Genomic DNA, 144,179 nt, shown 5'->3' with positions numbered 1-144,179 from the left:
TCAGGGCCTGATAATGGTCAACAAACTGATAGTAATGCAACTTTATACAAAATATCTTTGATCTATCACAATTTGATTCTACCAAACTAACTAAGGCAGAACTCTAACATTTAAAATTGCTAATTAATGTAGTCACTGGCCCATGTCCTGGGGGACAAGGTCTCAATATAGTCTTCAACTGATATGTACTGATAGCAACTTTATATCATATATCAACGATCTATCACAAGTAGTTCTTATCAAACTTAACTTAAGCGGATAACTTAACAATTGTTGATGCCATCATCTAAAACAGTATATTTAAAAATATTAGATTTGGTACGAGAGCCAATGAGACAACTCTCCATCAAAGGCATAATTTGTAAAAAAAAAAACATAAGTACGATCTTCAACACGGGGCCTTGGCCAACACCGAATAGCAAGCTATGAAGTACCCAAAAAATTACTAGTGTAAAACCATTCAAACAGGAAAATCAACAGTCAAATATATTAAACGTTAAACACTTATGAACCACATTAACAAACGACAACCACTGAAAAACAGGTTCCTGATTTAGGACAGATGCAAACGAAAATATGTTGACTTTTAGGATTTTTATTCAATGAAGTCACGAAAAATAATGTCTATAATAGAAACTACATACCATCTCAAATTAATAGTATAACACAATTTATCTGGTGTATAACATAATTCACAGACGTTCTCGTCAATTTCTATACTCTTTTTATTTTTACAATTGCACCTTGTTCTCATAAAGTTCCATACATAGAAATTTGTCAGCTCTTTAAAAATTCTAAATTGCAGCCTTTATCGTTTTTAATAAATCAATCATATTCATTATAATTATCAATAATTGTTAGTAATTATTTTATACTCTTAACCATTTAGAGAACTGAACAATAACTTAATTCAAAATCCTTCTTGAAATAAAAAAATGTGGATGATATCAGAATAATTTCAGGACTTATTCATGTAATTTCTCGGATCTGTAAATTGTGTAACATAGACATTACTACTTTGAAGATATATACAGCCAACATATTCTTGATGTTAAATGGTAGTACACAGCTATATCTTAAAACAAAATCCAACAAAAATTGGTTTTCTTCATTTTCATCTATGGTACTTAAGTCCCAAAAGTATACTGTTATACAGCCCCCCAAAAAATACCCATCACATGGCACCATCTGCACCTTTAAACAACATGAGTGTTATAAAGCACACATCTTAAATAACAGCACTTAGAATATATATTCTTACTTCAAGGTGTTTGTCTTAATGATATCTACGTAACAGATTAAAAAAATCTGTAAAATCATTGTAGCCTATTTTAATCAGTTGACTTAAAATTGGATATTAATTAGTGAAATTCAAGAAAACAATCTTTACAAATATTTCTGCGAAACATGTCTCTTTTGCAATTTGCACAATTAAACCATTCATATTCTAAAATTTACAGTATTTTTAAGTTGTTTTTTTTAACTTTCTTTATAAATGGACACACTATGTGCTTTATGTAAAAATTGACGAAAAAAATGAAAATAAATAAATTATAAGATAAGATAAAATTTTGGAATCTATAACAGATTTCTAATTGCTTTAGCTGATACACAGGACATTTCAAACAAGTAACCAACTCTACATGCTATACTAATTTGTTACTTAAATAAATATTGCTGCAACCTTGGTCTATACGTTTATCATCTTTTGATATCTACAATGGGGGGGGGGATTCAAAACTTACATCTATCTGTCGAGGAATGACTGTAATAGCCAGAAGTATACCGCTGTTCGAAATTCATAAATCGATTAAGATTGATGGGGGGGGGGGGTGGATTTCGATAGGTTTTTTTGGTAGGGTGTGCCATTTGTTCCTCAAAGAAAGTACCCATTTTAATATAACTTTCACTAAAATTCAATACCTTAAGTTAAATAAATATTCAAGATAGAATGCCCTATACTAATATACAATTTTTAAAATATGACCCATGCTTATATAAGCACTAAGTCATCATCACTCACAATTCATAAATATACCAGCTACCCTTCAGTTTTTATATATGACCCTTAATAATGTAAGCTTCTAAATAACATATTTATATATGATATGTAGATCATACTCTAAAACACTATACAGTTATCAAACGTAAATGCATTTTAATATAGGATGTCCTTAAAAAGGGGGGTCACTTTTATGTAAAATCTCGCAAAATTATCACTCATATTTTTGGCACATCCCCATATACCTAATACAAGGAAGTTACCACCCTCCTCCCCTCTAAAGGATTCAAATTTTACTAGTAAAAAGAATCCTGTAAATTTTGTTGGCTTCCAAACTGCCGATATATAATATGATTTATTGTTAGCAGGTTAGTGTTTCTTATCTATTATTTATTACTGTTGATGTGAATGTCCATTGGTTTTGTTAGTCTTTTTACTCCTTGGTTTTGATAGTTATTGTCTATTATTGGGCTATTTCATGGTAGCCAGTTTTAGTTGGTGGAAGAAGCCGGAATGCTAGGAAAATTCAGCGATATTCTATATGAAAACTAGTAATCCTAGTCTATTTAGGGTGGAGTTTTATTTTAAAATATAAAATATATCTTTAAACACTTGCACTATATGTTTGATCTTTGGTCTTTGGTCGCAATCAGAATATATAAAATTTGAACATTGTGACTTAAAATGCCATATAATATACTGCCTAATTCTGAATAATTAAATTAAATTAGTTCCAACAACGAAGTAATCGTAATAAATTATTTTTATTCAAATGATGATACTGAATTAACTAAACAGATAATTGGTTTATTAATACAATTATATAAAGTATGTTCCCTATTTGAATTTTGAAAACAAGTGTACACAGTTCAATTTCTCCCATTCGTCATCATGAATTCCTACTTATCTAATGATGGTCCTGGACTTTCTCAATACATAATAGTTTGTTATGTTTAACATAACACAACTCAGCAATCAAACAGTGTCAACTTGTATAATTTGTCAGTTTTACATTCAATTACAATACCCAAAAAACTGGTAATTGGTTTGTCCATTAACCCCATCCATTTCTTAAGTATCACGTTAAAGAACTAACTTACAGGACTAACTAACATAACATAACTGATGTCAAAATGATGTTTATCAACTTGGAATTGAGCCTTAGATGCACTTGACTTAGTTGTTAGTGACTTTCAACTAGCTGTTAGTTACTGTGAAAACTCATGGATATTTGATTAGTGTCTTTTTGTTGTTGGGATATACAAGTTCCTGGCCAAGTCCAATCTTTGTTTGTGTTAGATGTATCTTTATTTCTATCCAGCTAATAAGATATACCTTTTTCAAATAACTTTACTAGGTGGTTTTTATGTTGGTCTGTCAAATTACTGGCCCATGAGAGGGAGTAGGGTTGGGACCAAACTATCATGTTTAACCCTGACACGTTATGTTTATATGCACCTTTTTCCAAGTCAGGGCCTTAAATACAGGAGTTGCTGTTTGTTGCTTTGTTACCTATTTGTTTTTCATTCATTTTTTTGTACATGAATAAGGCTGTTTTCTAGAAAAAAATATGTTTATGTTTTTTTTAATTCAGGTTGTTTTATAGCTGACTATGCGAAGTAAACCTTTCTCATTGTTAAAGGCCATACAGTGACCAACAGTTGTTTATTTCTGTGTCATTTGTGAAAAGTTTTTCCATTAGCAATTAAACCAATTCTTTTTCGTTGGTGATTAATCAGAGGTTTGTCTACCTTCCTTATCGACACAAGGTAATTAAAAGTTTAGCTGATTTTATAGAGGTATCCCCCTGTAGTGTTAGTTTTCACCTTAATGAGAAAACAGTGATAGAGTGGTATGCCAAGCACTTTGGTTGTACATGTATAACACTTTAACATCTCATCATAATATATTCTTCATAAGCTTTTTTGTATATATTCTACATCATAAATGCAAAGCAAAACGACTCGAAAAATTTCTCAATAACAATCAGCCCACCAACAATCAATCAAGCATAAAGATTTTAACAGGTTTGATTTGTCACAAAATATTTTCAGCAAATTCTTATTGCCTTTTTTTTCATCAAACTGTTGTGACCAATAATTTTATACATTTTCTGTTTGATGTTCTGTATTGCAGACTTACTGTATGTTTACATCTTCTAACTCTTCGGCTGTTTCTTCTAGTATAAGTTGAAAAAAGTCACCGATTGGTTGTTGGAGAAATCAGACAGATTTGCCTATAATATTTTAGTTGCATCAAATAAAAACACTTGTGTCATGTATGTTTTGTTTTTTATAACAATGCTGAAATTTGAAACCCATTCTTTTAACAGCATCTATTTCTAATGCTTATAGATTCAAGTTTGACTGACTTGATTGATTTTGTACTAAAGGTTTCTTAAACAATGTAATAAAGTACTGTCCAACCTACCGAAAAAAAAGATTAACAACATAGTTTTTTAAGGGTGTGAATGGTGTTTCACAAAGACGACAATTTAAGACATTCTCCGAAAATCGAGATATTTAAAAATACTTCTTATATTTTGTAATTGATGGTCTTATTTTATATAAAGCTGTGAAGGTATACATTTTGATAGATGTTTTGTGTTTTAATGCCACTTTTAAGCACCGATTTTAGACTATTTCGTTGTGGTCAGTTTTTATTGGTAGAGGAAGCTGTAGTGCCCAGAGAACACCGCAGACATTCTATTTGAATAGAATTTACAGTTTTCAAAAGTTGAGAGTTATCATTATGTTAAGCATTAAAACTATGTGAAGAATTAAATCAAAACATATGTAATATGGTGTTTGTTCATATAAACTTATAAAATACATTATGTATATAACAAGCGTTCCAATTATTGTACAACCATCAATAGAAAATCCTCACTAAACGACAAAGCTTTTTAATACAAACGATGACTTTATATCTTAATCAAGATACAATTAAATAAAGAACAACGGAGCGATACTTACACTAGTATTTCATTATAATAAACTAATTAGATATTCTAGTTTTGACATCGCTGGCACTAATGGGTTATACCACTTGGTGGTTATATTAACTGTATCACTATGATCTGAAATGCCTTACTCGAAAAATGACGTTTAATTATATTATCAATAATATCTTTGCATCGAACTGATTATCTTTGACAGTTACAAACTTTAAGGTAAAATTAATTTGGCAACTACAAATAATTTGTATTGTCTGTTGCATGACATTATATGAAAAACAAATTAATACAATGTATACGTCTGAAAGATCGAACACGATAAACACCTGTAGAGTTCAAATATATGTCGTATATTTAGTAATTTTGATCATAAGCTAATGGGATTTTAAACTATGACAAACCAATAAGTATCAATTTTCGCTACATACACTTACTAAAATATTTATTGTACGATAAAAAAAGGCATAAATGTGATCAGCTGCAACACCATTGCTGTTACTGTACTCTGATTTTCAAAAGTTGTGCATTAGACGTTAGGCATTAATCAACCAATCAATCCAAAAGCTCTGTGGTTTTTTTCCTTTCTACTATTGCTTGTTTTTGTTCGTTTTTCGTTTTTGATCATGGTTTGCTTTCCATCTGTTTACTATTATGAGATACTATCATGACAACGTTCCTTTGCGTTTTGAATTTAATGACTCGATAGGCAGTGCTTCCAGCAAAAGTAAGCGAGAGGGATACGTTTTTCATTAATTTAAACTAGAAATAAATCAACTTCGCTTACATATAATATATTTGTTTACTGATAAACCTCTGGAAAGCCATCTGGACACAAGGAATAATACACAGAAGTCGTAATATGTCCCCAAATGATCTTTTTGTTTAAAAATCACCAGTGCGATTCAACAATATTTGATACGATCTAGATAGTAGGTAAACCTTTAAAAATTAAGCCGAAAACACTTAAACGATCCGGTTGTATTTAAACTTAAAGAACTTTTTCTAACAACAGGACTTGCAGATTATTTGATAGAGTTAAACATTGAATGATTCAGCATAAAGAATAAGCCGAAAGCTACTGTCACTTAAGGTGAGGTATTGTTTACCAAGCTGATAGTATTATATGCATCTGGTCACTACAAAGCTTAAATGTTTGTTAAAAAATAATTTTGCATTTTCACTTTTTATGCATTAAAGTAATAATACAATTGATATTTGTGTTCAAGTAATAGTTTATTTAATGATTCATTTAAAGTGTATGAAATTTTTTTCGCAGGTTTTAGTATAAATAAATGAATGATTTCGAATTATATCAGTAAATGCAGAATATTTGCATTTTGTCATCACTTAATCTGATTTCCTATTAATTGGTTAACATTCCGTTCAATACTAAAGGTATTGTATGTTTTATCATTCGAAAAAATCACGAGTATACAAAAATGTCAGTGTTTAACCATTTATTTTAGTACATATAATATAAGAAATCTATCATGTTGGTTTTAGTGTTATTCATCTGATTTGTAACATAGATACATGAGTTAGGTGCGCATATTTTCAAAATGTTCCTGAAAAATAAAGAACTTCTATGCATTCTTATCAAATTTTATGTATTCTTAATACTTTATCTTTACAATAAGCTTTATTTAGTTTGTCTTTGGTGTAGATTAAGAACACTTTATCTTAATTTACATCATTTAGTATCATAATCGTCGATATTCTATTTTGTTTGAAATAGTTATCAAAGGTACCAGAATTATAATGTAGTACGCCAGATGCGCGTTTCGTCTACATGAGACTCATCAGTGACGCTCATATCGGAATATTTGTAAAGCCGAACAAGTACAAATGTGAAGAGCCTTGTGGATCCAAAATTTCAGAAAGTTGTTCCAAATACGGCTAAGGTAATCTATGCCTGGATTAAGAAAATCCTTAGTTTTTTGAAAACATTAAAGTTTTGTAAACAGGAAATTTATAACAATGACCACATAAATAATATTCATGTCAACACCGAAATGTTGAGTACTGAGTTGCTTATACCCTCTCGGACGAAACGTCAATAAGCAGTGGCATCGACCCAGTGGTTTAAATAGTTATCAAAGGTACCAGGTTAATAATTCAGTACGCCAGACGTTTTAAAATAGATGCAGATCGAGCAAATGCATTCAAAAATATTTTCTTCTCCGATAAACTGATGTTGTTCTTTTCTTTACTTAGTGTATGTTGTACAATGTGTAAATACATGTTATGGATCTGAAACCACCTTTCCGTTGAAAACAGATATAGTTCTTAGTGTGGAAATGTTATCTATGCAATGTTATCAAGTCATATTAAAACATAATGAGTAGTTATATAGTCGTCAAATTATTGCAATGTATCGATCAAAAGCGAATCTGCCCATAGTTAAAATACAATACCGTATATCGAGTTATTTTCCAGATGAGTTAGCGTTCTCATATTTTAGCGGATGATCGTTCAGAAATTACTTGCGCCCAATTCTAATCATATGTTGGATAATTTTTTTTATTTTGAAACATATTTAGAAATTTTCTAACTTCTTTCATACTTTTTCTCATAAATTCCAAGTATTTATTGAAAACATATTGATACGTGACCGCATATGTAAACATCTGTTTGTCAAATAATATATTATAATGCTAATATTATGTAGTACAGCTTTAGTTTGAAGATGTTCCTTATCAATAACTGATATATAATAGTAAGTATCTGTATAACCGTGACAAAAATAAAAGCTTAACTAATAACAAAATGTTGAAACATTTATCAGATGTTTTATTCTGCAATCAGACAACTATTGTAACAATAACATTTACACAAATAAAATTATACTTTAATTGAATTTGTACAAGTAAAGCCGTCCGCGTCGATTTTTTTCTCCATTTTTTGGTTAAGGTTAGAGACGATGATTTCGATTTTAACACCTAAAGATTTAGGATTATGCATGTAATACCAATATGTGTTTGTTAACGAATAATATAAACAAAATCTACTCATTACGAAACAGGCGTTTTTATTTTTATTTTTATGTTAACAACACTTAGTGACATGAACGTATGTATTTTGCACTGCGATTCAGCGTTTTCTGACAATTTGTTTTCCGGTTAGATTTTGTCAACATAATGCATTAGAAATGAAAAATCTGGTAAAAATTTACAATAACTACAAAGTTTCCGTGTGCAATAATGGTCAGGATTTATTTTATAGTGTAACCATTTTGCAACTAATGATCTGAATTTTTTATAAACAAAATGTATAAATTTTATTCCAATTCTTGTACAACTGTTTTTTGTTTGTATATCTTTATGCAACTCTTTATAAATTTAGTTCAACGCGATAAATACATTCCTTTTTTCATTGGATATATGAAGCTTTAGTATTGCTCGTATCCATTAATTCAAACACAAATAAACTATTCTGATGTGATGTTAACTATATATCTATTGTCTCACATGTCTAACACTAACAAAAACGTAAATCATCAGGAAAGAAACATTTGCCCGTACCATATTACAAAATGTAATTTATCTGTCCACAAACGAACAAATCGTCATGTGTAATAATGCGTGTCATTAAATGAAAAATATTTTAATAATATTAAAGATTTCAATTGACCCCAAAAAGAATAATATCATGTTCAAAGTTATCCTTTATGTGTAGTAACCTTAAATGCTTACGCTTAATTTTTTTGTGTAAAACTGAAGTTTTTCAAATCACATGAATGAATTATTTTTGAAAAAAAAACGTTTTTGTGCTGCGTTTGGCGTAAGAAGCAGCGTCAACTATGTATTTGTTTGCGTTTGAATTAGTATATTGGGAACCACTTGTAATACGTCATTAATATTTTGTAATCAATCTATTAATGTGATATAATAAGATGTAGTATGAGTGTTCATGAGACAACTCTGCATCCAATTCACAATTTGTAAAAGTAAACATTTATAGATCAAAGCACGAACTTCAACACGGAGCTATGGCTCACACCGAACACGAAGCTTTTAAGCGCCGCAAAAATTACTAGTGTAAAACCATTCAAACGGGAAAACCAACGGTCGAATATATTTAAAAAACGAGAAACGAGGAAATAAATTATGAATCACATCAACAAACAACAACTACTGAACGTCAGATAGACTTACTCCTCAATCATGGTACATGAATGTTTGTACTGTTAAGATGTTTTAGTTTGTGATTATGTCATTTTATTGAGAACCACTGTCAATTTTAATGTATATGCAGCTGTATTTATATTTTTGCTGGCCATATTTCTATTGTTATCATTTGCATCCACCCCAGTCAGTCACGTTATTGACTAGATGTTTCCAATGTTTACATATTTAAAAGTAATTGTCAATTCCCTGTCAATATGTTCTTTCAACTTTAAGTTTACTTTAACTGAGAACTATCTCTATTTCAAAGACTTATTGAGCTCAAATGTACAGCGTTCTATATTAACTAATATCTGCGCAGACATTCTTTTTTATTTTTTATTTCAGAGTTATCATACTGTACCATGCAGGGTGTTAGGTATTAAACGTGGGGGGATAGGAAATAGTTATCAAATGTACCAGGATTATAATTTAGTACGCCAGACGCGCGTTTCGTCTACATAAGACTCACCAGTGACGCTCATATCAAAAACTACCCCAAAAATATTATATTTGAATCAGATTTCAATTTCAAAATTGCTGTTCGAACCAAAATAATGTTACTGTTGCGAAAGAAAAAATAAGAAGATAAATGCACATAATGAAATAAAACTAAATAAAATCAGTTACTCTCCTACAAAACATAGGTGAACAAGTTTTCAGATTTGATTCAACAAAAAACGTTCTTCATGTGTACCAGATTAGGAAGTTATAATACATGATAATATATGAGATTCTGTCCCTTATAGTTCGAAGACAAATATGATCAAATTTCAATGAAATTGGCAAATACTAAAAACACAATTAAAATACGGCCATTATTATCAATTAACCAACAAAATTACGCGTCTTTTACTTTCAGTGAATAAAAAGGTTTGGTATGTGACAACTATCTACCAAAAAAAGTCAAATGTATAACTATTATAAATAGAATGGGTAAGCGTTCTAACAATCAAACTATCATGGCCGTGCATTACTGTAGATTCATTTATTTTCGTGGGTACCTATTTTAGTGGATAAAGGAAAACTTGCTTGTTCGTGGATATTTAATTTTGTGGTTTTGTCGAGGTCTGCATATGGAAAATTTGACATTCGTTGAACACTTAATTTCGTGGTTTACCTGTAACCACAAAATCCACAAAAAAATGGTATCCACCGAATAAGAATGAATCCACAGTATATGATATGGACAGAGGACAACAATTACCTTCTACACATTCTACAACACCTACACAACACGAGGGAACACAGTGTGAAAACAGTATGAAAATAAGGAAATAAAACTTGCTGCACTTTGAATGCAATGTTGTAATTATCTTTTGTAAATAATATGTACCGAAAAACTTTGATATTTTTTTCAGAAAAGCATTGACCATACATCAATAATGTAATAGGCTTCAACAGTGCACGGATATATTTTTAAAATAATGGCACCCATCTTAGAGGAAGAAGAGAAATATGTCAGATTATCTTTGTTATTGAAAGGAGTGGCAACCAGAGCAGTCCGTATTTATTTTGACAGATCATTTCCACCTACCTATCTACCTTCAACACTGAATACAAACTACAATACTCTTGATGATTTGAAATTCAAAAGAGTTTTAACACAGACTCAGTGGAAGCTACTGTTTCCAACAAATGGTATGCTGTATATGATTGATAAGGGATATGTATTGTTTGCCTACATAACGTCCAATAAAATTTAAGTATGATTTATACAAGCTGAAGCCCCGCCTATCTAAATTGCCATGATTGAGCAAACATTGATACAAACAAAGCAAGCAAGCCAAACAAAGATTTGTCTTGCTAGCATTAATGTAAAAGCTGTAAAGAATGTGTTTATTTCGTGCTATTACGTTTTTACTTTCAAGGGGAACATGTACTTCATATTTATTTGATAAAACAGATGTACTCCATTCTTATGATATTGAAGTTAATATTCTTTATGTTATAGGTGTACTTATTTCAATACTTTTAATGTTGCAGGTGTACTTCATTGTCTTGATTTACACAGGTTGGCTTCAAGTACTTTAGCGTTACAGGTCTTCTTTATTCAATTTCTTTTGATATTATTGATGTTCTTCATACTCATACTTCTGATGTCGCATGTACTTTGAATTCACATTCCTTTGATGTTGTAAACATACTATATTCTTAATTTTGATATTACAAGTGTACTTGTATCTCCAACTGTTGGTGCTAAAGGCTTTTGATATCACATACGTGTATATTTCAATTAAATACTTGTGATGTTACAATTGTACTTCACTAACTCAATTTCAATGTTACGGTTGTGCTTAAATATGCTACTGTTTGTTTCATAGGTTTACTTCATTCTCACACTTTTGATGTAATAGTTGTACATTATACTCATACTTTTGATGTAACTCATGATGTTGTAGGTGTAATTCTTTAAAAAAAACTGTTATCTTACGTTGATGCTGTTGATATTGAAGGTATACTAGATGTTGATTCTGTTTTCTTTTATAGGAATGCCTGATTCTAAAACTTTTAATGTAACTTTGATGATTTGTTTAATCCGAAACCTGACATCTGTGTCTCGACCAATCAATGGATTCGACAAACTACCATTACCAGTGGAGACAACTCCAGGACCTGATCTAGCAAGGATTAAATGGTATAGAAACATATTGGCTCATCCTGACAAAATCGCCACTGTTGATTTTAATACAGCATGGAGTAATATATCTGATGTAAGGTTTTCATGGGTATCAGTGGAGTGGAAAGGCCAACATATGAAACTGACAGATAAAGATCAATCTATCAACACAAAAAGTACCTGTATGTAAATAGATTACGCCCACAAACAGTGTTACCTCTATTTGTTTCTACGGCATCCTTGAGAACGATGTTCCGTTCTGTAGTAAATTAAATTAACTTAAACATAGAAAAGTAAGTGTATAAAACAAATTAAAAGATATATTTGCACATGACTGGTTATGCATAATTAGCTGGCAATGTGCTTAATGTCCTTTAATCCAAGATTGAAAATTAGTTGGTTTCTTACGTCAAAATGGCGAATTTCAATGTTTCCATTTTCCCATTAATTTGAGAGCTGGCACAATTTAGTATTCAATAATTAACCTTCCTATTATGTATTGTGTAGGGTAGCTTATCCAACGGGATTAGCTGTTATAAAGAAACTATACGCTTCCTTTCATCGTTACAAAATAACCATGTGTTTTGTGGGGATACCTGAGGATTGTTGTGTATTCCCTATTTACGGTTAAAAATCAAATGATAGCTTCATTATATTTCCATGCATACACACGTCTTAACAGAAAATACCTTTTTATAGAACTAATAAGGTAATCAGACATGTTTAACTGTCTGCTATAGTTAAAAAATCGTGTAAATAAACCGGATGCATGATGGATCGTTTTGAATTCAAGCACAGCAGCTAAACACATGGTAGATTATTGATGTTTGTTTACCTAAATTGCACGTTGTTGTTACTAAATAGTTAGAAATAACCATTATTGTATTATTGTTGAACAGCAGATGCAATTAATTTTCCAATTGCATTTTTATACACTCAAGAGTTACATAGTACACCTTGCCTAAGATGTAAATTACAATTTGTTGCGGACCTAACCTTGACAAAAGTTAACTTAGAACAGACTTGTTGGCTGCTTTTTAAGTTAACTTGAGAATTTGTAAGCAGATCAGCAAGTTAACTTCGTCGTTGGTGGACCAGACCTACGGTCTCCTTTTTTAGGACTGCTGCAGATCTATCGACAGGTCTTCTCCTGACAAGACCTGTGGACAAGTCTGCTTTTGATCAGTCATAAGGACAGGTCTGCCCCAGACAAGACCTTTGGACAAGTCTGCTTTTGACCAGTCCTGAGGACATGTCTGCCCCTGAACAGACATGTGGACAGGTCTGCTTTTGACCAGACCTGTGGACAAGTCTGATATTGACCAGACCTACGGACTGTATGAAAAATAAGATGTGGTATGATACGTAGACAATGAGATAACTGTCCACAAGAGATCAAATACTTTCAAGTAGAAAATGTTCGCTTTGGTTTTTAGTACTTCCTTTGCCACAGTGATTGAATATTGAAAGATTAAATAAAAAGCTTCCTTGGAATACTAAAAAACATGGTATCAGTACCATATAATTATATATAAGGTTATGATGACTAGTTTTCAAATATATTTTGTAGGCTGTAAGTAGATTGAGTGGTCAGTCAATGAATCAAGAATGCCAAGAGTTAAAGGTGAAAATCTTAGATCAGTCCAATCAGGAAATTATGCTAGAAATCAAACAATCACAGAAATTAGAGTTATTTTGAAAGATCCGATTCCATGGAACATAAGAGGTATATAACACTCATTTATAACAGAGGTGTAGAACTTAACTGTTATAATAAAGATGTGAAACAAGCCCATTTATTGACTGTATTACGGTATACTGCAGTTGTTTGTCTCTCTGTCTTTCCATATATCTGTTCGTAGTTTACATGACAGACAATAACCCCAAACCGCTTCAACAAAGCATGAAATTTGGGTAATTATTTTTATCAATTGACGTAATCTACCTTTTAAGTTATATATTTTTATATAACAGATTTTCGTAGTAAACATCGGTTATTGGTTAGGGAATGTACGGCGGACGGTGGTCGGATTGATGGACAGTCGGGTAGATGCCAAACAGTGTCCGTTTTTAAAAAAAAGATAGATTTGTTGTTTCCTGTGACTTAAGGTCAAGTTCAATTTTCACAATTTTTAGATTTTCTCGTTGTTCAGTTATAACCCTTTCCCAGAAATTATTTTTTTATGAATTAATCATTTTTTTTTACAAAGGGAAATAATCCATTTTTTTTTAAATTAAAAGACATTATGTGAATGATGAATGAAATTTTGTTTTTTTTCTTTTCTTTGGTAAATTTAATGAAACAGTTTGTGATAGGTTTGTTTGTTATTCTATATAAACTAATTTTCTGTATGCTATATATATTTTTATACTTATGAAGTTAATTCGTTTAATTAGACAACGATCTATTTTCATTACAGGATATGTTACAATGCGTAGATAAAGTTGATAGATAAGTTGCAGATCTATATTAGTTTAAAAAAAGGGGAAAATTGAATCTATACATATAGCATTACATCATATCTAGTTCCAGAAAACCTATTTGTATTGATTAAATCCTCTTATGTTGGAGTTAGATGTTAACTTTTACTTTTGTTCACGGGGAAATTACTCAAACTTATTCAGTATTAATAGCATCAAAATTTCTTTAGGATCGTTTTGTTCATGTCAAGTGTGTTATGTGCGTATTGTTATGCGTTTACTTTTCTACATTGGCTAGAGGTATAGGGGGAGGGTTGAGATCTCATAAACATGTTTAACCCCGCCGCATTTTTGCGCTTGTCCCAAGTCAGGAGCCACTGGTCTTTGTTAGTCTTGTATTATTTTAGTTTGAGTTTCTTGTGTACAATTTGGAAATTAGTATGGCGTTCATTATCAATGAACTAGCATATATTAGTTTAGGGGCCAGCTGAAGGACGACTCCGGGTGCGGGAATTTCTCGTTGCATTGAAGACCTGTTGGTGACCTTCTGCTGTTGTTTTTCTATGATCGGGTTGTTGACTCTTGAATACATTCCCCTTTTCCATTCTCAATTGTATAAAGGCAGATATGTCACAGTTGTTATATATTATTTCATTTTTGTTGTGTGTGATAATGTCCAATTTTTACATTGATCCTATTTGGGGTTCAGATTTGCAAATATCATGTTCATTACTAATTTGATAATACTCTTTATAAATTTATTTTCCATACTTAATCAACTGTTCAGGGTTCGACAAGAAATCAGGTTTGCTGTCATTTGACAGCCTCTTGTGTGTTATTGAGTTATGAGACGATGTACCAAAAAGTTGAGATATTCAGTGTTCGTACAATTACCCAAAAGTGCTTACAGCCCTTGAACTTCCCAAAAAAACGTGTATGGTGTAATGGTGTATTGCATATGGTGCAATGGTGTAAATTGTATGTGCTATGGTGTAAGGGAAACGGTGTGATGGTGTATGAGGAATGGTGTGATTGTGTAACGTGCGACTGGGAATGGTGTGAATGAACGGCGTACAACATTTGATTAGTTGAAATTGAAGTTCTTTTTTCTTTTATTTTTTTCCAATTGTAAACATAAACAATAATAATCATCTTAATATTTGAAATTTAGTTGCGTTATGGGTAATTTCGGATCGTGTCGATGTAATTGGGAATTATGTATGGTGTATTGTGTAACGTGGATGGTGCAAAGGTGTAACGTGTATGATGTAATGGTACAAGGTGTATGGTGTAATGGTGTATGGTGTATGGTGTATGGTGTGATGATATATGGTGTTAGTTGGAACTATACACCATCCAAGGACTGTACAGTAGTTATCTTGGAATTTTGGTGACTAATTTATATCTATAAAGATAGCCTCTCTTCTTTTTGATTGATAAATATATGATATGGAACTTTATTGTCTCGACTTGATGGAGTACATAGGTATGATGTTTCCAATGTCGGTAGTTTGTGATTATGTCTAGTTTACGGTGAACCACTAGTGGTAGGTCAATGATAATTGGTATAGAGTTGTATTTATATTGGCTTATTTCATGCATAAATTGGCTCTCGCCCAACACTGTCACATTCTATTGACTATGAAACTTTTTTTCTTAGTTTACATGTATTAGTTTATGATAAAGTCAGTTTAAGGGGAATGGCAAGTTGTATCTACCTTTTTTAAAGAATAATCTGAAGACCATATGGGAATAATGCCCCTGCAAAATAGGTGAAAACCAATTCTCGAACCTAGGATTTTTTGCACAGAAAGCTTGAACTAGAAATAGTGATTCTTCTTAAAAGCTTAATATATTAGAAGAAGAGAAACAATAATGCTACATGATTTGTATATATATGCCTTATAATATTAGGTCTCCGTCTGTCAATTGTCTTTTGTCCTTAACCTTATTTTCATGTTTCATTGACTTCTTGAAAAAAAATTAATCGACAATATCTAAAAGATTTTCTATGATGTTAATTTCTTTCTTATTTTGAATAAATAGGGTAACTATGTCCGTCAGACAGTTTTCATTTGACCTCGACCTCAAGTCATTCGTCAGTGAACAAGGCTACTTTTTCATGATAAAGTCAATATATCAGATACTATAAACAACAGGTCTATTTTTTTTTGGTTTATGTAATGATTATAAGTACTTAAGGTGTATATGTCCAATTGGCAGGTGTATTATGACCTTGACCTCATTTTCATGGTTCAGTAGTCTAAATTAAGTTTTTGTGTTCTGGTCTTTTTGTCTAAAACTATATGCAATAGGTCAATTTTATTTTGTGTATGGTAATTTTCAAAACAATATCAGTCGAACAAGTTTTATTATACCTTGACCTTATTTCCTTGCTTTTTTACCCAGTGTTCATTTTTTTGGGGTCTGTTTTTCCTCAGCTACAAGCAGTAGCTCATGTAAGTTTGTGGTATGGAAGGATTTTTATGTGTGTATGTCTGTCTAGCAGATATCTTCTGACGTTATTGGATTACTGCCCCTGCATTTAAAATTAAAGTATGTTTTTCTGTTTTGGGTTATCATATTGAATATTATTATAGATAGACATAAACTGTTAACAGCAATAATTTTCAGCTAAGTAAGCTCTACAAATAAGTCAAAGTGACAAAAATGGACAGTTTCCTTTTGGAGTTATTGCCCTTTATCATGTTAATAGAGAATGTTTAACAATTTTGAGTAAATTTGTGTTATTTTTAAAAAAAATCTTCTACTCTGAAACTACTGAGACAAATTTAACCAAACTTGGCCATAACCATTATAAGGATATCTTGTTTAAAATACATGTCCAGTGACCCGACAAACCAACCAAGATATGGCCTTTATGGCAAAAAATGAAACATAGGAGTAAAATGCAGTTTTTGTTAATACCTCTAAAACTAAAAAGCATTTAAATTAAATTTGACGTTTGGCAGAAATGTATATCAGATTTAGATTTATCTGTCCTGATATTTTCAGAAAAATAGGAGAACTTGTCGTTGGGTTGTTACCCTTGAGTTAATATTTTTTTCAGAAATTTGGCAGTTTTTTTTTTATATTATCTTAGTATCATTATATAATCTAATTATATCTTATATCTAATACTATCAATTATGTATAAACCATATTTTACATGATTTCCAAAGCATCAGTAAATACAGGTGAACGACACAGGCACTTGAGAGCCTCTAGTTTATATTTAATTAAACGTTTGCAAAATTTAAGCGATTTCTGTAATTTAGTTCTTTTCTTGATTTCGATATTACTGGTTTTTCTACTATTACTTTAGTAGACGAAAGGACCTAAACAAAAATGCATGTTTCTATTGTAGGCAAATTGTGAGCTTAAATGAACGGCAACCCACTGTTTTTATTTTATTTTTCTATCAGATATAGCATAAAGTTTTTCTATAGAAAGAAATACCGAAATCCTATATTAGAAAACATTGAAGTCAAGTTTTATATCTAGAAATATCAACATTTTATTATTTTTTAGAAAAGAATTTGAAACATTTCAGCGTTTGCACTCTTGTTTACGTTATAAAATCTAGGTTAAACTTATATGTAATAAACATTTTCAGTTCAAGAGCGTGGAGAGATGTATTCTCCCAAACAATCTACAATTTTTCTTTTAATCTAATTCACGTTTTGAGAAATTGCCCCTGAAAAATAAACGTTTTGCACTTTGAGATGCGATTTTGAAAAAAAATATGAGCAAGGTTAACAACGTGTTGCACATAACAATGATTATCAACAGTGACCTTTTATTTGATTGATTGTGGGTTGCTGTCAATCTCTCTTTCAACACTTTAGCAAAATAAAGGTCATACATACATTATAGTAGTTATATATTATGGTGTTGTATGCCTCTGCTACTGAAAACATTTTGGTTCACAGATAATAACTTGAGTCCATGTATTGTAAGCACAAGCTATGCTAGTATGTGTAGTTGAACATATTCTAAAATAAGTTTGATCCGAAGAGTTAGACGGGAGTATGAAATTTTTACCACTATTTTTAGTATTCTAAACAGAATTCCTCTAAGACTTATCTAACAGAAATCTCTCATATTTTGTAAGATTTCTTGCTATCATTGTATCGTTGACTAAAACATGCCTTCAAATTGATATCATTTTTACTAACAAAAAGCCCTGAAGGCTTGTATTTGGAATATTTGATGGTGTCACTTTGTGAAATTAACTTCATTTGACAGAAAGTTCTTTTACGTAGTAGGATTGTTGGCCACCTTGTGTAGTTGACCATTTTGTACTGTCACTGGGATATGGACATTTATACAGGTGTCGTAATAAAATATTAGATATACATAGTATGATTGTCAATGAGCCAACAATGCACCAAAGACCAAATAGAATTATATGTAAGTACGTATAGTTTCTAGATGGCTTTCATTCCTGCAGCCCCTGCATACGTAGTATATAGCTTCTAGATAGAGTGTTGCTGTTCGAAAGGAAGCAATGAAACAAAGATATTCAAGAGGTGAAGGTGAAATTTATCTCTTCATGAGTTTTACGGACGCCATCACGTGTTTGTTGACCGTTATTGCATGTAAAGCAAGATGTGCGTGCTCTTCCGGAGCCAAAATTTGTGTTAGGGTTTGTGTTGCTCAGTCTTTACTTTACTGTGTTCAGTTTTGTGTACTATCGTTTTTAAGCAAATGTGTTGTCTGTTGATTTCAGACTTTGAGTTTGGATGTCCCTTTGGTATATCTCACTTCTCTTTTCTATGACAATGAGCAAACAAATACAAAATATAAATCACATACAATATGAAAACAAACATTATAGCCTGACTGATGAACAAACTAAAAACAAAAAAAAAACAAATATAATATACAGTTACAGAGGACAATTATTGAATTACAGGCTACTGACTTCGGACAGGAACCGACAGAATGTGGCAGGATTGAATATCAAACCCAACCCTCCCAAAACCTAAATAAAATTGGTGCAACGAAACAACACAGAACAAAACTGAACGCAACATATAGAAAGACCTTTGATTCTTTGTTGCTCCTATACATTGTACTTGAGGAATAACTTTGATAAGGGATAAGCAAAGACCTTTGTAGTGTTTTATGATACTAGTATATATCAGTATAGCAAGGTCACAGTAGTCGGTCTCAAAATAAAGCATATTTTAAGTAAATTTCAAATCCTAACTTTTTAGGTCAAATCAAAGAGGAATTAGAAAATTGGACAGAAGATGACAAAATGTTTATAGAAACAAACATAGCAAAGAGTGTATTAAAATGTATTAAAAACAATGGTTGCGTTGTTGTCACCGGAAGTTCGGGAACAGGAAAATCATCATTAGTGCGTCATGTTGCTTTACGAATGCAAGAAGGGGACTATGATGTTTTACCGATAACAAGCCCTAAAGAAATCATCAAGTGGTACAATTCAAGTAAGAAAATCCTATTTGTTGTTGATGACTTTTGTGGAACCTATACCATTAATCCTACAAAGTTGGAAAACTGGAAAACTCTGATAGAAACAATTAATACATTACTAGAAAAGAAACCAGTCAAATTAATCATGTCTTGTAGACTTCAGGTTTTCAAGGATGCAAAAATTAAATCTTTATCGTTTTATCAATCATGTGAATGCAATCTTTTATCTGAAGATATGCGTTTATCTAAAACCGAAAAACAATCTATTGCAGAGCTTTACTTGAAATCAAACGCCTCCAAGATCAAGGAATTTTATGACATGTTTGACTGTTTTCCTCTTTTATGTCAATTATACAGCAAAAACGCAAATTTGAGAATGGTAGATTTCTTTAGGAGTCCATATACAGTTTACAAAGACGAGATAGATAAATTACAGAAGGAAGGAGCACATGCGAAATACTGTGCACTTGCTCTATGTGTCATGTTTAACAATCGTTTACAAGAAGAGTTGCTCACAGAAGATGTCGATAAAGATATCGAATCAATTATACAGAACACATATGAAGCTTGTAAAGTAATGAAAGGAACATCTCGATTGGTACTTCGTGATGAGCTGGATTCACTAACTCATACTTTTATCCGAAAGGATGGAGAAGTGTATAGAACTATTCATGACAAGCTGTTTGACTTTCTTGCTTTTTATTTTGGCAGTACAATGATTTACTGCTTAATTAAGAATGCTTCAAGTCAGTTCATTCGTAAAAGGTTTGTTTTTCAAAAAAAAGGCAAGAGAGATGCATATTTAATAGCTGTATCAGAAAGATATCAGCAAAGTTATATCAATAGATTGGTAGACGACTGGTTAAGAGGAAAGGTAGTAGATGTCTTCTGTAACATCAATATGGACGATCAAATCTTCAGACAAAGAATACTTGTACACTTAAAAGATATAGAAATATCACAACAGAAGGAACTGGCTAGTCTACACGACACATATTACAAAACCACTGCATTAACATTGTGTTGTTATAAAGGAGATATTGATATGGTTACATGGTGTTTATATCATTGTAACAGTATTGTAAACCATTGTCCTAAAGATGGAGTATCACCTCTGTATTGTGCTTGTCAGGAAGGTCATACTGAAGTAGTACAGATGTTAATAAACAATAAGGCTGACATCAATAAGTGTAGAGATAATGGAGTATCACCTCTGTACATTGCTTGTGAGAATGGACATACTGAAGTAGTACAGGTCTTAATAAGCAATAAGGCTGACTCCAATAAGTGTAGAGATAATGGTGCATCACCTCTGAGCATTGGTTGCCAGCAAGGACATACTGAAGTAGTGGAAATGTTAATAAACAAAAAGGCTGACATCAATAAGTGTAATGATAAAGAAATATCACCTCTGTTTATTGCTTGTCAGAATGGACATACTGAAGTAGTACAGATGTTAATAAACAATAAAGCTGACATTAATAAGTGTAAAGGAACAGGCGTATCCCCTCTTTGTGTAGCTTGTTATAAAGGTCATATAGAGATTGTTAAATTGTTATTAAAACATAAAGCAGATTGTAACATTAAATTAAGAGGACTAAAACCACTAGATATTGCAAGAAGAGAAAATCATATAAAGATTGTACATTTATTAGAAAAAAAACAAAATATGCATTAGAAGTTCGTTGGGCATGATAAATCAATTAAAGTATTTTTCTAATTATTTGTTTAGATATAAGGAACTGTTGTCATAAGATATAATTGCTAGAGGAGAAATGCATACTGATATTGTAAATGTATTACAAAAAGAAAAAAAAATGTAAATTAGAAGTTAGGCTGAAATGATCAGCTCGTAAAAGAAGTGTATTTATTATAGTTATCATTAAAAAGTATAACGAACTGCCTTCATACCAATACTGTTTGTTTATCTGATAGAGTAATTAGATATTAAAATGTTTTTAGAAGCCTAAACATTGTTATGATTTTACAGCACATTCAACTTGAGGACAAGAAACATTATTAAACATAACTAGTTGTAAAATGACTTTCAAATTACTTTTGTTATGCAATGTTAAAAACTTATTTCATATTCCAAATTAGTTCTTTTATGAATTTTGTCATAACATTCTGTCTTACATGTCATGATACTTGGTGTAAGTAATTTTGGTAAGTTTTGGTACTTCTTAATGAATTTACCATAGGTCTATGTTTGTCTTGAAACAAATGTCAGTAACGTAAACTTTTTTGTATAATGAAGTTTCATATCTCAGAAAGTAGAAATGATCTATAACCTTTATTTGCAATTTATTATTTACCCCAATTCTTCGCTCTTTATGACAAGTGTAGTTGGAATGCATTTTTTTAACCAAGGATGCTCTAGATTATATCTAATATTTATTTGTTTCACATTATATTGAAGGTATTATTTTTTAAGGAGATGGCTAACGTAGACAATGTAAACATTTTTGACAGTGATACTGTGTATAAAAACAAAATAAAAATGTTCACTTACAATTGACTTGATTAAATTAATAAACATTTGATTGTTCACGTTTCGATGATTTTAGACCAATAATAACCCTCCAGATACTTTTGTTACACGATTTCTCGATTTTCAATCCATCTTAACCTTATTTAAGCCGTAAATCTAAATTGTACAATGATGTATAACACGAATACCGTTGTTGTCGGAAATCATTCGTACCACTCATACCCAAGTATGTCAACCGTTATAATTTCGTCTACCTACGCTAGTTCAAAACATACATATCGCAGTTAATAAATAATTGTTAACATAACTATAACAAAAACCTTTAATAGTCTTTATCATAAATAAACTGTTAACTGAAATTTGACATTTTTAAATACTAAGACTTTTTTACAGTGAGAGATTACCGTAGCTGTATTTTGCAAAACTTTTAGAAATTGTTGGTCCTCAATGCTCTTCTTTGTCGTTTTTTTATTTTGTCTTTAAAAATTGATTTGAGCGTCACTTGTCGGAGGAACGCATGTAAGGTGAAAAATACAAAATTTTTATCCAGTTAACTATGGTTAGTTTTTGTTAGCCTCAGCCAATATTGATGATATGATAGATTAAAGTGTTAAACATCCGAGATGTTGTGATCCAGACAACTGTATAGCTAGCAGGTATGGGTAATGCAAACTTGTTAGTGTAATGCATGGTAATGCATAACATTTTCCAACAAGTATTTGGTTGCAATGTGTATTGCAGCAATTTTTGCATTACAAGTAATTGTAATGTAATGCATTACTTGTGTAATTTAAAGTATTGCATTAAATTCCGTAGCATTACGTTTGTCACATACTATGTATCGTTCACTGATTGTTCGAGATTCAGCTAAAGAGGAACTTAAGATTTCTGGATTAATTAAGAACATAATCATTTGAATATTTTTTTTTTCATCTGAAAAACGTGCCTATGAAATTGTTGTATCATTGTTAAACAACAGAGAATACCTTGTCTTGATGAGTTATAGAAAATTTACCATTATCATAAAAACTAATTAGTTTGTTTGACAATCAATTGTTATGTAATGCATTACTTGAGTTAAAAATTGTTTAATTTCATGCTTAACATTGCATTACATGGCATTACTTTTTCAACATACTATATATCTGTCACTGATTCATCATGATTCAGCTAAAGTAGATTTTGTAATGTTTTTAAATAACAGTGAATACCTTTTCTTGATGAGTTATAAACAAATGGCTATTTTCATAAAAACTAATTAGTTTGTTTTACAATCAATCTTTTTACCATTTGGACACTTAGACATAAATTAAGCTTTATATTTATTTGATAATTTTATAATGAAGAAAGACATTCTCAAAAAATGTTTTTGATTGGAATTAATAAAACAATTGAATGTTTATAAAAGTAAATTTAACATAAGTTGAAACAAATATTAAACTTCATCTATGTAATTTCTGTTTACAGAAAACAATTGTGAATCAAGAATTGTTTACCTTGAAACCCTTATGATGTTAAAATGTAATTGTTGTATTGAACACACGTTTTACTAGATGCTTAATTTAGTAGATACTTGAAACAGTTTATGCATATGTGTCTTCAATTTGTTCATCAACATGTTTGTTTTTTTACTCAATAATAAAATCTCAAAATGTTATGTTTAATTCAATGCACTTCTTTGCAAAAGAAATTGTAATATGATGTAAAGCTTTTATAAATGAATGTATTTCTAATGTTAATTTCATGAATGCTTTTGTCAAAGTAATTGTAATATAATGCATTACATTGGCTCTTTCGATTTTCCTAATCTTACTATAAAATGTTAATGCTATCGCCACAAAAGTTGGGAATTTAGCAATAAAGATGCAAATATCTCATTTTATATTTCCATTCTAGATACATTCTGATCTTAAAACATCTTGTTCTTTAATAAATATTTGCAAATTATTGATTTTCACAAGAATTGAAAAGGAATTCATCAAGAAGTATATTTTTACCTGCCATTAATTATTATTGGCTCAATGATTTCAAGAAAGAGACACTGCACGTGCAATTACTCAACAACAACAAATCTTTTGAAATAAATATCTTAATTGGTGTTTAAAATTTCATTTAGAAAAACAAACATTTCCTGTATTATGATTTGAATGTAAATAAAAAAATTGATGAATTAGTGCCAACCTCTATTATATAGCAGTACAATGGCCTAGGAATAGAGAAAAAATCAAACAATTTCGTTGCAGAAAATTCTCAGGTCAGAGATATGCAACTTTGTTTATTGAAATACCCCGGATAATTTATAAAGCTTCACCGAAAATTAACAATACAACTTGTTGTTGTGTAAATTGAAATAAATAATACATTTGTAGGTAAACTATTGAGGATAATCATTTATTTATTCAGTCAGGTGTGTAACAGAATGTGTCTATCTAATAATGTAACAGGTCATGAGAAATTAAGTGTGGTGAATAAAGAGTGGATTTTATTTCAATTAAAACTTAGACTTTTTGAGTAGAATGATTTGAAAAACTTGACAGTTGATAAAAATACTTACTCGTATTTGTCTAAGTAAAACATTTGATAAATATGAGTTTTTTCTGAATAAAAAATGTATAAATTTTAAGGATACGTAAAACTACAGAAACTACAAATCATTTAACAAAAAACAGTTAGTGTTAATCTTTATAACCAAAACAAATATGTCTTCCTATCGAAAGTGAAAATCCGGCCACAAATCCGAGTTTTAAACAAATATAAAAAATGTTGACCTCAATGTACTCATAAAGTAGCACATGAAGGTATATTTTTTATTACATAACTGATTTAATAATAAAAAAAGTCTTTATGGATTATTTTTTTATAAAAATAGACATGCGGGATCAAAGCTGTATCGTATGCCCTTAAGGATGTACTTAGGTGATCATCACAAAAATAAAAATAAAACAAGAATTTAGAAATAATACTTTAAGCCGGAAGAGTATTAGTGTAGGATAAAATAAAGTTAAAAATATTTAGAGGTCATGGAGCTCTTTACTGAGATAATTGATTTTAAAAACATGGCGGGGAAAAGGCTGACTTTGACTTTTACCTTATACTTCCATAAGTATTATTTGGGTCTCAAATCCAATGAGAGAAAATCAACAATGTACTATAAATTTGGTAAGTGACCTTTTTTTAGCTATTAAATATTTTGTGAAACATCAAGGAATCTGAACATTTGACACAAATGCCAAAACTTTCCCTTAATACATTCTAGATTCATAAATAGCAAGTTATAATGAATTTTGGTTTCAGAACTAATTTTAAAGTACTATAAGCACGTGTGTATCTTAAATACAAGGGTTATTTGACTAATCTTTTCTTAATAAACAGACAAACAGCATGTCAAAAATTGGCAGTTGATGATTGAAATGATCTGCAAATCATTACAAATAATTATTTTCATGTTAGCCTAATGTTAGGTCTTCAAATTGAAATTCCTTGCCATTTCAAAATTAAGATTTCTCGTATCTACCCAGCATAGCTGAATCAACAACCAGTTCTTCAGAACCTCGCTATTATAACGCTAAAAAAGATATCACCGTTGTACAATTGATTTTGGTCATAAGAGGGTCTACAATATTGCACATAATGCAAATTATCATTCATTGTTTAATTAGAATGCTGTGCCATTTCAAATTAGGATTTCTTGTATATACCCAGCATAGCTGAATCAACAACCAGTTCAGGAAAAGAACCTCGCTAATATATGGCTACAACAGATATCGCCGTTGTTCAATTAATTTTGGTCATAAGAGGGTCTATAATATTGCACATAATGCGAATTATCATTCATTGTTTATTGCTAATTGTTTATTGCTATGTCTTAAAAGTCACGGTGTATAACTGAGATGTAAAATATGCCGTGCGAGTCAGGTTCTATATCTGTGACGAGGATGCTCCAAAAAAGCTAGAATTTAATAGGAAAAGAAGGAAACAATCTAATGTGTCAACACATTTACAACTGTTTGTATGTGCTGCAAGTTTGATTAAGTACTGCAAGTACTGTAATAATTAGTGAGAGCATTTAAGGTACCACGGTATTAATTGCTTTCCGGAATTTAGTTTGCTATTTTGTTTAACAATACTTAAGTAAATGTATTTGAGCACAATGTTATTGAACAACAAATACATTAACCACGGAATATTCTTTCCTAAACTAAGGGATGAATCAGGTGTAGAAATATAAAATTACTTTACATAATTAGTGAACCTTTTTGAGAACTTTAAACACTTTGTGTTCACTGTATGATAAAAAATCTACTTGACCTAGGTTTTTAAATACAGTAAAAAAGGTAAACGGACATGATACAAATTCAAATTTATTTTTGAATAGTATGATGAAAATAATTCAGTTAATTGTTTATGTAGACATTTTGTGCTTAAGTTTAAAAAAAACTTTAAATACAGGTGAGAGTGTTGATTTGAAATAGAACAACTATTTAACCCTTTTGTTCTATTCATATCATTTATTATCTACTAAGGTATAAGTTTAGTATTTAAATATCATTATGAGTAAGGTTACTTATTGTCAAATTTTTCAAATAACGTTCGGGTACAAGTACAATAATTTGACAGGTAGAGGACGCAAAATAATCCGTATTGTTTGTTGTTTACCTTACCGACTTGTTGTCAACACTTGTTCGAGGGATATTTTTTCAACAAACTGTGTCCAGTCAAAGTAAAGATGTATAGCAGCAGCGGTTAAATAAATTAAATTTAACAAGACTAAAAGTTGAAAAAGATGGCAAGCTATGTATGAAACACAACACAAAGTAAAAATTAAACCTATTTTCGATTTCACATGTCCTCGGATCGATGTCAACTCGTACCTTCGCCGTCTCGTCCTATCAGCAAGTAGGCATGGTTCAGTGGTCTTCACGTATTCATTTAGTTCCCATGTTTTGCATGAATAGAGTTAGCATTTTTGATTACTTTACATAGAAGAGACAATTGTTTGGGACAAAACATGTCGTCAATATCCATGCTAATGTACTTTCAGATTGATAAGATAGTTTATTTATTTTCTTAGCAAAGGATGTCAAGAATTGTTTTATCCATTTACTGACCCCGAAAAAGCACAATTAGTTCATTTGATTAAGAAAGAGGACATACTTTAACTTATTTCATACAAACAAAATCAATAAATTAAGGTACGTTAACCAAAGCAACTACTATATGAAGTTATTAAGAATTTTACATACACTAACTATCTAATATCATATAATACATCTCCATGTCTCTGAAGACATTTCTTTATATTCTCTAAATTTTTAGACACCACTTCGCCGACATGTTTTACGTATACAGTTACCTCAGTATGACCTTTCTCGTTTTTCACGGGAAAACCGCATTAAAATTTGTTAGGGAGATTCAACAAAAGTAAACATCGATCTGTCATAGAAATATACTGTATCTTATTGTTCATTTTATTTTCAAACATAAATGACCAAGTGAAATATTTTTTGACGATTATACGATATAGATGCGAAAAAAAAATAATTGTTATCAAAGGTACCAGGATTATAATTTAGTACGCCAGACGCGCGTTTCGTCTACATAAGACTCATCAGTAACGCTCATATCAAAATAGTAATAAACCAAACAAATACAAAGTTGAAGAGCATTGAGGATCCAAAGTTCCAAAACGTTGTGCCAAATACGGCTAAGGTAATCTATGCCTGGGATAAGAAAATCCTTAGTATTTCGAAAAATTCAAAGTTTTGTAAACAGGAAATTTATAAAAATGACCATATAATTGATATTCATGTCAAATCGTTTACAGAAGACTGAGTATAGGATATATAGGATATGTCTTTGGTTCAAGAATTGGATTAACATTTTATTCAAGACACTCTTGTCATGATGACTTAAAGTCGGCTTAAAAAAATACCGATAAAAAAATATTTGTTACCAATTTACTAGAATAAATAACACACACCTGCTATAATTGAGCTCACAGCAGTAAGTTATTATTTATGTTCTGGATGAGTGCTCTAAACAACGGATGATTCAATATACAAACATGTAAAATCCTGGGTTCGGTTAAACCGTTCCCTGTGTTAAATATTCAGTGAATTCTGTACTGTACAGGTATGTTATCCGTTATACGTCGGAGCACTTATGATGTATAGGTTTAACGCTTAAAAATACTTTTACAAAGATATTTAAATAGCGTAGCGGGGTGCTTAAGTTTAAAAAACTTTAGATACAGGTTTGGATTTGAAATAAAACAAGTATTAAACATTTTGTGCTATTTATATCATTTATATATCTACCAAGGTGAAAATTTAGTATTAAAATACTATTATGAGTAAGGTTACCTATTTGTCATATTTGTCAAATGATGTTCCGGTAACATTACAAGAATTTGAAAGCTAGAGGGCGTAACAGTATCCGTATTATCTGTTGTTTACCTTACCGACCTGTTGTCAACACTTGTGTCAGAGATATTTTTCAACAAATTACATGCAGTCAACGTAAAGATTTATAGCAGCAGCGGAAATATAAATTGAATTTAACAAGACTGAGAGTTGAAACAGATGATAAGGTAAATAGTCTATGCTTTAATTAAATCGCTCTCTGATCATTGTATTTTTTTAAAAAGTGTTAATTTTTCGAAATCATAAAAAAAAATCCAGAGTTCATAGATGTCCCACTCCACGAAAGTTTTTGTGGAAGGATGTTTTAACAAGCTCTTCATAGCATCTTCCTTCTGTCACATCTAAACTATATTAGTTTGTACATCATAGTGTTTACAGTTTAGATCAAGATGGCATATATATATACTGTATCTGTGAATGAATTTCAATCTTGTATAAATGAATCAGCTAAAATTGAACTTAGCAAAGGAAAATTAAGTTACAGGGAAGAAGAAAAAAGATATAATACACTATTATTTGAAGAAATCACTAGACCAATATAGCAGATTACCTACCCTTAATTCATTTAATAAAGAGCTTATATCTAAATGTTTTCATTTAAGTAAAACTTATAATAATATAATATGACTAGAATGGAAAAACGTCGGAATTATTTTAAAGATTTAATGGTTAAATTTTAAAATGCCTCCAAATCTAACCCTAAAGCATTTTGGGAATTTAGAAACGTACGTTTGTCAAGAATTTTGTTTGCCGCAACCAAATGTTATGCATTTGATACATAATGATTATTATCAGAAAACGCAGATCAAGTTTGAAATTTGTTGGCCTCTCTTGTACAATTCTAGAGTACAATATATGATATGCACACAAGCACATTAACACATTCATTTACACAACAGGAACTAAAAACCTCTTATCAATTTATAAATAAGGAAATGTAGCTTATTTTCTTTTTTAGAGTATCATGTACTTTTTGTTTTGTTTTTCAGGATGGCATGGACCATAAGTTAAGAATGGTATAGGTTTTAATTGTAAATTTGAGATAATTTGAATGATGGCCCCCCTCTTGGAAGAAGAAGAGAATTATATACGATTAGCTTTGTTATTGAAAGGAGTTGCACCAAGAGCAGTCCGTATTTATTTTGACAGAGAATTTCCACCTACTCATCTACCTTCAACACTGAACACAAACTACAACACTCTTTGTGACTTGAAATTAAAGAGAGTTTTGAACCAGGCTCAGTGGAATCTGTTGTTTCCACGAAATGGTATGTTAATACATGTGTAATGGCTAAGCAAACCCAAAAACATTTAATTTAAGTTAAACAAGGTTTATATGGAGAGTATATGTCTGATTGAATTCACCTCAAAATGTTGCTTCTCTCTTCTTCTTCATCTTTTTTGGTTGTTCAATGTACATCCGATGGTAACTGTTGCATATATATGGTCTATTTTAAATTGTAACCTCAGTTAAAAACAAAATAATGATCTTGTGCAACCAAAATGAAATTGGGATTAAAGTTATATATATTCTTAATATATGCTATTGAACAATAGTTCAGAGAACATCAGGAGTGAACTGTTCCCTAAAACTATCAAATAGTGGTGCTTGAACAAAAAGCCTTGAAGCTGATTCCACGGTAATAATGTATATATATGGAAAGTACCCTTATAAGTGTCTGTATCAGTCCTTGGATGTAGATATCATGAACATGTATATGTGCTTGCATTTGAGTGTATGGTTTTCTGAGTCTAGAGTATGTATTATTATGTGAAATGGAATAACTGAAGATGGGAAGATATCTTGTTCATCATTTACAATCTTCTGTCAGTGGTAGGAATATTTGTAACACTACTTGTGTTGTGGTATTTGTTGCAGATATTTGAAACAGCTATTCGTTGAACTCTTTAAATTTTGTAAGGATCTCAAACAAGCTTGGGTCTTATGTCTTATTGTTTTGTTTTCCTTGCAACACTATGTGGGGGACATAGAAAACCAGCCGTCAATATGTCAGTCAGTCTGTCTGCTCCTGTTAGCACTCTCACATGTACAACTCTAGTCAGATTTTTCTGAAATTAGAACAATAGGAGAAGCCTAGCAATGGCTTGGAAAAGTTCGAAAATCAGTGACGATCAATTATTCTTATAAGAATTATGTCCCTTGGAATTAGTTATTATATGGAAAGTTGCGCCGTAAGTGCTCTTATTTGTACAATTCTTGCCAGATTTGTATTAAACTGATATCTTAGGATTTTATCAGCAATGTCGTGGACAAGTTCGATAATAAGTGCCGACGAATAATTTCAAAAACAGTTATACATCTTGGAAACGTTATTTATATTGAATATAACATTGTTAGTGCTCTCATTTTTGTAATTCGTTCAGCCTAGGGTTTATATCGGCACTGTCTTGAATGAGTTTAAAAATCAGCTGATTGATTATTTCTGAATCCAATGTACCTGAATCCAATACTTTTGATGTCCCAGGTTTAAATGATTCTTATACGGTTGATGCTACAGGTTTACATCATTCTTATAATTTTGATGTTACAGATGCATGATTATAAAACCTTTTATGCTACAGGTGTTTCATTCATATACTTTTGATGTTGCATGTGAACCTAATTCCAATATTTTTTATGTTATTGGTGTACCCGATTTTTATTACTTATGATGTTATAGGTGTACCAGATTCTATTACTATTGATGTTAAAGATGTTATTAATTATAATTCTTATGATGTTATAGGTGTACCAGATTCTATTACTGTTGATGTTAAAGATGTTATTGATTATAATTCTTATGATGTTAAAGGTGTGCCAGATTCTATTACTGTTGATGTTAAAGATGTTATCCAATTATAATTCTTATGATGTTATAGATGTACCAGATTCTATTACTGTTGATGTTAAAGATGTTATTGATTATAATTCTTATGATGTTATAGGTGTACCAAATTCTATTACTGTTGATGTTGAAGATGTTATTAATTATAATTCTTATGATGTTATAGATGTACCAGATTCTATTACTGTTAATGTTAAAGATGTTATTGATTATAATTCTTATGATGTTATAGGTGTACCAGATTCTATTACTGTTGATGTTGAAGATGTTATTGATTATAATTCTTATGATGTTATAGGTGTGCCAGATTCTATTACTGTTAATGTTAAAGATGTTATTAATTATAATTCTTATGATGTTATAGGTGTACCAGATTCTATTACTGTTAATGTTAAAGATGTTATTAATTATAATTCTTATGATGTTATAGGTGTACCAGATTATATTACTGTTAATGTTAAAGATATTATCAATTATAATTCTTATGATGTTATAGATGTACCAGATTCTATTACTGTTGATGTTGAAGATGTTATTAATTATAATTCTTATGATGTTATAGATGTACCAGATTCTATTACTGTTGATGTTAAAGATGTTATTAATTATAATTCTTTTGATGTTATAGGTGTGCCCGTTTCTACAACTTTTGATGTAACATTAATGATTTGCTTAATCAGAAACTTGACATCTGTTACTCAGCCAATCAATGGATTTGACAGATTACCACTACCAGTGGAGACAACTCCAGGACCTGATCTTACAAGGATTAAATGGTACAGGAATATATTAGCTCATCATGATAGTAACAAGATGGCCACTGCTGATTTCAATACAGCATGGATTCATTTATCTGATGTAAGTGTTACATAAGTATCAGTGGTTGTATTCATAGCATTAACAGGTAATGAGGGGCCAAGGGGATCTGCTGCAATTGAAAATGTAAATGAGTGCCTTCTGTCAACATGTGCAAAATTCTTGATCCAATATGCATTTGCTTTTTTTTTCACAATTTTCAATGAGCAAGATATAGGCATGCTGTACTAGTGTATGATCTGTCCCTTTCTCATGCTCAAGTGACTTTAATTATATTTTTCGGAGACGGTGGGTTTAAAATTCATTAAAGAAATATTCTGTTGACATTAATTTTGAATTATGTGAAGGTTGGATTTAATGATATTTTCTTTTTAAAAATTTTTGTAGGCAGTAAGTAGATTGGCAATCTCCGTACAGCGCTCGTTTCCTTTCCGTATACTTAGTACACTACAATACAATGACTGAGCACTCAGAGGTGACAGGAAATCTGAGGAAGTTACAAGTTTCCCACAGTACTTTAAAGTGTGAAAACATGGAAGTCACAGAACTTTTAAAAGACCCAATACCGTGGAACATCAGAGGTATGTTATATTCATTTTGACAAATGTTGTAGAGTTACAATGTATATAGCTAAGGATGTGAAACAACGGAATTTACGTTCAACAATTGATATATCTCTTGTTGTTTTTCTTTTTTTCTTTAACTTGACTTAAAGTATCAAAATAGGTAATCCTCTCACTTGATGTCAGTTGCTATTTGTTGTTTGTTGTTAGTTGAAGTAAACAATTATCTAATTATACAATAGTATCTGATGATCCTGTCTACAAATCAGATATCTATAAAACTTACTAGGGTTATGATCTAGCTGCCGTGACATTTTCAGACGAATCAGACAACAAATTGTTGGGTTGCTGATACTAATTTGTTAATGTTAAGGAAATTTTGCATTTTTTTTCACTCACTCCCTTTTACGGGAAGTATTATGGTATACCATTGTCTGTATGTCCGTCCCTCCGACGTCAACATGTCGGACATTAACTTAAAACGCTTTAACCAATTTGATTGCAATTTTGGTAGTTGTTTATATCTGTTGAGGTGACCTCCCTTTGTTTTTTTTACTAATTTTATATTCTTCGCATTTTAGTTATGGGGTGTTATTCATTACAAAATGATAATCATTGATTATCCATGTTTCGGACATTAACTCAAATTATTTCACCAATTTGCAAAAACCTTTAGTAAATTGTTTATATATATTGACATGAGCTTCCTTTCAATTTTTATGATTGAAGATTTTTACCTTTTCGAGTTATGGAGTTTTATTCATTACTAAAAGGAGGATTTTCAAGATTTCGTACAATTACTAGAAAAATGCTTTGAGCAGTATTTTTGAAACATTGGTGAATTGTTTATATCTATTGACGTACACTCCTTTACAACTTTTAACATTTCAGATGGTACGGCGTCTACAGTTTTGTGCAGACCAAGCAATATACAAAGTAAACGCTCGTTAACGCCGCGGGCATATATTTCTTTAATTGACTTAAATTTTTGCGTTTACTTTATTAAAGTTAACACGGTCAAAATGAAAATTCTTATATCTACCGTTGCATTCACTCTGTGTCAGTTTAGTCAGTAGTAAACGAGGGTTTACTTAAGATTTCAAACGTTTATTTCACGTCCATTTTAGAGTAAACGGGCGTCTACTACTGGTTTCACAAGTGTACTTTTACGTGCACTTAAAAGTAAACTCGCGTTTACTTCTCACGTTAACTGATGAAATAAAGTTCGTGTACATGTGTACGTGTATTCTGTTTTACGTATATGTTTTATAAAACCGTTACGATTAAAAAACACTTTTAATTCGAAAAAATAACTTTTGTTAATTGCAAGCAATCAGTTCAAATAACTGTAGCGACCTTTCTTCTTCATTTCATTTCATTATATACATTAAATAAGGGCTAAAAAAATACACATTTGATAAACAAATATATATATGCAGCTATTTTTTTTAAAGAAATTGAAAATCTGTAATTTGATTGTTTTTTGATAAAGAAGGCAGATAGAAAGGTTATACAACGCATCGGGAAATATTTACATATGAAAGGATATCAATGTCATGCTTTACGTTGCTTTGTTTTCCATTTTTAACAGTCTTTCCAAAATAAAAACTGTGAGAAAATGATGCATTTAATACATGGATTTTTCATCGTAATACACCTTGTTTGTGTAGAATTTACGATTCTGAGTCAAACAAAATTTGTACAGTGTAGGGAATATAAGGTGTTGTCTAACTATGACCAATCTCATCAATTTAGGCAGACTAATCCATACTAATTATAAATTTTATATGGGACGTCCGAAAAAATATACCCGTTCTGAACATGTATGAAATATGTGGTCTTGTATGTTAAACTACAAAACAATCAAGCATAATATTCTAGCAGTAAATTATTCCAAGGAGAGAACTTCTCATGCTTGTCATTATAAAGTACAAATGAAATCATGCAGTCCTATCAATATTGGATGAACCGTTAAATAGTTTTGTTTTAAATACAAACCATCCCGAACTACTGAGTTTAGTAGAGTTTATCATTTCGGATACCGAAAGGAAATGCTGGCATTATAAATTGATGCGGACAACATTTTGTAGTCAATGTGTTTCAATAGTGTTGTCATTTGTATCATAAAATCTATCCTGACATAAAATTATTGCTGATCAATAATGTGGTGATATAGATTTACATAAAATAAAGTGTGAATATGGTCAATTTTAATGGATGCGTTCAAATAATTTTGTTATACGAGTTCGCCTGAAGTATAAAAAACTACTGATTTTTTGTAGTCAATATTGTGAACAAAAAGAAGAAATGGTGGCACTCTTAATAGATGTGGACAAAATATTATAGGTTTTATACAGAAAAAAAAATTAATTCACTATATATTGTGTCATACAAGTCAATTAGAAGCATCAAAACTACTGAATTGTTTTTGAAATCCAACATTTTTAATAAAAAGAGGACGTGATGGCACTCTAAGTTGATGTGGACAAAATTGTGTAACCATTGTGATTCAATATTGCTGTCATCATTATTATACAATCCATGACATATAGATATAACTGATTTATCATAAGGCTATGTATTTTTTTTAAATTTTGCCAGTTTGCATTGATTGATGCGATCAAAAAATATTGTTATACGAGTCAGCCTGAAGTTTCAAAACTATTGACATATTATTACGTTTCAATATTTTGAATAAAAAGAGGAAATTCTGGCACTCTTAAAAGAGGGACGAAAGATACCAAAGGGACAGTCAAACTCGTAAATCTAAAACAAACTGACAACGCCATGGCTAAAAATGAAAAAGACAAACAGAAAACATAAGTACACATGACACAACATACAAAACTAAAGAATAAACAACACGAACCCCACCAAAAACTAGGGGTGATCTCAGGTGCTCCGGAAGGGTAAGCTGATCCTGCTCCGCATGCGGCACCCGTACTTAACTTGATGTGGAAATTCTTTTGTTGTCATTATGTTCCAATATTGCTGAAATTTGTATAATACAAGCCATAATTGAGATGTTAATGATTAACTATGCGACTATAAGATTTACATACTAAAGTGCAAATAGAGTAAGTTTTGGTCAATGGCTACAAAATTTTTTTTTAAACGAGTCAGCCTTAGATATAAAAAAATATTGAAATTTGTTTACGATTTAAAATTTTCAAAATAACCAGGATACGATGACAATCTGCGTTAACGCGCGTTTACCACAACATAGAAAATATAAGTCGCGTTATATTATACGCGGAAGTAAATACGAAATTAAACACCCGTTTACTCTTTTAGAAAATAAGAAGACACGCTTTTTTCGCGTTAACGCGGAGGTAAACGCGAAAGTAAACTTCCTTTTACTTTTGATGTCTACTCAAATTTCGGAGTTATCGCACAGTGAACAAGGCATTTACATAAAGTGCACGCCGCGTTACTTTTTCCTCCCATCTACATGTAATGCTTTGTCTGCACAAAACTGTAGTTTGTGCGTTTTATTCATCGAAAAAATGGGGATGTTCCAGCTTTTAAACAATAAATCAAAAAAACTTTTACAAGTTTTTATCTAATTTCCGAATTATGGGATTTTTTTCAACATTTAACATATAGCTAAATGCTCTCGACCAATACAGTTGTAGAATTCTGTGGCTCTTAATTGTGAAGCATGAATGTAAATCGTTTTCTTATTAAGGAATTGTCATATCATTTTGGTTTTATTTTTACAGTTCAAAACAAAGAGTTTCTACAAATGAGTTACAATTGCCCTGTAGCACATTTTTCAGATAGAAAAGATTAATCAGAGTGATAGACGTTGACTTAAAGTGATCAGTTGAAGTTTACTTATGCAGTAAAATGTATACCTTTAATGTTATTATGAATATAATAATAACTTCAAATGCCATTTTTTTTAACAATATAATTAAATATTAATTTCAAATATTGGCTCCTGAAGTTCCCTGTTACAATCCACTTATCAATCAGGGTAGTGATTGGTTGTAAAATACATGTTACATTTGTCGATCAAATATACATGTATATATAATAATATCACTTAGTATGACTATTCCTATGTTATCTAATAGTTGCTAAAAAAGTACTTTTAATTTTCGAACATACTCAGTTATTGAACTCATTGACATTTTTTTACTTTTAGTCAGATATGTAATAGGCTTTGTAAACTGAAAACACAACAATCGTTGAAAAATTTAAAGTCAAAATATTCTTCGTCAGAAGTTTTATATCCAAATACCAAGTGTCTTAGTTTTATCTTAATTATTTTACTGTTCTATAAAACGTATATTAAAAAAAAAAATAACAACATCAAAGCATTGCATAAGATTTAAATAAAGCTTTCCAAAACTAATTACTGAACCAGCGAATGGGAAGAATAGTTTTTTTCCAACATTTCGATTTTTAGAAAAACAGAAATTTGAATATATATTTAAAAACTTTTAAAGGCATTTTATTAAAACATTTCCCTGACATAATGAAAAAGATTTTTTTTTAAATCCGGATCAAAATATTGGCCTTGATATAAAATTAGTTGTAACTCAAATGTATTTATTGATTGAAACTGTAAATTTGAAAAAAAAAGATAATTCCTTACTTAAATATTACAATTAAATTCACAATCAGGAAACTTTTTTTTACAATTTCTAACTTTTCTGTGGTCTAATGTGTCAATTGTGTTTATAACGCATTTTTTTTATTTAAATATTTCCCAAATATAAAAAAAATGTCCTTTCATGAATTAAGCTAACCTGGAAATGAAATGCTAAACTATGTAGTCATGCATCAATTATAAACATTTAATTTGCACTGATCATGCTGACAATGAAACTAATTTTTGAATAAAACTAATCAAGGGATCATTTGAGCCATGAACACTTTACAATATTATAAGTTTGTAAGAGAATGATAATCCCTATATTCATGACAATAATAATGATAATTAGAAACAAAGGGATTATCATTAGCTTTCTCTTACATATACAAACAAGAGTGCACACGCTGAAATGTCTCGCCTTCTTTGCTAATCATTGATATTATGTTGATAGACCTAAATATAAAGCTTTATTAAAACTGTCACATAAACTCTCAAAATTTACCAAGAAAACGACATATTGATCAATGAACCATGAAAATGGAGTCAAGGTCAGATGAACCATGCCAGGCAGACATATACAGCTAACAATTCTTAAATACAACAAATATACAGTAGTTGACTTAGTGCTTATAAATTAAGAAAAACAGACCAAAACACAAACACTAAACACTTAGCAATGGACCGTGAAAATGAGGTCAAGGTCAAATAAAACCTGCGTAACAGACCTAAATATCATAAAATATTCCCATACACCAAATATAGTTGACCTAAAGCATAAAGAATTAGAAAAATAGACCAAAACTCAAAAACTTAACTTTGACCACTCAACCATGAAAATGAGGTCAAGGTCAAAAGACATCTGTCAGCTAGACATGTACACCTTACAATCATTTCATACGACAAATAAAGTAGACCTATTGCATATAGTATAAGAAAAACAGACCAAAACACAAAAACGTAACTATAACCACTGAACCATGAAAATGATGTCAAGGTCAGATGACACCTGCCAGTTGGACATGTACACCTTACAGTCCTTCCATACACCGAATATACTAGACCTTTTGCTTATAGTATCTGAGATATGGACATGACCACCAAAACTTAACCTTGTTCACTGATGCATGACATGAGGTCGAGGTCAAGTGAAAACTTTCTGACTGGCATGAGGACTTTGCAAGGTACGCACATATCAAATATAGTTATCCAATTTCTTATAATAAGAGAGAATTTAACATTACAAAAAATCTTAACTTTTTTTCAAGTAGTCACTGAACCATGAAAATGAGGTCTAGGACATTGAACATGTGACTGACGGAAAGTTCGTAACATGAGGCATCTATATACAAAGTATGAAGCATCCAGGTCTTCTACCTTCCAAAATATAAAGCTTTTAAAAAGTGAACTCACGCCGCCGCCGTAGCCGCCGCCGCATGATCACTATCCCTATGTCGAGCTTTCTGCAACAAAAGTTGCAGGCTCGACAAAAAAGGGTGGTTTTCAAGATTTCTAATTATATCTTAAAGTACTTTGAGCAGTTTTCATTAAAGTTTGGTGACTGAGTTATATTTATTATTACATCCCAGGTCCTTTGTTCTACTAGGGGTGATCTGAGCCGGATCATCATTACCAGATAACCCCAGCTTGAGTTTCTTTGTTTTGTATGCTTTCTTTTTGTTCTGTAACATTTTGGCGGGAATATCAAATCAACTTAAAAAACTTATAATTGACTATACCGAAAAGACTATCAATAAAGATTTACGTAGAAAAAATCCAGTGTTATGCCGGAATTCGAACGCAAGACCTATAGCATATCAACCCACGACACATACCACTATACCAGGATGACTGGATAACTTCTTATAGTAATTCAACATACTTGTAGGAAGCAAGATATTTTTATAAATGCGATTTGGCAGATCTTTATTCAGTGTTTTTTTTAACTCTTTTCGTAAATAAGTGAGTTGTCAGACTGATTGTTCAATTGAAATTTACACTTTTTGAAAAGTGAAGTTAGTCGGTAAACAAGAGTGATACGATTTTTTATAAGGTGGCGATCTGTGTGGGCCGATTGGTCAGTGGGGCGAGTTGACATTGTTTCAAATTTAATCATCGTGTTCGGGGGTCATGAAGGGTATATATGTATAATATATAAAGATTATTATAATGGTTGTGTTGCGTTCTAAATTAAATTTTAGGAGTTGTTAATGTTTTTCCGTCTAATCTAAAACAGCTGGGATGTAAAACAGTTATTATATTCGGACTGGGTGTGTCAGGGTCGGATCACCCTCTGGCCTCCGTCCATCGGTGTGATCTGACACTGACACACCGCGTCCTCGTAGGATAACTATTACAGATAACTTAGTTTTTATTTTCATATATAACATTGAGAAGGTTTTGAACTTTATTCCTGGGAAACACAACAGACGTATATGTGACCAAAGTCAAATATTACAAAAATTGCCAATTGACCCCTTAAAACGATTAATTGTTCTGTTAAGGGATTACGATACAGTAGCAGGGGCAGATAACCACGTTTTCAAAATCCTTTCGTGTTGTATTCGCGACGTTGTTAATCAGAACGTTGTAATTTCAAGAAGTTCTTTTAAGAATGATTACATTTCTCGATGTCTCTTTAAAGATGTATTTTTCTGACGTTTCAGTCTCGCTGAAATCTCGTTCTGGATTTTTTTCCAAAATATGTGATACAAGTGGAAAATAGCAATTCATTTAAAAAAAATATCATCATCGATTTAAACTCTGTGAAAAAATTGCGTATTTACAATCAGTGTATATCACGCTAGTTGTAATATTTATTCATCAATAAATGAGGTCAACAGTATTAATTTGAATTATGAAAAAAAAATGAAATCAACATTCATACTTTTGCATGTATTTAATTGCATTTAGGAAATGAATAAAATATATGTAAATAATAATAATAGGTCGATGAGACAGAAACTAAACAACACAAAAAGACCAATTAGTTGCTAAAATATTGAAGTGCTGTCTTCAATTTTCAAAATATAATATCTACACCATTTGGCAAACTCTAATTCGTATGAAAAAAATAACATGATAAATAAATAAAAACGCCTTATACTGTTCCTGGCTTTTAAAAAGTACAATAAAAAGGTTAAACGGCAATTTTAGAATTTAACCAATGGAATATATGTGTGATGTAGAATTGATTGTCAAAAAGACATACTTATAAGCCCCTTATTAAAGACGGGGTGACGGGCTGGCGGACGAAAGGACAAACGAAAGGACGGACGTAAAGAAGTAAAACAATATGCAACTTATTTTAAGTTGCGGGGTATAAAAATACACTGGTGATATGTCCAGGCAACGAATATATTGATACATAATCATACTTTCGTACACTCTTATACCGAGTGCTGTACTTCTTATGATACACAGTAATGAACTTCTAGTATATTAAGACAATAACGACATAAATTTGCTCGAAACAGCTCTAAATAGCAACTTTTAAAACATGTTCAGAGTATTTATTAGCTGACCCGAGGTAATGTCGGTATGGTATTGTGTTCATATAATCCATACACAAGCAGGCTGTCAATTATCCTGGTTCCCGGTACTACGTTCGAGGTATCAGCTCATATTCATACGCTATATTTGTATTTCTAACATACTGAATGTTGCGATCGGGAACCAGTCTAGCTGTCAAATTTCTTGTTTGAATTTTCAAATTTTTTATACAGTGTTGCATTTTTTCTTATTGAAGGCCATACTTACGATGACCTGTAATTGCGTTTATCGGTAATTTGTACATTTTTTCCTTTGATGTGTACTCCCTGATAATGTCAGTATCAGTGGACTGGCCGTGATATAAAAATGATTGGGTTAGTACGTAAATGACATGCGCGAATGCATCGCGTAAGGATCTACTTTCCCCTTTCATGTGCGTGATTTTTTTTCGCAGAAACGCACGAGATTTTTTGCGAATGAAACACTTGACATTGTTTTAAACTTTCACATATAGCCTTTTTGAACGATTTTTGTGAAAATGTGAACAGAAAATGCATGAAAAACCCGATAGACTTTTAAAAAAATGCGTAATATGAAGGACAACAAAAAGTCCATACTGAGTTTTTATTCATACAATACCAATACATATAGTGGAATATATTAGCAGGAAAAATCGAGGGAATTGTGCAAATGATGATACAAGCATGAAAATTACCACGAAGCATCATTATAACATACTTTTTTAAGAAACAACTGATGGCCACTAAAAAAAATCTTTTTTCAAGATGGCCACGGCCTTTTTCTAAAATGGCTGTTTAACAGTTTAAAATTGCTGTTTTTTATCTGGAAAATTTTTCTATACCTTCTTTGAGTGAAAAACAGCTATCAAGTTAGGTAGCTACCTTCCTTGTGTAGATGTACTAGAATTCCGTATTTTACATATCAAGGGTTTGTGCATGCGCGAAAATGTATCAAAATTCATTAAAAAACATTTGAACTATTTACTATAAAATAAGTGTTTTGGAATTTTCAATGATATTATGATTTGGTTTGATAACATTTTTCAAGGTTATGATACAAATGATTTATCAATTTTGCGTGTGCGCAAACTTTTAATTGAAATATAGAGCGATTTGTATGCACTACAAGGGCACACTGGTATACATCGTAGTTCATCTCATTACTCTAAAAATCGAGGCTCTTGTAGAGCTTTTCGAGTAAGTGTAACATCTATGATGCCACTGTTTAAAAACAAGCCCATTTAGTTGCACAGATCAGGTATTAGATGGATAATGCGAAAAATGAGGTTAATACGGGAGAAACATCAATAGTGATGGCAGATCAGCCACTTTTGGTAATGACGTTTTAGTGGGAATTGCCTGATTTGTACGGAGAAGATAAGTTTATCGTCATGTAACTGTGAGGTGGGTTGCACCTTGAAATGACTTGTTATAAAATTATGGATGATATATTACGTGATAGTGGCTGGACATATGTCCTCAATAAAATGATAATTGCAACACCTAGAACGGCAGATTCTTTGTATGTATATTCAAATGCACCTAGAACTGGACACGCGCTTAAGATAATTGTATGTGGTTTGCTTGAATTGTATATATCGGCTTAAGTAAGCTAAACACAGAAATCATAATCATGATTGGTATGACTCTGTGACGTTCAATGATTTGATAGACTGGTGTAAGGAAATATAGTCATCTCAAACACACTTTAATTCCTGGCGTTCATTTATAGATAAGAACTTCTTGTGAAATCGGTACTATGCTCATTTCATGAGTCAGCTTAGTACAAACAGTCCATATAAAGCATGATGCCGTATTTATCAAGGTCTTGATAGTATAAATTATTCTCGATCGTTACCGACCTTCTCCGAGATATGGCTTTCTTTCTCTAACATCACCCACAGGTGGCAATTGATTTTAAAAATTGAAAATGATCATTTCATTGTACGTAAGACCAGCAAATATTTGTTCTTAAGGCACAATTGATCAGGCAAAAACAGAATAATGCAATTGTGAAGGGCAATGTTGTTGTCATAGGTCTAACCGAAAATTCCTTTATACATATGGATGGAAGCTGAACCAGAAGTCAGTAGACTATCAGATGAATTTGAAAGATCTATTGGTTTGAGGCATTCTATAACTGATAAACGACTTAAGGTAGCACTATAGTCAGAATTTCCTGACTCCAATCAACAGTATTTTAAGATCAATTTCTCCAAAACTACTCAATGGATTTTTAAAATCTTTAACTTATTTTAAAGCTGAAATATGACTCTTTCTTAATTTATATATAAATTTATTTTTGGTTTGATTAGTCTCAAAATATAGCTCATTAATGGCCAAAAAAGTGGTCTTCCAACTTGGATGAAAATGGCACATTCATGTCAAATGGTAGTTAAAATTTGTGTTCATTCCTGTAATCAACCATATACAATCTCCAAAACCGTGTCTCAGATTTTTGATATATGTCTCCAGTAAGAAGATATATTGATTTAATTGCTGGATGAACCCTTTAATCATATATATCAAAGTCAAGCCAAAGGGGGTACCCATAAAGTTTCTATTGTCATTTTTCCTTACAATTTTCATGAAAAATTGTTCTGAGAAATGACCTAAAAACTGAATTTTCCCCTTAGAACCCCTATAAAGTCAATATAAATACAGACGTTCCACTGGGAACACCCCAGGAGTGTTCTGATACCATTACTATATCAATAGAGCCACACACGTTGTGTCTTTGATGCTCTAATGCTGTAAATTTTGCATTATATGTGAACTGTCCAACACTAACTTGGCATTTGGCGGGAATTTGACGTCTCAGATCTGACCAACATCTGTGATGAAGTAATTAAATATAGACAAAGCTCCGCCTCTTTCCAGATGGTCTCAGATAAGAGAAAAAACATGATTGACCAGCTGCATTAATCAATGTTAAACATCATTATTCTCTATATATAAAGAAGAATTTTCATTTGAATTTCAAAAAGAAATAAAGTAAAACTATGTCTGAAATTAGCTAATACATTAAAAGTGTGCATAAAAAACATGTTGATAAAAAGATCAACCCACCCTTTTCTTGAAAATACATTCAATTTAATGGGACTAAAAAATTACACATTAACTGAAAATTAGTTAAAATTCATAAAACTGTATTTAATAAATGAAGAAGACCAAAGAGTAGAAATTTATATAGGTAGTCAGAGGCTTTATAAAATACTTCCCAACTCTTTTTCCATAGTACTTTTTTCCTTTTTGGTAGATTTTTTCCCTTTAGTTTCTTTTTCTTTTTCCTTGTTCACTTCCATGTTATATAAATATTTTTTGTTTCAAAACAATGAGATAAGACTACATTGTTTATCTTGTGGTCAGGGATTATCAGCTGGACACTGGTATCAACAGATGATTGACATATTAGCCACTCCCAAATGCCTATATATTTAGATTAATTACCATGTGCTTTTATTTACATAAATTCATTATTAATTTACTCCCTGTTGTGATATGATAATGACTTTGGGATTTTTACAAACTGTGCAGAATAATACTTACTTCAGAATTATGTGAGAAAAAAAAATATGACCAAAAAATCATTGTAAGACTGTAGTGCTACCTTAATGAACACTCTACAACATCACAAAAGGATTTCTTTAATAAGATCAAAGGCAACCAATACGAAGATCGTTTGAAGCAAATGCAAAAAAAGGAGAACCTGATTCTTATAACCAGATCAAAAAGAACAACTTCCTACTTTGTCCGTAAAATAAAACTGTAAACGTCATTGTCAAAAGCATAGCTAGAGAACCTTGAAAGTGATTGCGAGATCTTTTCCAGACTTTTATTTCTTGTCACAGTAGACATATTGACTTGGAATATTTCTTTATCCATAAAAAACAAACTGCTCATCCGTTTTTGTCTCAGGATGTCACTTCAAACAGTGGTATTAAATCGGTGCAAATGGGTATACTTGAGACATTTTGAAATTTGCTGATCCAAACTCAGCATCGTTTATCGTTGGTGGGGCAGCAATGGTTTATTCAAGGCCACCTTGTTAGACAACACTATTGGATGATTTTGCAAATAATGTCATACTGCCTTACATAAAGTTTGCATCGATCAGTATTCAAGAGTAGACATTGTATTTGATGTTTACTAAATGGATTATTTAAAGGCTAGATGCGAAAATACAAAAGCAAGGTTTTTGTGCTAGACGGAAAGGTGTTTATTCTAGTAGAAAACCAGGGAAATGTGAAGATGACAACGGAACGAAATGTTTCAAGTTTCTTGCCGACAAAATTGCTTCTTTAGAGACTAATAAGGATACTTACCAGTTTACCCTTGTTATCATGGAGAGCAGATACACTAGTGTTTGTCCATGTTTGGCATGATTATGAAAATTGATGTTAAACGGTAAGTTTAGGTAGCACTGACACAGATGTAGTAGTATTGAGAATTGCAGCACTCCCAACATATGGTGGAACAAGCTGTGGGTAGGTTTTGGCAGGAATGAAGACTTTTGATTGCTTCCTGTACGTGTCAAATCAAATGCGGTTTATCCTCGTGTAGTTACTCTTCCTTTCGTTTCTGCATTCAGTGGATGTGATACTTTGTCGAATTTTCATCGGGAAGGGAAGAGGTTAGTTTAGATGACATGAAAAGTATTTCAAGAAGACATTTTTATCTTCGCTGAAGTATAAAGACACATACATGGACATCATAGAAGCATTTGTTTGCATCATGTAAGACAGAACAACATCAATATTTGCTGTTAACGGAGCGCAATGTAAATGGTTACCCCGGAAGCAGCGGCATTGTGATACATTTATTTTCTCAGAGCACATTTAAAGAGAAGAAGCATATCAAGGAGGACAAGTTTGAAATCAGTCTGATTGATGTATTTGACAGGTACATGTACCTAGTCATTAACACAGGGGTTGGATGAAATAAAAAAATCGATGACAGTTGGAAACCAAAAAGGACTTCTACGGCTGCTATTGTATCCTCCTAAAATTGTGGAATGCAAAGGGAAACAATCCAGCTGTGTTGACAACTGTAAATGTTACCGTTATGTCCTTCATTGTACGGGTTTTTTTTATTGGCTACTGTCAGATAATTATAAGATAACCAACCTATCTTTCTAACAAAACTAGACATGTAAACTTACCAAAGAATGTGATATCACTTTTTCAAAATTTTTTGCCGCCATTTTGGAACCGGAAGTCACTTTTTTTGTCATTTAGGTGTTGTTTTTTCGTACTTTTGGAACTGTAATTTACGTTTTACAAAAACTTACACTGGATTATACCTATAACACAGTATTCAAGGATTTACGAAATGTAGCCAATTGGATATGACGCCATTTGCAAAATGATCGGTGTCCATCTTGAAAAAATGCAAATTTCTGATTTTTGTTTTAATTATCATTTAGTCAATCTTTAAATTTCATGCTTGTTTCACGATTTGCACAATTATGTCTATAATATCTCCCAGTAATAGCCTGGTGCTGTTCCAAGTAGTTTTCTTCTTCTGTTTCTTGAGAAGTATTTGTTTCACCGGTTCAGTCACTAAAAAGTGTTACAATTCATATTTAAACGCAACACATAAATAATTACCAAAAAAGGTACCGCTATCGCATGAGAGAAGTTAGGAAAAAAATACGCATTTTCGACACTTTTGTGGGACCATCATATACAATTTTAAAAGATATGGTTTCATTGTCAATATGACCATGTGACAGACATTCATAGAACAAAACAAAACAAGGTGAACCGTGATATTCATATGCGGATCTAGGATAATTTTAGTCGAGCCTGCAACTTTTGTTGCAGAAAGCTCGACATAGGGATAGTGATCTGGCGGCGGCTACGGCGGCGGCGGCGGTGTTAGATCACTTCTTAAAAGCTTTATATTTTAGAAGGTAGAAGACCTGGATTCTTCATACTTTGTACATAGATGCCTCATGTTACCAACTTTCCGTCAGTCACATGTACAATGTCCTTGACCTCATTTTCATGGTTCAGTGAATACTTTAAAAAAAAAGTAAAGGTTTTTTGTAATGTTAAATTCTCTCTTATAATAAGTAATTGGATAACTATATTTGGTATGTGCGTACCTTGCAAGGTCCTCATGCCTGTCACACAGTTTTCACTTGACCTCGACCTCATTTCATGGAACAGTGAACAAGGTTAAGTTTTCGTGGTCAATTCCATATCTCAGATACTATAAGCAATAGGTCTAGTATATTCGGTGTATGGAAGGACTGTAAGGTGTACATGTCCAACTGGCAGGTGTTATCTGACCTTGACCTCATTTTCATGGTTCAGTGGTTATAGTTAAGTTTGTCTGTTTTTCTTATACTGTATGTAATATGTCTACTATAATTGGTGTATGGAATGATTGTAAGTTGTACATATCTAACTGACAGGTGTCATCTGACCTTGACCTCATGTTCATGGGTCAGTGGTCAAAGTTAAGTTTTTTTAGTTTTGGTCTGTTTTTTTAATACTTTATGTATTAGGTCAACTATATTTGGTATATGGAAATATTTTATGATCTATATGTCAGTTACGCAGGTTTTATTTGACCTTGACCTCATTTTCACGGTCCATTGCTAAGTTTTAAGTGTTTGTGTTTTGGTCTGTTCTTCATTATTTATAAGCAATAAGTCAACTATATTTGTTGTATTGAAGAATTGTTAGCTGTACATGTCTGCCTGGCATGGTTCATCTGACCTTGACCTCATTTTCATGGTTCATTGATCAATTTTTCATTTTCTTGGTTAATGTTGAGTTTATGTGACAGTTGTAATAAAGCTTTATATTTAGGTCTATCAAGATAGTATCAAGGATTAGTAAAGAAGGCGAGACATTTCAGTGTGTGCACTCTTGTTAAAAAGGGGAGTATAATCGGGGGCACCAAACTATTAAATTCCGCTTTGACCAGAATTGTAGCCTTTATAAAGGGGTGACTGTGACCCGGGTCGCATTCCCCTAAATAGTAAATTCGCTTCTAAAATTAAAGGTAACCACAGGGGCTTTAAAGTCCAAGTTTCATATTTCTGGTCCGTTTTGAAAATCAATGAACATGATTTTTATGCTAAAAGTTTAGTGACGTCTATTAAAATGTTCGAAATAATTATGAAATCAACAGTAAATAAGCTTGTTCAGATAATTTACAGTCAGCGTACATTGCCTGCTTCGGGCGAACCTGATATTTTACTGTGATACAGTCAGTATCAAAAACAAAAAGTCATGTATTCTATATTTATCTTCGTAATTTGATCTATGGTTGATAGTTGTCTCATTGGCATTCATACCAGCTGTTCTTATTTTTATATTATCTCTTCAGATTTATCTTTATTGTTTCCGAAAGTTTCGTTTTTAAAGTATTTTGTAGAATACGTTTTATATCCAAGTTTCGTAACAATTAAAAAGGTTTGGCAAATATTTTATGGTATTTTACGAACAACTAGCTTTGATAATTTTGATGATTAATATCATAGCTTTCGACAAAAAATATATTTGCTATACCACTGAACTTGACAGCGTAATCGGGAACGGCCGGAATGCTTTCACGATGTTTTTGCGATTGAAACTTATTTTATCGTAGTTTAGCTCCCTTTTGGCAAACGTCTTAAACTCAAGGTGTATTGCTTTTATTTACAAAACAAGCACATGGGCCTCAAGTTATTTTCTTTTGCAATCAACCAAGTAATGCTGAGAGAGAAATTTAAGAAAAAATCAATAATTGAATGTTTTTTGCATTTATGAATATTCGCAAAAATATTGCCAATTTCTTGTACAAATATAGTAATGTACACTAGATTTGTAATTGATAGCAATAACGGGTGGCATCCTTCCCCCTTGCCATTGAATTGGCCGCCATTTTGAAATTTCAAAGTCAAAGAATGCATCTACACTTCAAAATGAACATGTTTGTAAACTTTCATTTAGTTTGAAACACTTTTAAAGTTTGGAGATATCTGCGGTTTACTTGGTAACGGTGGCTTGTTTTAAAATGTAATACCTTGATTGCAAATATGCACATGCTGGCTAACAATTTCTGCATAAAATGTCATGATATAAGCAGGACAAAAGAAAGTAGAAGAATAAAATTTAAAAAAAAGAAACATAGAATATCAATGCGTCAGCCACACTCCCTTAATGTTGCCATACTTATGAAGGTCATGCCAGGGACTAAGATAATATTTTACCAACAAAAAAAGGTTAGGTTATGACTATTCGTTCAAAAGAAGTGTAATTTTCTTTAAAAATCCTTTTTTCAAGGTTTTCCCCTTCAAATATGTAAATTTCGAACCAGATTATCTCAAAAACTAAGTCATGAAAATATGTTTTTCTTTGCTTATTGCAAAAGTACATTGACCATGTACCAAAATTTCAAGAAAAGATCAACGAGGGATCTTTACTTTATTGTATGACCTTAAGCAAATATTTTTGCAACAATCTTCATTATGATATAAAGGTTAAAATATGTGTTTGGTGACCACGGTTGCCAAACAACATGACCGACAATGGACAAAATAGAAAATAGGGATAAAATGCAGTTTTTGTCTCATATTTCTGTGCTAAAAAATTTAGAACAAATGTGACAGGATGAAAATGTTAATCAGGTTGATATCTACATGTACCTGCAATTTTCTGTTGTTGGGTTGCAACCTCTTAATTGGTAATTTTATGGACATTTTACAGTTTTTGGTTAATATCTAACATACTATTATATATATATATATATACACTTAGCTTCATTTATGTTTTGAAAATAACAATCTACAAATACGATTATATGACACAAATTGTCAATTACCCCCTTATGAAGTTATTACCCTTTAATGTCGAATTCAGTTGTGTCCCTTTAAAACTTTATATGATAGAAAAGTGGGGGCACCATCTGTAAAGTGTGAGTTTGGCGTGAAATGCAATTCATAACCAGTATTTTCCGAACATACCACAGAATACTTGTAAAAAACTTTAATGATATTTGGTGATTAGTTGTTGTACAAAAATAAAATAACAGTGAATTTTAGATACCGTTTCTGATTTGGATAATTTACTAAGAACGCACATATTTAATGCACATAACCTTCAATAGTGACCAAACGTCAGTTTATGGTTTGTTTATGGTATGTGATAGCAAAGTTTCTACATGAATGTTTCTCTTTTTCGAGGAATAAATTGAAAGGTAGTCTGCAGGTTGATATTATAAAATATCAGCTGCGAGTCACAATATGAAGCTTTTGTCGAGTGAGGTTTCCTATTATGTCTATATCTACTTAGATAGCCTCCAATATGTTTTTGTTTATACATTTCTGATATGACATTGAGAAGTTACTCAATATCCGTCTTTGATCACATGACGGGCGTAAATAACTTTGGGCTTCAAAGTTATTGTGAAACTGCCTATTCTAGAGGTGATGTTTATCAGATGTGGATACTTCTAATTCCAAAGAAATTTTAGAGTACATACAATCTAACTCTCTTTTATCTTGTAACAGTATTAAAACATTTGACTTTTCTACTCTTTACACAAGTATTCCACATTCCAAACTAAAAGACTAATTGAAAGAGTTGGTATTACTGTGCTTCATAAAAAAGAATGGCCAACGTAGATACAAGTATCTTGCCTTAGGGAGGGATAAATCCTACTTTGTAAAAAATCACTCTGATTAAAATATTCTCTGAAACTGATATCATCAAGATGCTTGATTTCTTGATTGACAACATATTTGTTACGTTCGGAGGACGTGTTTTTCAACAGACTGTCGGCATTCCAATGGGAACAAACTGTACCTCTCTACTTGCCGACTTGTTTCTGTATTATTATGAGGCTGACTTCATGCAGGAACTGCTTAGGAAGAAAAATTATAAGTTAGCAATATCCTTTAACTCTACTTTCCGCTATATACTAGATGATGTTCTTTCATTAAACAATTCAAAATTTGGTGACTATGTAGAACGCATATATCCCATCGAACTAGAGATAAAGGATACTACAGATACAGTTAAGTCGGCTTAATATCTTGACTTACATCTAGAAATTGACAATGAGGGTTGGTTGAAAACAAAACTTTACGACAAAAGAGATGATTTCAGCTTTCCAACTTTCCATTTCTAAGAAGCAACTTTTCATTTCTAAGAAGCAACATTCCAGCAGCACCTGCATACGGGGTATACATCTCCCAATTGATACGATATTCCCGTGCTTGCATTTCCTATCATGATTTTCTTGATAGAGGGTTGCTGCTTACAAGGAAGCTATTAAACCAAGAGTTCCAAATGGTGAAGTTGAAATCATCCCTTTGTAAATTTTACGTACGCCATCACGAGTTGGTTTACCGGTATGGAATAACCGTTTCACAAATGATATCGGATATGTTACTACAATCTCCTTCCCTTTCATGAATGTAACCTACCGAATAAGACTAATTACAGGATTTGTTATCATATAAGCAACACGACGGATGCCACATGTGAAGGATCTGCTTACCCTTCCGGAGCACATGAGATCACCCGTAGTTTGGGGTGGGGTTCGTGTTGTTTATTCTTTAGTTTTCTATGTTGTGTCATGTGTACTATTGTTTTTCTGTTTGTCTTTTTCATTTTTCAGTTTGGTTTAGATTTATGAGTTTGACTGTCGCTTTGGTATCTTTCGTCCCTCATTTACATATACAATTCACGTGTTAATCATCTCAAGCTAAGGAATAAAATTGAAGTTCACATGAATACGGATTCAATGAGAATGAATTATTCACTTGCAAGTGAATAGATCATAATTTTTTAGCATATTTTGTCAAAGTTGGACCATACTGGCTGCTAAAAGCGAATTATTACTCCACTACATTGCATTGCATGAATGATTGAGCAAAACAAATAATATATTTGATTTTTTATATATCTCGTAGCTAGTGCGTCTTTAAAAAAAGCTAATGAAGAAATAACTTTTTTTCAATAATATGAAAATTAATATAAATATTTTTGCACGTTTTAAATTTTTGAGATATTTTCCCACATTTATTTTATGTCGAAAACATATATTATGTCGAAAATTTGTTCACAATCCAAACTTACAAAGTATCAAGATTGAATATTGTGTCAAACCTTGCACCAACTGCTCAAGTTTCAACCTTTGCGATCGTATCAGGCTGCACTCGACAAAGCATTGATTTATATTTATATTCCTCGATTTTTCTAGTGTTCATTAATTGAAGAAAAATAAAATAATATACTAACCGATCATTAAGCTTCAAAAGGGTGGATAGAGCATGTTTTTGTTCTAAGTAGGAAAATTATTCAGGTTTTAAACGCTAACTGAAACTTTTTTTTTATCATGTCTGTTTTGTTCACGTATCTTTGTAGATCAAGAACATATTTCATGTATTATTGAGGAATAAATATCATCAGGTAACCTAAGACTTTAAGTTGTTTAATGTTATACGATACAAATACATATCAGTATAGCAAGGTCACAGTGTTCAGTCTCAAATAAAAGCATAATTTAAATAAATATACATCGTTTCTGTTTTAGGTCAAATTAAAGAGGAATTGGAAACATGGACAGAAGATGACACAATGTTTATAGAAACAAATGGAGCAAAAAATGTATTAAAATGTATTATAGAAAACGGTTGCGTTGTTGTCAGCGGATGTTCAGGAATGGGCAAATCATCATTAGTGCGTCATGTTGCTCTACAAATGCAAAAAAGAGGCTATGATATTTTAGCGGTTACAAGCCCTGAAGAAATCATTAAATGGTACAATCCAAGAAAGAAAATCCTGTTTGTTGTCGATGACTTTTGTGGAACATATACCTTAAATCCTTTGAAGTTGGAAAGATGGAAAAATCTGATGGAAAAAATCAAAACATTAATAAAAAAGAAACCAGTCAAATTAATCATGTCTTGTAGACTGCAGGTTTTTAAGGATGAGAAAATGAAAACTTTATCTTTGAACCAGTCTTGTGAATGTAATCTTTTGTCAAAAGATTACCGCTTGTCAGAAACAGAAAAACAATCAATTGCAGAACTTTACTTGAAATCAAATGCACATAAGATCAAGAAATTTAATGACATGTTTGACTGTTTTCCTCTTTTATGTCAATTATACAGTAAAACCAGAAATATGAGAATGGAAGATTTCTTTCAGAATCCATTTACAGTTTATAAAGAAGAGATAGATAGATTACAGACGGAAGGAGCACATGACAAATACTGTGCACTTGCTCTGTGTGTAATGTTTAACAATTGTTTTCAAGAAGAATGGCTCACAGAAGATGTCAATAATGATATCAAAACAATTATAAAGAACACATATGAAGCTTGTAAAGTGGTGAAAGGAACTTCACGATTGGTACTTCGTGATGCACTGGATTCACTAAAACATACATTTATCAGGAAGGATGGTAAAGTGTACAGAATTATTCATGACAAGCTGTTTGACTTTTTTGCTTATTACTTTGGCAGTGTTATGATTTATTGTTTAATAAGTAATGCATCAAGTCATTTCATTCGTGAAAGGTTTGTTTTTGAAAAAAAAAGAAAGAGAGATGCATTTTTAATAGATGTATCAGAAAGATATCAGCAAATGTATATGAATAGATTGATAGATGACTGGTTCGTAGGAGAGGTAGAAGATGTCTTCTGTAACATCAATATGGATGATCAAATCTTCAGACAAAGAATACTTGTACATTCAAAAGGTTTAGATATTTCAAAACAGAAACAATTGGCTAATCTATATAGCATACAAAACAAAGATACTCCGTTAATACAGAGTTGTTATATAGGAGATACCGATCTGGTTACATGGTGTTTATATCATTGTAATAGTAATGTTAACCATTGTAGAGATAGTGATAGAATATCACCTCTGTTCGTGACTTGTCAGGAAGGACATACTGAAGTACTACAGATGTTAATAAACAATAAGGCTGACATTAATAAGTGTAATGCTGAAGAAGTATCACCTCTGTTCATTGCTTGTCAGGAAGGACATACTGCAGTAATACATATGTTAATCAACAATAAGGCAGACATTAATAAGTGTACAGATACTGGATCATCACCTCTGTTCATTGCTTGTAAGGAAGGACAAACTGATGTTGTACAGATGTTGATAAACAATAAGGCTGACATTAATAAATGTCTAAATACTGGAACATCACCTCTGCTCATTGCTTGTAATCAAGGGGGTATTGAAATAGTACAGTTGTTAATAAACAATAAGGCTGACATTAATAAGTGTAATAATGATGGAGTATCACCTCTGGTCATGGCTTGTGATAAAGGACATACTGAAGTAGTACAGATGTTAATAAACAATAAGGCTGATATAAATAGGTGTAATAATGAAGAAAAATCACCTCTGTTGATGGCTTGTCAGCAAGGACAAGCTGAAGTAGTACAGATGCAAATAAACAATAAGGCTGACATTAATAAGTGGGATATAAATTATAGATTATCACCACTGTGGTTAGCTTGTGCGAAAGGATATACTGAAGTAGTGCAAATGTTAATACACAATAAGGCAGACATTAATAAGTGTACAGATACTGGATCATCACCTTTGTTCATTGCTTGTCAGGAAGGACAAACTGATGTAGTACATATGTTAATAAACAATAAGGCTGATATTAATAAGTGTGATAATAAAGAAGTATCACCTCTGTGTATAGCTTGTGATAGAGGACATACTAAGGTAGTGCAAATGTTAATAAACAATAAGGCAGACATTAATAAGTGTACAGATACTGGATTATCACCTCTGTTCCTGGCTTGTCAGAATGGACATACTGAAGTAGTACAGATGTTATTAAACAATAAGGCTAACATTAATAAGTGTAGGGATAATGATGGAGTATCACCTCTGTTCATGGCTTGTCAGGAAGGACATACTGCAGTTATACAGATGTTAATAAACAATAAGGCTGATATTAATAAGTGTGATGATAGAGAAGAATCACCTCTGTGTGTAGCTTGTGATAGAGGTCAAACTGAGGTAGTGCAAATGTTAATACACAACAAAGAAGACATAAATAAGTGTACAGATACTGGAATATCACCTCTATTCCTGGCTTGTTTGAATGGACATACCGAAGTAGTACAGATATTAATAAACAATAAGGCTGACATTATGAAGTGTAATAATGAAGAAGTATCACCTCTGCTTGTGGCTTGTCAGGAAGGACATACTGAAGTAGTACAGATGTTAATAAACAATAAGGCTGATATTAATAAGTGTAGGGATAATGATGGAGTATCACCTCTGGTCATGGCTTGTCAGGAAGGACATACTGAAGTAGTACAGATGTTAATAAACAATAAAGCTGACATTTATAAGTGTAATAATGCAGAAGTATCACCTCTGTTTATGGCTTGTGAGAATGGAAATACTGAAGTAGTACAGATGTTAATAAACAATAAGGCTGACATCAATAAGTGTAGAAATAATGGCGTATCACCTCTGTTAATGGCTTGTCAGGAAGGACATACTGAAGTAGTGCAGATTTTAATAAACAATAATGCAGACATTCTAAAGTGTTGTGATAAAAAAGCTTCACCTCTGTTCATTGCTTGTCACCAAGGACATACTGAAATAGTTCAGATGCTTATAAACAATGAGGCTGACATTAATATGTGTGTATATACTGGATCATCTCCTGTATCCATTGCTTGTGAAAGAGGACATACTGAAGTAGTAGAGATGTTAATAAACAATGAGGCTGACATTAATAAGTGTCGAGATACTGGAGTATCACCTCTGTTCATTGCATGTCAGGAAGGACATAGTGAAGTAGTGCAGATGTTGATAAACAATAAGGCTGACATTAATAAGTGTAATGATGAAGAAATATCACCTCTGTTCATTGCATGTCAAGCAGGACATACCGAAGTAGTACAATTGTTAATTTACAATAAGGCTGACATTAATAAGTGTAATGATGAAGAAGTATCACCTCTGTTCGTTGCATGTCAGGCAGGACATGCCGAAGTAGTACAATTGTTAATTTACAATAAGGCTGACATTAATAAGTGTAATGATCAAGAAGTATCACCTCTGTTCATGGCTTGTCAGCACGGACATATTGAAGTAGTAATAATGTTAATGGACAAGAAGGCAGACATTGATAAGTTGATAGGATCAGGACAATCCCCTATATGGACAGCTTACTTAAAAGAGATTTTAGATTTGTTATTTAAACATAATGCAGATTTGTACATTAAATTGAGAGGACTAATACCACTAGATATTGCAAGGATAGAAAATCATACCAATAACATACATTTATTACCAAAAACAGAAATTATTTACAGCAGAAGTTCGGACGACATAACAAATTAATAAAACTATTCTGCTAATTATATAACTACAATGTACAAGGTACACAAAAAGACCTGCCATCAGTAGATATAATTGCTAGATAGAAGAGAAAATCATACCAATGATGTTTGTTTATTTAATAAGAGACTGAATAGATAAAAAAAAATGTTATGTGTATACTTAACAGTATTAATAATTTCCCAGCACATTTAACTAATGGACCATTCACATTACTAAATGTACAATGTATTTTATTTCGTTTTTACGGGTGGGGTTTAATTGTACTATATAAAGTTTGGCATTTAAATGTATAAGTATCGAAGGTGCTTGCAGTTACGTCGAATTGAAGTTGGTCACATAGGTATATATGCAATTCTGCTTTATTTATTGTACGTACAGGCGGTGGAGGTATTAGCCGAGGAAAAAGAAACGATGCGAAAGAGGAACAATGTTATATGTCATATATTTATATATTGTTTCAATCGAAGAAATATGTACAATAAAGTAAAATAAAATACTGTATCGCAAGAGAAAATAAGATGTTACTGCGAGCAACTAATCCTATATGTGTGTTTGTCTTGTTTATAGCCTATTGAAAAAAGTAAAATCACAAAAATACTGAACTCAGAGGAAAATCAATTTGAAAAGTCCATAATCACATGGCAAAATCAAAAAACAAAACGCATCAAAAACGAATGGACAAGAACTGTCATATTCCTGACTAGGTACAGGCATTTTCAAATGAATTTAGAGATTAAATACTTTAAATTCGGACGAGCAGGGCGAATACTATTGTTACGCATTGTTATAAAACTTTCTATTAAAAAAAAAAACTGTTGCGTAGTTTTCGAATAAGAATAAAAACAAATATGTATAATAGCTAAAGTGAGTTAGAATTGCAATTTAGTGTAAGTTATTTTGATCGGTTTTGATATTTCTAATTGAATTTAACAAGCATGCATCATGTGCATAGGTTCCTTTTTGTTTGCAACACATGTCAGTGGCGTAAACATTTTTTGTATGAAATTTTATATTTAAAAAGGTGACAATTATTCACAACCTGAACTGTCAATTATTTATTTTCAACCATTATTTCCTGGATATAACATGTGTAGTTGAAAATGTATTTGTATGTCCCCCGAAGCGGAGTGGGCATTAAGTTTTACTTATGTCCGTCCGTGCAATTTTGATGTCGTCACTTAAACCATTCTAAGGTTATGCCCCTTTTCAAATGGAAAAAAATGGCTGAATTTTTCGTTTCCGTTCTCTGTTTTGAGTTTGCATATACCAAATGTTATGAAACTTGTAAACAAGACTAATTTCTACAAAACTCAGATCGATAACAATTTGGAGAAGCGTAACTCTTACCGTTATTCAGTTATTTCCCTTTATAAATTTAAATAATATGAATGCGGTAGCATCATCTGTGTCCCATGGACACATTCCCCGTTTATTGTTGAGCCTCCGACTTTTGTCGGAAAAGCGATACTAAACGATTCTACATTCCGTCGGCGGCGGCTTTCACAAATATTCATCCTGTGGTTAAAGTTTTTGTATGTCCTTGAAATTTGAATAGGTTGGATGTGTACCAAACTTGGACAGAAGCTTGTTTATGATAATAAGTTAGTATCAAGAAGAAAATATTGTAAAAAATAAAAATCTTGTTTATCCGAATTTTCCTTATAAATGAACTTAGTTCTTCTGCCAGTTAACAATACCATTAACTCTGTGAGTTTTTTTTAAATTTTAGTAACTTTCTTAAAATATTCTGGATTTCTACCAAACTTGGACAGAAGCTTGTTAGTAACCATAAGAAAGTATACAGAAATAAGAATTTTGTAAAAAAAACAAACCTGTTTATTTGTATTTTACTTTTAAATGCACTCTGATTTTCTGCCAGTTAACAAAATTTTAAAAATTTTAATTACTTTTTTATACGAAACTTATTTATGATGAAGAGCTTGTATCTAGAAGGACATTTTGTAAAAATTTATTTCCTGTTTTCCCGTATATTACTTATAGATGAACTTTGCTTTTATACGTCCGTTTAAACGTATTTTTGGTATACAGTTGATCCTCCATCCGTCTGTCTGTACGTCTTACATCAACATTTCAGATATTTACTCAAAAACAATTTAACCAATTTGCATGAAACTTTTGTGAAATGTTTATATCTATTGACGTGAGCTCCCTCTCGTTTTTTCTTTATAAATTTTAGATTTTACGTTTCTGAGTTTTGGGTTTTATTCATTACAAAAAGGGGGATTTTCCAGTTTTTAGACAATATCCTTAACGTGCTTGAGCAATTTCATTAAACTTTGGTAACTGATTTATATGTGTAAAAATATCCTCCCTTTAGTTTTTTTTTATAAGTTTTTTATATGAAATTGAGAAGGCATTGAACTATATTCTTTGAAAACGTGACGGGCATATCATGCGGTCATGGCGCAGCTGTTTATTCTTCCAGTTAACATTACATACAGTCTGCAGTTAAAGTTTTAAAAACATTTATTAGATTCATAAACCATCCTTGATTTTTTGCTCACCGTCGTCGTCAGTCATCGTCTGTCGTTGTCCGTCATATGTTAACTATTTCAAAAATATCTCCTTCTCTGAAACTACTGAACCAATTCCTTCCAAACTTAAGCTGAATGATTATTATGGTATCTAAAATAAAGTTTGTGTTTTATTTTCTGTTTCATTAAAAATCATGGCTGCCATTGCTAAAAATAAAACATAGGGGTAAATACAGTTTTTGGCAGTTTTTTTTTGTTTTTTTTTGTTATCTCAAACACTAAGGCATTTTGAGCAAATCTAATGTGAGGTAAAAATGTTCATTATATAGGTCAGGTTCTATCAGCAATGAAATTTTCAGATATTTCTAACAACCCATTGTTAGGTTGCTGCCACTAAATTGGTTATTTTAAGGAAATTTTGCAGTTTTTGGTTATTTATATCTTTAATATATTATTAACGATAAAGACAAACTGAAAACAACAAAAATGTTCAGCAAATTAAGATCTACAAATAAGTTAATATGACTATAAATTGGCAATTACCACCTTATGGGGTTATTGCCCTTTAAAGACAATTTTTCACAACTAGTTCATCTAGTTTGTTTACTTCGAAAAATCTTCTCCTTTGAAACTGCTGAATCAATTTTACCCAAACTTGGACTGAATAAGTTTCAGAGTATCTTAGTAGGATAAATTTTGTATTTTATTTCCTTTTACGTCAAGAAACAAAGCCACTATGGTTAAAATGGAAAATAGAGGTAAAGTGCATTTTTGCTTGTGAAAAAAATATGACAAATACAAAGAACATTTAAATGGAATTTTTAAGCCATTCATTAATATATATTGAAAAGCGACAATAATCATCGATGACAGATTTAAGTAAAAAAATACAGGTGAGCGATATTGTAACCAATCTTGGACAGATGCTTTTTAAAATCATAAGATAGTATCTAGAGGAATTTTTTATAAATTTTCCCCCATTTTTGATGAGCCTGCAACTAACAGCAAAAGTAGGCGAGACTATGGGTTCCGATGAACCCTAATCCTTTTTTTAACAAATGATGCACTTTAAATTTTAATAATTATTGTAAAATCAGAATCAAGATATGTTGCATAATTGCCATTAAGATATTTATCCACAAGAGACCAAAGGATGATGATGAAAACAATAGGATAAATTCAGAACGCTCAATAAAAAACAACATTACAATATATGTTTTTGTAGCTTTATAATGGATTTTAATATTTGTAGCTTGCAAAATAGTTTTAGTGGCGTTTTTGCTTGTCCACAATGTAACGCCTTGTATGGGACAAATAAATGCCAGGTGTGCGTCCATCCGTCTGGTCTTGTAAACACTCTCGCGAGTATAACTCTAGCTAGATTTGTATGCCCCACCGTAGCGGAGGGGGCATTTAGTTTTACCCTTGTCCGTCTGTACGTCCCAAAATTGGTTTCCGTTCTCTAACTTTAGATTGCCTCAATCAAATGTAATGAACGTTATACATAATGCTTAGTACCACTAAACACAGATCAAGTTTGAGTTTAAGTAGTGTCACTTTTCCCGTGCTAGAGTTATGTCTCTTGCGAAATGAAAAAAATCCTTAATTTTTCGTCTCCGTTTCTCTAACATTAGTTTGCCTCAACCAAATGTTATGAAACTTATACACAATGCGTATTATCACTACGTATATATACATGTACGCACAGTTCAAGCTAAAATGTTGGTGGTGTCACTTTTAACATTCTTAAGTTATTCCCCTTTACAAATGGAAAAATTGTTGATTTTTTCGTTTCCGTTTTCTAACAAGTTTGCCCCAACTAAATGTTATGAAACTTATAAACAATGCTAATTACCACGAAACACATATTTGGGTTGCACTAATGACATGACGATTGCCCGGATAGTGACAGGACGGTTGACCTCCTAAAACAAGTTCGTTGAGGCTACGAGTATGAGTATACTCAGTATTACAGTATAGTGATTTTGACAATCTGTTTTTTGAAAAAAAAGGCACCAACTTTTAAGATATCTCAAACTGACTGTAATTAGGTGAGAAAAAATCCGGTTCCTTGCACTTGACATGTATATTAACCAACACCAGAGGGTTAGTCATAATGTTTGTACAACTTCCTAGGTCAAAGTTCGAGGTAAACAAACTTTGCTTTCAGGTATGTCTGTCCGTCCGTAACAAATTGTGTCCGCTCTATATTAACAGCACGTTATAATCTCATACCTTATACTTGACATGTATATTTACCAACATCAGATGGTGCGTTATATTGTTCGTACAGATTCCTAGGTCAAAGGTCAAGGTCAAAAACTTTGGTTTCAGTTGACAACCCCATGTCTGTCCGTCCGTTAGAAATTGTGTCCGCTCTATATCTAGAGAACCGTTATAATTTCATAATTTATACTTAACATGTATCTTAACCAACACTAGAGGGTGTGTCATAATGTTTGTACAACTTCCTAGGTCAAAGGTCAACGTAAAAAAACTTTGGTTTCAGTAGACAACCTCTTGTCCGTCCGTCCGTAAACAATTGTGTCCTATATATTAAGAGAACCGTTATGATTTCATGCTTTATACTTGACATGTAAATTAACCAACACCAGAGGGTGTTTCTTAATGTTTGAACAACTTCTTAGGTCAAAGGTCGAGGTAAAAAACTTGGGTTTCAGTTGACAACCCAATGTCCGTCCGTCCGTAAGACATTATGTCCTCTATATCAGAAAAAATGTTAAAATATCATACTTAATACTTGACGTGTCTATTAACCAACATCAGAGGGTGTGATATAATGTTTGTTCTGCTTCCTAGGTCAAAGTCAAGGTCAAAAACTTTGGTTTCAGTTGCCAACCCCATGTCAGTCCGTCCGTCCGTAAGAAATTGTGTCCGCTCTATGTCTAAAGAACCGTTTTAATTTCATATTTTATACTTAACATATATGTTAACCAATACCAGAGGGTGTGTCATTATGTTGGTACAATTTCGTAAGTCGAAGTCCAAGTTTAAAAACTTTCTTTTCAGGTATGTCCGTCCGTCGGTAACAAATTGTGTTCGCTCTATATCTAGAGAACCATATCCAATTATAGCAGTCATCACGTGACTTTTGTGACATCACACATCACCCGTATCAAGCCCAAGTAAATTGTATAGAAATGCATAGGGGCTTTCTGGAATCGATGAAATACATTACTTTAAGTTCATGATACTAAAAGTGTGGGTCTGTGTAGTAATTCCTCATATATTTAGAAATATAAATATTCCTTTTGGAATAGTTTAAATTTTGATCTTCTCCCTTCCAAATGCTTTTGAAAATTTGTCTTTTTGTCTCGATAGTTCACACTGTTAAATCATACAACTACGATAAATATTGGATTTTCTGTCGTCTTTAGTCTTAAATTGCGATTTAAACAAAACAGATGGAATAATTGTGGGTCTTTGTGCTTATTATTATATTCATAAATATTTGAAATATCGTATATAGGATAGTTTAATTTTCTAGTATGTCCCTTCCAAATTGATTTGAAAATAAGCTATTTTCAGAAAATCTGCTATTATTTTTCAAGATGGCGACCAGATTGACAGCGTGGGGCGACATGGTAAAAATATAATTTGTACGATTTTTACAAAAATTAAATAACTGTTGGATGCTCGAGTTTTCAGTCATTGTATTATCTTAAAGCAGCATGTAATCGAACATTGGTTCCTTTTTATCAAGCTTAAATATGCTGTTGTTATTTTTATAAAATTTTGATAAAAGGGCGAACAAATAATTTTCAAAGGTAGAGGATGTTCGACACTTATTTTGTTAATGCACATAATTCAATTTTTTTCACTGTTTATATTGCAATTAAATATGACACGTTATTGTAACTATAAGAATAGCCTTAGATATAGCTAGATTAAGGAGATATTAATTGAGTCATAACATCAACGTGATCAAAGAAAACAAACATGACACCTAATCACGATGTAAGTTTTGACAATACCCATGTAGATGTATGTTTTGACAATACCTATGCCGGTTAATGTTGTCCGATTATCAATGAAATTCTTTGCAATATTATTTCATATTCATAAAAGAAGACATCGAATGGATATAAACCCAGGTGAACTAAATATATTTTTCAATTTTCTTTAAATAATTCATCAGGTAACCAGTAAAAACATCCTTAATGAACCAGTCACATGCAGAGTTATCGAACGTTATTATGACTGTAATAGTTACATATGCGTTATAACTTCATACTTAACTCTTGACGTGTATATTAACCAGCATCAGAGGGTGTGTCATAATGTTTGAACAACTTCCTAGGTCAAAGTTCAAGGTCAAAAACTTTGGTTTCAGTTGACAACCCCATGTCTGTCCATCCGTAAGAAATTGTGTCCTCTTTATGAAGAGAACCGTTTATAATTTCATACTTTATACTTGTCGTGTATATTAACCAACATCAGAGGGTGTTTTATATTGTTTGTACAGTTTCCTAGGTGAAAGGTCAAGGTCAAAAACTTTGATTCAGTTGACAGCCACATGCCCGATTGTCCGTTAGAAATTGTGTCCGCTCTATATCTGGAGAACCGTTATACTTTCAAAAAATTTTATAAGGTCAAAATCTTTGTTGTCAGTAAACATACGATCCAAGAATCAGGAGCAAGCCAGATCTGACATTGTACAACAAATGACAAGCGAGGATGCTATAATAACATGTGACTGGGCAATGAAGTTCCTGCCTAGGAAATATAGAGAAGGTAATTTTTGATTAACTGAATTAAAACAACACTGATAGAAACAAAATTTAAAGTAATGCACTAGATCAAATATTTTGATATTCCTCATGCACTCATCTATAGGATGCTTGTGAAATAAGGTCAGTTTGGCAGGCAAGTCATATTTATCTCATAAGATATTAATCTATGGTTTTATGCAGAGTTGTTTTCATAATTGAACAAAAACTGTAAACCAAGTTTTGATAATAATAATAATGACAAAATATGTAAATCTTCATATTCACAAGAAATTTAAATCAGTTTATTTTTGTAGGAGGTATTAGTCTTTGATACTGAGGAATCTAGTAATATTTTATTTGCCCAGTGTCAATGTATGGGTGTTGTGTATGTAAGAGTGCTGACAAAGCTTCTTTTATTCAAATTGTTAGATTCAAGGAGAATAACTCTTACAATGTATATATATTATAATTTAGTTTATATTTTAAAACTTTCTCCTGATTATTTCATGTCAGAGTCATTTTTTCAATTGATAATTTGGCAATATTTTACAGGCCAAGTGGATTGGTTTGCCAAAAGAGGCATTAACTGGCACATAGCAGTTACATTGTTGAAAGAAGGATCTAATTTCTCATCTTTAACACATGTTCACATTTTTGAATCACCAGTATCCCAGGATGCATCTATAACATCTCAAATCTTGGTAGACGTAGCTAGAGACATTCTTCAGCATAAGCCAGGACTGAAAAAAATAAACTTTTTCTCCGATAATGCTGGCTGTTATAAATCTTCTTCAACTATCCTGATGCTTCACAATGAACTTGGACATAATATTGCTTCATACAATTTCTGTGAGGCTCAAAATGGAAAAGGTATTACCATTATTTAGTGGAGCATTTTCATTTTCTAAACATTTGGAAAAAGTGTATTTTTCTTCATCTGGAACTGAAGTTATCTAAATTTGCATGTACAATAAAATACTTGATTTTTGACAATTGATAAATTGTAAATATGATATATGTTAGAACATTGATGTAATGGAATAAATTCTGACATAATTTTAGATTTTAAAATGATTCAGACAGCATTCTACTTACATGTCTGAGAAACATCTTATTACTATATGCTTATTTTTTTTTAAAACTAATATTTTCAACCTGTAGCAGGAAAGAGCTTAAAATTTGCAACTGACATTAAAACAAGCATAAACAAATTATGTTGTTAAAATTCCATTAATAATTCAAATATTTCTTAGAATTATATAATATGAGTTATATAAAAATATTGAATTAAATTGAACTAAAATGGAGAATGGAAATGGGGAATGTGTCAAAGAGACAACCACCCGACCAAATAAAAAAAAACAAAAGCAGAAGGTCACCAACAGGTCTTCAATATAGTGAGAAATTCCCGCACCCGGAGGCGTCCTTCAGCTGGCCCCTAAACAAATATATACTAGTTCAGTGATAACTGTATGCTTTATAATTTTCACAAAGACACACAAATTCTCATGGAATAAAAGTATACACATTCTTATGCTTAAAAAAGTAGAAGGTATCAGGGAAAAAATATTCAAAAATTTTCAGATACTTTAGTGTTGTAAAGTTTAGATTAAGTTTGGTTGTTAGTCATTTGAATTATAAAGCAAACTTTTAATTCTTCAATGTATAATGAAATAATGTAAAGACTTATGCATTTTAGGGCCATGTGACAGACGTGCTTCTCATATAAAGTCCATTATTAGGCGACACATTAACCAAGGCAATGATGTGACTTCAGCTTTGCATATGAAACAGGTATGAACATGTCCTTAGCTAGATTTTATTCTTAACAAAAGTACAAAGCTGATACATGTATATAAATGTTTCATATTATTTCAAGACAAGCCGTATTATGACCACTTTTTTTTACTCTACCACACGATCACCAATTCAGGTGAATTACATGTATATAAAGTTAGATTGACATACCACTGCATAAAATGTGATGAGATATTTCTCTACTTCATCTTTTTTTTTATGTATCTAACTGTAAAATACTTTATCATTTACTTAGACCAAATGACATATGATTTTTACCGTATGATAAAAGCATTAAATTAAAGTAATTTCCATATTTTTCGAATTGGTGCTTAGCGGGCTGATATGAAAAGTTTATCACATGCTTAGATTGTTATCATATGCCTTTCCGTAACGCTACGTTTTCAGTTAAAAACATAAGTTTTTCTGAAACATAATTTTGAAAGTTACTTTAAAAAAGTTGACTTTTCCAAACAATGTTAATTATGTATATTGTTGAATAATTTTTTTTGTCAAATCGTCCATATAAAAATGTGGGTTTCTTTCTCTGTTGATAGAAAGATTTCATATTGAATGTATCAAACTTTTGGTCTGACGTCCGTGAATAATTTTTAATCTTTGAACTTCTTTTCGGGACCCACGTAAAAAGATCAATATATGAGTCTGTTATTTTCCTCTACTGTTGAAGCATATGATAAAAAGATCATAACATGTCATTTTTTCATATCGCATGTATTATCAGCCCTCGGTCAATATCAGCCCTCGAGCCATGTGGCTCTTGGGCTGATATTGAACCTAGGGCTGATAATACATGCGATATGAAAAATGACATGTAATAATCTGATAATATTGCATGAAATTTTGAGGTGCTTGGGTTCATACAATGAAAAATTGATGACAAGAAATTAATGGAGGTAACCGTGGATTATGGGAAACTTTTTGTTTTTAAATTATAGTTTTTGAGATCCATTTTTATGTGCAAGAACTTGATGTTTTAACAGATAAATATAATTATAGTACGTTTGTTTTCATTGCAGGCTGTGGACAAAGAGCAGGACCCTGAATTGAAAGTTAAAGTTGCTTCCGCAGTTCTTGTTGTAGATGCAAAGTCATCAAAATGTTCAATTCCATTAATTTCAAAGTTGTACAATTTCGAGTACTCCAGTATTGGACTGAGGATGTGGAAAGCCTATGCTGTTGGTGAAGGTATGTAAGCTCCAAAACAACAAGAAAAAAAACAACTTCATTTTTGAATTTTGTTTATAAATCAGCCTATGTTTAAAGAAGCAATTAATAAATGTTGACATAGAGAAAGGTCATGCATGTCATTATTAAATTAAGAAACAGACAATCTAAAGAATAGCAACATGGTTTATTAATTCAGTCACAAGACAAAAGTTAAATAACAAAAATACCAACCTTGGAAGGAAATTATAAACAGAAAGTTCGTAATCAAATGGCAAAATCAAAAGTCTAATCACATAAAAATGAATAGATAACAACTGTCATATCCCTTTCTCGGAGCCTTATCTAGTGGGCAAAAAATAAAAGTTACTTGAGCAAATCTAAACAATTTTTGACAACTTTTGCTGCACTCATCACTGTTGCTGAAAAAAAATTACCTATGTCTTCCTTTCATATATGAGACAAAAATTTTATGATGTCTATCAATAACGGAAATTATTTCCCCATTTTAGAGAATTTTTTTTCATTTTGTACCAGAATTAAGTTACTATCAAATAGGTATTCTACTGTTAGCAAGAACAGTTGTAAATAATGAAACAAAATTATATATTGTCTAATCCTGTGAGAGGCAATCTTCAGTACTGTGTCATCTAGCAATGTTTTGTTTTAATGTAGGATTGAACACATGCACACCAACAACATAACTGTTCCTTTTTATCTTAATCTTGTTAATACTGTTTAAATTTTTAGGTAAAATAATGAAATGGGGAACCATTGGCTGTCCATCTCAAACTGTGGAAATAAAAACCGTGTTAGAATGGGGCCAAACACAAACCAGAGCTTTTGAAACAGAAAGCACCAAAGGTAGGATAACAAATCTACAATCCTTTTAATATTCTCTTGCAACCATTCGAAAGGGTTATTTCGAAGATGAATATTAGCTTGACGCTGGTAACACATAGAATTTACTGTCTGAAATTGAGGTTACCTAGAGGTGCGTCGCTAGATTAATGAATATTTGCGACAGTAAAAACAAGTTTTACAAAGACCCTGCGTAAAACATAATACAATGATCTCAATTCAAATACAGCATTATAATTAAGATAAATACTCCCTATATCAGAGTTAAAATAGTTACAGAGAACCAGTAAAAATTATTGACATGTATATTAACCAACACCAGAGGTAAAGGTTAAAAACTTTAAAATTCAGTTGACAACCCCCATGTACGTCCGTCCGTAGGAAATTGTGTCAGCTCTATATCAAGAGAACCGTTATAATTTTATACTTTATTCTTGACATGTATATTAACCAACACGAACGTATGCGTCATAATGTTTTAACAACTTCCTAAGTCAAAGTTTGAGGTAAAAAACTATCGTTTCGACCTTTTTTTTTTAATTGGAAACACCTTGTCCTATGGTGAAGATCGTGTCTGCCGTATATCTTGAAAACCGTTACGATTTCAAAGTTACTACTTGATATGTATATTAACCAAGACCAGAAAATGTTTAATTATGTATGTACAACTTCCTAGGTCAAAGGTTAAGGTAAAAAAAAACTTTGGTTTTAGTTGACAACTTCTTGTCCATCCGTCCGCAATAAATTGTGTCCTCTATATCAAGAGAACCGTTTATAATTTCATACTTTATACTTGACGTGTATATTAACCAACATCGGAGGGTGTGTTATATTGTTTGTACGGCTTGATAGGTGAAAGGTCAAGGTCAAAATCTTTGGTGTCAGTTGACAGCCACATGCTTGTCCGTCTGGAAGAAATTGTGTCCACTCTATATCTAGAGAATCGTTATAATTTCATACTTTCTACTTGACATGTATATTAACCAACACCATCGGGTGTGTCATAATGTTTGTATAACTTCTTAGGTCAAAGTTCAAGGAAGAAAAACTTTGCTTTTAGGTCTATCCGTCTGTCCGTAACAAATTGTGTCCGCTCTTTATCTAAAATACCGTTATAATTTCATACTTAAAACTTGAGATGTATATTAACCAACATCAGAAGATGAGTCATATTGTTCGTACAGCTTATTAGGTCAAAGTTCAAGATCAAAAACTTTGGTTTCAGTTGACAACCCCATGTCTGAAATTGTGTCCGCTCTATATCTAGAGAACCGTTATAATTCCATACTTTATACTTGATATGTATATTAACCAACACCAGACGGTGTGTCATAATGTTTGTACAACTTCCTAGGTCAAAGTTCAAGGTAGAAATACTTTGGTTTCAGGTAACAACCCCATGTCTGTCCGTCCGTAAGAAATTGATCCGCTATATCTACAGTACCGTTATAATTTCATACTTTATACTTGACATGTATATTAACCAACAACAATGGGTGTGTTATATTGTATGTAGAGCTTCCTAGGTCAAAGTTCAAGGTAGAAAAACTTTGCTTTCAGGTCTGTCCGTCGGTAACAAATGGTGTCCGCTCTATATCTAAAGTACCGTTATAATTTCATACTTAATTCTTGACATGTATATTAACCAACACCAGAGGTTAAGGTTTAAAACTTTAAATTTCAGTTGACAACCCCATGTTGGTCCGTCCGTAAGAAATTGTGTCAGCTCTATATCCATTGAACCGTTATAATTTCATACTTTATTCTTGACATGTATATTAACCAACACGAACATATGTGTCATAATGTTTTTACAACTTCCTAAGTCAAAGTTTAAGGTCAAAAACTATCGTTTCAGATCTGTCCGTGCGATCGTAACAAATTGTGTCAGCTTTATATCAAGAGAACTATTAAAATTTCATACTTTGTACTTGACATGTATATTAACCAACACGAGAGGGTGTGGCATAATGTTTGTACAACATCCTAGGTCAAAGTTCAAGGTCAAACACTTTTGTTTAAGTTGGAAACCCCTTGTCCCTTGGTAAAGGTCGCGTCAGCTCTATGTCTTTAGAACCGTTATGATTTCAAAGTTTATACTTGATATGTATATTAACTAACACCAGAGAGTGTTTCATAATGTATGTACAACTTCCTAGGTTAAAGTTCAAGGTAAAAACACTTTGGTTTCAGTTGACAACTCCTTGTCCATACGTCCGTAATAAATTGTGTCCTCTATATCAAGAGAACCTTTTATAATTTCATACTTTATACTTGACGTGTATATGAACCAACATCAGAGGGTGTGTTAAATGGTTTGTACAGCTTCCTAGGTGAAAGGTCAAGGTCAAGAACTTTGGATTCAGTTGACAATCACATGCCCGTCCGTCTGTAAGAAATTGTGTCCGATCTATATCTAGAGAACCGTTATAATGTCATACCTTATACTTGAAATGTATATTAACCAACACCAACGGGTGTGTCATAATATTTGTACAACTTCCTAGGTCAAAGTTCAAGGTAGAAAAACTTAGCTTTCAGGTCTGTCCATCTGTCCGTAACAAATTATGTATGCTTTTTTTTCTACAATACCGTTATAATTTCATACTTTATACTTGACATGTACAGCTTCCTATGTCAAAAGTTAAGGTAAAAAACTTTGGTTTCAGTTGACAACCCTATGTCCGTCCGTCCGTCCGTAAGAAATTGTGTCCGCTCTATGTCTAAACAAAGTATGGAAAACCGATTTGCTGGACTGACTTACAGACAGATGGACAGACGGACAGACAGACAGACGGAGTGCAAACCTAAAGTCGGTATGGGACTAAAAAGAAATGACAAAATAAGTGAACACACTTGTTAAACGATACGAATTGTACTACACCAGATGTTCGCTATACTAATTAATGTCTGTTCATTATTGTTCAAGTTAAAAAATATTTGAAAACCAAACCCACTTGAAACGTTGACAGATTACTAAATGATCGAAAAGAAGATAATTCAATCGTTTTGTTTCAATTTGGAAAATATATAAAAAAAAAGATGTGGCATGATTGTCAGAGACAAATCTCCACCAGAAACCAAATGACACAGAAATTAACAACTATATGTCACTGTATGGTCTTCAGCAATGAGCAAAGCCCATACGCGCATAATCGGCTTTACAATTTGATTGTTGCTCTGTCGATTCGTTATAAATTCTTTATCTGAACAATCAGAGGATCTTCATAGGATTGATGCACCTCCAATTGTACTGGTACTCTTCATGTACAGATATTAAATAGTGTATCAATAGAATTCAATAGTCTTTTACTCATGGTAGGTAAAGTTTAGTCTCCATGAATCATACAAGTAAATCCAAAATGCATGATGTCTTATTGTGTGTATAGATTTTGGATGTTTTTTTTAACTTGAACTATTCATGAGGGTCTAGATGCGGTTTATCGCATAGAGAATAATGAGCAAGAAACATAAAGAACATTAGAAAAAAGTCTTTAAAAATAAGGAATCCAGGATTATGGGATGCTAATGCCACTTCAATCATATGGCCATCACTACCAAAAGAATAAGCCAGAGAAAAAAAGAATTGTGAGAAGGGGAAGAAAATACAAAAATTAGACTAGGATTTTATATGAATTGGAAAAAGTAAGTTGATACAATATCGAGTGTCAATACCAGCTTAAGGCACAAAACAACAGCCCATATGACGTAGTGTCTGTCCTAACATAACAAGTGTTTGTCTGTAATATCTTAATAATTTTCTTTTCTTTTACACATTTCTTTAACTATTTCATACAACTAAGATATTCATTCTATACACATTTTGGTTGAAAATATGTTTCAAATGCTTGGAGCAAAGAAGATGACTCTTCAATATCTTTTGATAATATTTTCTTCTCATGTATCAATCTTTGGCTTTCTAAACTTTTTGGTTTTTAGAGTTCTGTTGAATGTTCATCCTGGAAAATTGGTAATTAGCTCTTTCCACAGAAAAGCATTTTGTATTTGTTCTGATTATAACTATTTTATTCCCCTTCCGCCAAACTTGTTTCTTGCGATAAATGTTTGTTTCGCAGTATGTTGCTAAAATATTTTTTTATATGATATCGAGCAGTTATTGCGCTTATTGCCCTGTTTAAGCGAACACTTTTTATTGTAAGAGTTATCTCCCCAAATACTGTTTTTCGCAAAAGATTACAACAAAACTATTTCACCAATTTGCTTTTTATATACTCAGAATTTGAAATATAATTTAACAGAAGACATCCGGCGACTCCATATAAGAGTTAATCCCCCTTATGCATTAAATATAAGGGATATACACTTGTAATTGGTAAACCATAAGTGAATGAGACCTTTTAATTTGAAGTCATTGGTAAAAAAAAATAAAACTAAGGTCAAGGTCATGTTCTAAATTTTGATTTTGGCTTATTTTCACTCTTTACAACAACCATATAAGATATCAGCAAATAATTTGTAATTTTAATAATACATGTCACAACACTTAAGTTCCCTTGAAAGGGTGCGTAGACATTAAGTGGGAGTTTTAGCCCCTCATATATTTAGAATTATGCGTATAGTAATATAACTCATTAACCATATATAATACAGACCTTTGGTATTTTGATTTGATGTTCTTGGTTAATGACCTTGGAATTTAGTTCAAGGTCAAAGGTAAAATTGACATTCTACATTTTACCATTTGCTGTAGATTAAAATTTATACATGATAAAGCCTTGTGATCTTTTTCATTAGGTAAGTCGACATATAACCTTGATAATGTCAACCAGAAGTGTTCTTTTTCAAACCGAAAGTAGCAATTTATCTCCATCATTTAAAAAAAAAGTACATAGAAACTATATATTTTTGGAATCAGAGTTAAGCAAGCTATAATTTGACACCGAAAGTATATTTGATTTAACCGGAAGTGGCTTATTATCTTTCTTAATTGATGGAAAAAATTCTTCAAACATTGTACCTTCAAATCAGTGCTTGATAGTTATCATTTTAACCCTAGACATATTGTTTTTTATCAAAATGTTTTTATCTTTAGTTAATTTGAGTGGAAAGACCTTCAATTGTTCTCTGAACAATTGGTTTTTAATTCATTTTGATATAGTTGCTGAGAGACAGCTTTCATTCTTTAAACTTGATTATGACTGCTTGTTTAAGGGGAAATAAGTTCCTCAAAGCTCGATGGATGTAGTTATGTACCTCTGTTAACTTGTTAGGAAGTCAGTATGTATTAAATTGCATCCCCAAAATATTAAACAATGAACTGTTGACACCGAGATATGTCTTGCCCATCGGCATAAAATTCAGAAAAAAAAACCAAATCTGATAAACAGCAACAATGCTTATTGCTAATCAGGGCCTGATAATGGTCAACAAACTGATAGTAATACAACTTTATACTAAATATCTTTGATCTATCATAATTTGATTCTACCAAACTAACTTGGGCAGAATTCTAACATTTAAAATTGCTAATAAATGTAGTCACTGGCTCATGTCCTGGGGGACAAGCTCTCAAAATAGTCTTCAACTGATATGTACTGATAGCAACTTTATATCATATATCAACGATCTATCGCAAGGAGTTCTTATCAAACTAACTTAAGCAGAAAACTTAACAATTGTTGATGCCATCACCTAAAAAGTATATATAAAGATATTAGATTTGGTACGAGGGCCAATGAGACAACTCTCCATCCAAGCCATAATTTGTAAAAAAAACCAATAAGTACGGACTTCAACACGGGGACTTGGCTCACACCGAACAGCAAGCTATAAAGTGCCTCAAAATGACTGGTGTAAAATCATTCAAACAGATAAATCAACAGTCAAATTTATATATTAAACCCGAAACACTTATGAACCACATTAACAAAAGACAACCACTGAAAAACAGGTTCCTGAATTAGGACAGATGCAAACAAAAATATGTTGACTTTTATGATTTTTATTCAATGAAGTCACGAAAAATAATGTCTATAATAGCAACTACATATCATCTCAAATTAATAGTATAACATGATTTATCTGATGTAGAACATAATTTACTGACATTCTCATCAATTTCTATGCTCTTTTTATTTTTACAATTGCACCTTGTTCTCAAAGTTCTACATGAAGTGGAGATTTTACAGATCATCAAAATTTCTAGTTTCTCAACCTTCATCTATTTTTAATAATTCAATCCTATTCATCATAATTTTCAAGAATTTTAAGTAATTCTTTGAAATTATTAACCATTTAGAGAATTGAACAATAATTTAATTCAAAATCCTCCCTGAAAATAAAAAATATGTATGAGATCTCATAATAGTTTTATGACTTATTCTTGTTATTGTTGGATCTGTGAATTCTGTAACATAGACATTACTACCTTAGACATATACAGCCAACATATTCTATAGGTTTTGTTTGTACTCAGCTATTACTGTCTATCTATTAGTTTTAATCTAACAGAAATCAGTTTTCTTCATTTTCATCTATGGTACTTAGGTCACAAAGATATGCTGTATACAACCCCTCCCCCCCCAAAAAAAAAAATAAATAAAAAAAATACCCACCACATTTTACTGTCTACACCTTTAAACAACATAAGTATACAGCAATTTATATAGCACACACATGAACAATCAGCACTTAGAATATATATTCTTATTTTACAGACTTTGTCCAATAATGCCTAAGCTTACAAGCTTTAAGAAAAATTTCTGTAAATGTATTGTAGCCAATTTTAATCTGTTCAAAAAATTGGTAGTTTATTATTGAGATTTCAGAAAAATCTCTATGCAAATAATGCTATCAAAATTTTAAATGCAAAGTTTCATTTCTGCAAAACAAGTTTGGACAATAAAAACAGAGCCACACCATGTCTGAATAATGTACAGTACTTTTAAGGTTTTGTACATTATTTAGTAGAAATTGACCACAAAAAAATAAATAAAAAGATTATAAGATATACAGATTAAGTTTTTGAGTTTACAACAAACAGATTTTCAAATGCTTAAGCTGTATCACACAGTAAATTATTAAGCTACTCTAGTAAATTTTTGCAAAAATACATTTTCTTAATTCAAAAGTAATCTACAAGAATGTGTTAACTATTATAATTGTGGTCAAACATGCAGAATACTTCATCAATAAGTTTTATCATATATCGATATCTACATTGTACATTTAAAACTGACATCCATCTGTCAAGGAATAACTTAATAGTTCTTTAAGATTATAAAGCAGCCTTATTTCATGATGCCTGTAATTTCTCAATGTCTTCTATCAGTCGTCTGCTTTGTTCTGCCCAGTCTACCGGTGTAGCATTAACACATATCGTCTTTAGTCGGCTTTCATCCTGCAAGTAAGAAATATCTATTGAAGCATTGGGAGATCTTTTAAGAAACAACTGCCACAAAATCTTATACAGTGGAATCCTTTATTTTTCGTGGATTCAGGAAAACTTGCATTTTAGTGGATACTTGAATTAATGGTTTTGCCCAAGTCTGCATTCAGTTGAATAGAAAAGTTGTTATCATTCATTATTTCATTTTGTTGTTAACCTGTATCCAAGAAATCCACGAAAACTGATACCCAAAGAATAAAAAGGATTTCACAGTACTAAATTAGGTTTTTCTTTCATCTCTTCATCAATGAATTGGAAAACATTCTATAATACTGCTACTATAAACAGGTACACATTTGATTTGATAGGGTGACTTAACACCTACACAATTTGTAGAATAATTAGTTTTGAAAGTTAAAATTGGACAATTTAATTCATTACTCATTCACCAATAACCGTTTCTTCTATGAAACACATATGTTAACATGCATAAGAACACTTCTACATATTTTTTTTCTTAATATGCAACTTTTAAAATAAAATAAGAAATTAGAATATCTATATAAACACTTACATTATATGTTTCAATCTTTGCTCGCAATCGGAAGATATAGGATTTGAACATTGCATCTTGAAATGCCTGATCATATGCTGCCTCATTCTGAAATAAAAGTTCAATTAGTCCAACAATGGAGTAATCATTATAAATTCCTACGATACTTATGATGAAACTAGACTGACTATGATATTCCAGGAAGCAAACAGACAACTTTTATAATTGTCAATTTAAAATTCAACTACAATACATATACTATCAAGACTTTTAATTTGTTTGTACTTTTAGCCCATTCTTTTCCTTAGAATAACTTAAGAATTGACATACAGGACAAACTAAGATAGCAGTCAGCAAAATGGATGTCATTATGTTTTTTAAGAACTTGATATCTTCCGTGGGTAATGAATTAGTAATATATTGTACAGTTGTATTTTTCACATGTTTACTTTAATTTAGTTACTTATACCTAGATGGTCCTTTTTAAAGAATATTGTTGGATTCCAAACAGTCTATGTCATATTGGAATACAGTGTAAATGTTTCACAACCACAACTTTAACTCACAATCTTTTTCTCATTTTACAAAATTTTGACTTTTACATAACCATGATAACTTTGTTATCCTGTAAATCTATTTTATTATTTAGTAATCATGCAACAGTTAACAACCAAAAGGCATGATCACCTAAAAGAGGGAAAATTAAGTAACTAGTAAACTGCAAAATACATTTTGAAATTTTCTAAAGCCTTCGAGTTGTACTATAATTTTGTTGGCTCTTCTTCACAAATGTATTTATCAGAAAGGACATTTAATACCATTGCTGTGTTAATCTTCTACAGAATAAAGATACAGAGCCAACAAATCGTAAAGGTTTCTTGGAAGTTCACTTGAATTTTTCTAAGTTCGTGTACTTTCTTCCTTTGTTACCAAAATTGCATACAGTCTGGTCAGAATGGGGATGTTATATCAGATTATTCGTGTTGAGAGATAGTCACACTCTCTGCATGTTAAGAACCATTGCAACAACTCTTTTGAGGGGATGTTGCAAGACCTATCTAATGAATTAATTGGTAATTTGTTCTTGTCCTGAACATGCATGAACTATCTGCCAATGGACATTAAATATCCAACAATCAATCGATAAATTGCAGACTTACTGAATCTTTCAGATCCCCTAACTCATCAGCTGATTTTCCTAGTATAAGTTCTGCTGATTCCTGGAAACAAGTCACCCACTGGTTATCAGAGAAGTCGGCCAGATTTGCCTACAATATTGAAGAAAATATGCACCACATCAAACAAAATACGTCAGCAAATTTCACTTAAGGATAAATGTTCTATACAATGGCGAAAATCAAACCTGATAAAAATGTGTACTGTACATTCAGAAAGTATTTCATGCATTTATTATTGCGATTTTGTCCATTTAGACTTTAATGCAATTATATTTTATTGAGAAAAATCCTGTTTAATTCATTTCAAAAATTGCAAAATGCGATTTTAAATTATTGTGGTTATAACCCTGTTGCATAGTTCCTTCAAACCATGGTTAATTTTGCTGTGCAGTAAAACAATCTACTCCATATTACTTCTTTTGGAAGTTATGTCATGTTGTTGCTGGTTGGCATTATATCTATTTTTGGTCTATCTGATCAGAAGGTCACATCTTATGTATTTTTTCCACACCCTGTAACGTTGAAGAGTGCATGATGTAACTCACTTCAAATAAGGAAAATCCTCTTGCACCTTCTTATATTAATATGCAGAAAAAATAATACATGATTACAGCACTGTCCCAGGTTAGGCCCAGGGTTGCGACTGTGCTAACATGTTTAACCCCATCTCATTCTGTATGTATGAGTCTGTCCCAAGTCAGAAGCCTGTTGTATAGTGGTGGTCATTTGTTAATGCGTTAAATATTTGTTTTTCATTTATCTTTTGTACATAAATAAATTAGACTTTGTTTTCTCGTTGTGTTATTTTGGTCTCTTGTGGAGAGTTGTCTCATTGGCAATCATACAACATCTTCTTTTTTATATTTACATAATTCACTGATGACTGAGATCAGTTATAAATACTTACAGATAGAATCATCCTCCATTTAAAGTTTGGCACTTCATGATTACATTTTTCACATCTAAACATACCATTTCCTTGGTCAATGAGTTTCTTATTACAAGCTTCTTTGGGGCAAGCCTACAATCATATTGATAAAATAATATTACAAGACTCTATTGAGCTAGACTATAACACATATATTAAATGACATTGGACAATAATGTGTCGATAGTACATGGATGCCCCACTCGCACTATAATTTTGTATGTTCAGTGGACCGTGAAATTGGGGTAAAAACTTTAATTTGTAATTAAAATGAGAAAGATCATATCATAGGAAACATGTGTACTAAATTTCAAGTGGATTGAACTTCAACTTCATCAAAAACTAACTTGACCAAAAACTTTAACCTGAAGTGGGATGAAAAGACGCAGACAAACGAAAAGACGGACGAACGAATGGAGGCACAGACCAGAAAACATAATGCCCCTCTACTATTGTAAGTGGGGCATAAAAATATTGCAACTAACCTACAATTACATTTAAAAAGATCTAGAAAATTCACCTGATCCAGTTCCTGTGATAACGTATGCAAACCAGAAACTGTGCCATTTATAGTTTGTCAATGAACGGGTTTTGAATTTAAAATGATTGGCACTAATGGTTAATACATCTAATATCCTGATAAAATATTTTTGAAGAAATATGCTTTTGCAAAATAGTCTTAACAAGTGAAACTGCGAGCTACTGCTCACTGATGATACCCCCGCCACAAGTGGATAATAGTAGTATACTACTACACGTTCTGGAACACATTCCAGACATTCCAGCAATTGTGGTACACGTTGTAAAACAGTAAGAGGTCAATCAAAGTTCAAATAAGTGACATTCCAGCAATTGTCAGAATGATGTCATCAAGAATGTTGTAACCTTAGGAATGTGTAGAATGTGTGTATTTTGATTTTATGAATATACAGTATACATAGGTATACCTCATTCAGTAATATGTTGTTTGGATAGCAAGTAAATGGCTTGGGAAAAGATACGATGATTAAAACACATTTACATTTATTCAAAGCTAACATGCACGTTTCAAGTGCCTTTATCATTTTTAAGTTAACATTATGTTTTCAATAAACTATATGTATATATAATATAAAATTGCGATTTTTATCCAACACAATTATAGGTTTGAACGTAGTTTTCAATTTAGACTCGTTTATATATAATATATATATATAAGTCGTCTAAATATCAGCCCAACAAAGTTAGATCTGTAAATTTGCTTTCTCAAATGTTTTGTTCTTCCTTCGTCAGGATTAGAACTCATGGCACTGATATATCGTGCCATCAAATCGCCTCGCACTATGTCCGATGCGAAAGACCACTCAACCACCTAGGCTTTAATATGGTACATTGTTTTAAAATATGTTACCTGAGATAGCTTTGATTTAATGAAATACACCAGTCAAGGACAATTATGTGATGAATACTATTATGTATTTACACTATATGTTGACATTAATGGCATGATGTGTAAAATAGACGATAAACAACTATACATGTCAACATCAATAATATTCATACATATGATAAAGTCTTTAACATATGTAAAAAACAAATAAAAAAAAACCCGATAAAATTGAAAACGTACCTAAAACGAAATATTTTGAGCTCATTTAATCGATAAATATATATTAAACTTTAAACAATAAATTAAATTTTGAACTGATATAAGGTATGAAAAAAGTTACCTTATTTTTTTTCTTCTTTGAAACAGGTTTCTAAATAAAAATAAATAAATTGATTTTTTTTTAAAGAATTGCACCAATTTATCAAAGAATCATAGAATAAGTATCAAATGAAATCCATAAAAACAATCAAAGTATACACATGGTCATATAAAAAATAATTTGATAAAAAATATATCTGAAACACGGCAAAAAGCTAGATTTTTAACATGCATTTTGAAACATTAAGGAACTCTCAAAAAGAAGCAATAAGATTGATAAAAAGAACTTCACATACAAAATTTACACAAACAAAATTTTCCAATCTATAGTATTGTATTTATGTACGCTTTTTTTTATCGGTTTCTGAATAAAATATTGTTTACACTAAACTTTGACAAGTTTGGTCTTATAACTGTGTTTTTTTTTGTCTTTGAGACCTTCTCAGTACTTCCATTTCATTGACATATGGTATTGATTGATTCTGAAGGGAGTATTTGTTTCTTCTGAGCAAGTGCTGGAGCAATGGGATGGTCATGGCCAGCCTATGGTTTATCATCTTGTTGTGCAGCAGGGTTTTCTTGGTGGTTAAATAAACTTTGAAGTCTTTGTACAAATTTTCTTATAATTTCTATGATACCTTCAACAATCATCACCACAGCTAAGATATATTCTGTAAAAATAGTATTATCTACTTATTATTACATCTCTTGTTTCATCTATTGATATTCCATCATCAATTGATGTATAAACCTCATTTTACTTCTATCCAGTTGAAATTGTTCCATTTGAAATTCTTCAATAGGAACTCCTTTTCTTTTGATATTTGATTATATGAATAATGTTGAAGTGCTTAAAATGATTATCAAAACTGAAAAATAAGAACAATGTCCAAATATCATGGCTCGCACATTTCAATTATTTATTTTTTCTGCCACAAGATATGATATGAATAGTTTTATTTTGAAGGCACAATATAACATAACTCCAAATGCTATAGCAAAAACCAATGAAAAGGGAAAAAATAAAGATAGTTATTTTGAACTTACCTTTCTTCTCAGTGTTTTATTGTGTAATTATATTTTCCTTATCTGTGATATTTTTTTCTTTAATTGTATTTCTTTTGTTTAAGTTGTATTTCTTTTTTATGAATATGTTTTTTTTCTTTAACTGTTTATGTTTAAGTTGGATCTATTTTTTTTATAAATATGTTTTTTTTTTCTTTTATTGTATTTCTTTTGTTTAAGTTTGTATTTATTTTTTGTGAATGTGTTTTATTTTTTTTATTTTTTTTTAATTGTATTTCTTTTGTTTAAGTTTGAATTTATTTTCTGTGAATGTGTGTTTTTCTTTTTTTATTTATCAAAACATGTCAACAATTCTATTGAATACCTACTTTTTTTTTTTATTAATAAATTTAATGAACGTTTACTTAAATATATATCCTACCAAGCTAACCCCATAAAATTAAAAAGTAACTAAATAAACTCATGATATATTGCAAGAATGAAATTTTGTATTTGCGTAAAACACGCGTTTCGTCTTTTGACGCTCGAAGAAACAAAGTCGAGCATTATAGTCCATACCAAACGACAGAAATACAGTGTTTTGTGGTCATTTGTACACGAAATAAATGGATTTTATGTAGATTTTTTTAAACAAATGTATGTCAAATTGTTTAAAGGACAAACAAAATATGAAATATAGAACCCCATCTTGAGCCTGATATTACACACCATTTCAGTTCATGTTTTTTTTTTGAAGACCTTGCTTTACTTTTTACATCAAAAGAATGTAAAATGCCTGTAAACCTCTTAGTTATGTATTGTTTACATGTCAATATTTGGATAATGCAGTACTGTTTTCTTATAAAATTTTTGCGGGTATATAGACTTTGAAGGGGTTCTTTCAAAACAAATTCACATAAAAAAGTTGATAAACAAAAATGACACTTGGGAGAAGTTTTCGGGGATAAAATTTTCGTTCTCTTATATTCCAAAAATAAAATACTCTAAATATTCATATTTTATGCAAAACAAATCCATTTACAATGATCTCAATTTATAGTAATCAGAATGATTTCTATTACATTCTAAATATTCAAGAGGGTTCTATATGTATATATATAAATATATATGTATTAAAACTGTAACACAATTAAAATATTGTCCATACAATTCTGTCATTACAGCCCTCTCCATTAGAATAAGTTCCATATCTATATGTTTTTAGGCTAAAAATCAATGATACAAACAAAAATAGTTCATATCAGAAAAGAAAGCAATAAAATGAATAATATGTATAAATTTATAAATGTATATGTTGAAATAAAGAATTACTAACAAAATAGATAATAAGTTAACGGAAAAGAAATTTGAGAAATTTGAGGTCATTAAACCCATAGGGAAGTCAACCCATTTATTGTTAAAGTATTTTATAATGGGGGTTTATTCTCTAAAATATTCCTTTTCATGTAAGAATTCTTTAAACTTACTGATTTTAAGAAGATGCTAATATATATATATATATTTATTTTTTTTAGAAATGTTTTTTGTTGCAATAAAAGAATCGATAGTAGTTTGTATAAGTTTTGTGTAGATTGAAGGTGTGCGAATATTCTGGTAGCTGCCTTGTCAAATCAAACATATATATTTACAGGAAACTTTTGACAATATTCTGTTACGCAAAAAAAAAAACCAACTTGTTGAAAAATCCCTAACGAAAAAAAAACACCGTTATAATATGATTAATTTTTAGAAGCAGACGAATTTCTGACTAAATTTTCGTTGTTCTTTTATTAGACATTTAGTTAGTAGAAATACTGGTTTGCCATATTATTGGCTTGCCATCCTTGATGATTTTATTTAATGAACAATACTCGTACCAATACTGAGTCATACTTGAGTTTTGAGATTTCAGAGCTTCTTGTTTGAAATTATTTTTGTGGAATTCAAAAAGGTGCATACGGACAGTTAACACAAAGTCAGTATTGAAAATATCATAAACTGTACAATACCTTCAAAATAGACAAGATGAAGGGATCTCACTAAAGTTCATTTAATGGAATAATTCCCCGAATTAAAAAATATGTAGCTACTATTAGAACAGACCAATTGATACTTCTAGGAAATCAAATACCGTCATATATAAGACCTTAGGATTTGTTAGACATTATCGGTCCATTTTTGTTTTGTTTAAAAGTTTTCTTTCTTTCTAAATCTAATCTGCCAAAGCCTGATATTTTGTTTATAATGGTTACTGTATACTTTTATCTTTTAGCTTGCCTGACCTCGCAAGACACGTGAGATATTGCTATGACTTGGAAAATTTTGGAGTGAATAATAATGTTTTTCTTTAAGTATATACATAAATAGATAAAGATTATAACATTAAATGGAGTTAACTAATTTATGGTTGAAGTATTTTGTGATGAATTTTATTTCTCTGTAAAATACTCCTTTCCATGTAAGAATCTTTGAAGGTTTTTCTTTCCTTCTAAACTTACTGATTTTAAGAAGATGTCTTATGATGTATATATAAATGTTTTTAAATGTTTTTTTTTGTTGAAATAAAAGAATCGATAGAAGTTTCTGTAGGTTTTATGTAGATTGAAAGTGGGTGAATATTCTTGGTACTGCCTTGTCGGCTGCCAAATCAAATACCGTAATACAATGTCATAGTACCATTAGGGCTTATACAAAGACATCAGTTTTCCATATTTTTTTTTATTAAAAGTTTTCTTTTTTTCTGAATTGAATCAGCCAAAACCTGATTTCTTTTTATAGTTGTTACTGTTTACTTTCACCTTTTAGCTTGCCAGACCATACTAGGTACGTGAGCTTTTGCTATAAGTTATTGTTTGCTGAAATGGTCATAAACTTTTTAAAAACGTCAATTTGAAATCCACTTGAAAGCTCCAATTTCCATTAACGTTTGCATAAAGATCCTTAGACTATCTGAAGGATAATGTATTTCGTTGTTCCTTTCTATGGAAATATATAATAACTTAAACTTTTATTTTGCTCATATCTTAAATAATATGATATAATGTACCAAGTCAGGAATACGGCAATATTAATCTAATAGTTCGTTTCTTTGTATGTTGCATTGTCGTTTGTATTTTGTTTCACTTCCGCGTTCTGTTGTTTATTTGTTTAACTCTTACAGTTGATGCGTCTTCGATTCAAGTTTGTAGTTCGGATTGCGTTTTCTCTCCATCAATTTATGATTTTTTTTTACAACGGTATACTACTGTTGCCTTAATTTAAAAGATTTCCAATTTGTAGAAGGTATATTGGCATTCGAAGCTAAACATATTTTACAGATATTTACAATATTACATAATAAATACAATTTTCACTAAAAAATCCATAATTTCAAAGTACACTGGTACAATATTGCAATCAAAAGAATGCATATTATCTTTTTTAAATAATAAAGATAACAATTTTTATATTTGTTCAACCTTGAAAAAAGAAAAGAATATTTTTTATACATAAGTTTTAAAATGTTCTAAACATAAGCTGCCATTGATTGATTACATATTCAATGTAACAATTAAAAAAAAACGAGTGGAAAAAGATTCATTTGATGTATAAGATATAAAGTTATTCCAGAGTCAATTAACCTATATGAATCTACGCCTAAAAAAAGAGTTTATCAAATAATGGAAGAGTTTGTATAAAACTGAAATTATTTTTTACAGATAAAATTTATGAAATATTTTGTTGAAAATAAACCTTAAGCATATATTAATGTACTTTCAAAAAGAAAAAAGTACAAAAAGCATACTAAATAAGTATAAAATGATCTTAAGCCTTAAACACTAGAAATTACTGTGGGTAAATTAAAGCGATAGCACATATTTACTTATGGAAATTCATTCAGATGGCAGAGAAGTAGAAATTAGTTATTTCTTTTTGCTCATATCTATGCTAAGATGTTTTAAAAAGAAGCCTGAATGGAAAGAGCGCTTGTTTTATACTGTTCTTCCAGACAATATGGGTTGAGGCAAAGTTTTTCACTTTCAATAAGTTACTTGATAAAAGGTTATCCTAAGTACATTTCAGTAATATTTTAACCGCTCGTTATCCTTCAGAAGTAAACTGTGAAATAATTCATGCAAAACATTCATTCCGCAGTTATATTTAAATAGATTTTGTTATTAGTTATCAAATGTAGCAGGATTATAATTTAGTACGCCAGGCGTGCGTTTCGTCTACATAAGACTCACCAGTCATGCTCAGATCAAAATAGTTATAAAGCCAAAAAAGTACAAAGTTGAAGAACATTGAGGGTTGTAATTTTTTTATGAAGGACTTCATCTTTGTAAGTTCATTTTGCACATCACATTTAAATTGCTTGACACAAACCAGGATCAGGACCATAACTACGTTTTGTTCAATGTTAATCTAATTTTTTTTCTGAATCCATAGTGTACACATGATTAATACAACGTGACGTAATCCTAGCCATATGAATATCAGAACATTGAAACATTTCAGATAGAAAGTCAGCATTCTAGTTTTGGGAACAAAACTAGAAGTGGGCAATTTTCGAAGCTGTATTTTGGCTATATAATTCTAAAATTATAAACATTTCTACAATTCTCTATGCAAAAGTGGAAATTCATTATGTATATCTTAACTCTTTTTAGGGGGAGGGGGTGACAAACTGATACCGGTAGTTGCCAAAAACAAAACCCCGCAGTTTTATATTTACTGAATGCAACTCTAAGGCTTAAGAGAACACAATAATTCTGGTAGAAAATGCAGTGAATTTCTGTATAATGCGAAATAAATCAGAATAAAAACTTGTTTCTTTAATCGCAAATACAGACAGGAAAAACAATTATTCTTAAACTCAATGTTGTATTTAATTTTATCATAATTTTCAAGGGAAACTAATTGTTCACTTCCCTTATAAATAAAATAAACTTATTCTTTTCAGAAATTAATAATCAAACAATGTATCTCCTTCCCCTTTTTAGACTCCTCTGGTTTTTTTTGTCAATAGCCTAATAAGTCAATAAAAGTGTGTGTAGTGACTCGTTTTATGATATACACTTTAAAAAAATATCTACCAGATCAAACTCAAAACATGGACAATTGGATGTGATAAAGACAATTTTATTCAGGTTGACGCACAGCTCACTAAACTAATATCGAACCATTTATCCAAATGAATAGGATTACGTTTTTAAGGTATACACAAATATATAACAAAAATTGGTAATGTGTAAGAAAATATGGAATTAAGAAATCAGTGGATTAAATATATTACTCTCACTATAAAAAAAAATCAAAGACATTAATCAAAGCTCGCCTGCTGAATGAGGTAGATAGGAGAAGAAACAAATCAAATAAGCCTACATCTGGAATTACAGCTTTACAAAGGAATATATTTATAGCATTCTTACTTGGACATTGTTGCATTGCCTGGTGTAAAAATGCATTCGATTTTATGATTAATAGTAGGCTCAAGTAAAAAAGTTGGCTTTACACGTATGAATGTATGCTGAATTAATATAACAATTCCACAACTTGTGGCATATTCGAAAATATTTTAAACAAAACTAAATTTATTACTGCACATATGCAGGTCTTCAAAGCTCAATAAAGATGTTATATGTTTTCAATATATAAAGGACGATGTGATTTGAGTGCCAAGGAGACAACTCTCCATCTGTTTTTCAACCACAAAGACTTCCAACTGGAACATATCATATTTTTATGTGAATTATTCTTTTCCCACCTTCAACTTTATCATATTTGTTTTGTTTTATTTATTGTCAATATATATATCGGCATATCATTTACAATTGTTTCAACAATCGAAAAAAAAACCAGGTTAGAAACTCACAGCAAATTGACAATAAAATTATCTTTGCATCGGGCTCATCCTCCCCCTCCCCCTCCCCCCCCAAAAAAAATTAATATCAATGATTCATACTAAAGAAATTCCTGTGGAATGCTGTACTTAATTCAAGACAGAGATTTAATTGTCCATACAATGTTTACCCTAATGTGAAGTGTGTAAACGGACACACTTGGTTTGACAAAACTCTTGCAAATACGAATTTCAATTCTGGTATCTATGATGAGATTTTTTACTATATTGTACTTTCAATTAGCATTTCGAAGTGGCATACAGAATTTGACATTTAACCGATTTTACATTTTTTTTTATACATATCTTTTATTGTCAATTTGCTGTGAGTTTCTAACCTGGTTTTTTTTCGATTGTTGAAACTATTGTAAATGATATGCCGATATATATATTGACAATAAATAAAACAAAACAAATATGATTAAGTTGAAGGTGGGAAAAGAATAATTCACATAAAAATATGATATGTTCCAGTTGGAAGTCTTTGTGGTTGAAAAACAGATGGAGAGTTGTCTCCTTGGCACTCAAATCACATCGTCCTTTATATATTGAAAACATATAACATCTTTATTGAGCTTTGAAGACCTGCATATGTGCAGTAATAAATTTAGTTTTGTTTAAAATATTTTCGAATATGCCACAAGTTGTGGAATTGTTATATTAATTCAGCATACATTCATACGTGTAAAGCCAACTTTTTTACTTGAGCCTACTATTAATCATAAAATCGAATGCATTTTTACACCAGGCAATGCAACAATGTCCAAGTAAGAATGCTATAAATATATTCCTTTGTAAAGCTGTAATTCCAGATGTAGGCTTATTTGATTTGTTTCTTCTCCTATCTACCTCATTCAGCAGGCGAGCTTTGATTAATGTCTTTGATTTTTTTTTATAGTGAGAGTAATATATTTAATCCACTGATTTCTTAATTCCATATTTTCTTACACATTACCAATTTTTGTTATATATTTGTGTATACCTTAAAAACGTAATCCTATTCATTTGGATAAATGGTTCGATATTAGTTTAGTGAGCTGTGCGTCAACCTGAATAAAATTGTCTTTATCACATCCAATTGTCCATGTTTTGAGTTTGATCTGGTAGATATTTTTTTAAAGTGTATATCATAAAACGAGTCACTACACACACTTTTATTGACTTATTAGGCTATTGACAAAAAAAAACAGATGAGTCTAAACAGGGGAAGGAGATACATTGTTTGATTATTAATTTCTGAAAAGAATAAGTTTATTTTATTTATAAGGGAAGTGAACAATTAGTTTCCCTTGAAAATTATGATAAAATTAAATACAACATTGAGTTTAAGAATAATTGTTTTTCCTGTCTGTATTTGCGATTAAAGAAACAAGTTTTTATTCTAATTTATTTCGCATTATACAGAAATTCACTGCATTTTCTACCAGAATTATTGTGTTCTCTTAAGCCTTAGAGTTGCATTCAGTAAATATAAAACTGCGGGGTTTTGTTTTTGGCAACTACCGGTATCAGTTTGTCACCCCCTTCCCCTAAAAAGAGTTAAGATATACACAATGAATTTCCACTTTTGCATAGATAATTGTAGAAATGTTTATAATTTTAGAATTATATAGCCAAAATACAGCTTCGAAAATTGCCCACTTCTAGTTTTGTTCCCAAAACTAGAATGCTGACTTTCTATCTGAAATGTTTTAATGTTCTGATATTCATATGGCTAGGATTACGTCACGTTGTATTAATCATGTGTACACTATGGATTCAGAAAAAAAGTAGATTAACATTGAACAAAACGTAGTTATGGTCCTGATCCTGGTTTGTGTCAAGCAATTTAAATGTGATGTGCAAAATGAACTTACAAAGATGAAGTCCTTCATAAAAAAATTACAACCCTCAATGCTCTTCAACTTTGTACTTTTTTGGCTTTATAACTATTTTGATCTGAGCATGACTGGTGAGTCTTATGTAGACGAAACGCACGCCTGGCGTACTAAATTATAATCCTGCTACCTTTGATAACTAATAACAAAATCTATTTAAATATAACTGCGGAATGAATGTTTTGCATGAATTATTTCACAGTTTACTTCTGAAGGATAACGAGCGGTTAAAATATTACTGAAATGTACTTAGGATAACCTTTTATCAAGTAACTTATTGAAAGTGAAAAACTTTGCCTCAAACCATATTGTCTGGAAGAACAGTATAAAACAAGCGCTCTTTCCATTCAGGCTTCTTTTTAAAACATCTTAGCATAGATATGAGCAAAAAGAAATAACTAATTTCTACTTCTCTGCCATCTGAATGAATTTCCATAAGTAAATATGTGCTATCGCTTTAATTTACCCACAGTAATTTCTAGTGTTTAAGGCTTAAGATCATTTTATACTTATTTAGTATGCTTTTTGTACTTTTTTTCTTTTTGAAAGTACATTAATATATGCTTAAGGTTTATTTTCAACAAAATATTTCATAAATTTTATCTGTAAAAAATAATTTCAGTTTTATACAAACTCTTCCATTATTTGATAAACTCTTTTTTTAGGCGTAGATTCATATAGGTTAATTGACTTTGGAATAACTTTATATCTTATACATCAAATGAATCTTTTTCCACTCGGTTTTTTTAATTGTTACATTGAATATGTAATCAATCAATGGCAGCTTATGTTTAGAACATTTTAAAACTTATGTATAAAAAATATTCTTTTCTTTTTTCAAGGTTGAACAAATATAAAAATTGTTATCTTTATTATTTAAAAAAGATAATATGCATTCTTTTGATTGCAATATTGTACCAGTGAACTTTGAAATTATGGATTTTTTAGTGAAAATTGTATTTATTATGTAATATTGTAGATATCTGTAAAATATGTTTAGCTTCGAATGCCAATATACCTTCTACAAATTGGAAATCTTTTAAATTAAGGCAACAGTAGTATACCGTTGTAAAAAAAAATCATAAATTGATGGAGAGAAAACGCAATCCGAACTACAAACTTAAATCGAAGACGCATCAACTGTAAGAGTTAAACAAATAAACAACAGAACGCGGAAGTGAAACAAAATACAAACGACAATGCAACATACAAAGAAACGAACTATTAGATTAATATTGCCGTATTCCTGACTTGGTACATTATATCATATTATTTAAGATATGAGCAAAATAAAAGGTTAAGTTATTATATATTTCCATAGAAAGGAACAACGAAATACATTATCCTTCAGATAGTCTAAGGATCTTTATGCAAACGTTAATGGAAATTGGAGCTTTCAAGTGGATTTCAAATTGACGTTTTTAAAAAGTTTATGACCATTTTAGCAAACAATAACTTATAGCAAAAGCTCACGTACCTAGTATGGTCTGGCAAGCTAAAAGGTGAAAGTAAACAGTAACAACTATAAAAAGAAATCAGGTTTTGGCTGATTCAATTCAGAAAAAAAGAAAACTTTTAATAAAAAAAAATATGGAAAACTGATGTCTTTGTATAAGCCCTAATGGTACTATGACATTGTATTACGGTATTTGATTTGGCAGCCGACAAGGCAGTACCAAGAATATTCACCCACTTTCAATCTACATAAAACCTACAGAAACTTCTATCGATTCTTTTATTTCAACAAAAAAAACATTTAAAAACATTTATATATACATCATAAGACATCTTCTTAAAATCAGTAAGTTTAGAAGGAAAGAAAAACCTTCAAAGATTCTTACATGGAAAGGAATATTTTACAGAGAAATAAAATTCATCACAAAATACTTCAACCATAAATTAGTTAACTCCATTTAATGTTATAATCTTTATCTATTTATGTATATACTTAAAGAAAAACATTATTATTCACTCCAAACTTTTCCAAGTCATAGCAATATCTCACGTGTCTTGCGAGGTCAGGCAAGCTAAAAGATAAAAGTATACAGTAACCATTATAAACAAAATATCAGGCTTTGGCAGATTAGATTTAGAAAGAAAGAAAACTTTTAAACAAAACAAAAATGGACCGATAATGTCTAACAAATCCTAAGGTCTTATATATGACGGTATTTGATTTCCTAGAAGTATCAATTGGTCTGTTCTAATAGTAGCTACATATTTTTTAATTCGGGGAATTATTCCATTAAATGAACTTTAGTGAGATCCCTTCATCTTGTCTATTTTGAAGGTATTGTACAGTTTATGATATTTTCAATACTGACTTTGTGTTAACTGTCCGTATGCACCTTTTTGAATTCCACAAAAATAATTTCAAACAAGAAGCTCTGAAATCTCAAAACTCAAGTATGACTCAGTATTGGTACGAGTATTGTTCATTAAATAAAATCATCAAGGATGGCAATCCAATAATATGGCAAACCAGTATTTCTACTAACTAAATGTCTAATAAAAGAACAACGAAAATTTAGTCAGAAATTCGTCTGCTTCAAAAAATTATTCATATTATAACGGTGTTTTTTTTCGTTAGGGATTTTTCAACAAGTTGGGTTTTTTTTTTTGCGTAACAGAATATTGTCAAAAGTTTCCTGTAAATATATATGTTTGATTTGACAAGGCAGCTACCAGAATATTCGCACACCTTCAATCTACACAAAACTTATACAAACTACTATCGATTCTTTTATTGCAACAAAAAACATTTCTAAAAAAAATAAATATATATATATATATATTAGCATCTTCTTAAAATCAGTAAGTTTAAAGAATTCTTACATGAAAAGGAATATTTTAGAGAATAAACCCCCATTATAAAATACTTTAACAATAAATGGGTTGACTTCCCTATGGGTTTAATGACCTCAAATTTCTCAAATTTCTTTTCCGTTAACTTATTATCTATTTTGTTAGTAATTCTTTATTTCAACATATACATTTATAAATTTATACATATTATTCATTTTATTGCTTTCTTTTCTGATATGAACTATTTTTGTTTGTATCATTGATTTTTAGCCTAAAAACATATAGATATGGAACTTATTCTAATGGAGAGGGCTGTAATGACAGAATTGTATGGACAATATTTTAATTGTGTTACAGTTTTAATACATATATATTTATATATACATATAGAACCCTCTTGAATATTTAGAATGTAATAGAAATCATTCTGATTACTATAAATTGAGATCATTGTAAATGGATTTGTTTTGCATAAAATATGAATATTTAGAGTATTTTATTTTTGGAATATAAGAGAACGAAAATTTTATCCCCGAAAACTTCTCCCAAGTTTCATTTTTGTTTATCAACTTTTTTATGTGAATTTGTTTTGAAAGAACCCCTTCAAAGTCTATATACCCGCAAAAATTTTATAAGAAAACAGTACTGCATTATCCAAATATTGACATGTAAACAATACATAACTAAGAGGTTTACAGGCATTTTACATTCTTTTGATGTAAAAAGTAAAGCAAGGTCTTCAAAAAAAAAACATGAACTGAAATGGTGTGTAATATCAGGCTCAAGATGGGGTTCTATATTTCATATTTTGTTTGTCCTTTAAACTATTTGACATACATTTGTTTAAAAAAAATCTACATAAAATCCATTTATTTCGTGTACAAATGACCACAAAACACTGTATTTCTGTCGTTTGGTATGGACTATAATGCTCGACTTTGTTTCTTCGAGCGTCAAAAGACGAAACGCGTGTTTTACGCAAATACAAAATTTCATTCTTGCAATATATCATGAGTTTATTTAGTTACTTTTTTAATTTTATGGGGTTAGCTTGGTAGGATATATATTTAAGTAAACGTTCATTAAATTTATTAATAAAAAAAAAAGTAGGTATTCAATAGAATTGTTGACATGTTTTGATAAATAAAAAAAGAAAAACACACATTCACAGAAAATAAATTCAAACTTAAACAAAAGAAATACAATTAAAAAAAAATAAAAAAAATAAAACACATTCACAAAAAATAAATACAAACTTAAACAAAAGAAATACAATAAAAGAAAAAAAAACATATTTATAAAAAAAATAGATCCAACTTAAACATAAACAGTTAAAGAAAAAAAAAAACATATTCATAAAAAAGAAATACAACTTAAACAAAAGAAATACAATTAAAGAAAAAAATATCACAGAAAAGGAAAATATAATTACACAATAAAACACTGAGAAGAAAGGTAAGTTCAAAATAACTATCTTTATTTTTTCCCTTTTCATTGGTTTTTGCTATAGCATTTGGAGTTATGTTATATTGTGCCTTCAAAATAAAACTATTCATATCATATCTTGTGGCAGAAAAAATAAATAATTGAAATGTGCGAGCCATGATATTTGGACATTGTTCTTATTTTTCAGTTTTGATAATCATTTTAAGCACTTCAACATTATTCATATAATCAAATATCAAAAGAAAAGGAGTTCCTATTGAAGAATTTCAAATGGAACAATTTCAACTGGATAGAAGTAAAATGAGGTTTATACATCAATTGATGATGGAATATCAATAGATGAAACAAGAGATGTAATAATAAGTAGATAATACTATTTTTACAGAATATATCTTAGCTGTGGTGATGATTGTTGAAGGTATCATAGAAATTATAAGAAAATTTGTACAAAGACTTCAAAGTTTATTTAACCACCAAGAAAACCCTGCTGCACAACAAGATGATAAACCATAGGCTGGCCATGACCATCCCATTGCTCCAGCACTTGCTCAGAAGAAACAAATACTCCCTTCAGAATCAATCAATACCATATGTCAATGAAATGGAAGTACTGAGAAGGTCTCAAAGACAAAAAAAAAAACACAGTTATAAGACCAAACTTGTCAAATTTTAGTGTAAACAATATTTTATTCAGAAACCGATTAAAAAAAGCGTACATAAATACAATACTATAGATTGGAAAATTTTGTTTGTGTAAATTTTGTATGTGAAGTTCTTTTTATCAATCTTATTGCTTCTTTTTGAGAGTTCCTTAATGTTTCAAAATGCATGTTAAAAATCTAGCTTTACCAATGCATATAAAATCATTAAGTTGTAAACGTTCTCATCTATATAATTAAACACTTATGTATGTCAATTATTTTCTTAATATATGATCTTTTAATATAACTTATTTTTTATATGATATATACCTTAACATACTTAGTGTTGTTAATATTAACAACATTTTGTCTATTGCTTGGTCCGTTTCTGTGTGTGTTGCGTTTCGGTGTTGTGTCGTTGTTCTCCTCTTATATTTAATGTGTTTCCCTCGGTTTTAGTTTGTTACCCCGATTTTGTTTTTTGTCCATGGATTTATGAGTTTTGAACAGCGATATACTACTGTTGCCTTTATTTAATATGTAAAGATAGAACTTAACTATCAATACATAAATCTTTTTTTTTACCATTCCCCACTTTTATTCCAGATATTAGGGACAGTTCTGAAAGGAAGTTTTTTCTGTTATTTTCTTTTACAGGAAATGTGGTATGTGTCGTGTTTTTAGATGGTGTTTATGAAAATGATATTTTTTTAGTCTTGCGCTTGATGGGTTTATAGACAATTTTTTTTGTTATAAATTACAGTTTGATATTTAAGTCACTCTTTTGATTGTTTATATATATATGTCTCATTTTACATAGTTAATAGTTTATCCAAGTTTAGTATACAGAATATTGTCGCATTTTTATGGTTTTGCCGTGTTTCAGATATATTTTTTATCAAATTATTTTTTATGACCATGTGTATACTTTGATTGTTTTTATGGATTTCATTTGATACTTATTCTATGATTCTTTGATAAATTGGTGCAATTCTTTAAAAAAAAATCAATTTATTTATTTTTATTTAGAAACCTGTTTCAAAGAAGAAAAAAAATAAGGTAACTTTTTTCATACCTTATATCAGTTCAAAATTTAATTTATTGTTTAAAGTTTAATATATATTTATCGATTAAATGAGCTCAAAATATTTCGTTTTAGGTACGTTTTCAATTTTATCGGGGTTTTTTTTATTTGTTTTTTACATATGTTAAAGACTTTATCATATGTATGAATATTATTGATGTTGACATGTATAGTTGTTTATCGTCTATTTTACACATCATGCCATTAATGTCAACATATAGTGTAAATACATAATAGTATTCATCACATAATTGTCCTTGACTGGTGTATTTCATTAAATCAAAGCTATCTCAGGTAACATATTTTTAAACAATGTACCATAGTAAAGCCTAGGTGGTTGAGTGGTCTTTCGCATCGGACATAGTGCGAGGCGATTTGATGGCACGATATATCAGTGCCATGAGTTCTAATCCTGACGAAGGAAGAACAAAACATTTGAGAAAGCAAATTTACAGATCTAACTTTGTTGGGCTGATATTTAGACGACTTATATATATATATTATATATAAACGAGTCTAAATTGAAAACTACGTTCAAACCTATAATTGCGTTGGATAAAAATCGCAATTTTATATTATATATACATATAGTTTATTGAAAACATAATGTTAACTTAAAAATGATAAAGGCACTTGAAACGTGCATGTTAGCTTTGAATAAATGTAAATGTGTTTTAATCATCGTATCTTTTCCCAAGCCATTTACTTGCTATCCAAACAACATATTACTGAATGAGGTATACCTATGTATACTGTATATTCATAAAATCAAAATACACACATTCTACACATTCTTGATGACATCATTCTGACACTTGCTGGAATGTCACTTATTTGAACTTTGATTGACCTCTTACTGTTTTACAACGTGTACCACAATTGCTGGAATGTCTGGAATGTGTTCCAGAACGTGTAGTAGTATACTACTGATAATATTAATAGTGTAAAAATATGCAAGTGTTCGGTAAACAGGAAGTTGTCGAGTGATGAATCTGAAAACGCATCACACGATATAGCTGACTTAGATAAACCCTGAAACCAAATTTCAGAAATCCTTGTATTGTTGTTCCTGAGAAAAATGTGACGAAAATTTTCAACTTTGCTATCATGTGGTCCGAGAACACAATTAATTCGTAGTGCATTTCTTTTAGAACATATGTGAAAATTAAAAAAATCCCACCTGCGCTTTCTCAATGAAACTTTTACAGTGTGTTGTACTACTTTTGGGACAAATTATATCAAAATTATAGAAAACTTCATCGTCTCTAACTCAAAATATGGACAATTTTATCTTTAGGGCCTCTTGAAATCTTTTGACAGCTTCCGAAGTGCTATTTTTCAACCTTTTTCTCCTGGACCAAATCACTACTTTCCTTTAAAATTCTGAACCCAAACTTTTTTACAGTGTAATTTCACCCCCCTACTTACAATTTGAGGCATTAAACATGGAGAAATAAATTTGGAAGGGGTATAAAAATTAATGGCAAGTAACCCACTGTTAACACTAGGGACTATATTTGTGAACAACGAAAATCAAGGGACGACAATTGTGGTCTCGGACCATGTGTAAAATTATACAAGTGTTCGGTAAACAGGGAGTTGTCAAGTGATCAATCTGAAAACGCATCACATGGTATAGCTGACTTAGATAAACCCTGAAACCAAATTTCAGAAATCCTTGTATTGTAGTTCCTTAGAAAAATGTGACGACTGTTTCATGGGACGGACTGACTGACGGACGGACTGACGGACGGACAGACAGAGGTAAAACAGTATACCCCCCTTTTTATAAGGGGGTATAATAATAATTTTAAATAGGTAAATGAATTTCTTAAAAAATATGTTTACTTTATCCTAGCTACGAGGTCGTGTAAATTTAGGGCACTTATTTCAAACTCAAGACGATCTCAACAAAACAAAATACCGAATTTGGTGTATTGAGTGCAAATTTCAGACATGGAATACAGAGGAAATTTTTAAAACCGTAGACCATAGTATCCTTCATTAGAAATTGTCTGACTCTACTGAGTATAATTCTGTCATTTCGTCATGGCATTGTTTAATTATTTATGACTTGAAAGTTTGAATATCATTTTGTTATCCTTTGCCCCCGTTAAACAAGAATACTTACCCTATACATACAATTCTCTTTACGTAAGAATATGACCGTTCCTTTACTGGTGAAAAAATCGGCCTTATCTCCTTGGCCAATATTGTTGTCAGCCTTAATTTCACTGAAACATTTCCAGTTTGTAGAGGAACCTTAAATGAAAATGTTTCAAGTAATTAATTTTACTACCATGTAAGAGGAATTATATATATATATAAGCCTCTTTTTTTCAAATTTTGCTACCTAACACATAGAGTTCAGCACTACGGCTGCAAAGATAGCTTCATAAAACTTGAGTTCTAAAAATTATTCATAACTAACCAAACACTCCATCATATCAAATTCCATTACCTCCCTTGCCTGCCTAACTAACCATTGACCGAAAACACTCCCTACAAGTGACAGTACATTCCCTGTCTGCCAAAACAATTGAACAAACACCCAACCCGTACAAGTAGCATTACCTGCCCTGCTTGCCACACCATTTAACAAACACTCTGTACAAGTAGCATTACCTACCCTGCTTGCCACACCATTTACCACACACCCAACCCTGTACAAGTAGCATTACCTCCCCTGCTTGCCACACCATTTACCAAACACCCAACCCTGTACAAGTATCATTACCTCCCCTGCTTGCCACACCATTTACCAAACACCCAACCCTGTACAAGTAGCATTACCTCCTCTGCTTGCCACACCATTTACCAAACACCCAACCCTGTACAACTAGCATTACATCCCCTGCTTGCCACACTATTTACCAAACACCCAACCCTGCACAGGTAACATCACCTCCCCCTGCATGCCACATCATTTACCAAACCCTGTACAAGTATCATTACCTCCGCCTCCTGCTCCACCACTTTCATTACGGCAAGTCTGGAACTCTGACGATTGTCCGTCACGATCATACCATCCTCGTAATATGTGAGCTTCTTTGATGTCTGGGTTTATCAACATTTGACTTGATGCCAACACTGATGCTGAACGACCTGTAATAATATGAACAAAATTTTAACCCCTGCTGGCTGCTACTGACTGTAAAACAATTATCTTTAAATGACAGTGCTACTATTCTTTCCAACCCGACTTCAATAAAGATTAACTACAAGTTTCAATTAAGAAAAGTGTCAATGGTGTTCCACAATGGTAACCATTCTGGACTTTCATCAAAAAACTAATTAAGGTTGAGCAAATTTGTTTTCTCAGAAAATCTAGACATTGTAAAAATACTTATTCAATTCTGGATGGATAGTCAATTTTTATCAAACTGGGAAGATATACAAAAGGTTTTTTTTAATTTGTAGTATTTATCTCAATTGTTTTAATCCAATAAATATATTTCTACGATCATGAAAGGAATTTATTTTTTAACTTACCTCCGTAATCTAAGAGCTTTGCTCCTTTTACTGCTTATACTGGACAACCAGAGTCATCAAAAGTCTGAGCCTGCAATATAACAAATTATTATATTTTAACGAATACATGCATGTTTATAACTCATTATTGCAATATAAAGAACACATCTAAAATTAAAGAATAACAGTACTATATTTGAATATCTGCCACCACCATTTGCTCATTATACAGTTGCTAACTAAGTTTTAAATGGCTTCAAGTATTTGAGCTGATAAATCAGACATTCTTTTGTGACCACCAGATCATTTAGATCAAAGCTTGATAGTTGTATCAATTTGAAATAAAATAAAATAATTTACGACTTACATCATTTCCCCACAATGTCAGATTAACAACCATGACTGATTGGTCACAAAGTTGGACCTCTCTTTTGGTTATCTCCTCCTGACTGGCCTTACCAATCACTGTACCAACATCCCCACAAGATCTGATTACTCCAATCAAATCTGAAAAACAAAAAATTTAATTTATGCCCAATTTTCTGCATAATTTACATACAGGTCCTTAATTTTTCTCGCTGTGTATGATTTGTAATTTGAGTTCATATATATATTTCGGAGTTTAGTGAGACTATGACGTCCATTATTACTGAACTAGTAAACATCTGTGTTTAGGGGCCAGCTGAAGCATGCCTCCGTATGCAGGATTTGCTGGCTTTCTGGCCTTCTGCTGTTTTCATGCTCTTTAATCGGGTTGTTGTCTCTTTAACACATTCCTGATTTTCAATTTCATGTTTATGAACTTGTATATAATAACAAATCTTATTCCATGTTTGTATAGAAAGAATAACCATTATATGCTTGGCTACTTTTAAAATTTGAAATAAGACCATTTTGTATTACTTGACATGACTTAGTGTTAATGCTAAAAGTCACATTCCTTTAAATGTATTGAATTGATAGAATAAAGTGTTGTTTTTAGGTACTGCTTTGATTGAATAAACTCCATTAAACTTACCAATATTATTGCCGGATGCTTTACTTTCTAACTCGTTAATTTTTAGAAATTCAAATTTCACTGTCGGTAAATCAACATCTTCTGTACACAATTCAACCGTCGTGTCAATATTAAATGTCATTTCATAATCATTTTTTTTTAACACTTGAATATAAATTTATTGCACTAAAGCTGTTAACAATGACCTTACCGCTACAGCTTTAACTGTAAGGTACCCTGAAATAGTTAGTATCTATAAGAACAGGGTTTCATATAGATAAGTATCTGGAACCATATTTACTTAGATTGACTGTAGCTGATAGATTATATATGTGTAAGCTAAGATGCTAAAATTTAAAATTTCCTATAGAGACAGGAAGATGGGCAAAAATCCCTAAACAAAATAGAATTTGTCATTTATGTAACCTTAATATTGGTAACGAATATCATTATATGTTTACTTGTACATATCCACAAATTGTGGACCTACGCAAAAAATTTATCCCACATTATTACAATACAAATCCATCAGAGATCAAAATGATTGGAATGCTGTCATATTGCAATTATATCGTAATATTTGTAGATTTTTAAAAAACATTATCAAATATCTATAATTATTCACTTTTGAATACATATGTAAAAACTTACATAATCATGACATTGTGTAAAATCCAACTAATAGAGACTGACTGTATATACACATGAATGTGTCACGAGAATCACGTGCATGATTGTTTATTATGTGTTACATGTAGCTCCTGTTGTCGTATATTATATATACATGCTTATCATAATTGTATAGTAATTACTGTATAGATATATCGTCTATTTATGTATGAATGTATATTAACCTCTTGTACACTGTTGTGTCTGAGGATAATAAAAACTTTGAATCTTTGAGTATTTTTTTCTTAAATTTTATATTAGTATACAAGTATGGACACAGACGCAAATTGTCAGTGGGGTTAAAGGTCGTTACAAATGACTGGAAATGTGTATTAACAAATTGAGTTGATGTGTACATGTCTTCATTCAAATGCATTGACTGATAAAAGGGGGGCTTCAACTTCCACCCCTCTCTGTGGATTAGTTGTTTGAGTGTTTGAATATGGAGTTTGTTAATAAATAGCTGCACTGTAAGCGCATGATATGTCTTGATTCCTTTTAAGCTTGCTTAAAGGTTGAACTATTTTGTTTTGTACAATTATTAGTCTATTTGTTTTCTCATTTCATTTGTTTTATATTTGTCATTTTAAGGTCTTTTATAGCTGACTGTGCTGTATGAGCTTTTGTCATTGTTGAAGGCTATTTGGGGACCTGTAGTTGTTAATCTTGTTTTAAATTTTGGAATGTAGCTGAAGTCAACAGACATAGACAATTCACCCAAGTTTTATAAAATGATGTGGAAGTGTTTATGTGAATAATTGAGATGGGAAATGGGGAAAGTGTCAAAGTGACAACAACCCAACCATAGAGTAGACAACAGCTGAAGGCCTCCAATGGGTTTTCAATGTAGCCAGAAACTCCTGCACTTATAGGTGTCCAAAAACTATAAAATCCTTTTTTTTTTAGCATATATAAAAATTCATAACACAGAAATGTATAATCTGAAATTTATTACAATCAAAAGGGACCTAAGGTCAATAGTGTAAACAATTCACCAAAGTTTAATTAAGGGTGATGGATGCATTTTTGTGTTGTTCAAAATTGGAAAATTGTCTCTTTTTTAAGGATAAAATCTCTCTTCATAACATGGAAATGAAAATTCTAAAATTTATAAAATCGATGTGGAGCTTATGTCAATAGATATAAACATTTCAACAAATGTTCTTGAAAGTAGGGGGAAGTGTTTTCTAGTTATTGTCTGAAGTGTGGATGATGGACTGATCATATTATATTACTAGTATGTTGTGTGTGAGACATTGGTATAATAAAATGGTTTCGAATGAATAATGATTAGAAACTGTTTAATGCAGTTATTGAGGGAACGACAGTGAAGAAACTCCTGAGATCAATGCGTTTGAATCCGAAGAATTCAATTTTTGTTGAAATGAAACAAAGTTCAATTTTTGACCCTTTGGATCTTAATGTAGACCAATTTGAAAAAGGGACAATCCTGTGCAATTGAATATTTCTTGCTATTGTGCAATACTGTGCAATTAAAAATTTCTTGCTATTGCACAATACTGTGCAATTGGAGATTTCTTGCTATTGTGCAATACTTTGCTATTGAACAATACTGTGCAATTGAAGATTTCTTGCTATTGCAGAATACTGCACAATTGAAAATTTCTTGCTATTGCACAATACACTTAGTATAATAATTTTTGACCCCGATTTGGACCAACTTGAAAACTGGGCCCATTATCAAAATCTAAGTACATGTTAAGACTCACCATATCAAAGAACCCCAAGAATTCAATTTTTAATAAAATCAAGCTTATTTTAATTTTGGACCCTTTGGACTTTAATGTAGACCAATTAGAAAACAGGACCTAAAATTAAGAATTTGGACATGGTTAGATTTGGCATATCAAAGAAGCACAATACCGTAATTCATTTTTTTGATAAAATCAAACAAAGTTTAATTTTGGCCCCTTATTCCTTGGGACCAAAACTCCAAAATTAATCCAAACCTACCTTTTGTGGTCATAAACCTTTATAGATTTCTATTAACTTATACTTAAGTTATTGTTCAAAAACCAAGAAAAATGCTTATTTGGGGCCTGTTTTTGGCCCCTAAATCCTACACTGTTGGAACTAAAATTACCAAAATCTATCCCATCCCTCCTTATGTGGCCATAGACCTTATGTTAAAATATCATAGATTTCTGTTTACCAATACTTAAGTTATAGAGCAAAAACCAAAAACAATGCTAATATGGCCCCTTATTCCTAAACTGTTGAGACCAAAATACCCCAAATCAATCCCACCCTTCCTTTCATGGTCATAAATCTTTTGTCTATCTTTCATATATTTCCATTTTACTTTTACTGAAGTTAGAGTGGGAAAACCGAATATCTTTGGATGAAGACGATGATGCCAACGTGATACCAATGTACAACCAAAAAGTTTTCAACTTTTGCGGTTGTATAAAAATGATGTCAAATCAAATTTTTAATGGAGTTTGCAACAGTAATTATTCAACTACTCATTTTAATACATCATATAAAAGTATCTATAATACTAAAATTACGAGGTCCAATTTGTCAGCCGTCATCACGTGAAAACGACGAATCAAAGAATTCAACTATAATATAACTAATATAGTACAAAGGTGTAGATTGAAAATTACACCACTCCAAGCCCTTTCGTTTTCCACGTAATTAATATTGCCAATAATTAAGAAGTTCCGGGTCGAGTCCGATACCGATACCGATACCAATAGTATATTCACCTGTTACCGATTACCTTATCTGTACTTTCCGCATCTGACAGGCGCACCACCAAACGGTGTATTCGGGATTAATATGCTATATAGTATTACACGGGTCATAATCACAGGGTTGACACTACTTAATTTTTAAATTGTTACCTATTGTAATATTTTAATCAGTAAGACTTTCTAAGATAACAATACGAATACTAAAAACCTGGACTAAAAATAAGGCGTATAGGTACAGTTTTCAATTTGTTAACGGACCTGACGTAAAACATCGAATCAAAGAATTCAACTTTATTTATAACTAATATAGGACAATGCTGTTGATTCAAAAATACTCCATTCCAGGACCTTTTGTTTTCCAAATAATTGATATTACCAATAAATGATAAGTTCCAGTTCGACGGGTTCAAACAGAAAGATTTAAAAGCAGAGAAAACTGTGTATCTTATAATCGCCCCATGACTTTATCAAATGACAATACTAATACTAAAATAAGGCTTGCGCATAGTTATATACTTTAATTTAGTAACGGACCCGCGACATCACGGGTGTGTTCTAGTTAAAGTGTAAATGTCATACAGTCATGGTGATGATGTCTCCGCTAGCATATAATGTATAAAGGTACATAAATCAAGAACTGTAAAAGTGAAGCTGCTAAAAATTGAACTTAAACCAAGTTTGAGGTACCGGTAATAAGCATTGTATACACATTTCACTAAATTTAGTTGAGACAAACTTGAGAAATTTTAATCACTGAATGGCTATTAAAGACTGCTTAAATTTATCAGTTGGTAGTAAAGTGAATTTTGCATTGTATATTGTATATATAGCATTATTTTAAGTCGATTCAACTACTATTCTGGACAGAGAAAGATAACTCCAATTTTCAAAGAAGATTTCATAAAGCAATGGTTTTAGGTAATATTAATTCAACAACCATTCTGGACAAAGAAAGATAACTCCAATTTATTGTCTTGAATCTACAAAAATGTTTGTTTTTGGCCCTCAATTCCTCGACTGTCTGCCCCATAACCCACAAAATAGACCCCAAACTTCTACTTATGGTATTAAATATTATGGTACAGTTTCAGAACAATTGAAATACTTATACACAACTTTTTGTACTGACACAAGATTAATGCTTGTTTTGGGCACCTTTAGAACCCTTATTCATAAACCTTAAGGACTATATATATATATATATAACCGCCCCAAAACAATCCCAAGCTTCCTTTTATGATTATAAATATTATGTTATAATTTAATGGCTTCCTCTTTACTTATACTGAAGTTATTATCTGGAAACCATCCGTCTTGGGAAGACGACGACAGGATACCTACATGTATTTCAACTGCAAAAATTTCTGTGGTTGTATAAAAATTTCAAATATGTACAATGAAATATAGTTTCAAAATTGATAAGCCTAAATAGGCCTTATAATTTTTTTCCCCACATAGTTGAAGGACCATTTACACTCAGGACCGAGTCATAAGTAGGCAGTACAGTCTACAGATGTATTAAAACAACCTAGCATCATATTGCTAGTAGTGGGAGTAGCATTCTCGGGTAAATTTGTTCTTTTTTTTTTATAATATGTTTGGTTCAAATCAAAATAGAATGCTTTTATCTCCCCAATACTTACATTGTAAATAGAGGTGGTACTACTTTGACAAATCCTTGTACATGAGAGTTTTCTGTCAAATCTTTATTTCACAAAGAATGAATTGCATAACAATGAACTGAGCTCAAAGCAAAGTACTTTAATAATACACTTAGACAAAGAGCTAAATCCAGTGATATACTTTGTACTACAGGTCCTTCATTAACATCCATTGACCAAAACCATATCTCAACGACATTCCATACTACATGGTTGGATTCGGAAGTCCTGAAAAAGACATGATTTTTTTTAACATATTTTAAGTATATATATACACAGGTTAAAACTTTCTTGTTGTATAATCATTCTGTATCTAGCAACTATTAATTTGCTTAATGCACATATTGATATATGTTGAGTGTACCTCTGTTGGAAATAAGAACACACAAACCTCCACCTAGTTTTAGTCAATGGACAAAACATTCAAAACTATAAAATATTATAGATCTAAGACTTGACAGTGTCTATTTACCATTGCCACTGAATCAGTGATATATGTATTGTACACATAATTATATACATGAAAGACTAAAATTATAAAGTACATACATGTTTGTATATAAGACTAAAACTGACATTCAGTCTTTACAACATCTTCATTCCCAAAGTCATTTTCAAATCTGACTTCATGGTAAACATGGTAAAATAAGATTCCATATCTACAACCAATTAAAAGGAAAAATCCCTCTGATAGACTAGCATTTAAATCCGATTTCTAAAATGAAAGCTAGGTCACCATGGAACTTAGAACTAAAAAAAATCAAACAATATATCTGATATATTTCAAATGCATGTACATGAAATAATATAAATCTCTAAAATTCACCATATTGTTCCCTTTTTCATCTTCTGTTAGATACTGTATATCCAGTGGCAGATCCATAAATTTTCTTAAGTGGGGGCCCACTGAATGACCTAAGAGGGGGTTCGCTCAAGTCATGATTCAGTGATTCCCTATATAAGCAACCAAATTTTTTTCTCAAAAAGCAGCCCCCCCCCCCTAAATCCGCCTCTGATATCAACCTCTAGATGTCTTTCAATTACATTCAGTTTAGTGTGGGTTGATCTTTGATTGTTGTACATGTTACAACCAGATTCCCGGCAGGGGGCAACTTTGTAAGACCGCAGAGGTTCAAGCTTAGATTTTGAAATAAGGCGGAAAATGTAACCTTTTCAATTTATAAAACAGGTTCACCATCATTTCTATACATATATTAACATATTCTAAATTGTGGACACACCTTCATTAAATATTCTAATTCAATTAGTGGAGGAGATCAAATTAAAAAGTTGCAATGGTTAAATACTTTAATCACAGTCTTTCCTGCTAAAATCTCATGTGAAGAATGTGATAAACGGTTTTTGGGGCTTTAAATTGTCCTTGATATTGAGGTTATTTTGACACAGCAAAATATAAAGAAAATGTAAACTATGATCTGGAAATTGACTTCGTTTTCCCAAAATAAGCCCACTTAAACTGAACTTTAAATGCAAAAGACCTCTAAATGGCTAACAGATATTGCTATATAAAAGAATAGTCCTTGATTATACATGTACATGATATTAAAGAATTCATGAAATTTACACTGATTCTGTCAGTTGAATGGACTAGAATGAGATAAGTTATATACATGATAGACATAAAGGTTTTTTCCAACAGTTGTGGTGTAAATTAAATTAGTTGTATTTTATGGATGATATATTTATGTATATACATGTATGTAAATCATTGGCTCTTCAACCAATGATATTTTACAATATCGATTATTTGTTTATTTTTCTAATGTTGGTATTTTTCAGCATACTAAAAATGTTTTAACACAACACGAGCACAAGCTTGATAGGGTGTCCTCACACAGGGTTTCCGCTGGCGGTCCCCATTTTCCCAATTTGCGAAAAAAAAATACTTGTGGCGATAAAAATTCGTCATTTGCTAAAGAATTTGGCGAAAGAAATATATAGAAAGATTTATTTTCCTCCTTCTTGTTTATTTACTTTTTTCGAGTTTCTCTGACTTTAACTTATCAGACAATACTAGGAATTCACCTTAACCTCATTAAGATTTTGACAGAAAATCAATTATCAGCTGATTGCAATTTATAGCTATCGACAACGAAGGACTAATTAATAAAGGTGTTGATTGAATTTTTTGACAAAATGATATGGTTGAATGGCTTCCACTAAATGTCACATACAGGAGTTATTTACCACTTTTCGACTCACGTGTTTGAAGAACTCTTTTGACGTCTCCTCTCCATGTAAAGATAGTTTAGAAAAGAAAGCGGTTGTTGTGACAATAAATGTTAAAGGGCAAGAAAAATCTCCGATTTAAAACTTGAATTATCCTTTGACTTTGATGTAAGTAATTGATCAGGGAGACTACTTTAAAGTCGTTTGAGTGACACGCGTGTTTCAAGCATAGTTTTACGTCTTAACTTTTTCATTTAAGATGGTCAAGATGGTGGTATCTTATTGAAGTATTCTTGCCAAATGAAGATTAAACAGTAATTCTTAGACATGACCATAAAAGAGGGGGATAGGACCTTTATCGGGACTCCGGGATCGGGTGTTTTTAAGCTCGGGATTATCCCCTCTCATAAAATGTACACTTTTTTCAAGACGATTAAAAAATCAGCTGAATTTGACAAATCACACTATTTGTTTTCCAAAAATAACCGTAATTGGATGGGGGTTCTGTGTATTCACATTATTTGAACAACTCTCCTTGGGCCGAGAAAAAAAAGATCCATGTTTTAGGTAACCTGACCGACCCTAACTTTTTTATTGGATCTTTCAAAAAAAAAAAAAATAATAATTATCAACCGACCCTGTTTTTGACACAGGCTTCTGATAAATGACATAATATTTTTTCTCTCTTGCTTCCTCTTGCATAGAAAGCCAGTAAAACATTTTATTAATGTCAAAAGGTATTCCAAATAGGTTAAAATCCAAGAAATTTGCACAGCAGGTGCTTCAAAAACATTGCAAATGGCCCAAGACCACAATTAATGACCCCGCTTTTCGTTGTTCACGAATGTAGTTCCTTTTAATTAGAGTGTATTTTTCCTAAAAAAATTTCTTTCCCTTCCCCACTCATTTCTTAAGATTTTATTCAGTGGAAATGAGAGGTAAAATAATTTTTTGGATGTTGTATTTAAACTCATTTTGATATGGAATGAGTGATTACCGGTAGGCCAAGTGCAAAAAGGTCATATTTACAGTTTTCGAAACATCTCTTGACTTGGGGTATGGATGTATATTGGCTAAATTTGTAAAAGTGATTTTTTCAATCTTTCTGAATATTGGATATATTTTTGGACTAGTGCTATACATAAGACACACAAAAAATTTGACAAAAGTGCATGGTGCAATTTTTTTAATGATACAAAATGTTCTAAAGAAATGATAGAGAAATTAATTGTGGTCTGTGGCCAAACGGCACACTTCCCGTTTTTGAAACTAATTATGGATCCGGACTTGGAAAAAACATCATAAATACGCAATAACTCAAATATGAAATTTTGAATCATCACCAAAAAGTATACAGATATTAAGATTAATGTAACTAAGAAGTGTTTTAAGTTTTAAGCCATTATCAAGAATTGTTTTTGAGATACGGTGTGACATGTGAAAAAAACACCCCCTGTTTAAATTACAATGTGCCGTAACTCAAAAAGTTTTAATCTTATTTTCACCAAAAAGTATACAGATCATGTGACCATCATAAGAAACAACTATATTAAGTTTCATGAAATTTGGATAAGTCGTTCTCAAGTTATGGTGCCACATGTTTACGCTGGACAGACAGACGGACACCTGACATTTGTGTACCATAATACGTCCCGTCTTTGACGGACGTATAAAAAGCAGTACTAAGCGTGCATGTTACGCTAGAAACATATTCAAAGAATAAAGTTTTATAACTTCTTAATGTCATATCCAATATTTATCAAAACCTAAAGGGGAGTTACATGTATCTTACTTCCTATATTTTTTCGTGGATGTCAATACACCTAATCGCTATTTATTCCATACCGGATAAATTCTAAAATTACACAACTTTTTCATCCAGTTGAAGCTATCTGGGGGCCGTTGAAACAATTCACCATGCACAATACTTTTTAATGAGACCCGTTTTAACTTATTGTAAATACTTTTAACAAAATATTTTTTACTTCAATTTTCAATTTCGAAAAATAGTGGATCATACTATATTAAAGTTTCTTGATGATCGCTTTCTAAAGTTTTTCCTCCGTCAGCTCTCTAGTAAAAAAAACTTTATTTTCAGTCGCATGACCCAAACAGAAAGTTGTACATACAGTGTATATCTGTTTTTCCCAGATTGGACTAAATACATTGTAGCGATAATTAAATAAAGTGTAATTTCCGTGATTGTTGAAAACTTGCATATTCATCCCTATCTGATTTTATGGTTTTAACAATCAAGACAGACAAATAGCAATAAGGTGTTTAGGAAAACATGACCTAAAACCTCCTTCATATAAGACAAAAAACATGGGAACTCATACTGAATGGTCAAATGTGTTCAATATGAAAATTTCAGTTAAGAGGGTAAAATCACAAATCAGCCGTTAATGTAAATGGACTATAAGTATGACTTTTGAGCAAATTTAAAGGGAAATGACGGGGAAGGGGCAAATTAGCTTTCAAGGGGAGCAAATGCTGTTTAAATTGGTAAGCGGGTTTTAAATATAGAGGGAAAGTGGAGTCATCATTTTGGACTTTAGTTACATGTAAATATAACGTATGTAGACTTACCTTCTAATTCTATAGACTATTAAAAAAAAACCACACACAACTCGGAACTATTTCTAATTCACTTGGACTACTGATATGCAAACCTAGAAACAAAAAGAAAATATCATAAAATGGTGATTGAAAGATTCCTAACACTTTGAAAGGATAATTCAGACACGTGACGTGTTACACGGGGAGCATGTTTGTTTACAAATAATAATGTCACGTGATCGCGCATGCACTGACCTCGCATGCTGCATCGCCCTTACAATTCACTAATACATGTACATAACCATTTTCATGCAAACATGCAACGTGAATGTGATTGGTTATCAAATAATACAAAAATAATGCATGAACCGTTGAAGAAGAAATTATTTCATCAAATAGATTGGATTTTCACTTTCGACACGAATAGGTCGAGTTGACATTCCTGTCATCGGAGATAGTATTGAGATAAATGGGATAAAACGGACCGTCAAAAAGGTCTAGAGAAGCACATCAGTAGTACCTTAACATAAATAAGTAATACTTACCAACATTTCTCTAATTGATAACCTATAGAACTGAAATTTCACAAAAATACCGGTGAATAATTTTGTTGTGATGCTGGTAAATTGGTGCTAAATAAATATTCTTACTCCTATTGCTTCATGTAAAAAAAAATGTATAGAATTGAATTCGACTACAGTTCAGAATAAAAAAAACGTGCATATGCAAAAGCCAGGTAATATGTTAATGATAAAGTGTGTATAAATTTTCGTAAACGAAGTTACCCGTATACTTCACCAAGAATTACATTTGAGCGCAAAGTTCTGTATGTGTGATTTGATTGGTTTATGTAACATAATTTAGACTGGGATCCTGGCTAATCTTGACCTTACGAAGCGCAGCTAGATTGAGCCGGATCCCAGGCTAATGTAACATCGTAGAACTCAGGGGGGTAACGGAATTTTTTGCGTTGCTATTAGATGATTGAGGCCATCTATTTTTATTGCGGGTTCCACATATTTAAATCGGAATTATAGAAAAAATGGAATGTTGTGAGCAGAATCAAAACAGAAATGATGAACACTGCAACATTTCCAGCAAAATATAAATAGGATGGAGGATCTGTGTATTCACATTATTTGTAAAACTCTCCTTATTCATGTGAAGCGTGTGCTTTACATCGAGGCTTATTCTTTACATCGAGGCTTATTATGATAATCATTGACGCCACAGTACTTCAACCAATCAGACAATGTTTATTTGGGGCATTCGATCGATTTTAACTCAGATTTTGGAATATTTCAATCGAAATTATAGAAAAATGGAATGTTGCTGGTACATTTAAAATAGAAAATGATGAATACTTTTAGCTAAAGATAATTTGGATGGGGGTTCTGTGTATTCACATTATTTGCACAACTCTCCTTACTGATGCCATATTTTGGAATTTCCGTGACCTAAATGGTTCGCGAAAATTAATATTTTTATATATAGTATAGTAATTACAATTAAATACAATGTTCAATAATAATGTAATACAATTCAGTACCCTGATCTGAAATAAATGATATATTTTCCTTCTATACATGTAATCAAATTAAATAACGCCCATTTAATACTCTTATCCGAAATTGAATGTTTGGTGTCAATTATCTCGTTTCAAAATCACATGATTTAAGAGTGTGTGACATCGATTTTCTTGATCGGATGGTTTACCTTGTTTAAAGGTGAGAGAGAGCATGCTTTTTAATGGATGTATGTTGAATTAGGCTACTTTACTTCTTTTTTATTTGGATTTTAAACATTTTAGGTGAGTCTTTTCTTTATTTTTATTTATTTAGTTAAAGTGTTCTAGAAATATCTTCTTTAAGAGTGTTTTATTTTGGAGAAATTAAAGTTTGAAGCACTTGGACTGTAGTATATTCTTGTAGATTGTAGGATCTTAAGTATTCGTCCAGTTCAAATTTAAACAGATTGAATACATTAGTAGATTTATTTCTTTGATCGGATACATAGTATGATTTGTAGATAGCAAATCCTATAAGTGTCAGAATTATATTGAATCCGATATACTCATTATCTGTTATTTTGTAGCCTATTACAATGTCTTTTAAGTTAATGTTTTTGTTAAAATTCATTTGAGATAAGATTTTATTAATGATTTCCCAAAATGCTTTTAGAAATTTACATTCGATAAAAAAGTGTTAATACGTGTCTTTGAGTTGACAAAGTTGACAAAACGGACTAGTTACGATTTTCCATTTATAGAGATTTTCTCTATTCGGTAAAATGCAAGTTATTAGTTTCCACCTAAACATTTTAAGTTTATTAAGTCTTAAATGTTGGTGTATAAACTTAAACATATATTTGGTAAAGTCATAATTTATTTCTAATTCATTTTTCCATTTATTTATGCCAATGTTTGGAGAAATTTTTTTTTGAACGAGCAATTGATACACGTTTTTGTTGCTTAAATTTTCAATTTTAATGTTTTCTTTGTTTACATTGATAAATAATCTGTTAAAATTTACTTTTGATTTGATGGATTCTTCTGTAGCTAAAATTTTTAGCCATGAGGTTGGAATGCAGTTTTTTACTTTTGAAATTTCTGCTATCCAATTTTTTTTTTCCATTATCGTCAATAATATCGTTAATGTAAATAAAATCACTGTGTATCCAGTTATGCATAATAAGCGGCTTGTTTTGAAATTTTATAAATTTATTACCCCAGATAACTTGCTTTCTTATTTCGACAAAGTTTTTCAATTCTGTGATGTTCGTTTCATGAAATAAAATCCAACTTTTTATTATTTCTAAGTAAAATTCTGGAATGTCCTTAGTTATGTAATCAAGTTTTTTTAAAGTTTGGTTGTTTAAATTCATTCTAAAAATGAGGAAATTAGAACCTAATTTACTTAAAAATAATTTTGGTATCAAAGTCCAATTTTCTTGTTTTGCCTGTAGCAATCTAGAGACCCATTTTATTTGAAGAGAGGAGAAATAGCTTTTTATGTCGGTCATTTTAAGCCCTCCCTGGTTATAATCTGCTACCAAAGTATGTCTTTTAACTTTGTCTTTCTTATTGTTCCATATGAAACCAAAAATTTCTCTTTCTATATCAACTATTTTTGAGTTACTTATAGCTGTAACATTTGCTAAAAAAGTAAATTGTGGTATGATGAGAGTTTTAACTATTATAATTTTGCCTAAAATGGTTAAGTTTCTTTTTTTCCACGATGTTATCAGGTTTCGACTCTTTTCAAATCTAGTATCCCAATTTAATTTTTCACAATCTTTTTTTATTAATGCCGAAATATATACCTAGCACTTTTACAGGTTTGTCCGTGAATTTAATTTCATCTACTTTATCTCTACAATGCTTTAGTTTACCAATCCAAATTCCTTCCGTCTTATTTTTGTTTAGTTGTAATCCAGAAAAAGTTCCAAAAATTTCGATTATATTTAATGCTGTTCGGATTTCTTCTTTAGAGTTTAGGAATAGAGTTGTATCATCAGCCATTTGCGTGATTTTTAAGCAATGTGTTTTACTATCAATTTTTAATTCTATGCCTCTTATATTTTTGTTTTGCCTTTGTTGGTTAGCCATTATTTCTACTGACATTACGAAAAGTATAGAAGAGCACGGGCATCCCTGTCGGATACCTCTTAGGGGTCTAAAGGGGGCAGATATCCAACCGTTATTAAATATAGAACTGTCTATATTTGTATACAAGGTTTTTATCCAGTTTATGAAGGGTTTATTAAAACCAAAATATTCTAAAGTATGATACATAAAATTCCATTCTAATGTGTCGAAAGCTTTCGAAAAATCTATGAATAAAATTGCTCCTTCTATATTAAACTTATCTGCGTAATCTATAACATCTTGTATTTGGCGTAAATTAAAGCCTATAAATCGGTTCTTTATGTAACCGGTTTGATCGGCATTAATGATTAAATTTAAGATTTTTTTTATTCTTAAAGCTAGAGTGTATGAAAGTATTTTGTAATCACTATTTAATAATGATATTGGTCTATAATTTGCAAGTTTTAAAGGATCATTTTTTTATAAATTAGATTCAGTAAACTTTGTCTTTGTGTAAATGGCAGATGTTTATTTTCAAAGCTAAAATTAAATTTTTTTACAAGCATCGGTCCGAGAAGTTCCCAAAACTTTTTATAAAAGTTTATACTTATTCCGTCCATACCAGGACTTTTGTTTATCTTTAGATTATTGACTGCAATGGTTAATTCTTCTAGAGTTACATTTCCATCACAAGACTTACTTTCTTAACATCTATATCCGGTTTTTGTTTAGTGTCGTATAGATTAGCATAAAAATCTCTTTCAAGCTTTAATATTTCATCTTGATCTGTTACTATTACACCCTTATCGTTTTTTAGTTTAAGTATTGTCTTTTTCGTTTGTTTAGATTTTTCAAGACCTAGGAAATATGCATTATTTTTTTCTCCCTTTTCTACCCACTCTTGTCTTGATCTTATTTGAGCTCCTTTTGCTTTGTTTCATATTGATTTTCTAGCTCTTTCTCTAAAGTGGATATTTTTTCTTTAATACAATCATTATCTTCATTATTAGATTTTTCATATAAATTTTTTAATTGTAGTTCTAAATTACGCGTTACATTACTTTTACTGTACTGAATACTGTATTCCTTTATTTCCAACTTGAGGGAGTCCCACAGAAGGCTAGCATCTATTTAATTTTTTCCTATCTCATTACTTTGTTTTTGTATAATTTGATTTATTTTGTCTTCGTATTCTTGCTCGTCGAGAAAACCGTTGTTAATTTTCCAGTATCCCGGGCCTCTTGTTTCAGATGATACAGATTGTAATTGTATTGATACTGCTTGGTGATCAGTACTTTTTTAATAAGAATAGGCCTAATATCACATGACTTTACGTTTTACACAAAGTCTTTTTTAACAAGGAACATGTCAATTCTACTAGACTGGACTGGATTTTTACGTCTCCATGTATATTGGATCTTTTGAGGGTTAACGTATCTCTATATATCTATGAGATCATTTGATTTAATTAATTTTTTTAGGCTATTAACTGGTTTACTTACTTTTTTACGAATATTTGAGCTTTTCCTATCTTCATTTTTAAGGGCATCGTTCATGTCTCCTCCTAAAATTATTGTACCTATTGCGTTTTTGGTTAAACAGTCATTTAATTTTTTATAGAAGCTATTTCGTTCAGATTCTATATTTGGGGCATATATGTTTATAAGAGAATATACTATATTTTCAAATTCAATATTTATCATAATTATTCGACCTTCTAAATCTTTATGCTCGTCTATTAATTTATAGTCTAGTTTGTTATTAATTAATATTGCAACTCCGCTGCTGGAAGTCGTTCCGTGACTATAGTAACAAGAATGATCTGATTCTATTGTTATAGCATTTTCTAGGGATGTATTGAAATGAGTTTCTTGAATAAAAGTTATTTTACATTTCTGATTTTTTATCCATTGATAAAATCTCAATCTCTTTTGTTTATCTCGAAGTCCTTTAACATTTGCTGTACACATGTGTAGGTTATTTAGCATATTTTGATTAAAAGTTGTTCGATTTGTTTAATACCTTTACTTAGTGAGCGTACATCACGTTTTAGTGGCATTTTTAAGGTAAACTTTATTTCTCCTAGTTTTGATCGTATTTTTATAACGTGGGAGTTACCTGTGAAAATAATTATGTTAACCAATTTTCTTTTTTGTAATTGGATTATAACAATATTGTTATAGTCTGTTTCACGATTGTGTTTTGACCGATATTTAGATGTTAATTTTGAAACAGCATATAAAACATACTCATACACAATTACTATATATATGAAATATATAAAACACAATGTATACAAAACTATAATAACTGAAATTACAAAATAATACATGTTTTGCTGATTACAAACTAGAACAAATGTATGGTTTTGACAGTGAAAAAATGATAATCTCTTTCTAGTTTTCCAATTTCGTAATGTGTAAATAGTGTCAAATCTATGATACTCTAGTAAAGTACTGCTTTTTTATGTTTTGTTTTCCGTAACATTTTGACAGTGTTTCTTTAATTTTTTCTTAATATTTTCCTTTTTTCTATTTTCAGTCACCTTATATGATTTACGGTGTTCAGATGTTCTAAGAAGAGATGTTAATATGGTAGGTAAATCTTTTCTTTTGATTTGATATTTTTGAGTACTTCTACTATAGATAGAAGTTCTAATCCTAAAAGGTTTTAAATAGAAATCATACAGTTTAACTTTTCTAATAAGATTGTTTTTATATGTATCATTTTTTGTTTTTGGTATTATCAAAGATACTTCTGTCAGTGGTAACATTGACATGAATATAATGTATGTTATAATACAATGTTTGAAAAGTTTCACTTTTCTTTTTTTATATTTACTCTTGTAACATTTGTTTTTGAATCTTTCTTCCATTCAACTATCTTCATATAATTACTTTTCATTTCATAATCATTATTTATATTATTTTATAGCAATATAATATTTCCCACAGAACGTAACCAAAATTTATCGTGCAATAAATTCTAATATTGCACTAGTGCAATAAATCTTCAATATTCATGACGTCATCAACGACAAAATATTATTCTAAACCATTTTTTTACTTTCAAATTTTATATTGCTATACAATAAAAGGGTTATTGCATGAATATTGGGGAATATTGTCCCTCGTAGAACATATATTGAACTCGCAAGCTCGTGCAATATAAATTTCTACTTTGGACAATATTCCCCAATATTCATGCAATAACCCTATATTACTGTACTGTTTGTTTGCTGTCTTCAAAGTTCCTTTGCCAACAAAATAAACCTATAAAATAAAAAAAAAGTTATTTAAGAAGACAATCTCACTGAACAAGATATTTTTTACACCTTAATTTTTGCTAACTTTATTTTGGTCACAAACTTTTTCTTCTGTAATTATTTATGCTTGTAAGCAGTGACTTTCAAAGTATTTAGGAGACAGGCCCTAGGGCTAATGCAATTAAGAATAAAAGTTTGTCAAAAGATGTATTAATTGGTTTATACTGAGGACACACAGCTGTCGTGAGCAACTTGCTATGGGAATGGAAACATACCCACAAAAATTTTTGAAAAATTAGGTGAAAAATCCTGCATATTGAGAAGGAATAACTGCAAAAATTGCAAACAAAAACACAATACAACATAGACAATTAAATAATGTGCGTTCACCTTGTTAACTTCTAACATGTCATAGTATTTATCAATAGCCTCATTAAACCCGGTAGCTTTGATTTCTCCAGACTCGTCCAGCAAATTAACACTAAACAGTCTTCCTTCTCCTCTGGAATTACTCCATGTTCTGATTCCAGATTTCTGTGTTACTCGAGCCCTGATATGCCATCTATAATAAAATTTCATATATGCAACAGTTGATTATAATATGTTCATTCATGGAAATTAAAGAATTTGCTTTTCTTTTTTGGAATTAAAAGTGGACCTGTTTTTGCGCGTCCAGGTGATCATCAGAAGATAATGTAGAAATGTGCGTTGTCTTCTCAAATTTTGTTTGTTTGTTTGTGTACTCACTGCTACTATATCAAAATGTACATGTACCTCATATTTCCTTTTACTCATTAGTGTATGTTTTAAAGACAAAATGGAATCTATGTTTAAAGCTTATTTCCTAAAGCTTGCATAGTTCACCCTTAATTACAATGCTTGAGCTAAGGTTTATACAAACAAAGCAAGCAAGCACAATCAAAGTTTTAGTCTACAAGCATTAAGAAATTAGCTCTAATTGGTATAAAAAAATCAAAGTGTGAAATACATGAAGTATAGGGGGAGGGTTGAGATCTCACAAACATGTTTAACCCCGCCGCATTTTTACGCCTGTCCCAAGTCAGGAGCCTCTGGCCTTTGTTAGTCTTGTATTATTTAAATTTTAGTTTCTTGTGTACAATTTGGAAATTAGTATGGCGTTCATTATCACTGAACTAGTATATATTTGTTTAGGGGCCATCTGAAGGACGCCTCCGGGTGCGGGAATTTCTCGCTACATTGAAGACCTGTTGGTGACCTTCTGCTGTTGTGTTTTTTTATTTTGGTCGGGTTGTTGTCTCTTTGACACATTCCCCATTTCCATTCTCAATTTTAAACATATCCTGAATAATCTACCAATCATTTTAACGTTTTTTCCTAACCTGAGATCACCCCTAGTTTTTGGTGGGGTTCGTGTTGTTTATTCATTATTTTTCTATGTTGTTTCGTGTGTACTATTGTGTTTCTGTTTGTCTTTTTCATTTTTAATCTTAGCAGTGTCAGTTCGTTTTAGATTTATGAGTTTGACTGTCCCTTTGTTATCTTTCGTCCGTCTTTTCCTAATGTGCATGTAAGAAATTATAAGACTGTAATGAACTCTTTAAACTCGCTGTTTATCTATTAGATTTATAAACATTTAAATGAACAGAACTGCCTCATGTAGCTATAGATACCTGCTTTGGTATGGCGTCAAACTGGCAATGGAATGGACTTTTGTACTGCTAGCTGTTCCTTTATTGAATAATTACTGGCTGGTGCATTATTACCTACAAAAAATCATTTTTATTAAACAAAGAATTTTACAACATATCCAATATAGGAAACGCATATATTTCCTGTTACATATATTTTGACAAATAGAAAATATCACATAGGACTGTTCCTGATTTAACTGCATTGGGGTAGAGGGTGCCGTGACACTAAAATCAATAAGTTGTGGTTAGTTGCACTTTCTTCAGTATTTTGTTAAATGCAAATTTAGTCCTATGGATGGTTGGGCTGTCCGTCTGTCCGGCTTAAACATGTCGCACCGTAACTTGAGAACGACTTATCCAAATTTCATGAAACTTAACATAGTTGTTTCTTATGATCTGTATACTTTTTGTTGAAAATAAGATTAAAACTTTTTGAGTTACGGCACTTTGTAACTAAAACAGGGGTGTGTTTTTTTTTTCACATGTCGCACCGTATCTCAAAAACGATTCTTGATTATGGCTTAAAACTTTAAACACTTAATATTAATCTCAATATCAGTATACTTTTTGGTGATGATTCAAAATTTTATTTTTGAGTTATTGAGTATTTTGTAAAAAAGGGGGAGGGTTTTTTTACATGTCGCACCATATCTCAAAAAGGATTTATGATTATTGCTTAAAACTTTACACATGTCTTTGTTATATTAATCTAAAGATCTGTATACTTTTTGGTGATGATTAAAAATTTCATTTTTGAGTTATTGAGTATTTTGTAAAAAAGGGGGAGGGTTTTTATACGCCCGTCAAAATTTTGACGGGACGTATTATGATATACAAATGTCCAGTGTCCGTCTGTCCGTCCGTCCGTCTGTCCGTCCGTCCGTCTGTCCGTCCGTCCGTCTGTCCGTCTGTCCGGCTTAAACATGTCGCACCGTAACTTGAGAACGACTTATCCAAATTTCATGAAACTTAACATAGTTGTTTCTTATGATCTGTATACTTTTTGTTGAAAATAAGATTAAAACTTTTTGAGTTACGGCACTTTGTAACTAAAACAGGGGTGTGTTTTTTTTTCACATGTCGCACCGTATCTCAAAAACGATTCTTGATTATGGCTTAAAACTTTAAACACTTAATATTAATATCAATATCAGTATACTTTTTGGTGATGATTCAAAATTTTATTTTTGAGTTATTGAGTATTTTGTAAAAAAGGGGGAGGGTTTTTTTACATGTCGCACCATATCTCAAAAAGGATTTATGATTATTGCTTAAAACTTTACACATGTCTTTGTTATATTAATCTAAAGATCTGTATACTTTTTGGTGATGATTAAAAATTTCATTTTTGAGTTATTGAGTATTTTGTAAAAAAGGGGGAGGGTTTTTATAGGCCCGTCAAAAATTTGTCCGTCTGTCCGGCGTAAACATGTCGCACCGTAACTTGAGAAAGACTTATCCAAATTTAATGAAACTTAACATAGTTGTTTCTTATGATGGTCAAATGATCTGTATACTTTTTGGTGAAAATAAGATTAAAACTTTTTGAGGTACGGCACTTTGTAACTAAAACAGGGGTGTGTTTTTTTTCACATGTCGCACCGTATCTCAAAAACGATTCTTGATTATGGCTTAAAACTTTAAACACTTCTTAGTTATATTAATCTTAATATCTGTATACTTTTTGGTGATGATTCAAAATTTTATTTTTGAGTAATGGAGTATTTTGTAAAAAAGTGGGAAGGTTTTTTTACATGTCGCACCATATCTCAAAAACGATTTGTGATTATTGCTTAAAACTTTACACATGTCTTTGTTATATTAATCTAAAGATCTGTATACTTTTTGGTGATGATTAAAAATTTCATTTTTGAGTTATTGAGTATTTTGTAAAAAAGGGGGAGTTTTTTTTTACATGTGCCATATCTCAAAAACAATTTATGATTATTGCTTAAAACTTTACACACTTCTTTGTTATATTAATCTAAAGATCTGTATACCTTTTGGTGATGATTTAAAACTTTATTTTGGAGTTATTGAGTATTTTGTTAAACAGGGGAGTTTTTTTTACATGTCGCGCCGTATCTCAAAAATAATTTATGATTATTGCTTAAAACTTTACACACTTCTTTGTTATATTAATATAAAGATCTGTATACTTTTTGGTTTTGATTCAAAATTTTATTTTAGTGATATTTAGTTTTTTGTAAAGAATAAAACAGGGCTGGGGTTTCACATGTCCCGCCGTGTCTCAAAAACAATATATGGTTATTGCTTAAAACTTTCTCAGAAACTATTTATGATTATTGCATAAAACTTCCACACAAGACGTCAGGCGTATCATGCGCTCATGGCGCAGCTGTTTATTTTTATACGACCGCAAATTTAAAAAAAAAATCATCATATATTGCTATCACGTTGGCGTCATCGTCTGCGTCGTCGTTGTCGTCCTCGTCGGCGTCCGAATACTTTTAGTTTTCGCACTCTTACTTTAGTAAAAGTGAATAGAAATCTATGAAATTTTAACACAAGGTAAATGACCATAAAAGAAGGTTGGTATTGATTTTGGGAGTTTTAGTCCCAACATTTTAGGAATTAGGGGCCAAAAAAGGGCCCAAATATGCATTTTCTTGGTTTTCGCACTATAACTTTAGTTTAAGTTAATAGAAATCTATGAAATTTTGACACAAGGTTTATGACCACAAAAGAAAGGTTGGGTTTGATTTTGGGAGTTTTGGTTTCAACAGTTTAGGAATTAGGGGCCAAAAAAGGGCCCAAATAAGCATTATTCTTGGTTTTCGCACAATAACTTTGGTTTAAGTGAATAGAAATCAATGAAATTTAAACACAATGTTTATGACCACAAAAGGAAGGTTGGTATTGATTTTGGGAGTTTAGGTCCTAACAGTTTAGGAATTAGGGGCCAAAAAGGGACCCAAATAAGCATTTTTCTTGGTTTTGGCACCATAACGTTAGTAGAAGTAAATAGAAATCTATGAAATTTAAACACAAGGTTTATGACCATAAAAGGAAGGTTGGTATTGATTTTTGGAGTTTTGGTCCCAACAGTTTAGGAAAAAGGGGTCCAAAGGGTCCAAAATTAAACTTTGTTTGATTTCATCAAAATTGAATAATTGGGGTTCTTTGATATGCCGAATCTAACTGTGTATGTAGATTCTTAACTTTTAGTCATGTTTTCAAATTGGTCTACATTAAGGTCCAAAGGGTCCAAAATTAAACTTAGTTTGATTTTGACAAAAAATTAATCGGTTGGATTCTTTAATATGTTGAATCTAAAAATGTACTTAGATTCTTGATTATTGGCCCAGTTTTCAAGTTGGTACAAATCTGGGTCCAAAATTAAACTTTATTTGATTTCATCAAAAATTGAATAAATGGGGTTCGTTGATATGCCAAATCTAACTGTGTATGTAGATTCTTCATTTTTGGTCCCGTTTTCAAATTGGCCTACATTAAGGTCCAAAGGGTACATAATTAAACTAAGTTTGATTTTAACAAAAATTAAATTCTTGAGCCTCTTTGATATGCTGAATCTAAACATGTACTTAGATTTTTGATTATGGGCCCAGTTTTCAAGTTGGTTTAAATCAGGATCTAAAATTATTATATTAAGTATTGTGCAATAGCAAGTCTTTTCAATTGCACAGTATTGTGCAATGGCAAGAAATATCTAATTTCACAATATTGTGAAATAGCAATTTTTTTTTTTAATTAGAGTTATCTTTCTTTGTCCAGAATAGTAAGCAAGAAATATTTTATTGCAAGAATTTTTTTTAATTGGAGTTATCTTTCTTTGTCCAGAATCAACTTAAATCTTTGTTATATACAATATACAATGTATATTCACTTTTTACTACCAACTGATAAATTTAAATGATCTTTACCATTCAGTGATAACAAGCAGTTTTTTTACATCTTTATATTTTATGATGTATTTAAATGAGTAGTTATTGTTGCAAACTCCATTAGAATATTTTATTGAGATTAGTTTTGGAATAAGGGAAAGGGGGATGTGATTAACAAATTGGGTTCAATTTTTCTCATTTGAAATTTCATAAATAAAAAGAAAATTTCTTCAAACATTTTTTTGAGAGGATTAATATTCAACAGCACAGTGAATTGCTCTAAGAGAAAACAAAAATTTTAAGTTTATTAGAACACATTCATTCTGTGTCAGAAACCTATGCTGTGTCAACTATTTAATCACAATCCAAATTTAGAGCTGAATCCAGCTTGAATGTTGTGTCCATACTTGCCCCAACCGTTCAGGGTTCAACCTCTGCGGTCGTATAAAGCTACACCCTGCGGAGCATCTGGTTACATGTTGTGCCGTATCTCAAAAACAATTTATGATTATTGCTTAAAACTTTACACACTTCTTTGTTATATTAATCTAAAGATCTGTATACTTTTTGGTGATGATTTAAAACTTTATTTTGGAGTAATTGAGTATTTTGTTAAACAGGGGAGGTTTTCATACGCCCGTCAATATCTTGACGGGACTTATTATGGTATATAAGTGTCCGTCTGTCCGTCCGTCCGTCCGTCTGTCTGTCTGTCTGTCCGGCGTAAACATGTCGCACCGTAACTTGAGAACGACTTATCCAAATTTCATGAAACTTAACATAGTTGTTTCTTATGATGGTCAAATGATCTGTATACTTTTTGGTGAATATAAGATTAAAACTTTTTGAGTTACGGCACTTTTAAACAGGGGTGTGTTTTTTTCACATGTCGCACTGTATCTCAAAAACGATTCTTGATTATGGCTTAAAACTTTAAACACTTCTTAGTTATATTAATCTTAATATCTGTATACTTTTTGGTGATGATTTAAATTTTTATTTTTGAGTTATTGAGTATTTTGTAAAGAAGGGGTAGGGGTTTTTTACATGTCGCACCATATCTCAAAAACGATTTATGATTATGGCTTAAAACTTTACACATGTCTTTTTTATATTAATCTAAAGATCTGTATACTTTTTGGTGATGATTCAAAATTTCAATTTTGAGTTATTGAGTATTTTGTAAAAAAAGGGGGAGGTTTTTTTTACATGTGCCATATCTCAAAAACAATTTATGATTATTGCTTAAAACTTTACACACTTCTTTGTTATATTAATCTAAGATCTGTATACTTTTTGGTGATGATTTAAAACTTTATTTTGGAGTTTTTATACGACCGCAAATTTTGAAAAAATTTTAGTCGTATATTGCTATCACGTTGGCGTCGTCGTCGTCGTCGTCGTCGTCGTCGTCCGAATACTTTTAGTTTTCGCACTCTAACTTTAGTAAAAGTGAATAGAAATCTATGAAATTTTAACACAAGGTTTATGACTATGAAAGGAAGGTTGGTATTGATTTTGGGAGTTTTGGTCCCAACATTTTAGGAATAAGGGGCCAAAAAGGGCCCAAATAAGCATTTTCTTGGTTTTTCGCACTATAACTTTAGTTTAAGTTAATAGAAATCTATGAAATTTTGACACAAGGTTGATGACCACAAAAGAAAGGTTGGGATTGATTTTTGGAGTTTTGGTTTCAACAGTTTAGGAATTAGGGGCCAAAAAAGGGCCCAAATAAGCATTATTCTGGGTTTTTGCACAATAACTTTAGTTTAAGTAAATAGAAATCAATGAAATTTAAACATAATGTTTATGACCACAAAAGGAAGATTGGTACTGATTTTGGGAGTTTAGGTCCCAACAGTTTAGGAATTAGGGGCCAAAAAGGGACCCAAATAAGCATTTTTCTTGGTTTTCACACCATAACGTTAGTATAATTAAATAGAAATCTATGAAATTTAAACACAAGGTTAATGACCATAAAAGGAAAGTTGGTATTGATTTTGGGAGTTTTGGTCCCAACAGTTTAGGAAAAAGGGGCCCAAAGGGTCCAAAATTAAACTTTGTTTGATTTCATCAAGAATTGAATAAATAGGGTTCTTTGATATGCCAAATCTAACTGTGTATGTAGATTCTTAACTTTTGGTCCCGTTTTCAAATTGGTCTACATTAAGGTCCAAAGGGTCCAAAATTAAACTTCGTTTGATTTTAACAAAAATTGAATCCTTGGGGTTCTTTGATATGCTGAATCTAAAAATGAATTTAGATTTTTTATTATTGGCCCAGTTTTCAAGTTGGCCCAAATCGGGGTCCAAAATTAAACTTTTTTGATTTCATCAAAAATTGAATAAATGGGGTTCTTTGATATGGCAAATCTAACTGTGTATGTAGATTCTTCATTTTTGGTCCCGTTTTCAAATTGGCCTACATTAAGGTCCAAAGAGTCCAAAATTAAACTAAGTTTGATTTTAACAAAAATTAAATTCTTGGGCCTCTTTCATATGCTGAATCTAAACATGTACTTAGATTTTTGATTATGGGCCCAGTTTTTAAGTTGGTCCAAATCAGGATCTAAAATTATTATATTAAGTATTGTGGAATAGCAAGTCTTTTCAATTGCACAGTATTGTGCAATGGCAAGAAATATCTTATTTCACAATATTGTGAAATAGCAAATTTTTTTTTAATTAGAGTTATCTTTCTTTGTCCAAAATAGTAAGCAAGAAATATCTTATTGCAAGATTTTTTTTTTATTGGAGTTATCTTTCTTTGTCCAGAATCAATTTAAATCTTTGTTATATACAATGTATCAATGTATATTCACTTTTTACTACCAACTGATAAATTTAAATAATCTTTACCATTCAGTGATAACAAGCAGTTTTTTTACATTTTATTTACAGTTTATTTTATAATGTATTTAAATGATTAGTTATTGTTGCAAACTCCATTAGAATATTTTAATTGAGATTAGTTTTGGAATAAGGGAAAGGGGGATGTGATTACAAAATTGGGTTCAATTTTTCTCATTTGAAATTTCATAAATAAAAAGAAAATTTCTTCAAACATTTTTTTGAGAGGATTAATATTGAACAGCATAGTGAATTGCTAACAAAAAATTTAAGTTCATTAGAACACATTCATTCTGTGTCAGAAACCTATGCTGTGTCAACTATTTAATCACAATCCAAATTTAGAGCTGAATCCAGCTTGAATGTTGTGTACATGCTTGCCCCAACCGTTCAGGGTTCAACCTCTGCGGTCGTATAAAGCTACGCCCTGCGAAGCATCTGGTTGAGTATTATGTTAAACAGGGGAGTTTTTTTTACATGTCGCACCGTATCTCAAAAATAATTTATGATTATTGCTTAAAACTTTACACACTTCTTTGTTATATTATTCTAAAGATCTGTATACTTTTTGGTTTTGATTCAAAATTTTATTTTAGTGATATTTAGTTTTTGGTAAAAAAAAAAAACAGGGTTGGGGGTTTCACATGTCCCGCCGTGTCTCAAAAACAATATATGGTTATTGCTTAAAACTTTCTCAGAAACTATTTATGATTATTGCATAAAACTTCCACACAAGACGTCGGGGGTATCATGCGCTCATGGCGCAGCTGTTTATTTTTACATGTCGCGCCGTATCTCAAAAATAATTTATGATTATTGCTTAAAACTTTACACACTTCTTTGTTATATTAATCTAAAGATCTGTATACTTTTTGGTTTTGATTCAAAATTTTATTTTAGTGATATTTAGTTTTTTGTAAAGAATAAAACAGGGTTGGGGGTTTCACATATCCCGCCGTGTCTCAAAAACAATATATGGTTATTGCTTAAAACTTTCTCAGAAACTATTTATGATTATTGCATAAAACTTCCACACAAGACGTTTGGCGTATCATGCGCTCATGGCGCAGCTGTTTATTTTTACATGTTGTGCCGTATCTCAAAAACAATTTATGATTATTGCTTAAAACTTTACACACTTCTTTGTTATATTAATCTAAAGATCTGTATACTTTTTGGTGATGATTCAAAATTTAATTTTTTAGTTATTGAGTATTTTGTTAAACAGCAATGAACAGAGGAGTTTTTTTTACATGTCGCACAGTATCTCAAAATTATTTATGATTATTGCTTAAAACTTTACACACTCCTTTAATTGTTATATTAATCTAAAGATCTGTATACTTTTTGGTTTTGATTCAAAATTTTATTTTAGTGATATTTAGTTTTTTGAAAAAAAAAAAAGGGTGGGGGGTTTCACATGTCCCGCTGTGTCTCAAAAACAATATATGGTTATTGCTTAAAATGTTCTCAGAAACTATTTATGATTATTGCATAATACTTCCATACAAGACGTTGGCGTATCATGCGCTCATGGCGCAGCTGTTTATTTCAGATACTATAAGCAATAGGTCTACTATATTTGGTGTATGGAATGATTGTCAGGTGTACATGTCCAACTGGCAGGTGTCATCTGACCTTGACCTCATTTTCATGGTTCAGTGGTTATAGTTAAGTTTTTATACGACCGCAAATTTTGAAAAAAATTTCGTCGTATATTGCTATCACGTTGGCGTCGTCGTCGTCGTCGTCGTCGTCGTCCGAATACTTTTAGTTTTCGCACTCTAACTTTAGTAAAAGTGAATAGAAATCTATGAAATTTTAACTCAAGGTTTATGACCATAAAAGGAAGGCTGGTATTGATTTTTGGAGTTTTGGTCCCAACATTTTAGGAATTAGGGGCCAAAAAGGGCCCAAATAAGCATTTTCTTGGTTTTGGCACTATAACTTTAGTTTAAGTTAATAAAAATCTATGAAATTTTGACACAAGGTTTATGACCACAAAAGAAAGGTTGGGTTTGATTTTGGGAGTTTTGGTTTCAACAGTTTAGGAATTAGGGGCCAAAAAAGGGCCCAAATAAGCATTATTCTTGGTTTTCGCACTATAACTTTAGTTAAAGTAAATAGAAATCTATGAAATTTTGACACAAGGTTTATGACCACAAAAGGAATGTTGGGATTGATTTTGGGAGTTTTTGTTCTAACTATTTAGGAAAAAGGGGCCAAAAAAGGGCCCAAATAAGCATTATTCTTGTTTTTTGCACAATATCTTTAGTATAAGTGAATAGAAATCAATGAAATTTAAACACAAGGTTTATGAACACAAAAGGAAGGTTGGGATTGATTTGGGGAGTTTTGGTCCTAACAGTTTGGGAATAAGGGGCCAAAAGGGTCCAAAACTAAACTTTGTTTGATTTCATCAAAAATTGAATAATTGGGGTTCTTTGATATGATGAATCTAACTGTGTATGTAGATTCTTAATTTTTGGTCCCGTTTTCAAATTGGTCTACATTAAGGTCCAAAGGGTCCAAAATTTAACTTAGTTTGATTTTAACAAAAATTGAAACCTTTGGGTTCTTTGATATGCTGAATCTAAAAATGTACTTAGATTTTTGATTACTGGCCCAGTTTTCAAGTTAAATCGAGGTCCAAAATTAAACATTGTTTGATTTCATCAAAAATTGAATAATTGGGGTTCTTTGATATGCCAAATCTAACTGTGTATGTAGATTCTTAATTTTTGGTCCAGTTTTAAAATTGGTCTAAATTAAAGTGCAAAGGGTCCAAAATTAAACTAAGTTTGATTTTAACAAAAATTAAATTCTTGGGCCTCTTTGATATGCTGAATCTAAACATGTACTTAGATTTTTGATTATGGGCCCAGTTTTCAAGTTGGTCCAAATCAGGATCTAAAATTATTATATTAAGTATTGTGCAATAGCAAGTCTTTTCAATTGCACAGTATTGTGCAATGGCAAGAAATATCTAATTTCACAATATTGTGAAATAGCAAATTTTTTTTTAATTACTACCAACTGATAAATTTAAATAATCTTTACCATTCAGTGATAACAAGCAGTTTTTTTACATCTTAATATTTTATGATGTATTTAAATGAGTAGTTATTGTTGCAAACTCCATTAGAATATTTTAATTGAAATTAGTTTTGAAATAAGGGAAAGGGGGATGTGATTAAAAAATTGGGTTCAATTTTTCTCATTTGAAATTTCATAAATAAAAAGAAAATTTCTTCAAACATTTTTCTGAGAGGATTAATATTCAACAGCATAGTGAATTGCTCTAAGAGAAAACAAAAATTTTAAGTTCATTTGAATACATTCATTCTGTGTCAGAAACCTATGCTGTGTCAACTATTTAACCACAATCCAAATTTAGAGCGGAATCCAGCTTGAATGTTGTGTCCATACTTGCCCCAACCGTTCAGGGTTCAACCTCTGCGGTCGTATAAAGCTACGCCCTGCGGAGCATCTGGTTGTGTTTTGTACTGTTTTTCTAATACTGTATGCAATGCAATGCAAAAGGTCTACTATATTTAGTGTATGGAATGATTGTCAGGTGTACATGACCAACTGGCAGGTGTCATCTGACCTTGACCTCATTTTCATGGTTCAGTGGTTAAAGTTAATTTTTGTTTTGGTCTGTTTTTTTAACACTATATGCAATAGGTCAACTATATTTGGTGTATGGAAATATTTTATGATGTGCATGTCAGTCTGCCAGGTTTTATTTGACCTTGACCTCATTTTCACGGTTCATTGCTCAGTGTTAAGTTTTTATACGACTGCAAGAAAAATTTGTGGTCGTATATTGGTATGGCGTCGGCATCATCGTCGTCGTTGTCCAAAGACACATTGGTTTTTCGCACTATAACTTTTGTTTAAATGAATGGATCTCTATTAAATTTAAACACAAGTTTTATGACCACAAAAGGAAGGTTGGGATTGATTTTGGGAGTTTTGGTCCCGTTACAGCTTAGGAATTAGGGGCCCAAATAAGCATTGTTCTTGGTTTTCGCACAATTTCTTTAGTATGAGTAAATAAAAATATATGAAATTTAAACACAAGGTTTATCACCAAAAATGGAAGGTTGGGATTGATTTTGGGAGTTTTGGTCCCAACAGTTTAGGAATTAGGGGCCAAAAAAGGGCCCAAATAAGCATTTTCTTAGTTTTTGCACAATAACTTTAGTATAAATAAATAGAAATCTATGAAATTTAAATACTGTGAAAGTACTTTTATTCGTGGGGTACCAATTTTCGTGGTTTTCGTAGATGACTTTATCCAAGAATTTTAGTGTCCAACGAAATAAAACAATTAACCATTGTCCAAATCAAGACATGGAAAGATCCTCATCGGTAGGTTTGACTACTCATCAATATGATCTTGTCTGAGAGAATATATTGAATAATGCCAAATCTGAGAATACTTTACTAGCAGTCACAGAACTATACAACCAAATGCAGGATTATAAAATTGAGAATGGAAATGGGGAATGTGTCAAAGAGACAACAACCCGACCAAATAAAAAAACAACAGCAGAAGGTCGTCGTTATACCCATTTGATCCAAACTGTACAACTTTTGATCTTTAAATTCTCATAAAAAATATTTTTGATCGATGAAAGTCAGATTTCAGGACTTGATATGCTAGTATGATAAAGTGTTCATTTTATATCCTCCTAGTTCTCGTACATATGGGAAATAATAATTTCATGTTGGGCTTGATTTTGACAATTCAAGATAAGTTTATAGCATTTGTTTATGTTACTGTTTTCTTAAGGTGACAGGTTAATGGCCTACTTAACACCTTTAGTGGTCTTTAATCTGTTGATCACTTATCATGGGTTAATAAGCAGGGTTTCCCCTGGGTCAATTATTTTTTTCGCCACCTCTTTCGCCAAAACAATATATGTTTCGCCACTTTATTATTTTTGTCGCCAAGTAACATATATTTTTTTGTTAACAATTTTCCTTTCTTTCCACCACCCCCTAAATAAGATGATTTTGCCCATGCATTTGTTGTCTATGATTATTCTCTAAAGCTTATCTTACAGTCTACATTGTAATGAATAAACACTTAACATTTTCTTTTTAAAAGAAGAACTTTATTTTTAACTTAAAAGGGGGAAAATTTATTATATTTTTAACAACTTTAAAAGAAGGGGGCCACTTACGCCATTTAACCATATCATTTTGTCAAACAATACATGTACAATCAACACCTTTATTAATTAGTCCTTTGTTGTCAATAGCTTGAAAAATGCAATCAGCTGATTATTGATTTTCTGTCAAAATCTTGACGAGTTCAAGGTGAATTCCGAGTATTTTCCGATCAGGTAAAGTCCGAGAAACCCGAAAAAGTAAATAAACAAGATGGTTGAAAAAAAATCGTTATATATTTCTTTCGCCAAATTTTTCTGCCAATGACAAATTTTAATCTCCACAATTATTATTTTTTCGCAAATTGCGAAAATGGTGACCGCCAGCGGAAACCCTGTTAATAAGTGTTATCACTGCGATTTACACGGGTCAATGTTTACTATGCAATTTCCTTCAATCCTGACTGTTTGTATTCTTCGTTTCTAAAGGTTTTAATTTTTAATTTATTTTTTTTAGAAAACTAAAATCCACGAATTTAAAAACCCACGAACATGTAAATATTGCTCAATCCACGAAAATTTATACCCACGAATTAAAGTACTTTCACAGTACATGCAGTACATGGTTTATGACTGCAAAAGGAATGTTGGGATTGATTTTGTGAGTTTTGGTCCCAACAGTTTTGGAATAAGGGGCCAAAAAAGGGCCCAAATAAGCATTATTCTTGTTTTCGCACAATGATTTCAATATAAGTAAATAGATATATCAATGAAATTTAAACACAAGGTTTATGAACACAAATGGAAGTTTGGGATTGATTTTGGGAGTTGATGTCCCAACAGTTTAAGAATTAGGGGCCAAAAACGGGCCCAAATAAGCATTTTTATACGACCGCAAAAATTTTAATTTTTCGTCGTTTATTGCTATCACGATGGCGTCTTCGTCTGCGTCGTTGTCGTCGTCCGAAGACGTTTAGTTTTCGCACTCTAACTTTAGTAAAAGTGAATAGAAATCTATGAAATTTTAACACAAGGTTTATGACCACAAAAGGAAGGTTGGGATTGATTTTGGGAGTGTTGATCCCAACATTTTAGGAATAAGGGGCCAAAAAGGGCCCAAATAAGCATTTTCTTGGTTTTTGCACAATAACTTAAGTTTAAGTAAATAGAAATCTATGAAATTTTGACACAAGGTTTATGACCACAAAAGAAAGGTTGGGATTGATTTTGGGAGTGTTGGTTTTAACAGTTTAGGAATAAGGGGCCAAAAAAGGGCCAAAATAAGCATTATTCTTGGTTTTTGCACAATAACTTTAGTTTAAGTGAATAGAAATCTATGAAATTTAAACACAAGGTTTAATTTTACGACCACAAATGGAAGGTTGGTATTGATTTGGGGAGTTGAGATCTCAACAGTTTAGGAATTTGGGGCCAACAAGGGGCCCAAATAAGCATTTTTCTTGGTTTTCACATTATAACTTTAGTATAAGTGAATAGAAATCTATGAAATTTTAACACAAGGTTTATGACCATAAAAGGAAGATTGGTATTGATTTTGGGAGTTTTGGTCCCAACAGTTTAGGAATCCAAAGGGTCCAAAATTAAACTTTGTTTGATTTCATCAAAAATTGAATAATTGGGGTTCTTTGATATGCCGAATCTAACTATGTATGTAGATTCTTAATTTTTGGTCCCGTTTTCAAATTGGTTTACATTAAGGTCAAAATGGTCCAAACTTAAACTTTGTTTGATTTTGACAACAATTGAATCCTTGGGGTTCTTTGATATGCTGAATCTAAAACTGTACTTAGATTTTTAATTATTGGCCCAGTTTTCAAGTTGGTCCATATCGGGGTCCAGAATTAAACTTTGTTTGATTTCATCAAAAATTGAATAAATGGGGTTCTTTGATAAGCCAAATCTAACTGTGTATGTAGATTCCTAATTTTTGGTCCAGTTTTCAAATTGGTCTACATTAAGGTCCAAAGGGTCCAAAATCATAATGTGACATAAACCTATGTTGTGTCAATTATTTAATCACAATCCACATTTATAGTTGTATCAAACATAAAAGTTATGTCCATACTTGTCCCATCTGTTCAGGGTTCTACATCTGTGGTCGTATAATGCTGCGCCCTGCGAAGCAACTGGTTCTTGGTTTTCGCACTTTAACTTTAGTATTTTAGTAAATAGAATTCTATGAAATTTAAACACAAGGTTTATGACCATAAAAGGATTTTGTGAGTTTGGTCCCAACAGTTTAGGAATAAGGACCCCAAAGGGTCCAAAATTAAACTTTGTTTGATTTCATCAAAAATTGAATAATTGGGGTTCTTTGATATGCCGAATCTAACTATGTATGTAGATTCTTAATTTTTGGTCCCGTTTTCAAATTGGTCTACATTAAGGTCCAAATTGGGGTCCAAAATTTAACTTAGTTTGATTTTAACAAAAAATGAATTCTTGGGGTTCTTTGATATGCTGAATTTAAACATGTACTTAGATTTTTGATTATTGGCCCAATTTTCAAGTAGGTCCAAATTGGGTTCCAAATTAAACTTTGTTTGATTTCAACAAAAATTGAATCCTTGGGGTTTCTTTCATATGCTGAATGTAAACATGTACTTAGATTTTTTATTATGGGCCCAGTTTTCAAGTTGGTCCAAATTGTGGTCCAAAATTAAACTTTGTTTGATTCCAACAAAAATTGAATCCTTGTGGTTCTTTGATATGCTGAATGTAAACATGTACTTGGATTTTTTATTATGGGCCCAGTTTTCAAGTTGGTCCAAATCGTGGTCCAAAATTAAACTTTGTTTGATATCAACACTAATTGAATCCTTGGGGTTCTTTGATTTGCTGAATCTAAACATGTATTTAGATGTTTGATTATAGGCCAAGTTTTCAAGTTGGTCCAAATTGGGGTCCAAAATTAAACTTTGTTTGATTTCAACAAAAATTGTATATATGGGGTTCTTTGATATATGCTTAATCTAACCATGTATTTATATTTTTGTTGTTTGGGCCCGGTTATCAAATTGGTCCACATTGAGGTCTAAAGGGTCAAAAATTGAACTTTATTTGATTTCATCAAAAATTGAATTTATGGGGTTCTTTGATATGCTGAATCTATAACCATGTATTTAGATTTTGGATATTGGACCATAATAGGTAATGTCCAATTTAAAATTTAAAGTTTTTAAGTTTAAGTTCTTAGACCACATTCATTATGTGTCAGAAACCTGTGTTGTGTCAACTATTTAATCACAATCCAAATTCAGAGCTGTATCAAGTTTGAATGTTGTGTCCATACTTGCCCCAATGTTCAGGGTTAGAACTCTGTGGTCGTATAAAGCTTAGCCCTGCGGAGCATCTGGTTTGGTCTGTAACGCTTAAACTATAAGCAATAGGTGAACTATATTTGTTGTATGGCAGAATTGTTAGCTGTACATGCCTGCCTGGCATGGTTAATCTGACCTTGACCTCATTTTCATGGTTCATTGGTGAATATTTAGTTTTTTGGTTAAGTTTATGTGACAGTTGTCATAAAGCTTTATGTTTAGGACTATCAAAATAATATCAATCGTTAGTAAAGAAGGCGAGACATTTCAGCATGTGCACTCTTGTTGATATTTTGGCCAGGTTATCAAATTGGTCTACATTGAGGTCAAAAGGGTCCAAAATTTAACTTTGTTTGATTTCATCAAAAATTTAATTCTTGGGATTCTTTGATATGCTGAATCTAACCATGTATTTCAATTTTGGATATTGGACAATAATAGGTTAATTTAATATGTTTAAGTTCTTAGACCACATTCATTCTGTGACAGAAACCTATGCTGTGTAAAATATTTAATCACAATCCAAATTCAGAGCTGTATCAAGCTTGAATGGTGTGTCCATACTTGCCCCAACTGTTCAGGGTTCAACCTCTGTGGTCGTATCAAGCTGCGCCCAGCGGAGCATTTTATTGTATTTTGGTCTGTTTTTCTTAAACTATAAACAATACATGTAGGTTAACTATATTTGTTGTATGGCGAATTGTAAGCTGTACATGTCTGCCTGGCATGGTTCATCTGACCTTGATCTTAATTTCATAGTTCATTAGTCAATGTTTAGTTTTCTTGGTTAAGTCTGTTTCTTAGAAACTATAAGCAATAGGTCAACTAAACTTAGTCATGTTAGTGTACTGAATGATTGTAATGTGTCAAAGTCAAAGAGACAACAACCCGACCATAGAAAAAACAACAGGTCTTCAATGTAGCGAGAAATTCCTGCACACATGTATTTCTTGTCTGTTTTATATGACCGTGACCTCATTTTATTGGATCAAGTTAAGTTCATGTGATAGTTGTAGTAAAGCTTTATATTTAGGACTTCCAACATAATATCAATGATAAGAAAAGAAGGCAAGACATTTCAGTGTGTGCACTCTTGTCATGACATGTTACAGTTTAACAGTTCAAATTTGAATTTTGTTCCGGTCTGATGATTTTGTGCAGAGTAATGGTCCTTGGAGTTAGAAAATTCACTAACATAATCAGTTTTCCGCACGTTTTTTTTTTGGTCATTCTTGAAGATATTAACTTGATATTTGTAATATACAATGATATAGTTTACACCATGACAAGTTATAGATCAAGTTAGAATTTTGTTTTAATACAATAATTTTTAACCGGTAGGGGACTAATATCTTGCCATGCAATACTTACAGAATGCTTTTTCTATAAAAAGATATTGTTTAGATCAAAAACACATTATATCTTTTATTGAGGAATAACTTTTAATCATGTAAGCTCAAGTCCTAAAGTTTTATAAATTTTATAAGGTATATGAGTACATATCAGTATGGCAAAATCACAGAAGTCAAGTCTCAAAATAATTGTAAATTTTAAAGAAATATCAAATTCTTTCTTTTTAGGTCAAATTAAAGAGGAATTAGAAACTTGGACAGAGGATGACAAAATGTTTATAGAAACAAATGGAGCAAAGAATGTACTAAAATGTATCAAAGAAAATAGTTGTGTTGTTGTCACCGGAAGTTCGGGAACAGGAAAATCATCATTGATGCGTCATGTTGCTTTACGAATGCAAGAAGGCGGCTATGATATTTTACCCGTAACAAACCCTGAAAAAATTATCAAGTGGTACAATCCAAGTAAGAAAATCCTGTTTGTTGTTGATGACTTTTGTGGAACATATACCATAAATCCTATGAAGTTAGAAAGCTGGAAAAATCTGATGGAAAAAATCAAAACATTAATAGAAAAAAAACCAGTCAAATTAATCATGTCTTGTAGACTTCAGGTTTTTAAGGATGAAAAAATGAAATCTTTATCTTTTGATCAGTCCTGTGAATGTAATCTTTTGTCAGAAGATAAACACTTATTAGAAACAGAAAAACAATCTATTGCTGAACTTTACTTAAAAACAAACGCCTATAAGATCAGGGAATTTTATGACATGTTTGACTGTTTTCCTCTTTTATGTCAATTGTACAGCAAAAACACAAATCTTAGAATAGTAGATTTCTTTCAGAATCCATTTACAGTTTATAAAGAAGAGATAGATAAAATACAGCTAGAAGGAGCGTATGTCAAGTACTGTGCACTTGCTCTATGTGTTATGTTTAACAATCATATTAAAGAAGAATGGCTCACAGAAGATGTCGATAAAGATATCAAAACAATTATAAAGAACACATATGAAGCTTGTAAAGTGGGGAAAGGAACATCCCGGTTAGTTATTCGTGATGAGCTGGATTCACTAACTCATACGTTTATCAGAAAGGATGGTGAAGTGTACAGAACTATTCATGACAAGCTGTTTGACTTTCTTGCTTTTTACTTTGGCAGTGTTATGATTTATTGTTTAATTAATAATGCTTCAAGTCATTTTATTCGTGAAAGGTTTGTTTTTGAAAAAAAAGACAAAAGAGATGAATTTTTAATAGATGTATCAGAAAGATATCAGCAAATGTATATAAATAGATTGATATATGACTGGTTGAGAGGAAAGATAGTAGATGTCTTCTGTAACATCAATATGGATGATCAAATCTTCAGACAAAGAATCCTTGTACATTTAAAAGGATTAGAAATATCAAAACAGAAACAATTGGCTAGTCTATATGACACACAATATCAAGACACTCCATTAATACATAGTTGTTATATAGGAGATATTGATCTGGTTGCATGGTGTTTAAATCATTGTAACAGTAATGTAAAACATTGTCGTATAGATGGAGCATCACCTATGTTCTTGGCTTGTCAGAATGGACATACTGAAGTAGTACAGATGTTAATAAACAATAAGGCTGATATTAATAAGTGTAGAGATACTGGAGCATCACCTCTGTTCATTGCTTGTCAGACTGGACATACTGAAGTAGTACAGATGTTAATAAACAATAAGGCTGACATTAATAAGTGTAGAGATAATGGAGCATCACCTCTGTACATTGCTTGTCAGAAAGGACATACTGAAGTAGTACAGATGTTAATAAACAATAAGGCTGACATTAATAAGTGTGTACATGATGGAGCATCATCTCTGTGCTTTGCTTGTCAGAATGGACATACTGACGTAGTACAGATGTTAATAAACAATAAGGCTGACATTAATAAGTGTCAAGATACTGGTGCATCACCTCTGTTCATTGCTTGTCAGAATGGACATACTGAAGTAGTACAGATGTTAATAAACAATAAGGCCGACATTAATAAGTGTAGAGATAATGATGGAGCATCACCTCTGCTCATTGCTTGTCAGGAAGGACACACTGAAGTAGTACAGATGTTAATAAACAATAAGGCTGACATTAATAAATGTGGTAATGATGGAGCATCATCTCTGTTCTTTGCTTGTCAGAATGGACATACTGAAGTAGTACAGATGTTAATAAACAATAAGGCCGACATTAATAAGTGTAGAGACAATGATGGAGCATCACCTCTGCTCATTGCTTGTCAGGAAGGACACACTGAAGTAGTACAGATGTTAATAAACAATAAGGCTGACATTAATAAATGTGGTAATGATGGAGCATCATCTCTGTTCTTTGCTTGTCAGAATGGACATACTGACGTAGTACAGATGTTAATAAACAATAAGGCTGACATTAATAAGTGTCAAGATACTGGTGCATCACCTCTGTTCTTTGCTTGTCAGGAAGGACATACTGAAGTAGTACAGATGTTAATAAACAATAAGGCTGACATTAATAAGTGTAAAGGAACAGGAGAATCCCCTATATTTATAGCTTGTTATAGAGGTTATATAGAGATTGTTGAATTATTGTTAAAACATGAAGCAGATTGTAACATTAAATGGAGAGGACTAACACCACTAGATATTGCAAGGAGAGAGAATCATAACAATATTGTACATTTGTTGCAAAAAAATAGAAATAATATTCTCTAAAAGTTCGGCGAACATGATAAAATAAATCAATAGAACTATTCTGCTTATTATATAATTAAACAAAATTAACCTGCTATCATTAAATACAATTGCTAGCTAGAAGAGAAAATCATACCAAGGTTGTTGTTTATTAAAGAGACGAACTAGATAATAAAATGTGATGTGTATACCAAACAGCATTATGATTTCACAAAACATTTAACGTATTGACCATAAACATTACTAAATGTAAAATAACTCTCAAAATACTTTTACTATGCATTGCTAAAAACATTATATGTAATAAAACCATGTTGCTTAGTTTTGGATTCTGATATTAAATTCTGTCTAATAGCTCATTAGACAGTTAGACTTGCAATTTGGTGTAAGTTATTTTTGGTTAGTTTTGATATTTCTAATTGAATGTACCAAAGCATGCAAAAATTCTTTTTATCTTGCAACAAATGTCATTGGCGTAAACCTTTTTTGTATGAAATTTTATATTTCAAAAGGTGAGAATAATCCATAACCTGGCAAATGATTATTTGCACCCATTATTTCCTGAATATAACAAATGTATTTGAAATGTATTTGTATGTTCCCCGTAGGAGAGGGGGCATTAAATTTTATCCTTGTCCATCAGTACGTCCCAAAGTTTGTTTCCGAAATAACACGTTAGTTTGCCTCAACTAAATGTTATGAAACTTACAAACAATGCTTATTACCACAAAAAACAGACCAAGTTTGAATTTTGGTGTCGTCACTTCAACCGTTCTAGAGGTATGCCCTTTACAAATGGAAAAGTTGAGGAATTTTTCATTTTCGTTCTTTAATTTTAGTTTGCCTAAACCAAATGTTATAAAAATTGTACACAAGACTTATTACTACAAAACTCAGATCAATTACAAATTTGGGTAGTGACACTTTTACCGTTCTTCAGTTATGTCTCTTTTTAACTTTATATGATATGCAAACAGGGGCTTCATCTGTGTCCGATGGACACATTCCCCATTTATTGTTGACCCTCCGACTTTTGTCGGAAAAAACGATACAAGGCAATTCTACATTCTGTCGTCGGCAGCTTCCACAAATATTGACCCTGTGGTTAAAAGTAAAATCACAAAAAATACTGAACTCAGAGGAAAATCAATTTGGAAAGTCCATAATCACATGGCAAAATCAAAAAGCATAACGCATCAAAAACGAATGGACAAGAACTGTTATATTCCTGACTTGGTACAGGCATTTTCAAATGTAGAAAAAAATAAAGTTTTTGTATGTCCTTGAAATTTTAGTAAGTTGGATTTGTACCAAACTTGGACAGCTTGAAGCTTTTTTTGTCATTGTTTATGATCATAAGATAGTATCTAGAAGAAAATATTGTAAAAAATAAAAATCTTGTTCATCCGTATTTTACTTATAAATGAACTTAGTTCTACTGCCAGTTAACAATACCAGTCCGTGACTCTGTGAGTTTTTAAAATTTTAGTAACTTTCTTAAAATATTCTGGATCTCTAACAAACTTGGACAGAAGCTTGTTAGTAATCATGAAAATTTTGTAAAAAAAACAATCTGTTAATTTGTATTTTACTTTTAATTGCACTCTGATTTTCTGCCAGTTAACATAACATTCACTCTGTGGTTAAAATTTTTAAAAATTTAATTACGTTTTTATACGAAACTTGTTTATGATGAAGAGCTAGTATCTAGAAGGACATTTTGTAAAAAAAATATTTCTTGTTTTCCCGTATATTACTTATAGATGAACTTTGCTTTTATACGTCCGTTTAAACGTATTTTTGGTATACAGTTGATCCTCCATCCGTCTGTCTGTACGTCTGTCATCAACATGTCAGATATTTACTCAAAAACGCTTTAACCAATTTGTATGAAACTTTGGTGAAATGTTTATATCTATTGACGTGAGCTCCCTCTCGTTTTTTATAAATTTTAGATTTTACGTTTCTGAGTTTTGGGTTTTATTCATTACAAAAAGGGGGATTTTCCAGTTTTCGGACAATATCCTTAACGTGCTTGAGCAATTTTTATTAAACTTTGCTGACTGATTTATATGTGTAACAATAACCTCCCTTTAGTTTTTTTTATAAATTTTTGATATGAAATTGAGAAGTTATTGAACTATATTCTTTGAAAACTTAACGGGCATATCATGCGCTCATGGCGCAGCTGTTTATTCTTCCAGTTAACAATACATACAGTCTGCAGTTAAAGTTTTAAAAACATTCATTAGATTCATAAACCATCCTTGATTTTTTGCTCACCGTCGTCGTCAGTCATCGTCCGTCGTTGTCCGTCTGATGTAAACTATTTCAAACATCTCCTTCTCTGAAACTACAGAACCAATTCCTTTTAAACTTAAGCTGAATGATTATTAGGGTATCTAAAATTAAGTTTGTGTTTTATTTTCTGATTCATTAAAAATCATGACTGCCATTGCCAAAAATAAAACAAAGAGGTAAATACAGTTTTTGGCAGTTTTTTTTGTGTTTTTGTTTTTCATCACAAACACTAAGGCATTTTGAGCAAATCTAATGTGAGGTAAAAATGTTCATTAGGTCAAGTTCTATCAGCCATGAAATTTTCAGATGAATCTAACAACCCATTATTAGGTTGCTGCCACTAAATTGGTTATTTTTAGGAAATTTCGCAGTTTTTGGTTATTTATATCTTGAATATATTATTAACGATAAAGACCAACTGAAAATAACAAAAATGTTCAGCAAATTAAGATCTACAAATAAGTTAATATTACCAAATTGTCAATTGACACCTTAAGGGGTTATTGCCCTTTAAAGACAATTTTTCACAATTAGTTCATCTAGTTTGTTTACTTCGAAAAATCTTCTCCTTTGAAACTGCTGAATCAATTTCACCCAAACTGGAGTTTCAGAGTATCTTAGTAGTATAAATTTTGTATTTTATGTCCTTTTACGTCAAAAAACAAAGCCACTATGGCTAAAATGGAAAATAGAGGTAAAGTGCATTTTTGCTTTTGAAAAAAATATGACGGATGCAAAAAACATTTAAATGGAATTTTTAAGCCACTCATTAATATATATTGAAAAGCGAAAATAATCATTGATGAAAGATTTAAGTAAAAAATTACAGGTGAGCGATATTGTTACCAATATTGGACAGAAGCTTTTTAAAATCATAAGATAGCATCTAGAGGAATTTTTTTATAAATTTTTCCCCATTTTTGATGAGCCTGCAATTGACAGCAAATGTAGGCGAGACTATGGGTTCCGATGAACACTTATCCTTTTTTTTTTAACAAATAATGCACTTTTTAATAATTATTGTATAATCAGAATCAAGATATGTTGTATAATTGACATTAAGATATTTATCCCCCAGAGACCCAAGGATGATGATGAAAACATCAGAACGCTCAATGAAAAATAACATTACAACATATGTTTTTGTAGCTTTATAATGGATTTGAATATTTGTAGCTTGCAAAAAAGTTTTAGTGGTGTTTTTGCTTGTCAACAGTGTAACACCATGTATGGGACAAAGAAATGCCAGGTGTGCGTCCATCCGTCTGGCCTTGTAAGCACTCTCGCGAGTACAACTCTAGCTAGATTTTTATGCCCCACCGTAGCGGAGGGAGCATTAAGTTTTACCCTTGTCCGTCTGTACGTCCCAAAATTGGTTTCCGTTCTCTAACTTTAGATTGCCTCAATCAAATGCAATGAACGTTATAAATAATGCTTAATACCACTAAACACAGATCAAGTTTGAGTTTAAGTAGTGTCACTTTTCCCGTGCTAGAGTTATGCCCCTTACGAAATGAAAAAAAAACCTTAATTTTTCGTCTCCGTTTCCAAATGTTATGAAACTTATACACAATGCTTATTATCACTACGTATATATACACACAGATCAAGCTTAAAAGTTGATGGTGTCACTTTTAACATTCTTAAGTTATTCCCCTTTACAAATGGAAAAATTGCTGAATTTTTCGTTTCCGTTTTCTATTAAGTTTTCCCCAACTAAATGTTATGAAACTTATAAATATGCTAATTACCACAAAACGCATAGTTGGGTTGCACTAATGACAGGGCAATTGCCTGGATAAGGACAGGACGGTTGACCGCCTGAAACAAGTTCGTTGAGGCTACGAGTATGAGTATACTCAGTATTACAGTAATGTTATTTTGACAATCTTTTTTTGAAAAGGGGCTTTAAGTTATGTAATGTGCAGGGTGTACCCCCCCTGACATTTTCTTAATCTTTGGAAATCAACATTTCCATTTATTTTTCATGTTTTGCCAATTTACAAGTTCTTGTTGATAATGTTTGGCTAAGGCCCCTTTGTTTTGTTAAGATATTTAGTGATCTTGTTGCAAGCCAGGAAATAGTTTCAAGGGAAATATTTCATTTTTTTGTTAACTTGTTCAGAAGTTCAAAGTTAGTCATGTTTGTTGTTTCTTTTCATAAATTTCACAGGGCTTAAAATCATATAAAAGTAAAAGCTGTACCATTTCCACGTTTAACTGCTGCTTTATTTTTGTAATATGTATATTTACATGTTTTAGATAAGAAGTCAAATAGAATTTTATTGATTCTCAGCTGATCGAAATCGATCGCCATGTAAACAAAGTCACATGACCGTCTAGACGTCTAGGAATTCGTCTGCTATGTATTTCTTTGAGATTTAAGTATTTTTGCAAGATCAGTAAACGTGGAAACATGAATATCAATTAACAATTTCCTATTATAATTATGTATCTAAATGATATGAGTGTGTCGCCTTTGGGTTATTTTTGCACTAAGCCTGTTTACAATGTGATTACGCCATTTTTGTATCATAGCGCTTTACCCCAAACCATGTTTTGCTTGCCCGATTAAAATTTACGAAATGTACGACGTTCTAACCTATAGTCCCGCTTTCCTTAAAGTCATAGCTAATAAAGCGCCACACCCGGGCAAGCTGTTAACTATTAAGTAACTTCTAATTCATGAAAGTTCAGGCCATTGCCCGGCTCAACTTGTCCAGCCATTTTTGTTTTCATTGTTCCGGTTGGCTAAAACATGTCACGTGACATATAAATTTTATTATATAAGGAGCGCCGCTTTCATAATATGGCGAATAGCTGCCATGGCGGGTAACTACAAATTGTAAAATTGACAACAGAAATAATTTGGTAAAGAAATAACAACACAGCAGAGGTATGAATATTTATTGTAATTTTAATACCATTTTGTACTCAGCACATCAACCCACAGAATTTAAATGGAAAATAAGGATAAAAACCGGCTGTCAGTTTCTACCTTGTCCAGTTACCCCTGTGTGTTAATAATTTAATCCTGCAGTTATTCCCCATCACATCGACCTTTTTAACCATAGATAATTAACCAGGGACCATATATTAGGATTTTACTAGGATAAACTGTTACTTTCGGCCTGACATAATTAGTTACATGGATGTGTCAACTGTTGGTATTTAGATGTTCCAGTCCCAATTTGGATGTGCCATCACAGTATTAAATATAGATTTTTCTTACCCTGATTTATCCACGCTTCATCACCAGGCTTAGTCAAGGGTGACTTAGTTATATAAACAATGTTAGAAGAATATATCTTATTCCTGTATTTTACCATATTATTATATTTATGTGCTAATAAATATTTAGTCCTGTGAATTATGCATTATTGTTAGTGAAATAGAAATCTCCAGTAAATGGTAAATCAACTTACAATTTCCAATTGAGCAAGGACTGGTTTCCTGACTTGAATTGGATCCTTCTGTTCAGTAATCAGTTTAGTGCTGGTGCACTAAACTTCATTAGAGTAAGATTATACGTTTTGGGCAGTTGTCTTGTGGCTGGGCAGATATTTCTCTGTTACAGGCAAGCACAATTGGTCCATAATGGCTGACCATCCAGACACATTGATATACACGTTAAATTGGTTAATAATGCTGCAACCTTTACAGAGACTTACCCAAATGATATAATTATATTGAAGCCTACCCCAGGTCCCTTACAGTTATATAAAAATGACCGAAATAAGTTGAAAAAAATCCGGATACTTGAACTTGATATGTATATTAACCAACACCAGAGGGTAAGTCATAATGTTTGTACAACTTCCTAGGTCAAAGTTCGAGGTTAAAAAAACACTCTATATTTACTGCAAGTTATAATCTCATACTTTATACTTGACATGTATATTAACAAACTTCAGAGGGTGTGTTATATTGTTTGAATAGCTTCGTAGATCAAAGGTCAAGGTCAAAAACTTTGGTTTCAGTTGACAACCCCTTGTCCATCCTTCCGTAAGAAATTGTGTGCGCTTTATGTCTAGATAACAGTTTAAATTGCATACTTTATACTTAATATTCGTATTAACCAACACCAGAGTGTGTGTCATAATGTTTGTACAACTTCCAAAATCAATATTCAAGGTAGAAAAAACTTTGGTTTCAGGTCTGTCTGTCCGTCCGTAACAAATTGTGTCCGCTTTTTATATACAGAACAATAATAATTTCATACTTTATACTTTAAACGTATATTAGCCAACACTGGAGGGTGTGTCATTATGTTGATACAATTTCGTAAGTCGAAGTGCAAGTTTTAAAACTTTCGTTTCAGGTATGTTTGTCCGTCGGTAACAAATTGGGTCCGCTCTATATCTAGAGAACCGTTATCATTTCATACTTTATTCTTGACATGTATATTAACCAACATCAGAGGTTGTGTTATGTTGTTTGAACAGCTTCCTAGGTCAAAGGTCAAGGTCAAAAACTGTTGTTTCAGTTGAAAATACCTTGTTCTATGGTAAAGATCGTGTCAGCTTTATATCTTGAGAACCGTTACGATTTCAAAATTAATAAGTACTTGATTTGTATATTAACCAACACCAGAGAGTGTTTCATTATGTATGTACAACTTCTTAGGTCAAAGGCCAAGGTCAAAAACTTTGGTTTCAGTTGACAACTTCATGTCCATCCGTCCGTAAGAAATTGTGTCCTCTATATCAAGAGAACCGTTTATAACTTTATACTTCATACTTGACGTGTATATCAACCAAGATCAGATGTTGTGTTATATTGTTTCTACAGCTTCTAAGGTCAAAAACTTTGGTTTCAGTTGACAACCCCATGTCAGTCCGTCCGTCAGTAAGAAATTGGGTCCGTTCTATATCTAGTTCATACTTTATACTTAAAACGGATATTAACCAACACCGGAAGGTGTGTCATTATGTTGATACAATTTTGTGTCCGCTCTATATCTAGAGAACCGTTATAATTCCATACCTTATTCTTGACATGTATATTAAACAACACCAGAGAGTGTGTCATAATGTTTGTACAACTTCCTAGGTCAGAGTTCAAGAACAAAAATCTTTGTTTTCAGGTCTGTCTGTCTGTTCGTAACAAAGTGTGTCCGCTCTATATCTAGAGAACTATAAAAATGTCATACTTTATACTTGAAATGTATATAAACCAATACGAGAGTGTGTGTCATAATGTTTGTACAACTTCCTAGTTCAAAAACTGTTGTTTCAGTTGGAAACACCTTGTCCTATGGTAAAGATTTTGTCTGCTGTATATCTTGAGAACCGTTACTATTTCAAAGTTGATACTTGATTAATGTAGTAACAAACACAAGAGAGTGTTTCATAATGTATAACAACGTCCTAGATCAAAGGTCAAGGTAAAAAAAACTTTGGTTTTAGTTGACAACTCCATGTCCATCCGTCCGTTAGAAATTGTGTCCCCTATATCAAGAGAACCGTTTATAATTTCATACTTTATACTTGACGTGTATATCAACCAAGATCAGAGGGTGTGTTATATTGTTTGTACCGCTTCCTAGGTGAAAGGTCAAGGTCAAAAACTTCGGTTTCATTTGACAGCCACATGACCGTCCGTCTGTAAATAATTGTGTCCGATTATATCTACAGAATCGTTATAATTTCATACTTTATACTTGACATACTTAACCAACACCATCGGGTGTGTCATAATGTGACTACAAGTTCCTAGGTCAAAGTTCAAGTTAGAAAAACTTAGCTTTCAGGTCTTTCCGTAACAAATTGTGTCTGCTCTATATCTACAATACCGTTATAATTTCATACTTTATACTTGATATGTATATTAACCAACACCAGAGGGTGAGTCATATTGTTCGTACAGCTTCCTAGGTCAAAAGTCAAGGTAAAAAACCTTGGTTTCAGTTGACAACTCCATGTCCGTCCGTCCGTAAGAAATTATGTCCGCTCTATGTCTAAAAAAAGTATGGAAAACTGATTTGCTGGACTGACTGACTGACAGACAGATGGACATACAGACAGACAGACAGACGAAGTGCAAGCCTTAAGTCGGTATGGGACTAAAAAGAAATGACAAAATAAGTGAAAACACATGTTAAACGATACGAATTGTACTACACCAGATGTTCGCTA

General features: G+C 31.4%; 5 protein-coding genes across 5 annotated transcripts; 4 read left to right on the top strand and 1 right to left on the bottom strand.

Annotated features, from left to right (window-relative positions):
• The first annotated feature begins 19,428 nt into the window (after nt 1–19,428).
• On the top strand, nt 19,429–21,285 carry LOC134727922 (uncharacterized). The gene has a single exon (XM_063592317.1). The coding sequence runs from the start codon at nt 19,429–19,431 to the stop codon at nt 21,283–21,285; it is 1,857 nt and encodes a 618-aa protein (XP_063448387.1).
• Nucleotides 21,286–32,639: 11,354 nt separating this feature from the next.
• LOC134727921 (ankyrin repeat domain-containing protein 17-like) lies at nt 32,640–56,207 on the top strand. Its single transcript, XM_063592316.1, has 2 exons — nt 32,640–32,763; nt 52,396–56,207. Exons 1-2 carry the CDS (start codon nt 32,640–32,642, stop codon nt 56,205–56,207), a joined length of 3,936 nt encoding a protein of 1,311 aa, XP_063448386.1.
• Nucleotides 56,208–62,274: 6,067 nt separating this feature from the next.
• Nucleotides 62,275–73,969, top strand: LOC134727920 (uncharacterized). Its single transcript, XM_063592315.1, has 8 exons — nt 62,275–62,307; nt 62,862–62,925; nt 63,335–63,457; nt 63,988–64,305; nt 65,135–65,229; nt 66,270–66,438; nt 67,168–67,281; nt 73,956–73,969. Exons 1-8 carry the CDS (start codon nt 62,275–62,277, stop codon nt 73,967–73,969), a joined length of 930 nt encoding a protein of 309 aa, XP_063448385.1.
• LOC134727919 (replication protein A 70 kDa DNA-binding subunit-like) lies at nt 73,225–115,608 on the bottom strand. The gene is given in 12 exon segments (XM_063592314.1): nt 73,225–74,638; nt 75,201–75,287; nt 76,340–76,447; nt 77,265–77,378; nt 95,843–95,973; nt 96,673–96,816; nt 97,204–97,273; nt 97,550–97,689; nt 98,201–98,344; nt 114,788–114,836; nt 115,220–115,391; nt 115,604–115,608. Coding segments are annotated over 12 exon segments (1,269 nt in total). The 3' UTR covers nt 73,225–74,533.
• Nucleotides 115,609–133,185: 17,577 nt separating this feature from the next.
• Nucleotides 133,186–135,892, top strand: LOC134727918 (uncharacterized). Its single transcript, XM_063592313.1, has one exon. It carries the CDS (start codon nt 133,186–133,188, stop codon nt 135,760–135,762), a length of 2,577 nt encoding a protein of 858 aa, XP_063448383.1. The 3' UTR covers nt 135,763–135,892.
• The last annotated feature ends 8,287 nt before the right edge of the window (nt 135,893–144,179 follow it).

This window comes from Mytilus trossulus, chromosome 8, assembly GCF_036588685.1.
Source record: "Mytilus trossulus isolate FHL-02 chromosome 8, PNRI_Mtr1.1.1.hap1, whole genome shotgun sequence".
Lineage (NCBI taxonomy): Eukaryota > Metazoa > Mollusca > Bivalvia > Mytilida > Mytilidae > Mytilus > Mytilus trossulus.
The sequence above is the reverse complement of the archived record's forward strand: the minus strand, read 5'-3'. Positions and strand labels throughout refer to the sequence as shown.

Excerpts from the sequence above, each read along its gene's own strand:
- LOC134727922 (XM_063592317.1), top strand. The coding sequence starts at position 19,429 with ATGTTTATAGAAACAAACATAGCAAAGAGTGTATTAAAATGTATTAAA.
- LOC134727921 (XM_063592316.1), top strand. The coding sequence starts at position 32,640 with ATGACTGAGCACTCAGAGGTGACAGGAAATCTGAGGAAGTTACAAGTT. Across the intron at positions 32,764-52,395 it reads AATACCGTGGAACATCAGAG|GTCAAATTAAAGAGGAATTG; the intron begins GTATGTTATATT and ends TTTCTGTTTTAG.
- LOC134727920 (XM_063592315.1), top strand. The coding sequence starts at position 62,275 with ATGGCGACCAGATTGACAGCGTGGGGCGACATG. Across the intron at positions 62,308-62,861 it reads TGACAGCGTGGGGCGACATG|GTAACCAGTAAAAACATCCT; the intron begins GTAAAAATATAA and ends ATAATTCATCAG. Across the intron at positions 66,439-67,167 it reads AGCCTATGCTGTTGGTGAAG|GTAAAATAATGAAATGGGGA; the intron begins GTATGTAAGCTC and ends TTAAATTTTTAG.
- LOC134727918 (XM_063592313.1), top strand. The coding sequence starts at position 133,186 with ATGGCAAAATCACAGAAGTCAAGTCTCAAAATAATTGTAAATTTTAAA.